The sequence below is a fragment of the Cydia splendana genome, chromosome 4 (assembly GCF_910591565.1).
Source record: "Cydia splendana chromosome 4, ilCydSple1.2, whole genome shotgun sequence".
Classification (NCBI taxonomy): domain Eukaryota; kingdom Metazoa; phylum Arthropoda; class Insecta; order Lepidoptera; family Tortricidae; genus Cydia; species Cydia splendana.
Window position 1 is genome coordinate 7,545,731 of NC_085963.1, and position 144,179 is coordinate 7,689,909.

Sequence of the window (144,179 nt, forward strand, 5' to 3'; positions counted from 1 at the left end):
ATTGATAACATTTTCAATTTAAAAATGGCGGCAATGCACTATGTCATAAAAGTCGTCATGGATATCGTTTTATAGGTTTTAGGGGGCGCAGATTTCGAAAATGATGACTATTTTGGATTCCAAGATGGCGGCCATGCACTATGTCATAAAAGTCGTCATGGATGTCATTTTATAGGTTTTAGGGGGCGCAGATTTCGAAAATGATGACTATTTTGGATTCCACTTTTATGACAAAATACGTAGCCGCCATCTTGGATTATAAAATGATCATCGTTTTCGAATTCTGCACTCCCTAAAACCTATAAATCGACATCCGTGACGACGCAAGTTATCTTTATTTTCAGATCTAACAAATTGCTACAGAATACAAAGGACAAAAAAGAAGCGAGGAGGTAATGAAACAAGCAAAAATACAGATGATTCCTCGACGCAATTGGGTGATTCTTAAATTGTGTCCAGATTTTTTTTGTCATAAAAGTTTATATTTTTCACATATTACTCTCACAAGTTCCGTGACATTTCGACCTTGTAATTTTTTAAGTAAATGTTTTTGTTTATCTATGAGGATCTCACTAGAATAGTATAATCAAGGTATGTTTATATTTGATGAATGAAATAGTAACGCAAAAAAAATATATATTTGTGTTTATATTCCTGCCGAAGACTTTTATTTTACCTTTTCCTTCTACACAAGTTTGGCCAAGTAATAAGAATTTAGGGCTCTCAATTTTATTTTGACTTCTACAACAGTAAAGCTACGAGGCCATGTTTGGTATCGTTTTCGTATAAATTCGCAGTAACAAATTTAGTTAAGGTATCACATTGACACCATTCCGAAGTAAAAACATATAAACTTATTAAAATACTTTCTTTTAAACTCCTCTTCACGCTTAAACTGGTGAACAGTTTTAATTTAAATTTGGTACACATATATTTTGAGTCCCGAGACAGGATATAATAAGTTATCTCAAAAATCATCCTTTAAAGGTGTGAAATGAGGTGTAGGGGGGAATTCAGAATTGACTTCTTGAAGTTAATACTGTTTAAGTTTAGGTTTGAAGTCATGTTTTTTCATCATTTTTAACTAAATCAAAGATGTAGGTTCAGCGGTTATTGATTTCCCGTACAAATTTCCACGCCACTTTTCACACCTTCAAAAGATGATTTTGGTTATAAGATCTATCCTATGTCCTGTTCCGGGACGCAAACTATTTCTATACCAAATTTCAACGAAATCGGTTCAGCGGTTAAGCGTCAAGAAGAGTTTCAAAAAAACCGGCCAAGTGCGAGTCGGACTCGCGTATTAAGGGTTCCGTACATTAAGTCCGACTCGCGCTTGACTGCACATTTCTAATAGGTTTTCCTGTCATCTATAGGTAAAGAACTATTTTGTATATTCAGACGGACATACATACAGACGCACGAGTGATCCTATAAGGGTTCCGTTTTTTCCTTTTGAGGTACGGAACCCTAAAAAGATTTATTTTTATTTTGTGGAATGGTGTCAATGTGATATCTTAAATGGATTCAGCACCCCAGATTTATACGAAAACGATACCAAACACGGCCTAGCACCTTCACTGATATAGATATATCAAGATAAAATTGAGAGCCCTAAATAAACTTTCAAGAGCGGATATCTCAAAAACTATTCAACATATCGAAAAAATTGACTGAATAAACTTGTAACAAATGAAATTAACTTTCATTTTGTATAAGTGGCCATGTCGCTGAGATGCATAGTTTCCGAGATATAATCGAAAAACGGGAAAATGGGACCTTCAAAGCCCCCTCTCTCCCCCCCGCTCAAGGGCTACGGCCGGGGACTTTTGATATGTTCACCTCCTAACTTGTCAAACCGAGTTACGGAGTCAAAAATTGTGTTCCGAGCATTTCCCTCTACAACTTTTGGAGCATTCGTTGCCTGACCTAAGTAGCTTATTGAATTTCTTTAAAAACTTTTCTGTAAAAGGTTGACGGGTGTTGGGTGTTTATATGGTTTCGGTCGATTATTATCATTTGCATTGCCCATGATGACTTACTAGAATTACGAGCACACGAGACACTAATAGTAGTTTGACAAACCTTGGTTTTCAAGAGGTATTTTATATTGACATTTGCTGTCAGATTTAGTCGCAAACCGCACGCAAAGTGCACACAAATGTGTCGACACCTTGTTACGGAAAAGTGTAGACACGGCGACGACACTTTGTTTCGAAACAATTCTAGACACATTGTGTGGACTCTGTTACGACACATCTGACATTTAGTTACCACTTTGTGATTCTGCGACTGGAATGGTTATATGGGGCAACTCCTGATAAAATATCTACGTAAACTCTACGAGGCCTACGGCGTAGCACTCGCGGGTCGCGACAATCGCGACATAGTTAGCTACTCGCACTTACATAATTGGCCGTCCGTCCAACCACAGGCACCAACGCTAAACCACTCCACTAACTGGTTAGTCAGACATCGCTTTAATTGCTTTCTCGATATTCGCAGTCATATTGATTGAATTATTACTTCAAATAAAATAAAAATTCTTAACGGAATCAAATTAACTGGCTGCAACTATTTGTATGAATAATCAACGCGAAAAGGGAAGCTTCTAACTATTTGAAGATATAAAATTTTAAACAAGAGCTTAATTTTGATTGATGCTAAGCGCTTTGTGTGTTGTTCGCACACAGTTATGTGAGAATGGTTTTAGGAAGCGTTGAAGATGTAACATGTTTATCGGCTCGATTCGGGAAATGAATTAGAGATTCACTAGATATGAAATAGTAAAGATATGTGACGTTCCACTATTAAGGCTATTATTAACGCCGCTCCAATATTATTGCGGCGCTATGGTACCTTTTGCCGTGGAACATCACATATCTTTACTATTTCATATCTAGTGAATCTCTAATTCATTTCCCGAATCGCGCCGTATATCACTCGTTTATGAGTGTGCCAACTTTCTAGTACCTAATATTTTTTGGAATAAAATTCACAACTCTAAAACACTTTCTGTTTTAATTTTTGTAAGTATGTAGATACCAATCTAACAAACCATAAACAACGCGTAAAAGAAATTGAAACATGAGCCTTTTATCTGTATCATTCCAATTTTCCATTCAAATTTATTTGGTTACGATACAATGTGTAAATTGTACCTATGTGAGAAAGTGTCACAAAAACAGACAAATAAATTATAGTTCCGCCTTGTCCATCTGACTGTTGGTCGATTTTTTCTTATTTTTTCCTTTACATAGCAGCAGTAATACCTATTATTTTATTAACCATACGCCAAATTCCAACTTTTATCAAAAATCATTGAAACTTTCTCATGAACTTATCAACTCTTATTAATAGAGCGATAAGGCCTAATTTTGCGCACTCTAAAAAATTTTTAAATCTTCATGAGATGCCAAAACATTTCATACTTACCTTTAAATAAATAAATATTTGGGGATAATCTTGCGCAGATCGACCTATCCTAATATATTGCAAAACGTAATTCAAAACCAAAAAAAGTAAGACAATGTCGTCATTATTTACTAATAGCGCGTAATATTTAAATCATAAAATTAATTTTATTCCTAAAATTACTAATAAATAAATTATCATAGCGTGATTATTTATCAAAAGGAATTTACTATTTTACAAACAAATTATTGCAGTGGCAATATTGTCTTACTTTTTTTGGTCTTGAATTACGTTTTGCAGTATAGGCGCAATCTAAGCAAAACTTGTACTTACGGGTACTAGGCGACGATGTACCTACATATTTATAGAAATAACTAGTTCTTAGGCAGGGTCACTACCGACCAGGCCACTATTACGAGGCTAAATATAGTACCCCAAAGGAGGCTCATCTCATTACAAGCGGCCGTCTAATATTTGTTATAGGTCTCCGGGAGCCGCAAGTGCCTATTGTGCGCTAACGCGAGCCTTTAGAAGCCGGGGTATGATGATGATCAGGGACAAGTAAATTATTAGGACTGCTAGTGCATCAATACTCTACATAAACGAACAACAACTCCATATTTGTGTAGCTTTACTTACTTAAATCCATATATTTAAATTGATATAGGCGACTATAGGCACAGTGCTAAATATACCTAAATGTGTTTTATTAGATTTTTAACATTAACGTGAGATATGCTCAGCCTTTGTGGTATTTTCGATAGAATTTTCAATCGAGCTAATTTCATGCAATCGTGTAACCACTAAGCGAAGTCACTGGTTCTGATTCGGCACTGAAGACTGTTCTTCGCCCAATTACTGAACTAGCCACTATAGTCCTCCACTGAACCGTGACATTGCTTCAACTGGCGCCATATAGGTAGACTGGTAGAGCAACGATTGTCTGTTTTTATTACTTACTTGTCTGTGATATGGTAAACATTGTAGTCGGTATTAAGCATCAGCTAGCAGCTAGGCTTGCATCCTGCTATGGATTACAGTAAATTTTGATGTGGATTATTTTTATCCTTCTCAACTCAAAATAAGTATGCATGAGTCTACAGACATCCCGCTATCAGTCAAATTGAAAGGTATATACAGTGTGCTAATTATAGGGATATTTTAACGTTCGTTGCCCGTTCCAGTCAATGCAATAGACACGGTGCTTTAAATAGTTAGCGAAGAAGATAAGTGAAAAAGAAGTAAGTCATAAAAAAAAGATAAATACTCGGCGCTAAGCGGGTTTTTATTCGTCCCCCTCGCTGTCGAGACCTCAGGCTGCAGGTGCGCTGAGGGTAAGTCCTTTCTCCGGGAGCTGGGTCGTCGCCTGCTTGAAAGGGGCCTTGACCCCCGCTCCGGGTTTTTCCTGATGCAAAGGTTGTCCATCGCGGCAACGCAGCGAGCGTGATGGGCACCTTTGCGTCGGAGGCAGCGCGGGACGGGCTTCAGTAGGTAATTTATTTAATACTTATTTAGTTTATATTTATCTTTAAGTTTAGTTAATGTGTTATTTTAATTATGAAATTATTTTATTGTGCTAATTAAAAAAAATGTTAGTAATAATAGCATTTGGAAAATATGAAAAGTTAGCGAAGTCTAATATCGAGAATGATCTAGGTACTATTTTTTTCCGCATTTTTGCATGTGTTATGTGTATGTGCATACGTAGGTGTAGGCGACGGACCTACCAACCTCCGTGCTGTGCGCGTGCTGGCCGGTAAGAATGCCGCGGCCAGCGCGCGTCTTTTGTTTTTGTAAATATTTTTTACTGTGAGTTTTTCTATGCGAATGGTAGCAACGAATGTTTTGTGTTTTGCACATAGTTTGTATTTTAAATGTGTAAATTGCCTCTAGTTGTATATATTCTGTGTACTTTATGTGTTGTGTAAATACTGTGTAAAAATAAACTGTACATATTAAACTTTTCGCGTATTTTTTCGTCATCGGCGGCCCGACTGCCTACAAAAGTGGTCAACTTCGAACCGGATCTAAATGTTTAAGACACCACCAGCCGCAGTGATGAAAACGCGTAGTGCTGCGCGAAAAGAGCTGCAAGTACCATTATTACACAGTACATTTAACATGGAAGGTAACAAACAACCGTCGCTGCGTAGCAAAAGTAAGTCTCTTTCTATGTCATCCTCTATTGAGACCAGACGCAAGCGGCTTGAACTAGAGGCAGAGAAACAAAAAGCCGCTATTCAGTTGCAGCTCATCGAGAAACAATTACAGGCGGACTTAGCCGAGCTAGATGAAGAGAACAATAGTAGGCAACAGTCATATGCGGGCTCTATTAGCGATGTCAAGGACTGGCTCGACACACACGAACCACCGCAGCAGGAACTACATGAGGAGCAGCAAGACCACACTAATGGTAATAACTCGGTCGAGCTGCGCCAACCGGCGTTTGTCGCCCATACTCCTGCCGGTAATAAGTCGTCCGCGAGCACACATGCACATGACAACGTCGCCGCCGCCTCTATAAGTAACATAGAGAAACAGAATGACCGCCAGTCGGCGGTAGTCACTGCTGACAGTGTCGCGATACTAGCGAGCGCTATCAAAGACTTAGCCGTTGCCTCTGCCAATAATAAACCGAATGCTAGCCTACTTAGCAGAATTAGCACTTCGCGAGACCTACCTGTGTTCTCCGGAGACCCGATGGAGTGGCTACAGTTTAAACAGGCGTACATGCAGTCAACAGAGGTGTGCGGTTTCAGCCCGGCTGAGAACATGTGGAGGCTAAGGAAGTGTCTACGTGGTGCTGCAAAAGATGCTGTGTCAGCTCTTTTAATAAGTGCTTCCTCGCCCGACAAGGTCATCGCGACATTGGAGCTACAATTTGGTAATGCTGACACTATTTTATTCAAATTGATGAACGATATAAAGAAACTTCGCCCAGTATCGCCCGAGTATCACAGTGATATCGTTGCATTTTCTGTGAAAATACAAAACTTTACTGAAGCGATACGCGCAGTTGGCCGCGAAGTATATATGCATGATGTGACTGTTTCATCAATCGTACTGTCCAAACTTCCACCAGTGTTGATTTCTAAGTGGTCCGATTATAGTTTTGTACAGATAAAGGCAGGCATAAAACCGCGATTGGAGATATTATCTGAATTTCTTAGCCTAGAGGCGGAAAAGATATCGGCCACAGCGAACGCAAGTTTAATGTGCACTATGAATACGCAACACTATACCAACAAAAATGTCACTCGGGCGCAAGCTGTACTAGTGCAAGCGGACAGCCAGATGAACCGCAGTATTGCTCACGTAAACTGTCAGTACTGTAAGATGTCTGCACATGAACTGACCGAGTGTAAGAAGTTTAAGAAGGCGTTGCGTAAGGATCGCTGGCGATATGTTAAACGCTCTAATGTTTGCTTTAAGTGTTTGAAAGCTCGTCACGAGGCCGAATCCTGCTCCGCTCCCGTATGTGATACAGATAACTGCGGCGGTGAACATCATCGGTTGCTTCATTTTGTTGGCCGCAACAGTGCTGATCCACCGAGCACGGACTCGACCGAAACTACGACGTCGACGCCGGCTATTACTACACCTATCGTAGAGACCGTAAACCACGTGAAAGCGACGGACACTAAAGTGTTTTTGAAGGTAGTGCCCATTAAAGTTCACGGTCCTAATGGCGTTTTCAGTGTAAACGCATTTATTGACGACGGATCTTCGGTAACGATGGTTAGCCGCGAGCTCGCCGCCCGCGCTGGGTTGCGCGGGCGCCCTCAATCTATACTCGTACGTGGTGCGTGGAAAGGTGACGACTCAGTGCATGACACTACAGTGTATAATGTTGATATATCAAGTGAAAATGATGAAGTGTTTAGTATTAAGGCTCGTGGTGTAATAGATTTGGATTTGCCAGAACAAAATGTATCCCATATTAACCTAGAAAAGTATTCTCACCTTAGAGCACTAAAAAATAAGTTGTCTCAAAATGTTGATATGAAGCCCGAAGTTTTAATTGGGCAAGATAATTGTCATTTGTTTATTCCTTTAGAGGTATGTGTAGGTAAACGTTATGAGCCGTTAGCTACTCGAACACCCCTGGGTTGGTCCGTGCATGGCCCAGTGCGGGTTCCGCACGTAGAAAGCTCAGCCACGCAAGCACACACGACGCTGCTCTTGTCCGGCACACCTGTGGTCGAATCTGAACTCGGCCTCCGCGAGTTGCACGAGGTGGTGAGGCGCTCTTTTACTATAGAGGCCATGGGTGTAACAGGTAAGCCAAGGCAGAACAGTGACGACGTGTCCGCCCAAACAAAGCTTGAGGAAACTGCGATTCTCATTAACGGTAGGTGGCAAGTAGGATTACCTTGGAAGGACGACAACTGCAAATTACCCGAAAGCTTTCCTATGGCTTTCAAAAGGCTACAAGGTGTAGAACGAAAAATGGCTGCAAATGAAGAATTCGCTCAAAGGTATCGCGAGCGCGTTAGCCACTTACTTGATAATGACTTTGCTAGGGAAGTGGAGAAGCCGCAGCCGACGCCAAATACCTGGTATCTTCCTCATTTTGGGGTGGATAACCCAAACAAAAAGAAGCTCAGGCTCGTGTTTGACGCGGCCGCTAAATGTGAAGGTATGTCACTTAATGATCACTTACTGACTGGGCCAGATTTACTTTCATCTCTGTTCGGAATAATGGTTCGATTTCGTGAGAACAGAGTGGGAGTGACTGGAGACATAAAGGATATGTTTTTAAGGGTAAAGATTAGACCTGAAGACCAAGATGCTTTGCGTTTTCTATGGAGAGGTACGCCTAATGAGCCCGTAAAAACATATTCTATGACTTCACTCATTTTTGGCGCCAATTGCGCACCTTTCATTGCGCAATTCATAAAAAATAAAAATGCGCTACGGTTTGAATCAACACATCCTTCAGCCGTCGCTGCTATTTGTGAGCAGCACTATATGGATGACTACATACAAAGTCTACCGGACGAATCTACCGCGATTGAAATGGTAAGGGATATCATAAATATTCACAAAGAGGGTGGGTTCGAAATTCGGAATTTCACGAGCAATAATTTGGATGTGTTGAAAAGTGTGCCTACCGAGGCTCTAGGTGATGCTGCTGTAAAATTCAAAATAGGTCAGCAGTACGAAGGCGAACGAACGCTCGGGCTCATTTGGTACCCAGGGACGGACGAACTAGGTTTCGACGTGTCGTTGAAACGTGTGCCACTTGACATATTAAAAGGTGAGCAAAGACCAACTAAAAGGCTAATGTTGAAAGTTATTATGTCAATATTCGACGTGTTTGGCTTTTTGGCTCCTTTTACCATACAAGGTAAGATAATGCTTCAAGACACGTGGAAATCGCATGTCGGCTGGGATGACACCATTCCTGACGCCACATTTGATAAGTGGCGAAAGTGGCTGGAGCTGCTGCAGGTAATAAATAAAATTCGAGTACCCAGATGTTATCACCAGGCTGCGACAACAGGAAGCGTAGCAATGCTACGAGAGCCGGTCGCTACAAACGCTGCACCATCTCCACTGACGGGCGTCAGCGCAAGTGCTGCTGCAACAAGTTGTAAGTATAATAATCTGCAGTTGCATACGTTTTGTGTTGCGTCAACAAAAGCAATGGCTGCCGTGTCATACTGGCGATGGAATGACAAGTTTGGAAATATCTGTGTAACGTTAGTGGCTAGCAAATGTCGAGTTTGTCCAGTCAAAGCATTGACAGTGCCCAGATATGAGTTACAAAGTGCTCTTTTAGCTGCCAGATTAGCAGATACACTGTTAAAAGAGCACAAACTCAAAGCATCGCGAAGATACTTTTGGAGTGATGCCACTACCGTGTTGCACTGGATAAAAAATGACACACGCAATTATAAGACTTTTGTTGCGAATAGATTGGGTGAAATCGACGAGCTTACGAGTGCATCAGAGTGGAGGTACGTACCTACTAAGTTAAATATTGCCGACACAGCTACACGTGAGGTCTACGATGAAACCATTTTTCAAAACGAATGGTTCAACGGTCCTACATTTTTGTACGGTGTAGAATCTACATGGCCGCAAGACTTAGTGGAACGAGATGTAAATGTTTCAAATCTAGAACGCGTAACATTGGTCCAAGAAACTGCTATAAACTCATCTCTTCCGGATCCTCATCGTTTTTCCTCTTGGTTGCGGCTTAAGAGAGCTACTGCAGCGGTTCTTAAGTTTGTAAACAAGTGTAAAAAACTTACAAGTGAAGAGGACTGCGAGACAATGGAACGAGCGGAGCGTCTTATATTGAAACAAGCCCAGCGAGAGTCTTTCGGCCAAGAGATTGCGGCAATAAAAGCAGGTAAGTGTATGGAACGCAGTAGCAGAATACGTACCTTATCACCATTTTTAGACGAGTACGACGTGCTACGATGTGGTGGCCGAATTGACGCCGCACTAGATGTTGCACATGATGTAAAAAGACCAGTCATCCTTGACGGTAAGCATCAAGTAGCGCGACTATTGGCCAAACATTACCATGAAAAGGCTGCTCACGATCAACAGGAGACTGTAGTAAATAATCTCAAGCAGAGATACTGGATAGTGAAGCTGAGGTCTACTGTTAAATTTGTAGCTTCACGCTGCATGACATGTAGACTGAGGAAAGCCAAACCTGAAGTTCCCAGGATGGGAGACTTACCAGCTGCGCGTATGGCTCACCATCAGAGGCCGTTTACATACAGCGGATGTGATCTGTTTGGCCCAATGGAGGTGACAGTGGGAAGACACCGCGAAAACAGGTATGGTGTACTTTTTACTTGTCTGACGGTAAGAGCCGTCCATATAGAAATAGTTCATTCTCTGACAACGGATTCTATGATAATGGCACTTCGGCGGATGGCGACACGAAGAGGTTGGCCGCGATATTTGTATTCCGATAACGGTACTAACCTGCGGGGCGCTGATTCGGAATTGAAGAAAGCCGTTCAGGAACTAGATGATGAAGTCTTGAAAAGAGAAGCTGCGAACGAAGGAATCCAGTGGTCGTTTATTCCACCCGCTAGTCCCCATTGGGGTGGGGCATGGGAACGACTGGTGCGCAGCATAAAGACTTCGCTAAAGGTAATTTTAAAAGAAAGAGCGCCCAAAGATGAATCTTTGAGCACTCTTATAGCCGAGGTAGAAAATATAGTGAACTGTAGACCCTTAACTCACGTATCTGTTGAACATGGCAGTGATGAGGCTTTGACGCCAAATCATTTCCTCCTCGGTACGTCGTCCAGCTTACCTGTATTAGGTTGTTTTAATGATAACGACTTACATCTCCGGAAGCAATGGCGCAAGTCACAGCTTCTAGCAGATATGTTTTGGCAGCGCTGGGTCAGAGAGTACTTGCCGGTTTTGATACCACGACAAAAATGGAACCAGGAACAGAGGCCTCTGCAGGTAGGTGACCTGGTGCTGATAGTGGACCCTGGGGCTCGCCGAAACGTGTGGTTAAAAGGTGTGGTAAGTCAAGTATTCCCGGGAGCAGATGGTCGGGTGCGCATGGTTGAGCTGAAGACTAAGTCGGGAACTTTGAGGCGTTCGGCAACACGCGTTGCACGAATCCCAATAGTAAATGAGTGCTGAGCCAGCACTGGGGTGGAGAATGTAGGCGACGGACCTACCAACCTCCGTGCTGTGCGCGTGCTGGCCGGTAAGAATGCCGCGGCCAGCGCGCGTCTTTTGTTTTTGTAAATATTTTTTACTGTGAGTTTTTCTATGCGAATGGTAGCAACGAATGTTTTGTGTTTTGCACATAGTTTGTATTTTAAATGTGTAAATTGCCTCTAGTTGTATATATTCTGTGTACTTTATGTGTTGTGTAAATATTGTGTAAAAATAAACTGTACATATTAAACTTTTCGCGTATTTTTTCGTCATCGGCGGCCCGACTGCCTACAGTAGGTATCTTATGTCAGACCATGCATGGACATAAACAGTGAATGCTTTCGTACTTTAATAAAAGCTTCAAAATACTTTAAAATAGCAAATCTTTGTGGCACTTTTATAAATTGTCATCTTAATTTTAAGAGCCTGAGCCTGACTCTTTGTCGGTGGAGTATACCTACTATGGTGGAGCTGTAGAGTCCTGATACTGACCTTGACTGCCTTTAGCTTGGTAAATAACGCGCCTCTCGGTCTTCTTCTGCGTCTCCTTTTTTCTTGTGTTTATAATTAAAGAACGCTAAAAACTAGCTCACAAAAGTTTTCACCTTAGGAGAAAACAGAGTAGGTAGGCTCACACTTATTTATTATTCCATGCTTCGTTTAAATTCGATTAGAAGCGCAACATAAATTTAATCAAATTGTTGTTCTACCGCCCATTAATATATCAAAACTCATTTAGATTTATCGCTCCTACATCAGACTACCCCATGCATCCTTAAAATAGTGTGTAATTGGTGACACCAAAGTTAATACCCGACAACCCCGAAAGGTGTTCGCTCGCGAGTTGCGCCCCGCCCGCGGGTAAACGGCACTCAATTTAACCATTTCTCTATATTAATAACCAAAACAGCCCCAACAAAGCCGTTGCACATAAATAACAAAAAATGACAAGTACCCAACACCCGCCCGTCACGGGGTCTGATTCGGCCGATTACATTCGTACCCTCCTTTCTTTAAGCTTAAACTAGAGAAAGGCGATTTATCACATATTACATTTTAACAGTTTAAAATCATGCGCTATGTAAAAACCCATAAAATATGTAGTTTATAGTGCGTTGAAAGATATCACCTGCCGGTCGGTGTGAACAGCGGAGTTGGTTGGGGAGGAGAATAGCTTTATGCAAATTAGACAAATACAAATTGCTAATAAGTAACTTATTAAAATATTTCTCACATGTAGGTGGGTACCTAATATATACTTAGGTACTTATTATATTACTACAAAGTGGCTATATTTATCACATACATATTGTCTGCTACCAAGTTGGCTTGTCAACAGAGGAAGATAGGTATAGGTTAGTTCCAACTAAGTATAGTTCGTTTTTTTAGCATTAGAAAGAACTTGAAAGAAGGTAAGCGATCTTGACATGTCTTTTAATTGAAAAACGCTTTTTAAAAATCAGTAACTATTACTTATGAAAGCAGAAGAATATAAATGATCGTATTTAGATTCATAATTGTTACATATTTGCCGTAACTTATTTTTAAAACGTGTTTTTCAATTAAAAGACACATCAAGATTGTTTACTTTATTTCTAATGCTAAAATAACGAACTATAGAGGTACCTATACTTATCATAGATGTAAAAGAGAAGGTACTTATATCTTACCTTGCCTTATCTAATATTTTAATCATTATTATTCGGAGGCCATATTATCTGAAATCTTAAGTACAGGTACTATTTAAATAAAACAGTGAAAGAACACTTACTTAACTGTCGGGGCGAGGTGTAGGTAGGTACAATATCAATATCATATCAATGTTCGTTGTGTTTTTGAACTAGAATAGGAAGCCTGCCTCGTCACGCGTAACAAGCGTAACAGCGATGGAAAAACCAGCTTGAGTATAAACATTTCTTACCTATGTAAGAAAGAATAGTTACACTAATAATTGAATGAAATATCCGTTAGCTGTTGCGGCTGTTATGGGTAGAGGTTTTTTCGGTATATGCCTATTCTACATTTTCTTCAGCTTTTCATTAGGTAGGTAGGTGTTTATTTTTTATTAAGGCAATATTCCATCTGGATCTACGATGCAAGGTAAATCTTAGTTTAGTTTTATATGTAAGTATACATAGTTTAAGGTATATCTATGCTTAGGTACATATTATGACAACCAGGGTGTTATGAAATTTTTCTGTTTGTATCAAAAAGTAGATATTTATTGAACAAAATTAAACATGACAATCATAAATAATATATTTTATCTTGCTTTAACAATCATAGGTATCTAATTATAAATTGCGAAGGATATATATATATATATATATATTAGTTTATCTGATCAAAATTATATGAGCGAAATAATAACTACCTATCTACGCATAACGATTTTATATTCACTATAACCAGTAATAACTGGAAATCGTAGTTCAAAACCAAAAACGTAAAGCAATGTTGCCACTGCAATAAATTGTTTGTAAAATAGTAAATTCCTTTTTTATAAATAAACACGCTAATATAATTTATTTATTGGTAATTTTACTCCTACGATTTAAAAAAAGTACTTTTATTTACTTATTTCATAAATACAAGACGCGCTAGTAAAAAGTGGCAACATTGTCTTACTTTTTTTGGTCTAGAACTACGATTTTCAGTTTAAGTAGAGTAAACAACTAGATAAGGTTTTCCTAAGTTATACCATTTCTGGTTACAAACAGGCAAAATAATGCATTTGGCTGAAAGATTCAGCCTAAAGTAGGTGCCTACGAGTAACTACTTCGAAAGATCTTACCGTGGTGGAAACGGCGAATGAAAATATGCATCACTAAAGCTATTCCCAAAAGGTAATGTGAACTGTACTGGTGGGAACAACAGAGGCAGATGCGGTGGCCACATCGCCGCGCACAACGCCAGCATCTCTGGCCTGTACCATGCTGGCATGGTCACCGGATCCTCGGTAACACTCACTTCCATATGGTCCTCATGAGAATCCAGTGCACAGGGTCTTTCCACATCACTTTTTAACAAACTGTCTATCATGAAGGACGTATTAGGTTTTATTTTCGGAACTGTGAGATTCAGCTCAGGCACTGCCTGTGTTTCAAGAGCTGGCAGCGGAGGTACCCGAGCGTGTAGCATATGATTGAAGTTAAATAGCGTCGTCAACTCTGAGGATGAATTTTCTTCCTGGTGTAGCTTGAACCGCTTGCGTCTTCTCAGCAGTGAGCCGTTTTCGAACATGTCAAAGGCCTGCGGATGCAGCGTCCAGTAGGCACCCTTGCCGGGTCGATCCGGTCGGCGCGGCACCTTCACGAAGCAGTCGTTGAAGGAGAGGTTGTGCCGCAGTGAATTCTGCCAGCGCTGCGTGTTGCGCCGGTAGAACGGAAAGCGGTCGGTGATAAATCGGTAGATTTCCGAGAGCGGCAGCATGCGTTCCGGGGAGCTCCAAATGGCCATAGCGGTTAAAGAGATGTAGGAGTATGGTGGTTTGTGTTCGCCATAGGATTCGCGCGACGGTCGCGGCATGGTCGGGCGCTGTGAGCGCGGCGCGCGGGCGTGTCGGCCGGGCGGGGCCTGCGCCGCTCCGCCTTCCCTCCCCGCAGATATGATAACGAGGATGCCACTCGTCGAAACCGCATCTCCCTCTTAGGTACTATCATTACCGGCGTGATTGACTACGTACCTTTTGCTTGTTAAATACCTATCTTTCTACGTGCGTAGATCGTAATGTGGGCAGGTTATGTGCATCCCACGCTGCATGCATTTTCAAGTGCTCGAGTAGGTACTTAATGAAATACAATGTTTTAACAAAGGCTGGAACATTTTAACGAATATCAAGATTCATTATTGTCTTATTTTTTTGGAGAAAATAATTTATTTATTTCTTATGTAGGTACCTACATATAGGTACACACCTAACACCTGATTTTTTTACTAACAAAATCACAATATATACATTACATTAACAGTTTTCGTCTATATTCGTTTTATAAATCAACTTTTCTTTCGAATCCTAAAAAGTTATCTTTCATTTGAATTTATATAACTTGATATAACCATATCTACCAGCGCCATCTAGCGGCGAGTAGCAGTTATTTCTAACCAATAGCAAAGACAAAGTCTAAGGAAAAAACGTGGCTCAGAAATCATGAAAAAGTCATTCTCGGATAGATGGCGCACACACCTTTAGCCTATGCTCGGCTAGATGGCGTGACGACACCGTTTCATATTTAACAATTGTAACACATAGATATCAGTGAATGAACATGGGTCAAAATGATATAAAAATAATAAAATCATTTATATACATTTTCTTGATAATTTTATACGTTTTCATTTTGAGTTTTAGTCGTGTGTCGATAGATGGCAGTAAATTTACTGTGACTACAAGATTTACTATGACAGGACTCCCCCCCTCTATACTATCTATTCTCTTTGCCAATAGCAAAGAGAATTTGAAGCCAATAGATATAACAAGCTGTCAATATCAAGACTTTCGTTTGCTTTCGAACCTTTCTTTAACCTTGGGACGATTAGAGACAATTAGAGAGTAATTGGAGTTATTTTAAGGCTTAAAAGATAGTGATCTTTGTTTAAATTTTTGCTCCTGTTACAGTCCCCAAATTTAATCACTTTTTTAACCTTTACCAGCGTCAGTTAAAAGTAAACTAGCTAAAAACATACGACCATTCATCGTTTAGAACAAAAGTCAAACTTAGGGCTAAGTAATTAAGCCTTTGTTATTTTAAATTGCAAATGATATATTATATTCGTTAAACTAGGTACCTTAGGGTGGCCCAAAAAACATTTTTTTTTATTTTCCTACGGGGCACCCCCTTATTTTGTTACACTTATTATGCTGATAAAATACACCAAGTTTCGTAATTTTATCTCAACTACAAGGGGGTGCTCAACCACTTTGAAAATTTTCAAAGTTGTATGAATACCAAAAAAAAAAAGTAATTATTATTCAGAATTTTATTTAAGTATCTGGTTTCACACTATTTGCACATGTGATTTATAAGTTTTTAAAAGTAGAAAAACATTTTTATTTCTATTTTTTATAATTTTTCAAAAGTAAGATTTTTTTAATTTCACCTAAAAAACTAATAAAAAATAGAAATAAAAATATTTTTTTACTTAATAACTTTTAAATCACACTTTCAAATAATGTGAAAACCACTACTTACATAAAAATCTAAAAAATAATAACTTGATTTTTTTGGATTTCATACAACTTTGAAAAATTTCAAAGTGTTTGAGCACCCCCTTGTAGTTGAGATAAGATTACAAAACTTGGCGTATTTTGTCAACATAACAAGTGTAACAAAATGAGGGGGTGCCGCTTCTTCTAACTAGAGTTTGAATTTTTCCCATACAAACGTGAACCACCCTAAGGTACCTAGGTACAACCGTAGGTCTTAAATGTACAATAAGTATGTATCACTATGCTTCGCCATATAAGGCATACAAACATGAAGTTACAAAAGACATGTAGCGTGCATTTAAAATTAAAACTTAATAAATAATAATATATGTAATACTGTGTGACAAAAAATCTTGGATTGAATGCTTTATTGTAAAAAAAAACTTATTTTTTTTATATCATTCATTTTTAAAATACCTTGGAAGCTTGTTAAACATTTTTGGTGCCATACCAAAAAAGCTTTTTGCTAGTAAAGTAGTGCTGTTTTACATGACCTAGAGCTTATTTTATATTTTTGGCGGTAAATAGGAATCACGTAAACCGTACTTCATTAATTTAAATATTCTCACGCTTCCCTGTCTTTAGGCCTGAGATACACTTGTAAGTTTTATTTACGTAAGTAGGGACAAAGCTATTTGTTAGGATGAGTAACGATATTCATCTCTCATTCTGTAGTATAGCTGTGTCCCTACTTACGTAAGTAAAATGAAGTACGGTTTACATGATTCTGTGGTTTGTATACACTGTTAACACTGTTAAAAGTGTCAAAGTACATTATTATCCGGTGGGATCAAATATTATATAAAAGTAAACAAATAAATTACAGTAACAACTTTTATTTGTATAAATAGCAAGTTTACACATGATCAAGATTACACATCAACAATTGTACAATTTTCGAAAAATCTCATGGTGCGCGAATTGGAGGTAATGAGAAATTCATTATACTATTAGCTAAAACTGTTGCGGCTGCTGGTTTACAGCTTGCCGGTTAACTCTGGGACCGCCTTGAACAGGTCCGCGACCAAGCCGTAGTCTGAAACCTGAAACAAAAAGCACATCATTAAGGTCTCGATTATGAGATGTACCCCCTTATTCATAAAATTTTACGGGCCTGATTTAGTTAAATTATTTATGCTTTATCCCTTTCTTACAAATAATAATTATTAATTAAGCCTTTATTTTCATCCTTAATCTACCTTAACTAGTACATAATGAATATAAATTTGTAAATTGTAATATATTAATGGTAATTAAGGCCCCTGACGGGTGAAGGCCTCCTCCAACAGTTTCCAAGTTGATCTTGAATGGGCTTTCTGTATCCAGTTTTCTCCGGCAGTTTTTTTAAATATCTTTGACCCAGCGATCTCTAGGGCGTCCTTGGCCTCTCTTAGCCCTTGGGCCCGGCCACGTAGTAGCAAGTTGTGTCCACCTTTCATCTGTCATTCTTGCCACATGACCAGCCCACTTCCACTTCAGGCGTTTCATATGCTCTAGAGCATCAATGGCGTTGGTTTTTTTACGTATATCTTGGGATCATTGTCTGTCCTTCAGCCTAATGTTCAGGATACTCCTCTCCATTGCACGCTGGGCCTTCTGTATTTTGTCCTTTGTATAGAAGTTGTATATCCAAGTTTGACATCCGTACGACATGCAGGGGAGCAGGCATCCGTCCATGACTTTCTTTTTTAGTTTTAGTGGTAGCTTCGATTTTAATATTTCTTTCAGGCTCCAGAACTTATTCCATGTCATGCTGATTCTCCTGTCGACTTCGTCATTATTTCGGTTGGTACTAAATGAAATACGTTTTCCTAAATATATGTAATTGTCGACATATTCTAACTTTCGTGTGTTGTCTACCGGTATAGGTTTTTGGAGGGTATTAGTCATTACTTTTGTTTTTGATGAGTTTAGTTCCAATCCTATCCTTTTGCTTGCTGAGCATAGTTCTGATATCATTTCTTGCAATTGTCTTGATGATTCTGCGAAAAGTACTATGTCATCAGCGAAGCGAAGGTTACTTAGGTTTTTCCCCTTTACGTTGATACCTTTGTGTTTCCAGCTCAGGTCTTTCATTATATGTTGTAGGACTGAGATGAAGATTGTAGGCGATAGCGGGTCTCCCTGTTTCACACCTCTACAAATTTTTATCACTGGTCCTAGTCTGTCCAATTTCACCCTGCTTATGCTTTTGCTATATACACTCGGCGTCACGGAAATCGCACACCCACCGATTTTTGTTTTAAGCAAATATAGCTCTTATCATATGTATTATACCCTCACAATATATACATCATTTAAAAGCACAATTAATAAGCATTAAAACATGAGTAAAGCATTTTTGGGAAAAATAATAATAATCACGAAATTACGGCGTTCTGAAAGAACACCTACAATACGCGTTGTAAGGGTCGCTAGTTGCGTTACCTTGGATAGGTTTAAAAGGGGGGGTAAAAGTGGAATATGGGTTATTCGGTATCCAGAGTTCACAGAGGTCACACCGGAACAGCTGGAGAAAGAAAACACCCCAAGAAAATGGATACCACGGAAGCAGAAGCAGCTCAAGCAGTAGCCCTGGTGGAATCAGGAATGACGCAGTCTGCGGTTGCTCGGCAACTCAACATAAGCCGTTTCCGAGTTCTCCGAGCAGTTCATCGATTCCAGAGGACTAAAAGCTTCACCAGGAAGCCTGGATCCGGAGGACAACGCTGCACTTCCGAAAGAGACGACCGCTTTATTGTGTCGACGTCTTTGCGGAACCGTTTCTCCAACGCTGTCCAGCTGCAGCAGCAGCTGCAAGCAGTTCGGAAAACGGTGGTGAGTGTCTCTACAGTAAGAAGAAGGTTGCGGGAGAAGAAGATCATGCCCCATAGAGCGGCTACGGGTCCCAAATTGACGGCAGAGCATCGGCGAGTCAGACGTGAGTTTGCTCGCGAACACAAGGATTGGACGGTCGACCAATGGAAGGCTGTCCTCTTCTCCGATGAGACCAGGGTGTGCCTGTTCTGCAACGATAGGCGCAGAAAAGTGTACAGGAGGCAAGGGGAACGTTATTCACAGGCCTGTCTTGAAGAAACCGTCGGATACGGAGGAGGATCCTGCATGTTCTGGGGTGGCATTTCCCTCGCCGGCAAAACCGAGCTCGTTTGTGTTTCCCGCACTGGTGGTGGTCGAGGCCAGGGATCCATGACTGCTCATCGGTACATCACAGAGATCCTGGAGGACCTTGTGGTTCCATACGCCGAATTTGTCGGTCCTGGATTCACATTCATGCAGGATAACGCCCGCTCCCACACAGCGTTGATTGTTCGGGACTACCTTGATCAGGTTGGGATCACCGTCATGCAGTGGCCAGCAAGGAGTCCGGACCTGAATCCCATAGAGCACCTTTGGGATCAGCTAAAACGGAAGGTGCGGTCACGTATCCTGCACCTGCGACCCTGGAACAGCTTCGAGATGCCGTCATTGAAGAGTGGGATGCTATTCCTCAAGAATACGTCGTGTCTCTCGTGAGGTCCATGAAGGCTCGCATGGAGGCAGTCATTAAGGCCAGAGGAGGCAACACTAGGTTTTAAGTTTAGTTTTAGGCATTTGTATTCCGATATTTGTTGATTTTATTGTGTTTTAATTTGTTGATTTTTTTGCATGAATATACGATTTTTATTTCTTATTAAAAAGGTGCCTTTTTTTTACTCTTTAGTAACTATTGCATTGTTTTTAAATGAAGGGTTAAATTCTCTTTAAAATGATCCCACACACTCATACTTTACCTTCAACAACATAAGGTTTATAACGGCTTGAAACAAAAATCCGTGGGTGTGCGATTTCCGTGACGCCGAGTGTATGTCTTTCAGGATTTTTATATAAGTTTCCGGGATGTTTTGGGTCTCTAGTGCTTGCCATAGGCTTTCGTGGGATAAAGAATCAAAAGCTTTTGCATAGTCAATAAATGCTAGGTATAGGGGTTGTCGATATTCTTGATGCTTTTCGATTATTTGTTCCAGGGTATGGATGTGATCGATTGTGCAAAAACCTTTCCGGAATCCTGCCTGCTCTACGGGTTGGTGTTTTTCTATTTCTGGCTCTATTCTTTTATTTAAATTCTTACAAATACATAAGCAGTGATCGGAATAGGCAGAGTATATTTACCTACACTTGGTAGAACAAAGTCATGAAGTGGAGACTTCCTTGCGATAATTTTTTTTTACCGGGACTTCCCGGATTTAAAAATCAGTAAAATAAATAAAATCTCATAATGTATCCCCAATGTACGTAAAATTAAATAGTAACCACAACACTACAAGTTTGTACTAGTTTACGAGTGATAATATAACATTATTGTATTTATATTATTTCAAACTTGTCCGTCTCTTTTACGCCAATACCAGCTGTGTTTAAGTGAAAGAGATAGAAATAACAGTATTACTATCTACTATGTCAATTGTAATTTCCATTGTTATCGTCTAAAAGACAAAGCAGATGTCGTTATCACTTATCGCTGTTACCTGCAACCCTTCTTATGCATTAAATAGAAAGTTGACATCAGTTTCTTACTATCCCTTGTCGAGTACGTACGGAAGTGTAGATACTGTGTTTTTTGGATATTTGACATTTGCTTGTTTACTGGAATTTCGCCTGCTATACTTGATTACACACGGCCTGAACTCGGACACCGATTTTGCTTTGATTGGATTTGGCGATTACTGGATACTGAAAACACCACGGATACTGCAAAACTACCAAGTTTCAAGGTAAGATAATGTATTTATTATTTAACATTTTTATCCTTTTCATTGTGTGTATGTGTAATCGAAGGTAAGAAAATAAAGGCTGAAATATATGGTCACGAACTATGACTATTGACTTGAGTCACTTGCCTATGTTCATAATTTGGCCGTGTAATGTATTAAACCTACATACATTATACTTACCGTACTGTACCTTGTTCAAGGGATCGACGCAGATGATGATTTGATTTATAATTTTGCACCACTCACATCTGTAGACGTTGAACGGTCATTTTCTACATACAAATGGGTTTTAAGCGTGAAAAAAAATAGACTGAAAATTGAAAATATGGAAAAAATTATAGTAATATATTTCAATCATCTCCAGGAGAATAATAATAGTACTGAAATGAATGAATGTTATGATTATGAATGTGATTCTGATAGTGACGACAAATAATTTTGTAAAGTAAATGAGAACGGGACTTACTCGCGTAGCACTTACCCTAGCATAAAAGTAACTAATGGAAATCAAGTGCGGGTAGTTCCAAAAACTCGTATAGCTAGAAAATGTTGACACAACTCCCTACCCGTATGCCTCTGACCACGGACGTAATGTGACATCCGAAACCTTGGGCCAAATATTAAATATAAGTGTTACGCGATTAAGTCCCGTTTTCATTTAATAATAGGTATGTGTGAAAATGGTGTTAGTTTAAATCAATAAAATAATTTTGTATTTGTAGATTGAGTTGCAATGTTATTTATATTTAGACTTAATAAAACAATAATAACTTTGTACATAAAGAGAGTTTATTAAAAAAATATATAGAAAAATCCGTTTATATATTGGTTGTTTTATTTTATGCCTATTTATTGTATTGAAGCAGTTTGCATTGTTTTTTGTACTATTCAGAACAATATTAATTATTCGGTAAGTTCCCGGGACTTTAGTCCCGCAAAAAAATTTTGTCGTAAGGAAGTCTCCACTTTTTATCTATGTTCTACCAAGTGTAGGTAAATATACTCTGCCTATTCCGATCACTGTACATAAGTCAAAATGACAGATAAAGACAAACGATTCATAGCTAAGGGTTCCTTTTTATTTTAACTACGGAACCCTAAAAAGAAATATTGCATTTAAGTTCTCTGGGGATTCATGAATAATATGTAGGTACTTACAGCAAAATTCATTGCACTCCTGTATACAAATACGTATGCAAGGATACTATTTATAGTTTTGCTGAATATAATAAGTATAACTCTCAAAATATTTTTAAAATATAATAAATATCCGTCGCGTTTTTGGGCGGTGGAGACAACCACAGCATTTATGAATAATCGCTTAAAAACCCGTCAAGAACAACAGGAACTTAAAAAACAACTACAACGCGAGAACATGATAAAGCTATTAGTGATAAGATTTTATAGTTCCATGTTTATTTTTATAACAGATTGTACTCGTATAATAACGATAATAACGAATTGTATTGTATAATAACGATGACACAATAAGAGCACTAAAATAAATATTAACCTGGAAAATGGGTGCTTCAGGGTCTTTGTTGATGGCAACGATGGTCTTGGAGTCCTTCATGCCGGCGAGATGCTGGATAGCGCCGCTGATGCCCACAGCGATGTATAGGTCCTGTGTGATAAAGTGATAAAACACTTTAGGTTATCTCGTATAATAAGGAATAAAACCGACAAAAAAATACATATTTACTTTTCATGATTATTAATTATCAATATTGTATGTCTACATACATATGTTATGTACTTACTACTAATAAATGGCTACAGTAGAAAGAAATCATAGTTTATAATATTTGTAATATTGTAATTCCGAATCAGTTAATGAGTCCATTCCACACTTGAAGAACATCCATCCATCAATTTACGGAACTAGCCGACATTCAGAAACAAGTTGGAATTCTTCTTATACACCTTATTCTTAAAACTAATGATTTTCATAGGTCTAAGTGTCTACTTGGAGTTCCAAATATTTTCAACATGGTGACATTTAGTTTGTCCACTGCATCTTACAGAAGCATGAGGTTGGTTGGCCCCGTATACTTACTGGAGCAACAATCTTGCCGGTCTGACCGATCTGCAAGTCGTTGGGCACGAAGCCAGCGTCGACGGCCGCGCGAGATGCTCCCACAGCAGCGTTTAGCTTATCAGCTAGGTCATACAGGAGCTTGAAGTTGTCGCCTGACTTCAGACCACGGCCTGAGAAGTTATATTATAAGGTTAGAAATACACAATACAGAGGCCTTGTCAACATTGATTTATGGTTAGTTACAATGAGAAAATTATTCTAGATATGATTATTTGTAAGTATATTTAATTATAAACTTAACATATTTAACATTTCATATTGGTACTCATATCAGTGTCTAGTTAAAACTAGATTTTGCCAAATCATTCTCAATTTTTATCACATTTGTATACAGTTGAAAGGCAAAGTGATGCAGATATCCAATATAGGTATCTATAAAGATTTATAAAAATTTAAGTAAACAGTGAAAAGTTATTGTTACCTCCAGACACAATATTCTTAGCACTGGTAAGCTCAGGCCTGTCCGATTTGGAGAGCTCCTGTGACACCCACTGCACCAAGTCAGTTTTGTAGTCCCCTTCAGGAGCCTTTTCCACGGCAGCGGAGCCTCCTTCCAGGGAATCAGGGGGGAAGGCAGTGCCTCGGACAGTGATGACTTTAATTGCATCCTTGGCTTCAAGTGTCAGCACTGCATTTCCAGCATAGATAGTCCTCACAAATGTGTTAGCATCCTTGACACCAATAATGTCAGTGATAGGCGACACATCCAGCTTGGCCGCTACTCGCGGAAGCACAGCCTTTCCAATGGCAGTGGCTGGGGCCAAGATGTGCGTAAAGTTGAACTGCTTCTGAGTTGCAAGGATAAGAGGAGTCAGTGATTCCGCAGTAAAGCCTTTGAACGCCTCACTCTCAGCCACAAGGACCTTGGAGACACCACCGGCCTTGGCAATCTTCTCAGCTGCCTGAAAATATAACAAAAAAAAAATATGCTTACTAGCACTATCGGTATTGTAATGTGTATTGATCTCACAAAAAATGGAGATTAATTGCTATGATAATGTTTACTTAACCTAATAGTGCTTCCTGGTACTTACTGGACCGCATTTAGTGCCTGCAACTAATACTGAAATATCTCCACCGATTTTCTTGGCTGCGCTCAAGGTATTCTGGGTAACTGCAGATAACGCCTCATTATTGTGTTCGGCGATGACCAGCGTGCTCTGCAATCTACGCAACTAGAAACAAGCATTAAGTAATACATTAGTGCCATCATGATTTGATTATCAAATTAATCTTTGAACTCTTTTATCAACGTAATGAAAGGATTTGCAAAGCTACTGTTAAATTGAATTACCTGGGTAGAATACAACAAATGCCTTGCAGATGGCGAAAACATTTTGCCAGCCAGTATTTAAACAAATTTTAATAAAGTACCACTCAATGAAAAATAATATCTAAAAAGGTTACAAAGTCCACTGTGTATCTGCCAATGCCAACCAGCCAGTTAGAGATACGAAACAATAAACTGTCAATGTCAAAATGTTCTTTGTGTAGTTTTTATGATGGGCTTAAACAGTAGAATTTTTTTTTATGTTGCTAGTGTAAAATTCTCAAGACATGGAACATAGAAAACTAACTTATAGCTTAGAGAATCATTCTATCTTTGTCTTACACTAGTACTAGCACCCAAAAGAAAAGGATGTGTATAGTTTTCCTGGTTCTTACTGACTGACAAATTGGTTTGACCAACTCATAGAATGTAGGATCGTATAGAAGTGGTATACGCGTGCCTCCGTGAGGGACAAAACATACGCAAATGCGACACTGTGATTGGTCGAATTTATTTGTTGCCCACCATTATCCATACTAAAAAAATGGTGGGGAACAAAAAATATGTGAGACTGTGATAAGGACAAACAATAATAGCGCTTTCTCTGCTACTCCTACTGAAAGATACGTAAGACTATCCCGTTCTGTCAGTTATCCCCACCACTCATGCCCAATCCAGTTTAATACTAGATTCATGGACCAACTCCATGGACCAACTATAATTCCACCACTGCTTCACTTCAACTTCACACTTCACTGTCATCTGTCACAAATGTCAGTGTCTCCGTTCTCATTTCATTTCAACTATTTCAAGTTCAAGTCAAGTAGAATGTAATTGGATCATTTGTCTTAATTACTGCTAATTAACTATTTCTTTGATATAAATATTAGTAATAAATATATCATTGCCATTTAGTAAGTAACTGATTACGTTACCGTTGAGTACTAGTGTCAATACTGATTGAAAAAACTCAAGTAAAACAAGTCTTGTTTTACTTTTGTTATAATAAAATGTCGTCATTGCCTATTGTATCTATAACAAGAAGAGAAACATTCAGCTCTTGTCACCGTTTACACAGGTACTGGTATATTATTTCACATATTTCCATAACTATGAACAAAGTAACGACAGTCGAGTCAGCTAAGTTTATTTACTTGTTGCTGTCAGCACTAAATCTGTCATTTCTGTTAGACAATATTAAATTTTCTAGCATGGGGTTAAGGTTTAATTTCTATTGTAAGTACGTAAGTTATGACACGTGAATAAATCGGAAGTCGTTTGTCTTTTAACACATTCGACACCGCGTACCCGACTCTCGGGCACTCGTAAACTTTACTCAGATGCCGGCATACCCGCTAGTCGGGCAAGAGCTATAAACCTACACGCGACGCCGAAGTGCCCGACAGGCGGGCAAGCATTGCATCTTCACTACCTCAGGGCTGCCACTGCCACTAACAGAAAAAATTGTAAGTCTTCTGATTATTATGTGGTCGAAAAGTTGGTACAGTTGATTATTATATTTTATTACTTCACTTTGTATTTTTATTTACTTTACCTAATGCGATTACAAAATAAAAATTCTTATTAGTTGGTTACGTGAAATTGCATCCCGTGTATGTATCAATAGGAGTTAGAATTAGGAGAAGAACAAAACGGGGAGCCTAAACAGATGAGACAGCAGATTTAATTTTATCCACGTACTTATACGAAAGTTACTTGGCACAGCCCTGAGCGTCCGCTGCTTGCCCGACTAGCGGGTTCGCGGCATGCGGCATTGAGTTGCACGTCGTTGCCCGACTAGCGAGTACTGTCGGTTTCTGGGGTATTGTTTAAAATTTTGCCTGGTTGCGAAATTGTTAAATCAAAATCACCGATGAACGCGATGCGAAAATATTTTGTTATACTTTATAGTATACCAAAATATTATTGTGCAAATCTGTGTATAAATAAAACACAAATCAATAAAAAAAATAACAATATTTTAGATAAAGATGTTAAAACGAAAGTTAAAGTAGTTTTTAGTACTCTGATCAATTCTGCAAGGTATAAACACATTATGGACTATTTTTTCAGATGAATGGTATTACTAATTACTGACCAAATCATTGCTTTTTTACAGTCCATTTTTAAGTGATGAGGAAAATAAGAAACTTTATGGAAAGTGTAATAACCCAAATGGCCATGGGCACAACTATGTTGGTAAGTAATGTTTAGGCTCTTCTTTTTAATCTACAGCTAGCAGTCTTTACACCAGTGTTTCTAACTACAGAGCATGTAGGTAATCTTCAGATGAAGTGTATTACTAAGCCAGGCACTTCACCACACAGCTGCTCATAATAACATATAAAGTAGATAGTATCAAACATTTTTAGGGTTCCGTACCCAAAGGGTAAAACAGGACCCTATTACTAAGACTCCACTGTCCGTCCGTCCGTCCGTCTGTCACCAGGCTGTATCTCACAAACCGTGATAGCTAGACAGTTGAAATTTTCACAGATGATGTATTTCTGCTGCCGCTATAGCAACAAATACTAAAAACAGAATAAAATAAAGATTTAAGTGGGGCTCCCATACAACAAACGTGATTTTTGATCGAAGTTAAGCAACGTCGGGCGCGGGCGGGGTCAGTACTTGGATGGGTGACCTTTTTTTTTTGCCGTTTTTTGTATTATGGTACGGAACCCTTCGTGCGCGAGTCCGACTCGCACTTGCCCGGTTTTTTTTTCTTATAAGGATTTTAAATTGAGCCCAAAGTTAATCACATGTTCTGTAAAGTATTTATGTTACCTAAAAGTTAGGTACATCTTATTCAACAACTCCAAACTTTGCCAATAATATGAAAACATATTAAACATAGCATAATCATTTGATCATTTTAAGAACATTCAATTCAACTCTATATTCTCACTTTTGAATAGTCCTATTAGTCCTGTACAAATATATCATAAAATTCATAAATATCAAAATAGATGATGATTATTAATATTAATCAATAATGAATTGTTATACAGACATGTCAAATTTAATAATAAGAATTTAAGATCATTAAAGAAAATTTAACACAATATCTGTTAACTTCCTCTTTGATTGTTGGAATATTTACGTATTCATGTATCTCTGTATTTTTTGCAAACCATGGTGCACATGTTACAGCCCTTAGGACATTATTCTGAAACCTTTGTAAAATTTCGAGGTTTGAGTTACTGGCCGTTCCCCAGAGTTCAATCCCGTATGTCCATATGGGTTTTATAATGCATTTATACACTAGCATTTTATTAGTTAGTGTCAGAGGTGATTGTCGGCCGATCAGCCAGTACAGGCGCTTGTAATGAAGGTCTGCTTCTTTTCTCTTTGTTTTGATGTGGTTAACGACTAAAAAAACATACAAACGAACTTGCAAGGGACCTGGTAAACACCAATGACAATCCGAGTAGGCTGAAAAGGTGGCAAATACTGCGGCTGGACCAAAGGCACTAGAAGATAAACTCATCAAAGTCAAGAGAGAGTATTTAATGGAATACCTCTCAAAACCCTCAAAACGACAGAACATCTGATTATGGCTAAAACAGCCGATTGCAGATAAAAGAAAGAAAAAAAAAAAAAAAAAAAAAATTAAAGAAAATTAATATAGAATAAAATCTAAATTATCTCTTATCTTCATCATCATCATAATCTTAGACTGATAAGCAATCAACAAAAAAAAACAGTTTGAGACAATGAACTCTCACATTGACCGTGTAAAGAATCAAGAATTGCAAATTTCTCTTACAGTTCTGGTGACAGTAAAGGGTCCAGTAGATGCTCACACCGGGATGGTGATGAACATCCATGACCTGAAGCAGTACATGAAAGAGGCCATCATGGATCCCCTGGACCACAAGAACTTGGATCAGGATGTGCCTTATTTTAAGACAGTGGTAAGGAAAAACTTAACTGTGAAAATATACATATATTTAATTTAATACATTAATTTTAAATAAGTAGTAAATCATATGTGAAAGCCTACACTTCTACATTAGCACATCAATTTTGCTTAAATTGGCCAGAACTAAAAGCCAGAAGAAAAAGAAGTAAATTAAAACTTACGCACTGTCTAAATATTGCACAATAAAGTTGCAACTTTCAATTTCGTGGCCATATACAAATCGAAATATGAAATGCCACTAATAGGTATATAATTGTTTTCTAATTACTTTCTGTTAAACTAATTAACCTAATAATAATAACTCAATTACTCAATTTAATAGATAAGTGACATATTTTATATTTAATTGGAATTTTCAGGTGAGCACCACAGAAAATTTAGCAATTTACATCTGGGACCATCTACAGAAAGTAATGGAAAAGCCTTCTCTATTGCATGAAGTGAAAATATTAGAAACTGAGAAGAACCACGTGGTTTACCGCGGCGGCTCCACTTACCCGCGCAAGAAACACGAGAACTCCAGCCTACATTCCAGCCGCCACCACAATGTGTCCTCGGATTCAGATTGAGAAATCAATACAATGCGATATTATATAATCTGTAAGAAAAATATTGACATGTTTATATTGTGCTTATAATTGTTAGAATAAAAAACTAACAATATCATAATTTTTGCAATTCCCAATAGTAGGTATAAGTATTCCTTTAAATTCAGGTTTGGTCAGTTTAATGGGCCAACAACAAACACTTGGTTGGTCGACATATTTTTATTATTGAGCAGTTAAATACATAAAATGGCTTTCTATACGCTGTTGCCAAAACTTTGATATATAAACCCATCATATCCTATATGTGTTATAGTGAGGGAAGTAGTGTCACCCAATGTATGGGATGTGCAAATTTTGGTATCGGATGAATTCACTTGGCACAGATGTAGTATACGTAAAGCTAAGCGAATCCAGCCCGGTAGCCATCCGCCACCCCCTGGTGGGTAGGCAGGGGGGCATCCAAAGTTACGCAAATCTATTTTGGTATCATTTCCAGATAAATCGGGCATGGGGAATTCATTTTTGAGACATTTAATGTACAGTTTAATAGAAAAAAAAATAATATTGACGCTCAAATCAAAATCGGTTTGCTATTTTTTTTATTCAACTATTACTATTATCAGCCGAAACTACAAATGCTAGAAAGTTGAAATTTGCACACCAGGTTACATTTATAATGTGTACAAGAGATAAGAAGCGATTATGAAAAATTCAACCCTTAAAAAGGGGATGAAAGTTTGTATGGGGTCCATGTTTTATTTTAAGCTAGGAATTTCGAACTTCGTTAAACGATATATTATTGAAATACAAGAAAACTATTTCAGCGTGTTTGTAAATTCGTCCCCTAAGGTGGCGAAATAGGGGTTGATTATTTTATGGAGATGAAATTTTTTTTCGAGTGTGGGGCTTGAAACTTTGTATATGTATATATTATTAGAATACAAGAAAAGTAATTTAAGCGTTTTTAAAAATTCATCCTCTAACGGGGTTAAAAAGGAGTTGAAAGCTTGAATCCATGACAAATTACTTTGACTGCCTACCTGCCAGGGGGTGGCGGATGTCTACCGGGCTCAATTAGCTTAGCTTTACGTATATTACATCTGCGCTAAGTGAATTCATCCGATACCAAAATTTGCACCCTATGACACTACTTTCCATACTATTACACTAGTTACGAACACAGCGAATAGTCAAATACTGGTTCGTTTTTTTTAGCATTAGAAAGAACTTGAAAGAAGGTAAGCGATCTTGATATCTCTTTTAATTGAAAAACGCTTTTTAAAAATCAATAACTATTACTTATGAAAGTAGAAGAATATAAATGATCGTACTAGATTTTTCAATTAAAAGACACATCAAGATTGTTTACCTTATTTCTAATGCTAAAAAAAACGAACTATATATATAACAGTACTCTCTCGCTCAATTGAATTTAGTTTCGCTATCCGACACTAGATGGCAAAACAGTCGCAGTAACGATAGTATGATTGTCGCGTATTCTCTAGCTAGTGACGTAGTTAATTCAATATACTGATCTATACAGGGTGATCAATCCAAATGGGTCAGTATGGAGAAGTCAGAAACTATGAGAGATAGCGAAATCTGTTCTTAGGAACCATGGCTTCGATTTTATATTTAATAATAATGGCATTCAATTTTTTTTAAATCTTTCATACAGAACCGGGATTCGAACCTGGTCAATTATTTGTTTGTATGGCAATTTTTAAACGATGCGTAATAGGTGGGGGGTGCTCGACCAAATATCATAGAGGGCCCCGAGACAAAACAAACTACAATAAAAAAAATTCTAAATGGCCGACTTTTTTTTTTTCAAGCTGGTCCTAGCGCGCTGAGATTTGGCATGCGGCGAGCCTGGGGGTCCAAGATTACCATGTCAAAAATTTTTTTTGGAAAAATCCAAAATGGCAGCGGACACGGGCAAAGTCAAATTTCCAAGTAGGTTAAGCGAGCCCAAAGGGCGAGCTTCAGGCCGGGAGGCCGAAGGCCTGGAGGCCGGAGGCCGATCCCGGCGGAAGGCTGAAGGCCCGGAGCTTCCACCCCGACTCCCAAAACGCGAGGCCGAAGGCTGAGCTGCGTGAATGCGGTGCTTCCAAGCGTCCTACCAAGTCAACTGTCTTGATGAGCGAAGCCGGCGGGCCGAATGCCCGACGGCGAAGCGTCGAGGCTTGCGAAGGCCGAAGGACGAGCTCCGCGTAGGGCCGAAGGCCCGAAGCGTCACACGAGAGGGGGAAGTTGGAGCTTAAACACGACCCAACATTTTTCCTATTGGGAGTCGCGTTTTGGGAGTCGGGGTGGAGGCTCCGGGCCTTCGGCCCTCCGCCGGGGTCGGCCTTCGGCCTCCCGGCCTGAAGCTCGCCCTTCGGGCTCGCTTAATCTACTTGGAAACTTGACTTTGCCCGTGTCCGCCGCCATTTTGGATTTTTCCAAAAAAAAATTTGACATGGTAATCTTGGGCCCCCAGGCTCGCCGCATGCCAAATCTCAGCGCGCTTGGACCAATTTGAAAAAATTAAAAAAAAAAGTCGTCTATTTTGATTTTTTTAATGTACTTAGTTTGTTTTGTCTCGGGGCCCTCTATGATATTTGGTCGAGCACCCCCCCACCTATCACGCATCGTTTAAAAGTTGCCATACAAACAAATACTACACGCGATTACATAAAGAATATTGACTAGGTTCGAATCCCGGTTATGTATGATAGATTAAAAAAAAAATTGAATGCCATTATTATTAAATCTAAAATCGACGCCATGGTTCCTAAGAACAGATTTCGCTATCTCTTATAGTTTCTGACTTCTCCATACTGACCCATTTGGATTGATCACCCAGTATATATATATATATATATATGTCGTAGTCAGATCGTATAATCCGCCGTATTACATTACGGCTAGCCGTTTTCAAAAACAGGGGCGTTTTGAAATGCGGCGGTTCGACGATTAGCCGGATTGTCATTGCGACACGTTCTTCAATAAGGCGGCCTACGTTTAGCCGCATCGTACTACTATTTTAGATTGTTGAGTGACCAGTTCTTTCGGTCGCCTACGTATCCGGAGTTTGACAACGTTTGCAATTTAATTTATTTTTACCATGGTCCCACCGCACTACATGTGTTTCTTTTCCAAAACATTTCCTTCACAACTTAAATAGACGCCTATTTCTGGGCCGTTTGCCCCTCGGGCATCTGAAGCTACCTAACGAACCTAACCTACTTACCTACCTACGCTTTTTTCCCCAAAGTGTAATGTTTTCACGGACGTCTCACTAAATCAATAGGTAGGTAGGTTAGGTTCGTTAGGTAGCTTCAGATGCCCGAAGGGCAAACCGCTCAGAAATAGGAGCCCCGCGAAGCGGGGCTCCGTCTAGTTAAGTTGCGAAGGAAATGTTTTTGTAAAGAAACAGTCCGACGAACTTCAGATTTGATGGACACCCCAGCGTTTGTGAGGCAGCGCCACGAGTGTTAAAAATGGGAACTAAAAACTGTCAAAGCGGCGGCTAATGACTCGCTGTATTACATTACGGCTAGCCGTGTTGAAGAACGTATGGCGTCGAATACATTCCGGCGGATTCTCATTCAGCCGCATTCAATCCGGCTAATCGTTAAACCGCCGCATTTCAAAACGCCCCTGTTTTTGAAAACGGCTAGCCGTAATGTAATACGGCGGATTATACGATCCGACTGCGACATATATATATACATGCCATGATTAGTTGTTGTTCCCATCTGTATTGAATGTAGGTTATGTAGGGCACATCGTAAGGTTAAATTACAGTCAGCTGCAGACTGCAGAGGGGTGACCCCCCTGCATGCATACAATCAGTCTATGCATGTATGTAACATCTACCTATTTTTAATTAATGCTTATGAATTTTAAGTTTTTGTTTCAGTGTCATCATACATTCATCATACATTTATTTATTGTAGGTTTGCCAATGAACTTGAAGTACAATAAACAACGATAGTCTTAAAACGCTTTATTGTAATGGTAAATATATATATGAGCTATTCGTAAAACATTGCCACTCGAGCCAAAAAGTTAACAAATAAAATAGAAACCAAACAAAATCACAGCGTAAATATACATTTGGTTCGTCCTAATTAGAGAATTCTAACTAACAATATAATACTATAAAAATAATACAATTTCAATGATGATGCATACTTATACTTAAATGGCGAGCACGTTTAGAAGATTTAGAAGGTAACAACATTAAAATATAGGTTTCATCATTTCATGTCGGCAGATAGAATAAAACAAGCTCAAAATGATTTTTATGAATGATGCTGATGGTGAGCACAACCCGTATTTTATAGATCAATGTTTGTCAATTTTGAGCTAATCATTTATATATGTACCTATGCCACATAACTTATTTACACCTAATGTACCGGGTACCTATCCCTAATATTAGGCATACTCATAAGCTAATAAGCTCATAATTCATTGATTGTAAAATATATCGTGTGAGACAAATCGTGTTTCGGATTTGACAGATAATGTAGATACATTGGCACTGTACAGCTTCGTAGATTATGCAGTAGCTCTAGTTGTCAAAAGATGACGTTCGACAATTCAGTTACCACAAAAAATGGCACCATAGAGCGACATCTGGTTTAGCTTTCAAACTCGAGGGCACGATTTTACTTAGACTTTACATCAATTACATCTACCAGATCTACTAACTACAATCATGAACTCTTTGTTCAAAAGTATTGTTAAAAGGTAAAAACGGTTTCTGAAATGTCCTACATTTCAGCCACCAGCAAACAGGCCGGGGCGGCGGCTGACGTCCGAGAACGCTTTAAGGCGAATAAATATAGTTGTCTCGGCGCACACTATACGAATTTGTAGCCTTTGGCGTCGAGACACCACACACAAAGCGCTCAGCAAACGCCTAAGGGAGGCCACAGGTGACCCTCGCAAGGCAGCTTTCTCGCGCAAAGATTGGTCATAGCAATCCAGCGTGGGAACGCTGCCTGCGTGATGGACACCCTACCAAGGGCGCAAAATTTTGATAGGTATTTTAAATTTTTTAGCTTTAGTTATCTTAACTGTAGTTAATTTTAGTTTTAATAAACGAGTTGCTTCTGAAAGGACATTAATTTATATAGAATGACGTGCGTACCTAATTATTTTCTTTTCGCATCTACAACGGCGACAACATTGTTTGGATCGTCTATGTACCTACAAAAAGGCAACCCAGCCAATTGAATTGATTTATTCAAGGTTCTCGCCTGTAGACTAAACACGTTCTAGGAAGTAATAAGGTGCCAACTGAAGCTTAGGGTACCTACAACACAAATCTAGCTCCAAAATATAGGTATTAAGTAAATCGTGGAGAGGCTACACGCATAACAACATAAAACTATACTCTGTCAAGCTATTTCCGCCAGTAGAAAAGAGCGGCAAATTTTAAAAATGTAGGCGCTATAAGAGATATCCCAAAGAAAATTTGAATTTCGCGCCTTTTTCTACTGACAAACTTGTTTGACCAGCTACATATATGTAACTTTAATATGAGCCCGCTGCACTGACACTTTTATAACGTCACAGATTTATACTAGTTATTTACCACATTTTATATCTACAACATGTTTTGATTTAACAATAGATAAAAAAAAGTAATAGACTAAATACATAAACCTCTTTCCAATTTGTCTGCTACCTTAATATTCTATTAATAATTTACCAAATAAATGCATTAATTAATTACACTATAATAGATCTAATAAAAGTAATAAATATGTGGATATCTATATGTGCACACAAGATTTACATTGCTAATTTCAGCATATTAATTATTAAAATTAAAAAAAACATGTTTCTCACTCATTTATTATCAGCTAATCGTAAAATATACTTTCTTTAAAACTTTACTTTATATTTAGTCATAATATCTATAATCTGTTTTTTAGGTATTTAAAACAATGTAAACAAATTTGGGTATATAATGAGACGATTGATATGATATATAAAAGAGTAACTTTTTATATCAATGGTATTATATCTTAAGCCGATTCCCGTAGTTTTGATTATTTACATTCTTTTAAATCAACTTTACTTAACATTGAAACTACTGTTGAACATTATTGAATACGTGACGCCACAGTATTAATTATTATTTATAACATATTATTGGCATCCTTATGCGGCACATAGTGCGCTCCCCGTAGAAACACTATATGGGAATCTGAATTATAATGTCTAACGAATGTCGGTCCTACGTACGCTAGTCATGATTCGAAGGGGCACTGTTCAGTAGCGATTAGAATTTTGATATCGGACCGAACATTATGATCCAAAATAAGTATTATAACAAAAAGCGGGTGTGTAAGAATGTTTTTGATGGCTACTGTCATACTTTGGTACCTAAACTTATTGAAATTGAATTTCACGGTAATAATCAAATTACATAATATCTTATGCTACGTTTAGCGAGCTGCATTTGTTTTACATTTACAGCGTTTAGCTAAACAAAGACATCACGATTTACAGTCTAATTCACACTCACATATCACATTCGATTTAGCGACTCATTTAGGGCACGTGCACATTAGGCTCCAAGTTTGGTTACGGTCAGCCGTCAGTTAGCATATATTTAGAATAGAGCGTTTACACTACGGATACATACACCAAAAGTACGGCATAAGGAACGGCTGATCAAGCCTAATGTGAACGTGTCTTTATACGTACTACATATACATATAGAAGTAGCGTTTTATATTGCCAAATCTTCATCTTTCTTACACGGACGTTTGACAGAAATATACGGGATACCCAATTCGAAGTCGTTGCTTGGCCAATACTTGAGCACAGGTTTTTGGTCCGGGTTCTCCTCAGAGACATTGAAATAGGCGAACACTACGAACGCCGTGTAGGTGGCGATGAAGCTAAGGATGTGCCAAACGCCGTGCATGTAGGGGAAGTCGATGGAGAGCCAGGCGTCGCAGAAGAGGCGGTCGATGATCCAGCAGAATAGGGCCAGGAAACAGACGGCCATGCTGCGCAACCCTAGGCGGTACACGCGCGCGCATTTTACTCTGAAATGTACACAAATGTTTTATCATACGGTTTCCCATCTGGGGTAAGTAACGGTATTTACATCATCAGAACATAAGCGCTTGACAACAGACAACAGGGGCAACTGCTATATTTTCAGTAATACTCGGCGTCAAAAAAGGTATTACCTACCTAATTCTTTAACGCTATCTAATAATCCGGTTCGAAGGACCAATTTGCCAAAGCATCAGTAAACTACCATATTGAAACGACTAGGTACGCTACAAAATTCTAATGTAAGTTTACCTTAATAACTCCTTGTACATGAACATTAAACTGGGTACGACGAGCGCCATCAGAGCAAAGGCGTTGGCGAATGGATACATCAGCAGGAAGCCAGTTGATACAAATGAGAAAACACACGCGTACAATGCTAGCATTTTTCTGGAAAAGAAAAAAATATAAATTGAAAAAGATAAAGATGTTATATTGTACCACATTACGATAGGTACCTAACAATTGCCGGCTGACGTTATAAAAGTTATATTGTACCTATAGTCCGTGGCGGTGGCGCTCACGACAAAAAAGTGTGATATACGGCAAATGATGATTATGGGATTTCCTTTTGCAGAGTTGCTCCTTTTGACTCACAAATTGATTTAGGAACGGGAGCCAACCGGATTTTTGATGCAAAATTTTGACTTATGGGGGGGTGCCCCCCAAAATTTGTAAAAAATTTAGTTTGGCTATGTGCGCAAAATTGGTATCATTTTCGGGTAAATCAAGGATGCTAAATTCATTTCTGATATTTAATTTATACGGTTTCATATAAATAATTTGAAAAAAAAATGAAGAATAAAATTTTTCTCTTTAATTTTTTTCAGAATAAATGCCATAATTTTTCTTATTTTTATATATACACAAAAAATAAAAATTTCATGAAAAAGCCCTACTATTCCTGGTTATAAAAAGTATACACATTGCATATTTATGTCTAACAATATAGAGAAAAAAAAATGAAATGTAGACCTACTTTCGACCACCAGCTCACTGAATAGTATACAAAGATATGAGTTACAGCTATTAGAATTACGGCGTTTGATGATGATGAGATACCCTTTAGCATAGTGAGTCCTTAGAACCCTTAGATCATTTTAGGGACGGGAGCCACCTTGATTTTTGGTGCGGTGTGGTTGAAAGGCCGGGGATGATTTGTCCCACACAATCATACATTTATGAAAGCATCTGTTTAGGTTTCTGCATTAAGTTTGGTGTCATTATCGAGTAAATTAAAAGAAAAAAAAGAGAAATGGACTAATAGTTACATTATTTCGTATTTTAAAGATTTTACTGCCTATATATATGCTCAGTGCACAACGTAATCCGATTTAAGGGACGTAGCTATACGGAGGAAAATAATTTAAATATTAGTCAATATTTACATTATTAATTTGTATTTTGAATATTTAATTACCTAAATGATTTCTGTCTTTTGATTTACTCGAAAATGTCACCAAACTTATTGCAGAAACCTAAACAGGTGCTTGCATAAATTTATGATTGTATGGGACAAATCACCCCACCTTTCATCCCGACCGTATCAAAAATCAAGGTGGATCTCCTTCCTAAAATGATCTAAGGGTTCTAAGGACTCACTATGTATAATAAAAAGGGATCTCATCATCATCAAGCGCCGTAAATTGCCACATCGTTGTATCTTGTTCAATGAGTAGTCGAAAGTAGGTTTACATTTAAATTTTTTTGTTCACATTAATGTACAGTAAATATGCCATATGTATACTTTTTATAACGAGAAGTAGTAGGGCTTTTTCATGATTTTTTTTATTTTTTGTGTGCATATTATAATAAGAAAAATATAGGCTTTTATTCGGAAAAAAATTAAATAGAAAATTTTTATTTTTAATTTTTTTCAAATTATTTATATGAAACCGTATAAATTAAATATCAGAAACAAATTTAGCATCCTTGAGTTACACGAAAATGATACCAAACTTGACCACATAGCAAAACTTTATTTTTTACAAATTTCGGGGGGCACACCCCCCCCCCCCCCCCTTAAGTCAAAATTTTGCATCAAAAATTCGATTGGTAAATCAATCTGTGAGTCAAAAGAAGCAACTCTGCAAAAGGAAATTCCATCATCATCATTTGCCGTATAATTAAGTGAACACCAGGGACTACTGCCCAGTAGCTTACGAAGAATCGAAGACGAAAAATCAATCGAGCTAGGTTTAATTTTAAGAAAAACTAGTTGACCGTAGTTTTTACGGTAATAAAATTCTCCTACCCCTCTGATTAGCGTTTTCCCAATTACATCCTAAATAAACGCACAGTTGGGGTCTACTTAGGCAAAAAATTGGCATGGGCGTGGTTTTAGATGGCCATCTGACTAATTATCCAACCCAGAGGCGAAGCTAAGCCTTTTTTTCGAATTTGTCCGGTATCGTTTATAATTCGGTCATATATTACAATTGTTACAAGAAACCCTTTTTTTAGCTACAAACCAGTTCGAACCCCACGCTCATAAGAATATAAATTATGTCGTTTTTGATTTAATGTCGACCGGTACTCACTCAAAACTGTTAAAACTATCTAATATACCTAACAGATATAGTGAATTGAGTCACGTATACGAAACCCCTCGTACTTTTCTAATTAGATTTTCAACTAAGTACCTACACTTAAGTGGCAAACAAAAGCAAATAAATAGACACCGGAAAAAAACTTACATATAGATAAAGGTTCATTAAAAATTTGGGATTCCAGACATTCAGCAACAGAAAAACCCTACAAACTTATTTATAAATAGGCATAATCATAAATTCATAAGAACAAAGCATCTAATTGAATGCTGTGTCAACACTAAAGTCATTAAGTATGCTAACAATGATTTAAGGGCTGTAGGTCATACGCAAACAAATTATTAGTCTTATCAACTAAGACCATGCCAATGTAATGAGAGAACTTATTTCTAGTTCAAGGTAAAGTTATTTAGAAGGTATATAAGTAGGTACCTAACGCTTGCATGCTTGTGCTATGGCTAGTAGGCAACAAAATACATAGATACTTATGAAAACTTGATCTTAACTAATAACTAACTCAAAACACTAAGATAAAAGTTAGACACTCATAATTCTCTTCTTCCTGTATTATTTGTATTGTTTTCTGTAATGAGGTGTACAATAAAGAGTATTTGTATTGTATTGTATAATAGTATTCTCATAAACCAAAAAATTAATTGTATATCTAGACAACTTTCAAGCTCTTTCTATCCGTCTCCAGCTCAACTTTTGTAATATACATTACTATGTTTTAAAAAAGGTAGGTTTTAGGTTTTTAAAAGGTCGGCAACGCGCATGTAACACCTCTAGAGTTGCAGGCGTCCATAGGATACGGTGACAGCTTACCATCAGGCGGGCCGTATGCTTGTTTGCCACCGATGTGGTATATATATATATATATATATGTGACGTTCCACGGGAAAAGGTACCTTATGAGGGTTTCTAGTTTCGGAGATATTAAATGTTTTGTAAAGAGGTGAAAAAATGCTCAATTTTTTTTTATTGTGTGATCTGAAACCTTAATGCGTAACGTTTGTTTACCTGTTTTTATTTTTGTTATAAGTTAGTTATAAGCCTAGTAATGTCGTCTCAGAGTTTAGTAGAAAAGGTACCTTATGGAAAAAAGATTGAAAATTCCCAAAAAAACTAGTCAATACGGGAAAAGAAGTTTGGTAGAGATCTGTATTAGCATTCTGCAAAACTAATTTGATAATTTCAGTACTGGTTGGGGCGCCTCGCAAATATTATAACCGTACATATACCGACATCACAAATCCAAGTAGACTGCTATTATACCAAAGTTACTCTCGTCAAGTCTTTCTTAACTAGAATAATCTTCATTTGGTTTGGTCGCATGCAGTAAATCAGCCATTGGTTTGCTGAAAAATGCCAATACCCGACGCATTACCTTATGGAATATCTGAGGTCATTGAACCTCAATGCCGCTTATCTTCAATAGCAACCGAAATATATTATTGATAAGAAATAGACGATTTATACCATCTTAACCCCAAAATATTATTAGTTTATCCTAACTGTTCCATCATCATCATGCCTCATCATGTAACTTGACCACAAGGTACCTTTTCATTACATACAAATTATTGGTCTTTTTTAAGATTATTATGACGAAGAACTAATTAAATTGGGGGCAGTTTAATGTAAATTAATATTTTCTATTCATAAAAGATAAACTATAATATGATTGATATTTTGTAGTGATGTATTATTAGATTTATTTCCATAAGGTACCTTTTCGTAAATGTATGGAGCAAATACTGTTATTGTTATGTAAGTTTAAAGTGGCATAAGGGGTTAAATATAGTATTTAGTTGGGGTTTTAGGATTTATTTCATTTGAATGACAGAATTTCTTTCATATGTGCTCAGAAAAATTGATTGTGTGTCACATTAAAAGTAAAAATATTCAATTTTGTGATTTTATATGAAAAAGTCAGAAAATACATTTTCACCTCTAAATCGGTATTGTTTTTTGCTTAAACTGTCTGTCAGTGTCGTTTTCTAATAGATAAAATTTAAATCTTGAGAGCTCATTGCAATCAATCGTGAAAATGAAATAAAACTTTATTTTCAAGACATTGGTTAGTATACACATAAATCAGTCGATATCAAAAGTTTCTATTTGCATTACAGAACAAGTCGCAATATTTTTTTAATCTCAGATATATAAGGCATTATTATTTGTAGTCAACTATGTAACTTACTTCAGGAACATAGTTTTTTAGGCGGCTAAACTTAAAACTTCTCTATCGTAAAGTTGCTCATTTCACAACATTATTTTCAAAAAATCATATCTCTGTAACTACGCAACCTAGAAGGTTGATCTTTTGTGTTATCGATAGCTTATTTATTGTAGATTACTGGGGTATGCATAACTCCATACCCGCCATAAGGTACCTTTGACCGTGGGACGTCACATATAACTATGTACTATAGTATTAGTGGTAGAGTGTTGAGGTCTATGTAAACAGTAATGTTTGTCGTACAGAGTACAGACTAAAAGAGAGAAACCACATGCTTTGGTTTAAGTACTTTAGAAGATCTATACAATACTCAATTCAGAGCAGAACAATACAAACAGTTTAATTAGTGCAGTAATAATCAAATCAGCTACATGTGCATGTGAAGAAGCAATATTCAAGCCAAGGTCATATTATATGGGTATTTTTGTTGAGCAAGTATACAGTAATTTTGCATAACTGCTATTTGGAAATCTACAAAAACAAATACATATAGAGTTTACTAAAAGGTTTTCTGGAATGTCGTTTCTATGCATTTTTTTAACATATTGTTAGTTTACAATTTTAACACTTAACTTCCTAATAGTTTAAAATTTGTGCAATAGTTTAAAAACATATGACACCTGCGGGCGCAGCACGGTTCCATTTTTATCGACTATCACTATGCGCGTCCCTTTCGCACTTACATACTTGTTAGAACGTGACGGGCATGGTGACATGGGATAAAAACGCGACCGTGCTACGCCGCCTGGGTTACAATACAATACAAATACTCTTTATTGCACACCTCAATAAATGAAAACACTACAAAAGAAAACAGAAACACAAGCAGAGAGGTAAACAACAGGTGGTCTTATCGCTAAAAAGCGAACTCTTCCAGACAACCTTTCGGTAGCAGTTAATAGTCAAATAAATAATTCATAGTTGTTTGGGGTTGGGTTTTATTTCAAAGGGATGTTTGTTTTTCATTGTGTATTTATCACTCTGTAGGTAAGTGGTAGTTTAGAATTTAAGGGCTAAGAGTTTAAGGGGGTGTATGTGCTCCCCTCTATTTTTGAAATTTTGTAGTGTATGAGTGTTGAGAAATTGACTGACCATTAAACGGAACATAATAATAATGATGAGTCTACAAAGCTTACCTATTACCTCCTAAGAATTTGGGAAAATATCTCCTTGGCAGAAACATAGCAAATGTAGCAATAAACACCCACAGTATGGCTATCTCATCCAGTAGTTGACCTGAAAGCAATAATTTACAAAATAAAGTATCATAAAGAGACGACTCACTTTTTTTAAGGCCATTGAACCTTATAACAGGTAGGTATACAGTAAATCCTGTTTACAATATTTTAGGTTTCAGGCCACCAATGTGTCAAGCTGTAGTTATAATTATATCATAATATCATAAATTGAATTGGTAACGACCAGTCTGGCCTAGTGGGTAGTGGCCCTGCCTGCGAAGCCGATGGTCCTGGGTTCGAATCCCAGTAAGGGCATTTATTTGTGTGATGAACACTAATATTTGTTCCTGAGTCATGGGTGTTTTCTATGTATATAAGTATGTATTTATCTATATAAGTATGTATATCGTCGCCTAGCACCCATAGTACAAGCTTTGCTTAGTTTGGGGCTAGGTTGATCTGTGTAAGATGTCCCCAATATTAATTAATAATTAATTAATTAATTAAGTATATACATATTAAGTTCTTGTTAAAGATTTTATTGCGGCTTCATTCCTAATTTTATAAATCAGGTTGATTAAATCAGTTTTAGCTGTATACTTATTTTAGTTTAATTAAGAGCTTACCAACTAAACTGAGGGTCGCGTGAAAATAGGCCGAGCTCAGGCCCACCACCATCAGCATGATCCATAATAAATTTATGGCTGGATTAACAAACTTTGCATACTCTTGGAACAAATGAATGAGAACCGGAGGAAACAGGAAAAACAAGATGTTGCTGACCTGCAAATAAATTAGCATGTTAAAAAAAATCCTTTCTGAAAGAGATTGGCAACCGCTGAATAAACAAATATTTGAAATAAACTACGTACTGTGTTAACGAACTCGGCGATCATAGGAGATATAGAGTAATTAGATTCGCACCAATCTACGGGCGAACTACCCCGTTGAAGATGAGACCACATTATGGAATTCACAATCCTTTGTTTACCAACAAAGAATTTCCACAAAGAAAATCGCTTTTAATTCAGGAGTTTTATGCGTAATTAACAAATTTTGACTTTCAATCCATAAACCGCTACCAAGTATATTTGGCAGTTTATGATATTCAAATTTCACAAATTTTAATTATTCCGAAGTATAGTAAGTACGAGGTACGAGTAATAAAGCGAATCGGCCAGTACTTTGATTAGATTTTCCTTGAGGATATGACAATGATATGACAGCAAAATGACAAGTCAAGTCAAGGCGTAATCCAGACTGACGCAACTAGGAACAAAAAAAGGTTTTGTATGGACTATAGTGACCTAGCCAGAGCCAAAAAAACAAAATAAAACGTCAGTGCTATTCATCTGTCACACATCTGTCATGTCAACTGTCAGCCACATTGCTTTGTTGCTTGTCATGGCGGTTAGTAGGTTTTCTTTTTTTTTTTTCTTCTATGGACTTGAGGGCGGTGTTGCCCATAGCCAACGTCAAGTAAAAGGGTAGGAAATTAAACGCGGAAAGGAATAAAGGAAAATTCGGAATTTGGAAAAAGTGGTCAGGTCAGGTATATAAATAAGAATACAATGTGATATAATTAATATGATAAAGACTATACTTTTATATTATTATGGAAGATGAACCAAGCTAAGATGTTATATAAATCAGGATTAATAAGCAAGGAAGGGATGTCTGTTGGAAAGGGAATATGTTTAGATTGTAAAGTTTCCATGAAAACAGTGCGATCGTATAAGGGACAACAAAAGAATATATGGTTAATATCAGCCACCTCAGCACCACAGTCACATTTAGGATCATTAATAAATTTAAATCTAGCAAGATCAGAAGGAGCACTTGTATGGCCCAGTCTCATGCGTGTTAAACATGATATTTCGCGTCTATTAAAGTTTTTATTGTAAAACCACGGCTTTATAGGGATGTCATTTTGAATCTTAAGATAATAACTTCCAGATTCCAAGCCGCTCCAAAACCAAAAGAACTCCCAGGCTAACCTGAGATATCTTTTGGGGAGCAACAGAAGATCATGGCAAAAATTTTTATAAGGAAAGATATCACCAGAAGCAACAGCATCTACGGCCAGACGATCAGCTTTCTCATTTCCGGAAATTCCACAATGACTTGGCACCCATACAAAATTTATAGTAAGCCTTTTCTTTTCGCATTTTAACAAGATGTCTCGGATTTCATATAACAAAGGGTAACTGTTTGTCATTTTGAAAGGTGATTTTAAAAGAATTTGGAGACAACTTTTAGAATCGGAAAAAATTACACATTTATTTAAATTGAACATGCAAACATACTCAACAGCTTTATAAATACCAAATAGTTCTCCAGTAAATACCGAAGATTCTGGAGGGAGTTTAATTTTTTGTACAACATTATACTGGTGATGAAATACACCAACGCCAACACAACTATTTGTAGAAAGTTTTGATGCATCTGTGTATATGTGATGCCAATCAGACCAATTTTCGCCCACTAATTTGTTAAATACAGGCTTAGAGCTTATTATATCCTTCATAATATTGGAGTCAAGAATAACTTGTGGAGAAATAATCAAAGATTCAAAGTCTTTCTCGTATATAGGAAGGTTAATATATTTGACAGTAGGAGAAGACAAAGACAAAAATTTAAGGTAGCTATTAATTATACAAGGAGGACTTCTATTACGCCAATATGGAGATGACTGCATATGATCATAAAGAGTCGATAATTTTGCGATAAGAGGATGTATTGAAAATTGCATAGTCCTAAAAATGAATCTGTCGGATAAAAATTGACGTCTCAAATGCACAGGTGGGTCAACACACTCCACTTGCATGGCATTAGCCGGACTGGTTCGCATAGCACCAAGGATTGTCCTTAGTGACTTATTCTGTATGACTTTGAATACTTTAAAGGCATCTTCTGTACCCGGTGTTAAAAGAAAAGAACCATAATCAACTACGCTTCTTATAACTGAATTATAAATAAGCTTCAAATAGAAAGGATGGCTGCCCCACCATACACCAGCCAAGCATCTCAGTATGTTTAATGAGCGTTCACATCTACCTTTAACATATTTACAATGACCCTTGGCTGACAAATTGTAGTCCAAAACCATTCCTAAATACTTGACTTCTTGACGAAAGGAGATTGTAGATCCACCATATAATAAGCTTTCATTAACCGTTTTTTTCCTTGGAGAAAATATAATTGCTGAGGTTTTCGGAACTGAAAGGTCTAACCCATTATTATTTAAATATACATTTAGTTCCTTCAAACTAGCATTTATAAGTTCGCAGGCCTTTTGTACGGATCTATTTCTAGAGTAGAGCACTATGTCATCGGCATATTGTAAAATTGATATATAATCTGGCAAATTAGAACTAAGGTCGTATGTATAATATACATTAAAAAGTAAGGGGCTTAGAACAGAACCCTGTGGTAGTCCTTTCCAAACTGTCCTGTGAAATACTTTATCATCTAAATCTAACCTAATCGTCCGTTCATAAAACATAGCAGCAATAATATTACACAAGCGTTCAGGAACTCCCAAGAGGGACAACTTATTTAGAAGAATTGATATATTTACATTATCATAGGCCGAATTGATATCTATAAAACAAGCTACTACATATTCCCGTTTCGAGAAGGCTAAAAGGATATCAGAAACTAACAAACCCATACAGTCTAAAGTGCTTCTGCTTTTGCGAAAACCATATTGAATATCGGGTAATAATTTCTTACTCTCAATAAACCACTCTAACCTATTTTTAACTAAATGTTCTAAAATCTTAATTAAAACAGAAGATAACGCAATTGGACGATAAGAATTTGGATCATTACGGGGTTTATTCGGTTTGAGAAATGGTAACACCAACTGTACTTTCCAATTTGGTGTCATAAAAATCCCGTTGATAATATTACGAAAGTAACCTATAACCTTGTCACTAGAATGTTTCAAGAATGAATATTGGGATACCGTCGCATCCTGGTGCAGAATCAATAACATATGATAAGACATTCTTGAGCTCCAATAACGAAAATGGACTGTTAAAACGCTGCACGTTATCATTATCAATATTGGACGGGGAAGCCAGTTCAGGACACACAGGGAATGGGACAAATGGAGGAGCTAATTTATCTAAAAATTTCTCAGCTATTGGAGGATCAAGATTGATGGCGTTATTTTCTACAAAAGCTCCTCTAAACATTCTAACCTTCCTCCAAACTTCTGACGGGTGAGTACTGGGACTCAAAGATGCACAAAAGGCTCTCCAACTGTCAACTTTCTTCTTCTTCAAAAACTGTTTTGTTTCTTTTAAAGTAACTAATAAGGAATTAAAGTTCTCTTCGTTCATATTATTATTATACATTAACTCACTCTGTTTTCTCTTTTTAACAGCTTCTGAACATTCAGGATCCCACCATGGAAAGCTGGGAATATTGAATTTAGAGGACTTCTTACGTGGAAAAACTTCATCAGCTATATTAATTATAAACTTAGCAAAAGCATCAGAAGTTTTAAACAAATTTTCACGAGATACATCGGATAATTCTCCCAACCTCTCATCCATATGTTTGCGAAACTTATCCCAATCTGCATTTTGAAGTTTATATGCTAACAGTCGAGATCTTTTATGTAATGGTTTGTTTTTAATAGGAAAAGAAATGAGAATTGGAAAATGATCACTGCCATAGGAAAGTGGAAGTACCTCCCACAATAAGGAGTGAGATATGGAAGAGCTACAAATTGATAAATCTAATGCACTAGGATTCTCATTGGGAGCAGACCGACGCGTAGGAACACCAGAATTCAATATATTTAAATTATAATAATCAACTATGTCTATTATTTCCTCTCCTAAACTACTTGAATTGAAACACTCCCAAGCAGGGTGATGGCAATTAAAATCTCCTAATATTAAACATGGAGTAGGAAGAGATGATATGATGTTTCTTACTTCACTAAGTATGGTAAGCGAGGGATGAGGTATGTACACTGAAACTATACAAATGTTATCTACAAGTGCTGAGATGATGGAAAATTCATTATTATGAGGTGCTAATGGAACATGAGAGAAATGGTAAGATTTTTTTACAAGGATGGCTACACCACCATGCCCGTCCGACCTATCTTCACGGAGGCATGCATAGCCAGGAATTTTGAAACATGACTCGGACCTAAGCCATGTTTCGGATAAAGTAATAACAAAAGGGTCAAACTTCTTAATTAAATGGATTAAATCGCTTTTTTTATTGTTGATGCTGCGACAATTCCATTGAAGAATTTTGGAATTGTTGGCCATTATTGAAGGAAACATGAGAGTATGGACTGGTAATATGTGCAACGTTGGACGATTCTGAGTGATTACTATGTAAATTAATACTTAACAGTTGTATGAGTTCTAATATGAGTTCATTGGTAGTATTTTTGTTAAATTGTTGTGCAATGGCACAACCATTTCCAGAAGGAGATGGCATGTTATAATCGTTTGATAGATTAAAATGTGTGACAGTGTCAAAACCTTTTTGAGGTTTTGGCGGACTGCGAGGCTTAAGAAATACTGTTTTTTTATATGAATGTGAATGCTGTGTATACCTAAATTATGGTTTTTAGTAGTTGTCTGGTTCTGGGGAGAAGACGGAGTGGCCATAACCACATCTGCATACGGTTTGGTCACAAAAGGGTGCAATTTTGATGCCTCAGAATAGGAAATAGCACTTTGGGCCATAGATAGCTTGATATTTTTCTGTCTCTCAAACTCAGGACAACGAGACTTATTGGTAGCAAAATGAAGGCCAGAGCACAGGCAACAAGATGCACTATCTTCTTCAGTAGTGCAAGAGGAGCCGGTGTGACCCTGTCCACACTTGTAGCAGCGGGGTTTTGACCTGCATTGCACCTGTGTATGACCATACCGGCAACAATTAAAACACTGGATTGTTGGATAAACATATAAATCGACCGGCAAAGCATTATATCTAACACATAAATATGCGTTTTGGGAGAACCTGTCCGTCAAAAGTTCTAACGACTGTTTGTGAGGGCTTCCACACTGGAGCGCCATCCACAATAACTTTATAATTGATTCTTCTCAATTTTAGAACTTCTCCACAACCTATAGGTACACTTATACTCTCCTTAACCTCATCTAAAGACATTTCAGATGGAACACCTTTAACTACACCCATTCTAATGACGTTAAATGATGGAATGAATGTTGTATATCTATTCTCCTTCAGTCGGCTGTCTTGGAGAAAATGGTTGGCATCCTCATATTTTGAAAATGACAGTGAGACTCTATTGCGGCCTATACGTTTAACGCTGCCATTAACAATGTTCTTAAAATTGTTGCGTTTTAAAAAGTTGCCAAAAGCAACTGAATGAATTTAAGTGCCATCACCTTGAGATTCTTGTTGCTTCTGTACATGTACAATATAAGGTGAACAATCTGAATGAATATATTGTTTCCTAACCGGGACTGTGGGCTGAGAGGTGATAATATCAGCAGGATTTGCAGCTGGGGCCGGGGCCGGGGCAGTGGCTGGGGCCAGGGCCGGGGCCGGGGCCGGAGCAGGAGCAGGGGCTGTAAGTGGAGCATGAGAATGCGTACTATCATTATTGTTTGTGGAAACCTGACAATCGCAATCGTCCTTCATAGATTCCCTATCCCTATTTTTATCTTTGTTATGTCGCTTTTTTTTATTACAGTGACGACATATCTTCCTGGATGCTGTCCTTTTTTTCCTAACTTCTGTGGTAGATAATACTGAGCTATCTGTATCCATACTGTGATATTCTTTCATTTCTCTCTCAGAGCTATTATTGTTATCAATCGTAATTGTATGTGAAACCGGAGGATCACCTCCCCCTGGGTCGTGAGGTTTGTCGTCACCGCCGCCCATGGCGGTGAATATACACTAAAAACTTTCCTAGATGATGAATTTATATACACAAAATATAATAAACTAACTACTAATGATATTTACAAACTATTTACACTGAGTTGACCACTATAACTACAAAAAATATTTAAATTTTGTTAATTGTAAAAAAAGACGCGCGCACAGGTCGAAGTTTCCCGCCCTTTTTTTCAGTTCGTAGGTTGTACTTACGTATTTCTTGCAATTTCTTTTTTAAAAGCCTTCGTTATTTTCCAAAACAGTCAAACGTGATAAGAACATACAGTGAGTCTATAGATTTTGTTTAAATGCCACCGAAAACTAAGTTGTTTCAGTGCGAAATATGTGGAAATTTATACACTCGCGAAAATCGCAAAAAAGGAAGTTTATGGCGAAATTTCCATTAGATGTAGACCGGTAAGTATTGCTTTAGATACTTTTAGCCTTATTTTGGTGTAGCAGGCTATAAACCCATCGAAAGTTAGATATTTCATATCCACTTTCATTGTGAACTAGGGATGTACTACAAGTATCGATACGAAGTATCGATATCGACTGCAGCCTAATTTTTTATCAATGTAAATAGTAAATAAAATAAAATGAGTGAATTTCCTGTTAACTTGCATACAACATGACTATAATTATTTCTCCGAATATTTTTAGTGGAAAATTATCTATCTTCTGTGTATTAATGGAATGGACATTATATTATATATTTTTGGAATCTAGTAACAGGGGATATTACTGCAATGTTCTGCCGCCAGAGTGCAGCACTACCGACTCTAGAAAATTCATAGACTAACTTATACATACTCTGCCTTAAACTGTTTTTTGACAAGTTTCCACAGACTATAAATTATGACATTGATGCATCAAGGCGGTTTGTTAACAAGGGCCTACCGGTAAACGCGAAAATCGAAATTTAGTTATCTGCCTCTTTATCGCTCGAATATGCAAGAGTGATAGAGAGGTTAGATAACGAAATTTCGATTTTCTTGTTTCGCGGTAGACCCCCAGATTGTGACAGATAGTGGTAGTGGCGCTACCTACTCAGAGTTTTGCGTAATAGGTATTCCCTATTATTTAAGATTTTAACCTAAAATATAAGAAAATGTATGTGTGTCTGTTTTAATTATTAAATGTTTTCAGATGCAGGCAGTGGGTCAAATAAGTTGTAAAGGAAGACTTAATTTTCTAATTTTCTAATTCTTTCCAATTTTTAGTGTATTTTCCCCATTCCTTTTTGTGTAATATATGTATGTTTATCCTATAAATTTTATATGTATTTATATCCTTTATCTTTCTGGTACCTTGTTGTACATTTTGCTGCATTTGTCACCCTCTTTTCACTTTCTCCTCTCATCTACTCAAAGGTTAACTGGAAGAGATCCCTCAAAGGGATAAGTTCGCCTTTGTACTTCTTACTAATTGTATGTTATTTTTAATATGTATTTTTGTACAATAAAGAGTTTACTACTACTACTACTTAATTTTATTATTCAAGAATATAATATATAAAAAAAAACATTTAATCAGGTGAACACACATTATCCTCTGTTACCTGTGGACCGTCGAACCGTCGGTCGGGATGTATTTTAAATTAATTAGGTATATTAAATTATTTAAAAAAATCATTTTCCATATTTTTATTTTAACAAATAAAAGTCGTGTTCACATTTAAGTCCAACCATGTATTAGTCCACTCAAAGAACACTATATATAACATACGACTTAAATGTGGACTCGATTCTAACCTGATTTCGAGTACGAAATTTGTTGACAGGGAGGGTTGAAACATGGGCCATGTTTCAACCCTCCCCGATTTATCGATATCGATAAAATTCGCAAGCGTATAGCATACTACACTATTTAAGTATGTTATGTTGGTACTATTGTTCTTTGACAGTTCTTTGTCGTACATGTTGGTAATGATTAGATAACCAAACATATACACAGACCAATCAAGTCGCTAGTATGCAAGTCCCGTCTCTTAAAATGTAGTGATTATATTCTCTTTGGCGTAATCAAGGCCCCAACCATAGATATAATATACAGAGATACCTTCCAAGCGAGCTGTCAGTGGGACCTTTTATTCTTTATTGTGGTTATCAGATCACAATTTTATAGTCACGCCCCAGCAGGGAACCAAGGGAAAGTTCAGATATTTAATTAAAATACCTACTAAAATAGGTGTTCCGCAATAATTGAATTAATTTATTATATTATAATATATTCATTAGCATTTCAATTATGTTTATGTTCAACGAAGATATTGAAGCTTCAATTAATCGCTATTTCGTTCCGCTGTGTAGCGTTTATCGATATATAACATGATTAAAATCTACTTTTTACATCCCTAAAAGAGCACACATATACGTTTTTACGCACACATACACAACCTGGGTCTACCTAAAAAGGGGACACCTGGATTTGAAGTCCATCTTGTCAACAGTTTGGCCCCAACGCTGTCTGTTCTCTTTGACGGCGCAGCAACTAGTATAATTTCTCTCTCCTTGCTCTTTTACAAATGCCGTTTGTCAAAAAAGGACAACCATACTGTTGAAAAGATGGACTTCAAATCAAGGTGTCCCCTTTTTAGGTACACCCAGGTTGTGCATGTGTGCGTAAAAGCGTATATGTGATGTGAAAAGTCGATTTTAATCATGTTATATAACGATAAATACATGCGGAACACATATTTTAGTAGGTATTTATGTATTTTAATTAAATATCTGAACTTTCCCTTGGTTCCCTGCTGGGGCGTGACGATAAAATTGTGATCAACCATAACAAAGAATAAAAGCGGTTTTGTTCATTTTAGGTATCGTTAAACCTTTGAAGTAAAATTAAAATTGCAAGAAATGTCGATAGTTTATCGATATGACTTTATCGACATGGCTACAGCAAGGTGGGCAACATTGTTAATCGTACACTAAACAAAAGTGGTCCCACTGACAGCTCGCTTGGACGTCATCTCTGTATATTATATATCTATGGGCGTAATAGTGCTGGGTTACCAGTTTACATTATTGCCACATGATACAAACGAAATGTCGGTGATTTAAAGCCGTAACACACTACCGCACCGCACCAAGGTCACGGGGCGCCGCACCCATACGTGTGAGCGAGAAATAATATCTCTTTCTCGCTCTCACTTATGGGTGCGCGGCACCAAGATCACGGTGCGGTGCGATAGTGTGTTGAGGCTATTAGAATAAACATTATTGTACCCAAGTAAGATATTGTGAACAGCCACAGCATGTTTTGCTACAGCCTCTCCTCTCCAGTGTCCATATGTATTTATATGTAACATACTGATATGCAAAAAAAGATCTCATTTCATATTTCGGTGAAACCGGAAATAAGTAAAAATGGCGGCAAACGTCGGCGACACAAGCCGCGGCGGAAAGTTTAACACAATATCTTTAACAATGTTTTTGAATGCCTGACAAGAGACGAAGAAGAATATGTTGAATGAATATATGAATATTCTCACCTATATTTTCGAGGCCTTGGTATACCTATGTAATTATAATGTTCCATTTTTTTAAATGACACGAGTAATTTTATTTCGCCGTAAACATGGAGGAGACAGTAAAAGTTATAGTTCATAATGTTCCATTGCTTAATAGATTTTATGAGTTTAAAATACTTGTCAATGTCAGTTGGTGTTTTAAGTCTAAAAGCAATTACATATACTTGCTTTGGTTTTAAATAGACTACGTGTTTAGGTACGCCTTCAAAATTATTTGTTATGACGACTTAATTTACAATGCAAAACCAATTTAAGAAACCCTTTCCAATGAGTCGTATTTCATACCCTACCTCCGGTAAGTTTAAACTGCGGTGTTTAGGGTATTATAGTCCATGGGCATGGATGGGTCCATGTAGGTATACTGTAGGAGTCTAGGGCTATACCATCCATTACTCTTGTGCCTCAGACTTAAAGGCGATGAGACCGCTCTATATATACTCACCGTATATACCTTTCAGATGCAGAGTTAGAAACATGGGTCGAACAAACTATTCAAAGAGAAATCGTCCGAGGTCGAATGCTTCAAGACAGGAAGTCAATAGCCTCGGAACGCTCAAATAATGTCAATATCCTCATCAAGTCGCCAAAACTTGCCAACGGCGGAAACTTCCATAGAAGGTTCATTCTCTTATAAGATTATGAGCAAATACCTAAATTCTAGTTTTACTTATCACTTCAAACTGTTAATCTATGTCTAGAACTATTTCGAAGTGGAACAAACGTGGTCGTAGTAAGTCCCCACTCGCGAAGAATGCCAGGATGAGTTCGTCAGCATCACGGGATGACAGTTGTCGGTCATATCAAAGTCCGCGGATGGGCCGGCCGGCGTGCTCTATGCGAATCAGCGAGTTAGCTGCGCCGACCAAGCGACAGTGTATGGCTTCGTGGAGAGCCAATGCTAATATTCTGCCGGAAGCGATGGTGAGTTCTTTTGAAAAGTTGTCGATTGCGGTGGTAACACGATTGTAGTCTAGACTTTGAAAGATTCTAGTATTTTTGTTACCATTAAAATGAAACATTCCTTTCTGATACCTAAATGTGTTTAGATATAGCAAATTTTACATTTCCAATGCCAAAGTCTTTCTGTTGATAATTATGATGACTATGGTGAATGTAGCATGCAAATAATCAGGTTTTCTACAGATGACTCCCACTTAATAATACGAGTAAGTAGTAAAGTAAGCTTTCCGTCGGGACAAGATAAATACCAATGAGCCAAATAGGTAATAAAAGTATGTAATAAGTGTATGCGATTAAGTCCCGATTCAGTTAATTTATAAAACTAGCTGTGCCCGCGGCTCCGCCCGCGTGGAATTCGGTCTGTGTCAGTGAGCGGCTAATTTCTAATCCTAATTTCTCTCCCTCTCCCCTGGAGGCAGAACTTGAAGTAAAGTTGACAGATGGATATGCTGGAGGACTGTAGTCCAGATAAAATATTTTACAATTAGGTACCACTAAATAAAACTACACTCCAAAATCAATAGTTTTTTTCGCCTTTATTCAAATTTTACACGTGATTTAAACGACAGAGTAGTAGATGTATATCGGACGATACAGTAAGGTATACGTGCGCGAGGGAAAGCGAAGCGGCCTGCCTGGCTAGAGCGCCACCCACTCACCGTGGTCTTCTTCAGACTCCTGAGGAAGACCACGTGCCCCTTGTAACCTCAATGCGTTGCGAGACTTTCGCGAATGATTCGATTTTTTTCGGGAAGGCATGGTAATGCGTATAAAATCCGAGTCCCAAATCGTTTGACTCCGCAAACGACCAGTGCCGGATTAAGATATTTTGATGCCCTAAGCATTTCTAGACCATGGTGCCCCCTCTCCCTAGGGACATCGAGATTACATTGATTTTTTTTTGGTAAGTTGAGTGACGTTCATTGCCGCATTACAGCTGAGAATGGAAATCAGTCACATAATTTTTTCACGAAAATTGACAGTGCTGCAGCAGTAACGTTGCAACAAAGTAATGCTGCTGCAGTCGCCATATCTTAGAAAGTTATTGAAAACACGAGCGAAGCGAGCGCGAAAAATTTTCGATATAAAAACGCAATTTGATAGACAGTTGTACATTTTTACTTTTAGTATGGAAATCAGTCACATAATTTTATCACGAAAATTGACAGTGCTGCAGCAGTAACGTTGCAACAGAGTAATGCTGCTGCAGTCGCCATATAAGATTGAAAACGCGAGCGAAGCGAACGCGAAAATTTTTCGATATAAGTAAAACGCAATTTGATAGACAGTTGGACATTTTTTCTTTTAGTATGGAAATCAGTCACATAATTTTATCACGAAAATTGACAGTGCTGCAGCAGTAAATTGCAACAGAGTAATGCTGCTGCAGTCGCCATATCTTAGAAAGTTATTGAAAACGCGAGCAAAGCGAGCGCGAAAATTGTTCGATATAAAAACGCAATTTGATAGACAGTTGTACATTTTTTCTTTTCGTATGGAAATCAGTCACATAATTTTATCACGAAAATTGACAGTGCTGCAGCAGTAAATTGCAACAGAGTAATGCTGCTGCAGTCGCCATATCTTAGAAAGTTATTGAAAACGCGAGCAAAGCGAGCGCGAAAATTGTTCGATATAAAAACGCAATTTGATAGACAGTTGTACATTTTTTCTTTTAGTATGGAAATCAGTCACATAATTTTATCACGAAAATTGACAGTGCTGCAGCAGTAACGTTGCAAAAGAGTAATGCTACTGCAGTCGCCACCCGAATGGCACCTTTATCATATCTTATAATGTTATTGAAAACGCGAGTGAAGCGAGCGCGAAAATTTTTCGATATAAAAAACGCAATTTGACTTAGAAAGTTATTGAAAACGCGAGCGAAGCGAGCGCGAAAATTATTCGATAAAAAACGCAGTTTGATAGACAGTTGTACATTTTTTCTTTTAGTATGGAAATCAGTCACATAATTTTATCACGAAAGTTGATAGTGCTGCAGCAGTAACGTTGCAACAGAGTAATGCTGCTGCAGTAGCCATATCTTAGATATTGATTGAAAACGCGAGCGAAGCGAGCGCGAAGCGAGCGCGAAAATTTTTCGATATAAAAACGCAATTTGATAGACAGTTGTACATTTTTACTTTTAGTCCCAACCAGGCGCGAATCCAGGATTTCATACAGAGAAGGGATGGGACAGTTTTCTATCAGCCTAGCTTCGCATAGAGCTCGATATTTAAGGGTCTCAGCGAGGTTGTTCTCATACAGAAAGATGCAAGAAAGCAGAGCTTGGAATTGACCAAGTGAATGTGAAGTGTGAGCAAGGCAGAAGGCCCAGCTGCGAAAGAGGAAAGCTTGGATTTGGATCCACGCCCAAGTGTAATTAAGGCAGAAGATCAACTTTGCCATAAGGCAGAAGACCTCGCATAAGACCTTACGCCGAACTGCAAAAGAGTGGTTTGAAGTCGAATCTATGGCATCTATGCATGTAATCACGACTCTTCTACTGCTCGCTCTTTGGCTTCACTCGAAAGCGCTACTTGATGGGATGCTTTTAGTTTTCGGCGTTCACGGGGCCCCTTACAACACTTTGACAGTTATGTCTCAGGATCGCGGCTAAGGAGCAACTCGGCTTGGCCGACAAATCTGGCGTGCAAGAGAGCAAAATTCGCTATAAAATCGGTAACCTATGTCGAAAAAATCGGCTGGCCGCAAGCCCGAAAGCAAGATTTTTTCCATGACTAAGGGCCTCCGCGTAAGGTGAAATCGAAAGCCTACGTTGGAGATGTTCTTACGTACCCTCACTCTCTTACTTGATCCCTACGACCCTTCGTTATTAGATGGGTACTTGTACACGTATAAAAGTTTCATATAGGTACCTACTCCACGACGACTGGAATGCTGATGCAGCCTGCGCGTTTTTTTGCCTACGGTTTTGGTGCCCCCTAGACGTGGTGCCCTAAGCAAGTGCTTATTTTGCTTTAAACTCTAAAAGGGTTAATCCGGCACTGCAAATGACAGAGGTCAATGTTTTTTTTTTCAAAGTACCCACCTTCCTAGCCATTATTAAGTGCATAAAGGAGGCGATACCTACGTATGAATATGGATTTGATATGGGTGCGATATAATTACGATTAGGTATAATTCATGATGGAGTAAATTTATAATTTTAAATAATTATGCAATTACACGCGTGTTGATGAATTACATGTGTGTTTATTTTACCACTACGTAACTATGTAAACTCATTTTTAGTTTTCTTGATTACTTAATGTTTACTCAGTTCCCCAAAAGATGGCACTGTGCAATGAGGGGCAATTTACTGTCGTTTAATTTTGTTGTATTATTAATTTATTAAAAAAACATAATTATTTAATTATTTTTGTGGATATCCGTACCCCCTCTTCTGAACTTAGAGTTAATTTGGCAAAATCTTTCCTCGGTGGCTTATTCATGTCACAACGTATTAAATTCAGCGCCATCTGTTAGTTTACCAGGGTACCCAATAGTGGTAGCACATATTTGAAAAAAGTTTGCCCCTCCTTCCTAAGTAGCGCCATAAGATTCAGGGGCAAACTTAAGTAAATCGGGTGTTGTGGCTACCCCCCCCCCCTTTTTAGGGGTTGAATTTTTATAGCCTATAACCTGGCCGGGAATTTTCTCGGCAGATTAGTAAAGTTTTTATCAAAATCCGTTCAGCCGTTTTCACGTGATGCGCGTTCAAATAAACAGACAAACAGATAAACAGACAAACAGACAAACATTCTAAAAACTTTTGGAACGTGTTCTGTTATCGATTCTAAGTATCCCCAGCCAACTTTTTTTCAAATATCTTCCATGTACAGACTTTCGACCGTCTTCAGCTTTATTATATGTATAGAGTATAGATAGATATAGATTATTATATGTATAGATGACTCAAAATTCGTGTTAGTTAAAATCAATATAAGGTGCTAACAAATTAGTCACGGATATTTTTACAGCTGATAGTAGGTACTCGGTTCTCGGAGTACATTTAAGTATGAAACACCATTAGTTTTGTTATATGTTTTTTTGGAGAAAACTAGGAAACCAATTTGCTACGTTAAAACACCCTGTTAATAAGATAATTAAATGAGACCTCTTTAGACATTCTAGAACCTTTTTAAACTTGACGTGACTCCATGTCCGTGACAGTGTTAAACATCTTGACAGGTAGGTACATAATAGGGGTGATTATTTTAAAAATTAATTATATATTTTTATTGTTTTGTAAATGAAAACAAAAAAATGATATACAAAGGTTCCTTAATTACAGTTAATAGTTAATTGTTTTAATGTAATGTATTATGTCTTAAAATATCCGTGAGTAATTTGTTAGCACCTTATATATACAATGGGGTTGGCTAGGATCTGAACCGATCCGAAAGCATTCCCTAGTCGGGACTTGTACATTTTTTTATCCGTGATATGGGTAATAGGGTATATGATTCGGTTTTAGATAAATCGGCTGAAACAGCGTGTTACGGACCAAGAACCAATAGTTAAAGTCTCTGATGCCGTAAATTGTTTGGCACATAACAGGCGCTCATCTGATACTCGTAACGGCGTCATAATTACGCCAAGTAAAAGGTAATTACTAAAATATACTTACATAGGTGACCTTCACATACATATTGTACATACGGGAATTTCTGATTATATTCATACTGGGTAATTTAACTACCACGAAAGTAGAAAAAACGGTTCTTTTACGTTATCGTTTATCATCTTCTCACTTTGAGCTCTCGTATTAAATTGTTCGATCCTGACACAATTCTGTTTTAGGGCGTCAAGAAAAATAAACAAGGAGGCAATGCGGAACAAAATCCAAGCTGAATATAAAGTTTTAAGTGACGCATTTGGAGTAAAAATAGCGGAGTTATTAATGAAACCGATTGTTATAAATTTAAATTCTCGGTAAGATCTAGATGTTTTCTTAGGTAATGTCAGAATAGGCAAGTGCATTCACAACAGCAGGTAGCTTAACCTCTAATTATAGGTCTAGGTGTATTAGTATTTTACTTTAGTATTAGCAGTGGCGTAGCGTGAACTAACCTAGCCGTGGGCGAAGACACATCTGCGAGGCCCTTTTCTTCCCACGCCTAGCTACGCCACAGAATAATTAATAGTACTACCGTACAGAAAGGAAACTTCCTACAAAGACGAAGTTTGACAGCGGTTCAGGGTCGAATCATGCTGTCCCTTTCTAATATATGGCACTATCCCTTTCGGCTATTTAGGGTTGTCAAAAATCAAGTGATTATCTTATCTGTGGTCGTGCACGCAAAAGGAAGTCAAGTGGTGCCAACCCTAATAATTGCTCGGAGCAATGCTGAGCCGAGCGGAGCCGAGTTTGACCGAAGTCATGAGTTTCGCACCCCTGGCTACGCCACTGAGTATTAGGTATTTAATTTGTACCATGGGAGCGCTTTAGTAAACCCCATAAATATGTAGTTCATAATTGTTTTCCATCGTATTTTCTCGGAAATGTTCGTATTTGTCATGCTAGTTCAGTCAATGTTTGTACTTTTTGTACCGGGACTGACTGAAATATCAAGACATCACGTTCGTAAGTTTCCGGAAAAATACGATGGATGCACTACATCTGTACCTAATATTGTTCCTAATCCTAGGCATTATGTATTTCCTATGGTATTAGCATAGCTAATATTACTTACTGTTCAACGAATTAGGTTACAAAACATCTCAAACATCATCAGTGAAGAAATATACAACATTATAAAAGATACAACGTTTAAAATGGATAAAGCAATTAATAAGCGAATGCTGCGAGAAGTATCAGAAAAGGTAGGTGCATATCAATAACAAAAGTAAATTATAAATAGTACCTATTCGACTATGCTAATCTATTTATACTATCAGGTAACTATTTGGATAGCCGAAATACTTGAAGATTCGTCAGAAAAATTACTGGAAGAAGAATTAAGAGGTAATTTTTCGAATTACATTTATTTGTTTTTACTTTATCAACTGTTATGTCATTAGATTTTTTGTTTATTTCTTTTATGTTATTTTAGCAAGAGCGTTACTTCCTGCTGGAGATATGCTAACACTCATTGAAATAATCACATACCAGGAAAGAGGTTTATATTTTATTTTATTATTTTTATAAAATCACGGGCGGCCTGCGCGCCGACGGCGAGACGCAAGCGCGGTGGCAGCTAAATGCATGGGCGTCGTGGCAAGAGGGGACAGTCCCCTTAGAGAAATAAAATTCTAACTAAATGTATGCCTCTCCCCCTTCCCTTTGCCATAGGCCATATGAACATTATGAACTGCCCATCAGCTGGCGACGTCCTTGACAGCGAGTTGTGCCGAGAATATTGAGTGGGTCGGGTTGAGGTGGTGCCGATCTAGACCCGAACTTTTTGGTGTGCGACAACCTTAAAATATTGCCATCTCCTTTGAATTTGCATACCATCTAAATTGTTTACCACAGTTACTAACACTTATTTACAGAGCAGTGTAGTCTATATTTGTAATATGTACAACTCACTAATACATATTTGCAGATCTAGAAGAACAAGAAGGGCCCGTTCTTGATTTACTTGACGACTTCGTGGACAGTATTTTGGTAAGTATTATTTGCACATAAACACTGTGATAACTACTACTAAAACTAAAGTGTCTATAACTTTTCCTTCCTGCTAATCATTTTAGCATAAATGTATCAAAACTCCATCGGACATTCTGACGCCAGAATTCTTAAGTATAACTTCAGAAGACGTCGAAAAAGATGACCAACAGGAAACCGACCGCCAAACAGCTGATGAAGAAGCTATACGAGATGATGTTATTACAATGGATGAAAAAACCAATGAAGATACCATAGAAAATGATATTATGAAACAATTATTAACCGTTATAGATTCAGTTACACAAGAAGATTATATAGAAAGCCCTAACAAAACATCTGACGTTCGTTCAATGAGTAATGAAGAAAAATATGGAGAACCTGATATTCAATCTGAAGGTTATATCAATCCTGAATCTGAAATTCAATCTCAATTTGATATCAAACCTGAACTTAATACTAAAGTTGAACCTGATATTGACGTACTGTACAGTAACGATACTCCGTTAGCAATGCCTGAAGATGATAACGATGATGAGCATAATGAAAATATAAGTGGCTCGCCAGAATTAAGTTCGACCCAGCTACCCTCAAATGAGATTCCTGAAGCACCAATGATGGAACCAGACGATGGAAAACTTGAAGATAATACCTCATTGGCACCTGAAGATAATAACGTTACAGATAGAAATGAGGAACCAAGCTCAAACGTGAGTGACGCAGTTGAAGTAATAGCTGAAGAATTATCTGAGGGAAAGAACAAAACAGTTCAATTTTCCAAAGAAAACCTTGGTAATATTTATTTTAAATTATTTTTCTAGATTTTACCAGTAGAAAGTACCCCCGAATTTTCTATTGATGTGAATCTTGTCTGATTTCTTTACGTGGCGTACCACGACTGCACTTACTTACCTTAGTCGTACTCATATATACCAAAATAACGTAGGTATTTAGTAACCTAACCTAAACCTTGCAAGTCTAATTATTAGAATGATTTATTTTCTTTACAGACTCCATAAATGATATTCTTAAGGATCAAAATAATCCGCTTAACAGGTATGTACTGAATGTTATATTTTTTCAATAAAAGTACAATTCAATTTAAACTAAACATATTTTATTCTTATAGGAAAAATTTACATTTAGAAGATGAACAGCTATTAGAAAATATTGCATACTTTGACAGACCTCATATAGATTTTGCCCCACCAAATGAAGAATTGTTGAGTAAGTTTACTATCTACTATGTTCTAACCCCCCTTGCAAATAGAAAGTGAACGTAAAAATCGAGACAGTTGTTTAAAGATTTAAACAATTTATATTTTGAACAGGTGACGCTGACGAATCATGGCCAGAAATGAAACCTTTAACTAAACCCAGTGCGAGTGTAACACGTTCCATCACTTCTATGGGGAAATTATTAGAAGCGGATGAGATGTTCTCTACTGCTCTTGATGACGCTACTGAATATTTACTTAAAACTACGGACTCTAAAAGACATAACGAGGGTGACAACGATGATAATAATCGACAAGGAACTGTAAGCCCATATGTAGCAGAAGAGATTGGTGATTTGCAGAGTAGCAAAGAATCGCTCCATGTTAACGAAAAAGGTGATCAGCCAGACGGGCCATTGGTCGAATCTGAAATATACAATCCAAGTGAATCTTTGTTAGAACCGACACAAGAAGTTCAGGAAGTAACGTCTATACAAAAAGTTGAATCTGTTATTTTGATATGCGATGAAGATGAGCAAGATACTGGATTATATGACCATATTATTTGTGAAACAGATAAGTCAACATTTTACCAGTCGCAAACTCCTGAACATTTGCAGAAAGACACAACTAATGACGATGTAAATGAAAGACAGAATACTGAAGAGTTAATTTCGCAGAAGTTTGATTACCGTTAGTATCTTTGGAAATATATTAGAGTTGGTCAAGTGTGAGTTCCACACCATTTTAATCCAAACAGTTACATGTCTATATATATAAAAGCATACCTAGGTATGCTTTCGTGGTATATGCATATCTTCTGACTTTCTACCTGAGTAAAAGTTGAATTTAGAGCGTAGAAAGTACCCAGCTACCTTGTAACCTAACAAAAATTTACATTGGTGAGTACTTTTTAGGAGTTCATCTAAAAGATGCCCCTGCCTGGATACGGCGCGGACAAGGCGAGCCCAACGTAGGTCATTGCACCTGCATGTCATTGAACTATTCAGGTATGCGATTTGTTACAAGGTCCGTGGAGCCAGTAACTTGAAAACTATTTTCGAACGAGCGAGCGAAGCGAAGTGAAGTTCTTACATTCGACTTTGAACACACGGCTGGCTTGGGGCACGTCCCGGCATTTCGATGTTTTTAAGCTGAACTATCAGAGGATAGTTTGATACTCAATAACTTAAGTAAAAAGGTTCTAATTTAAATGAAATTAGGTGGACGTATAGTTGAGGGCATTATATTTTAGTCATTAAATTTTGAGCTGGCTCGAATAAGAGGTTATTGAGCTAGAAGAGCTGAAAATGCTAAAAAGCTATTTGTGAGGGGTCTTGCTATTCTGGTCACTTTAATTGCAAGAAAGTATGGTCGAGTTTGGTATCAAATGAAAGTGCTCGGTTTACACATTTATTATTTTAGGTTGTATTGTAGGAACAATTGCTTCAAGTCAGAAACGCGCATGTGACACCATTAATATATGAACATCCATAGACTACGAAAACCGCTTAGCGTTACTTGTTAGTCTCCATAGGCTACGGTGGCTAAAATCGAGAAAAAAACTGTTTAAAAATTGAATTTAGCAAGGAGCAAGTACCAGGGCCTCATGAGTTACGAGAAGGTGTCGTTGACCAGCCCGCCGTGGGGCGCGGGGCGCGGCGGCCGGGGCGCGTACCAGTATGAGGGTATTGCGGCTACTCGCGTATCTTAGCTGTATACTTTTGGTTTGGTTTGTTTGTATGATTCTACTAGTATTATTATAAGATTGTATAAAATACTATTTTTTATATGAAGATTTTTTTTTAAATGATGAAAATTTTGGAATCCATGATGGCGGCCATGCACTATGTCATAAAAGTCGTCATGGATGTCGTATTATAGGTTTTAGGGGGCGCAGATTTCGAAAACGATGACTATTTTGGAATCCAAGATGGCGGCCATGCACTATGTCATAAAAGTCATCATAGATGTCGGCTTATAGGTTTTAGGGGACCCCGATTTCCAAAATGATGACCATTTTGGATTCCAAGATGGCGGCCATGCACTATGTCATAAAAGTCGTCATGGATGTCGTTTTATAGGTTTTAGGGGGCGCAGATTTCGAAAATGACAACCATTTTGGAATCCAAGATGGCGGCCACACATAATGTCATAAAAGGCGTCATGGATGTTGTTTTATAGGTTTTAGGGGGCGCAGATTTCGAAAATGATGACCATTTTGGAATCCAAAATGGCGGCCATGCAGTATGTCATAAAATTCGTCATGGATGTCGTTTTACAGGTTTTAGGGGGCACAGATTTCGAAAATGATGACCATTTTGGAATCCAAGATGGCGGCCACGCATAATGTCATAAAATTCGTCATTGATGTCGTTTTATAGATTTTAGGGGGCGCAGATTTCGAAAATGATCACCATTTTGGAATCCAAAATGGCGGCCATGCTGTATGTTATGAAAGTCGTCATGCATATCGTTTTATAGGTCATCGTCATCATTTTTGAAATCTGCACACCTGTTTCAAATAAGGTATAGATGCATCCTAGTAAGTCAACAACATCTATATCTAAATGTACTTTTGATAGTAGTAGTACGAAATGTAATCTGAAAGGAATCAAGTACTTAATGCATTCCTGTAATTACTAGTAATTGTAATATTTGAAAAATGTATTCCTGATTCCTCAAATGGAATTGTACTTAGTAATTCGGTATTGTTCGATTACAAAGTAATCTGGGAATCGGTAATCAGATTACAAAGTAATTTCAAGTAGGTAATCGTGGAATTAGGAATCAATTACGAAATGCCCATCTCTTAGACTAAGTAGCACTGCATTCAATTGATCTTTTTGGCGAACCGCGAGTTCTCAGTTCGGGGCGAACTACTAGTATATTTAAAATATTGTCGTCGATTACTACCGCGATAGTTACTCATGATATAAAACTATTTAAACGGATTGTACCGCGTATAATGAATTTAAAATAGATACATCCCCACGTTTTGTATTTTTAAATTCAATATACGCGATATAATCCGTTAAAATGATTTTATTTTGTAATATCTTCTTTCATAAAATAAATCTTCGATAAAATGCAGGTTATACAAGAACAGACAACATGCAAGATCGGGTGCGTGAATATCAAAAATGGTGCCAAGATTTGGACTTTATTCTAATGAACCTATATAAATGGAACAAGTGGATAAAGTACATATCAAAATATATTACCGATTTGAAACGAAAAGCAGGTAAACGTGATTAACAACAACTGACCGGAAAATAGGTAGACCGTTATTATTTAATTATGAGTAGATTCGAGAACAGACTTCTTATAGAATTGATAACTTTGATTGATGCCAAAAAAGTTATATAAAATACAAACTTAGTAATTAATTAATAATTAGGTTTAAAATAAAATGGATTACTATTTAAATTGTTTTATTCTTATCGTTTCTTATTGAAATTGTTTTCTTTATCATAAAGACGATCCTTATTGGGAGATAATACATAGGTACCTACCTACCTATATGTCACTGTTTTTTATATTTTTGTGTGTTGACGATTCTTATTGGGAGATATTATTTGTATTTTGTTAGTGAATTTATATTTTGGATTGGTAAGTATTTACCTACTTACTCTTATTCTAATTATGTTGTCAATCCTTATTGGAGTTATAATTTTATTTCATTAGTATTGTTATTATTTTCATTTCTATTTTATTTTATTTTGACGATCATGATAGAAACCGTTATATTTTTGACATCAATGCAAACATATTATGTAATTGTCTTTCATTAAATAAATCATCTAATCTAATCATCTAATCAATAGATGTCTTATGGATTGGAAGTACTGTTTCCTGAAAGAGTATTAAATTTATAAATAATATTACGACAGGCAAAATTAACAGAGGGCGACAAAGATCACCCGCACGCACAGAAGAAGACGTCACATGGCGGCAGTTACACAAGCGCGCTACAGGCGTAGAAGTGCGGAGGCAAGATCAGACTGTGAAATTCAAGGTACCTACTGTAGAATACTGTTGTTGTTGTTGTACTGTTGGAATTTTCTGAGGTGATTTCTTGAGCTCAAACGCCTAATCTGTTAAACAAAAGGTATTGTTTCCTTTAGGTATGCAGTGAGGACTTCTGCTACTGCTAAAAACACCGTCATAAGTAAACGGGAACGAGCCGTTTAAAAACCAGTTATACCACCCTATTTATATGGTATAAACTGTTACATAGATTTGAACCTTAATGCTATCAAGGTACAGTAGCTTTTTAAACGACATTGTTGCTTTGCCACGTGCCTTGTACGGGAGCTGACCGCTTTGCATAAAAGAAACAAAGCCTTTTGTTTAACAGATTAGGGTCTTGAGGCGTAAAAATCATTTCAGAAGTTCATACTATATAACAGCTATAACAACACGGTTACAGATTAATATTAACCGTGGTATACGTTAGTGACGTACCGTATAGTGGCGTTTAAATGATTAAAGAATGTCGGTAAACGCGTCTATTTAAACATCATACGGCATGCCGCCCATTGCCGCCCATGGAGATGGATTAAAGTACCAGCTGTGTTGACCTTTGGGGCCTGGCTGCGAGTCGGGACAGTGTATTCAAAGTACAAAAGCGGGCGCTGCGGATAATATCTAAGAAGCCTTACGACCACCCAGCTAAGGAACTATTTACACACAACAAAGTGTTAACGCTACCATCGGTCTACATATTAGTAGCGTGTCAGTACGTCAGGTCAAACCTCGCTAGGTATAAAACTAATTGTAGCCGCGCTGGGAATAACTGCAGACAGCCAATGCTGGTTGCCCCCGTAAAGAGACTAGCCAAACTCAGGAACTCACTCAGTGTCATTGGGGCAAAAATCTACAACTCAGTTCCGCCCGATATAAAATCAGCGAAAAGTGACATTGAGTTTACCAGGAAACTTAAATCGCTACTAATTGCGCAGGCGTGCTACAGCGTAGACGAGTTTCTTCGTGGAGATCATTAGATTTAAGTAAAAATTGTAATATTATTATTTATGGTGTTGAATGAATTACGTAGCTTAAGATTTGGTTGTAAATGTTATAATTTGTAAATATTAGTATTTTAATCTCATTATGTAAATATGTACAAAAACTTGACTTGTAAAACAACAAATTTTACCAATAAATAAATCAATCAATCAATCAATCATGCCCGATACCATGGTACGGATCTTTAGCTCAATATGCTAAATAGATATAGGTAGTCCCATCCGGAAAAAGGATAAACCACGCCCACGTCGTTTCGACAGTTGCAAATTATATCAGCGAAACAAATCGTATTGTGATTTTAAACCTCTCACTTAAAGCACCGAACTGCAGTTTTTCATTTCATTTCTTTTTATTATACTTAATAATGGTTCATGAATTGGTACATTCCGTATTTCACTTTATTTTGCGCGTGGCCATTGTTTTTGTCCAAACTAATGGCATTAATTTCGATTCCAGATTCCCTCTGCACCATTAAAATATTGTCTAAAATGTGGACGTAGAAAACCAAATCCAAGTAAAAAGCGTCCTCATCAAAGCAATTTAAGAAACAATGCCGAATCAAAATGCAAGAGACACCACAAACGTGAACACCAGGCTTATCTGAGCAAGAACTGAATGCTGAAGATTTTAATTATATAACCCTTTTCCGTGTCGTCCGTGTAGCAATGGAATACACTGATTTAAACTTAATCGTTTTTTACACATTCTTATTAAGTTAAACGGGAATTTCTGGAATGGGCTTACGGGACTGGCTCTGGCTAGAGTTGAGGCCCTAATACCGCGAACACCGAAGTTCGCAAATTGCGGGCATCTTTCTCTTTGCCTCCAATTAAGGCGTAATTAAAGTGACAGAGAAAAATGCCCGCAATTTGCGAACTTCGGTGTTCACGGTAGGCCTTTTGAAATCAACCTCTAGGTGCGCGAGTTTTTCGAACTATAGTATGTGGGCATAATATTAGTACTTAGGTACAACAAACAAAACGAAATGTATGTCTTGGACAGATTTTATTTAGCTCAATGTATAAATCACTAGGCACTAGATCATTCAAAATTGTTTTTACTTGCTTTTATATTTGAGCGGAAATGACTACTTTTGGGGTGAAGCATTGTGGCGGGTAAAACTTCGCAGTACTTCGATTTTCGTGTAATAGAGATAAATAGTGTTTGCTCTGAAGTTCAACAAGACTACCTAATTTAATTGAGAACCCTTATTTCAGTCAACAACAATCCTATCACTATTAACCGTTTGGCCGCCAAGACACGGTCCCAGAAAACGTGCCCAAGACGCCACGCTCAACCCACCAACATTCATGAATTGTTGTTATTTGAGCTATTGGTGGGTATGTTAGTTTAAAAGTCTATTTAAAATCAAAGCTAGTCGATAAGGATTATCTAGAGCAATAGCAAAATTAAAGAAACATATTTGTAGATTTATTTATCTCTGAGTATAGTTGAAATTTTCTGAGATGATTTTTTTGGCTTGGGCCCTAATCTGTAAAACAAAAGTCTTTGTTTCTTTTATGCAGAGCCGTCTTCGGCACGTGCTCAAGCAACGATGTCGTTTTTTTATGATATCGGAGGCAAACGAACAGACGAATCGCCTGCTGGTAAGCGATTACCGCCGCCCATGGACACCTGCACCCGATTGGTTGTAAGTGCGTTTTCGAAATTTGAGATGGGAATATAACAAAACGTGTTATAAATAGGACGGTAAAATTGGTTTTTAAACGGGCTTGATTACGAGGTTATTAGCAGGAACAGCGGTAATCACCGCATAAAGGAAACAATACCATTTGTTTAACAGATTAGGGGTTTGAGCTGAAGAAATCACCTCAGAAAATTCCAACTATAGGTATTTCTTACCGTGTATACACGTCATGGCGCTAAAGACACATTCCGTTCGGTACGCGTGTATTGGGCGTCCTTGGCGGTCAAAGAGTAAAAAAAAATTAACTTACAGATATTGTCACATGAAGTAATAACTCTCACTTAAAATGTACGATCACTTGATTGAAGTCATACTTCCTAACATTACAGTCACGGCACGCAGCAAAAATCCATTTTCCATTGAAGGCTAGGTCTCTGATTCCGTCGCAGTCTGAGCCGGTAAGTTGTACTCGGGTGGCGCCGTGGGCTTCGTGTAGTGACATGACAGTGCACGTGCCGTCTTGGCGTCCGACTGCGAACATTTGGTTGGGCAAAGTTACCATGCTTAAGACTGGGCTTGCGGATTCGTGTAACTCCCCTAGTTCCCCGTTTTGAAGGTTGAGGAGCATTATCTGTAAGTGAAAATATACGGGTTTTAATTAGTTTTTCTTTCTTATAAGAGCCACCCCACATTAGCGTCTTTTGAGCGTCGGCGTATAGCCAACTCTATGGCTGCTGCTCGACGCAACACCGCGCTAGTGTGGGGTGGGCCTTAGAGGTATATTTAATTTGAAAACAAAAAAAACACATTTGATCATGTTTCTCTTGTATCAATTTATCTCAAGTTCAGTCTTGTCAAAAGACCTTCCACAGTAAGCTCAATAAGGCTTGTCTTGTGGGTAAGACGATGATATTAATTATCATAATGTATACAAAGAAAACATCCATAACTCAAGAACAAATATATCTGAGATAAACACACAAATAACACCATTAACGAACAATTGTTTGGATCAAATTAATAAAAACCATTTCAAAACCAAACTAAAAGTAATCAGTAATATAAATAAATATTTGTTTACCTTCCCACTGCTACAGCCAATGATGGCATTCTGCCCTACAACAATGCAAGCATTGCAGGCGGTGTCCATCTGCTTCTGGAATTTTTCCTCCCTTTTGGCCACATGGGCACCTATGACTAGGCCACTCTCGCAACCAATGATTAAGAGTTTGTTTCTTGTTCCCACCTAAAAATAGATAATACAACTTCGGCTAATCATGATCTAACTGTCAAGTAAGTGTTTAAAATAAACTAGCAGCAAGCAAGGTACATCCGACGCGCAATCGTTGTTTGACCACAAGACATTGCAAATTTGGTGATATCCCATATACAAAATTTGCTGGTTTTTATCCGTAAATTTGTGCAATGGTTAATACCAATGGACCATTCATAGGGATTTCTTAAATTGACAGAATCATATTCATCTGACTCTAATTTTTGACTATTGTATTGCTTGAACACAGTTGATGCTTTGCAAACATCACACTGAAGTATAAAATAAATAATTGAATAGGTGCACAGTTTTACCTCTCTCTCATTCTCAACAGGCACATCATCATTTGTTGTTGTCAGAGTGCAGCAATTTATCTGACCATGACCTTCAACAATATTGGCCAAACATGCTGCTTGACCAACATCCCACAGCTTTGCAGTACCATCCCTAGAATAGAAAGAAGAAAAATACTTATTAAGTTAGTAGTATTTATTACTCTCATTCGTTACTAGCAACCTGCCCCAGCTTTGCACGGGTTAGCAAATTATATACCTAAACATTCCTCAAGAATCACTCTATTGATATGTGAAACCCGCATGAAAATCCGTTCAGTAGTTTTTGAGTTTATCGCGAACAAACATACAGACACACAAACAGACAGACACGGCGGGGGACTTTGTTTTATAAGATGTAGTGATTAAATAACTATCAAGAGACAAGCTAACAGAAATCAATCAAATCTCAAGCTTACTAAATAAAGTCTTGAATATTGAAATCATTTTTTAGGTTAATGAATACCTTAGATATGGATAGAAAACAGGGGCGTATTTACCATAGGGCCATCCGGGCCATGGCCCGGGGCGCCAACCCCCAGGGGCGGCTTATGGTGCCCCTGGCGGATTGCATTTTGTTTTTCTTCCTTGACTTCTGGGAGTTCTGGGGCGGCGAAACGTATTGGCCCGGGGCGCTAAATTTCAAAATACCAAAATACGCCCCTGATAGAAAATACATACATAATTATCCTTAGCAGTGGGGGGGGGTGTTGTCCGGGAAATATCACCAAGTATCACCATAGGGGAGGGGGGGTCAAAAACTACCTAAAAACGTATGACGTGATTAATGGATGCCCCCTATGGAGTATTTTCATTAAAAATACCTCAAAATGTTGAATAATTTCAGAAATTCCATCATATTAAAGTCATTATTGTAAAGTCTTTATTGTACACTAAACTTGCACTTGAAATTACATTACACCTTATTGAAAAACGTGGCAAAGAAACTAGTTCTTTACAACATACCGTGGCGTAGCTAGGCGAGGGCGAAGTCGGCCTTGGCCCACGGCCTTGCACCCCAAGGGGGGCCTCGCGCAATGCCTTCGGGCACAGTGAAAGAAAAGGGCCTCGCATAATATACGACTTCGCCCACTGCTAGATTATTTCACGCTACGCCACTGACAACATATGACGTAATCATTGAGCATGCCTTACTTGCTGACAGAAATCACATTCCTTCCAACTTCAACAATAGCAATATCACAAATGGCCAATTTGTGGCCTATCAGTGTGACAGGGTTTACTCCAGTCTCGGCAGACCAGATCCGACATGAGCCATCGGCACCAGCCGATATTACCACTACACCGGAATTGAAGAATTTGCTCTTGTACACTGGACCACCATGGCCTTTAAGGTCTAGCATGACTTCACCTGTAAAACACAAAAAAAATTCAAACATGCACCAATAGCCGGGCCCACACAGAGCAAAGAAAGCCCTCTTACTATTTTAGAGATAAAGAAGTAAAAAAATCTCTTGTTGTCATCATTGCTGACATTTTAATCCAGTGGTGGGCAAACTTTCTTCATGGGGGGCCAGAAAGTTTAGAAATAATTGTAGCCAAAATTTATTTTGATTTGTGATAAATTGATAATCGTGGGCCAATGCCACATACTAATTATTTCATAGGACCGGCGGGGGGCCAGATAAAATCCATTCTCGGGCCGCAGATGGCCCGCGGGCCGTACTTTGCCCACCACTGTTTTAAACAATATTTAGTCCTATTTGGTTTGCACTAAGTAAGGTCAACTAGACCGATGTGTGGACGCTACCCCACACAAATAAAGAAAAGCTGGGTCCACACAGAGCAAGCTTACACGCGAGGCAATTTTCTCACGCACAAAATGGCCAGTGTAAACACGCTCCGGCTGAGGCGGCGCGCGCGAGGGGGGTCTAGATTTGCACAAAATAAGAATTTTTACCTGTCCTGCTGTCCCATACTAAAAGTTGGTCACCATCGCAAGCAGATATAGCCAATGCATTCTCTGTGCCCGATGCAGACACAGTTGTGACTCCCTTCTTATGCACTTTATAAGCTTTTGTCGGGGCCACAAAGGCTGTCTTCAAACCAGATATGTGCTTTACCACAAGGCTGAGGTTTCCATGAGATATATACTGGTAGTTATCGGAGAATTCTATTTTAATCTTCCCATCACTATTATTTAAGCTTGTTCTAAGTTCATCATGGACACTATTTTGATTTAAATATTTGGAGGATATCCAAGCTTTGCACTTTGGCAGTCTGTAAAAAAATTAAACAATAATAGACATTTAAGCATTGCCTGAAAGACATAATTCCATACTATAATTTTATAAAAGATACTTATTTCAAATGATAACCATTCTAATTGCATTGTACAGTTATCAACCACACAAAGGGATCGTATTTACACATAATGTAGTTATTTGTAAACAAATAGATAATAATTGAACTTTTAATGCATGCAATTTTCAGGTTCCATAAGTTGTCATGTGGCATATACAGGTAAAGCGAAAAAATTAGGGGCACTAACAGGGTCCACAAGATATATAGTAGACATAAACAGGGCAGGGCATAGGGCGGGGCATAGATGGCGGAAGGACTAACGCCTACTCAATAAATTATGGACTTTTGGGTGTCGAGGCTTTCTGTTAATCAGTTGGCCAGGCTTGGGCTTCCTAATAAAAGAAAACGTTTATCTATTAACTTACTTTATGACTTCATTCCAATCGCATTGAATTGTAATAACCGGGAATTTCGCCGACATGTTTTTAATAAGTTAAAATAAAAAGTTTTTGACGGAGTCTTTCCAAATTGAAATACCACCAGGTGTGGATTTGCTTTTTTATTGTTAAGACGCTTATATTCTATCAATTAAACGCACATAATTGAGCGAAAAGAAGCAATAACAATGAACAACACTTTCAAGATGAGTTGCCTGAAGATGCGAATTTTGAAACTGACACTTGACAGCTGACAGATAAAGGGCTGCGTTCTTAACGAGTAAAGTTATTAACGAGTGTAAAGTTAAACATGATTTATACAAACATTTGGAATGAGTATATTGTCTCTACAATGAATATCTACATGATTATGCATCAAATGTGTTGTTTATTCTACTTTAAATAGATAATTCATAGAATTACCCAGTTTTTCTTCTTATTTCGATTTGCAACTAATCTGCGGTTTTCGAACATACCCAAAAAGATATTTAAGCTACATTTATTATCGCTAAAAATGTGCTTAAATAATTGTAAAAATATCAATGCTACCAATATTGAAAGCTTAGTTCTCTATCTTTATCTGTGCAGTCTGGCAGATCATATTGTCTTTTTAGTTTAGTCTGTGGGCTGAAACGACAAAAGAAAGTGGGCGAATATGTGTTTGTTTTTATTGTAATCATAAATAGTGAAATCGAGGCGCCTAAATATCGTATATTGGTAAAGTTATGTCAAGTAATAGGTTTCTTTGCAAAAATGCATTTTTCTATACCTGATCTGCAGCAGTTCCAAGATGACAACGGAGTTTCATACACGGTAAGATGTTTGCCGTGCAAAGTATCCATCTGTTTAAAAAAAAATAGTTATTGTTTTGTTACTTGTTAATTAAATATTTGTGTTGGGTTAGTCAACGCATGTTGTTAAACGTTCTTAATTGTGATTTTACCTTTTAGGGCTACAATATTTACATAGATGGATTTTTCCACTGCACAACAAGGTATAAGCAGCTGCTTTGCCTTCACGAACAGTTGCAAGCACAAAATCCTTATTTTAAGTTACCACAATTCCCACCTAAGAAATTATTTCTAACCAGTTCCCAACTAGAGGAAAGGCGGATCTTATTGGAAAAGTATATTCAACTGGGTGAGTAAACATTTAGTAACTAGTTTTAAAAATATTAAATGATATTGGTCTGCTAATTTTTGTTGTGTTTGGTGAATCGTCATTAATTATTCCATTATTAGCAATGCGAAATGTACGTGTTTAGCAATCTTAACAGACAAAACAATATCATCATATCATATTTAGTTATGCTGGGCATTTTCCACTAATTAACAGCCCAATAGCATCATAAGTAATGGCACATTTCTTGTCATTAACAATGTGTAAGGCTTAAACACATTTCAGGAAAAGGTCACTTCTGTGAAACTTAACAACTTGTACCCATTTATACACGGTGGAAAAAAATTACTGCATTCCCGTTGCCATGAGCAACTTTTACTGAAATCACAAAAAAAAATAGAAATTTTTTCGATTTGATTCAGCCAAATTCGATTTCGGGGTTGGTCCCATAGTAAATGTTGCTGAATATAATCCCAAAACCTCCCTGGCAACAGGAATGCAGTTATTTTTTAGCCACCCTGTATATATCACATTTTTTTTTTTTGAAAACAAGTACTGAAAAAATGTATCCCGCCTGTAAGTGTGCAGTTTAAAAAATTTGGACTAAGGACAATGTTTATTGCAGTTGGGCAAAATCCTATGTTGGCAAACTCCGAACTTCTGGTCACCTTCATGTTTTCGGCGCAACAAGAAACACATTCTGTGAGGATGCACGAAGTAGACATTGAAATATCTCTAATGAACGGTTACCGAATACCCCTCTCCGTCTCATCCACAGACTCCTCAAGCACAATACTTGACATTGCGTGTAATTATATCAATTTGCCAAAAGAACTGTCAAAATATTTTTCACTGTATCTTTTTAACTGGAGTTGTGCTAAGGACGGACAGCCGGCATTGAAAAAGCTGGAGGAATATGAGTCTCCATACATATCTCAAAAGTATGTTAGGCCTGAAGATAAAATTGTTTTAAGGAAGAGGTGAGGTAACAATATAAGTTTGAGTTGATACTGACCACAGTAAATTATAATTGGACGTAATTTAGGGAAAAGGAACCAATACACAAAAACATTTCAATAAGTAAATTTTGAACATTCTGTCAAACACAATAATCAAAGTTTTTGAGTATAGATCCTTTTTGCTGAACTATGTCCAATTGTAGTTATACATATGCTTGAATTAGAATGCAAAGCTTTCTAAAGGGGCCCACTGATTAACAGTCCGCCGGACGGTATCGGCCTGTCAGTTAGAACAAAATTTTGACAGTTCCGAACAACTGACAGGCTGATACCATCCGGAGGACTGTTAATCAGTGGGCCCCTTTAGTGTCCGTAAACCTAGCATATCAAGTGCTAGCATGTCAATCTTTTTTGAGAGTTCTAGTAGCATCCCTAATAGTTCTACAATTCTAGATGGGTTTTTTTAATAGTTCTGCTCATTTTCCATAATTATCAGATAATATGTACAATAAAAATAACAATACAAAGTTAGCATGATTGTGTTTTGATGTTTAAGAAAAAAAAAACATTTTTATCAGAGTTAACTTATTTATGACAGAATATTTTTTATTTCAGTTATTGGGACCTGTGCTATGATCTGGATTTAATGATAGATAGGGTGTCACTAGACCTTTTATATTTACAAACAATAGAAGAGCTTGATCTGGGCTGGTTAACAGCTGAGTCACATATCAAAGACATACTGAAATCATATGAAGAAAAGAAACAAAAGAGAGAGGTAAGATTTTTAATTAACATTTGTATTTGTGGTCGGTTTCATGTCAACATGGAACTTAATCAACCTTGCAATATCCTCGTTTTTCGGGTTAATAGGCATTAATCATAATAATAATGGTGTGTTTTTAATTTTAAGATATATTTTATAACAATATTCATTCATTCATTAATGAAAAGGCTCCTATCATCCATCTCATCTTATAAACTGTGCCACCTATTGGCAGTTTATTTAATTTGGGTCTTAGGTTAGGGTTTTTACAACGTGAGTATACAAGCACAATAAACACTTACAAAACATTACAAAAAAATATATAAACACATTATAAAAAACCTAACCTAGCCAACCTAGGGTGCCGCAGGCAGCGGGGCAGGGCCCAAGCTATTATGTTTTTATTATTAACTTCGGATGATTCTCATCTAAGTTTATAGTAGTTTGTGAATGAAATGAAAACCCGGTGTGAGGTCTGATAATAAATACCTACCATGATAGCATGTAATGAAATAACATAGAAATTATCTTAAAGTGGCTATCAGTAATGTTCTTTGTAGAGACATAACAGTCAATTTGGATCACAAACATCCTTATCTGACAGTAAAGAATATATCCTATTATTATGTGTACATTAGGTATATTAGTCTTGAGATAGTGTGGATAATTCCACACATAACACTAAATCTACTAAGTGGATCATTCTAAGTTAAGAGGTAATCACTTATATGAAAAAGTGGCACAACATAAATGTTAAAATTTTGATCTAATTATACAATATTTTTATTGAAACATCTCTTTTATGTATATTTGTAAGCTGGTCAGTATTTTTTTTTATTTTTTACCATTTTAGAAGACACCAGGGGAGAGACCATACTTTTTCTATGTAATAAACAGAGAAGGGTCTCTCCCCTGATCTCTTCAAAACGATAAACAAAATCGAAATTTTGATCTGCCGTCTCACAAATTCGAGCAAATTAAAGTGTAATGATTCATTTAAACAATAATTCATACCTCCACTGTATATTTTGGAAAATTATGCGCCAGGGGAAAGACGCCAGGGGAGTGACTTTTTCATGTGAAATGAGATATAATTGTGTAATTATTTATTGTAAATAATTAAAATAAAGTATTTATATAATCTATGCATAAACTATAGTAAATATACAAATAAAATTAACTATATATATAAATAATTTTGAAATAAAACTGACTAGGGGAGATACCACTTTCATAAAACAACATTGTCAAGTAGAGATGTCAATGATCAAAATGACTGACAATTGGAACCAAAAGATGACTGTCGCAGGGTTGGTTGTTAGCTTTTGAATCATATATTTATTAATTAATTGGACAATTAGTAATTAATACTTAGTATTACTTACGAAACTTGTCATTACAAAAGTACATATTAATAAATATAAGTTTGTTCTATTAAAAATACAGTGGAACCTGGATAAGACGAAATCCTCGATAACACGAAATAAAATGCTATTCCCTTCCCTTCAGACCCTAAAACCTCCATAAAACTCGAAATATTTGCCTCATTAAGACGAAGTAACCAACGATTCCCTTCACGACTATTCAGTACATTTTTTCCTCTATACTTAACTCGAAAAATTCAATTTGACCTCTACAACTCGAAAAAATAGTCGTTTTGTTTTACCATCGTTATAACTCGAAGTTATTTGATAACAAACCTCTGTAACTCGAAAAAGACAATAAGACTGTATTTTATGCGTTTCTAAAATTACCTCTCTAACACGAATTTTTGATGCGTTTTAGGTACTTACCTCTGTAACTCGAAACCTCTTTAAGACGAACAACAACCTAGAAGAACCTCCTTAAGTCGATACCCTCCATAAGACGAAACCTCGTTAACACGTAGTTTTAGGCGTTTCCCTTGAGATTCGTGCTATCGAGGTTCCACTGTACTTATATAGCATTACCAGGAGCCTTAGCAAATCTATGTATAATTAAAACAAGAAAAGTTTTCATGTAAACTTTATTGGACTGTAATAGTGGCGAGGTGTCTTTAGAATAGAATCCGATATCGCAATTTTGGAAAAAAATCCGTCTGCTCATCGCATCAGTCTATTGTCGTGCCCATAGCGTCGACAATACTTTTAGATACTCTAAATTTTTAAGTGTTATGATGGTGATGTCAATTGTTAGCCAATAAGTTAAGTCAGATGATAATTTCAGTACTTAGAGCTGGCGCGGACCTTGAGGCACTACGGGCGGATACCGGCTGGCGAGGCAGTGACGGACTCGAGCAACATATCAGGGGCGACCGGGGCCACCTGCCGCGTGTCCGTGGCGCTCGCCGGCCGCGAGCTCATGCTGACCAGCCCTCAAGCTAGGGAGCAACGGTACAAGGTCACCAGGATGCGGTGCTGGAGGATCACAACTTTACATGGGGTAAGTAGATGTAGTGCAGGGACGCCCGGCCGGAAACAGACGGCCTGTCGATCGCACGTTGCGTTCATTCAGCCCATTGGGTAAGTAACAGCGACTTTGCTTGGTAGTCAGTCTTTTAGCAGCAAATATTGTGCCAAATTTTGAGGCTTTGAGTTGGTACGACGCGCGACGTTGGCAACCTGGCGCCGACCAGCCCTCAAGCTTTAGTGCAATGATAGATAGGCCACGAGGATGCGCTGCTGCAGGATCAAAACTTTACATGTGGTAGGTAAGTAAAAGCGATTTTCCTTGGTAGTAGCTCTCAACTTTAAAGGTGGTAAAGGATTTGAGCATCATTTTAGAAGTACCCTCTCTGACCGGGTTCCGTTTGCTTATATTTCTCCTCGCTCCAACCCTCCACTAGGGTGTAGATTACTAAAATTGACGTAGCCTATATCCACCCCCATCGAAATCGGTTCTAGCGTGTATACCTACTTATCAGGTAATATTCTTATTTTGAGCGATTCGTAAGTTTTAGTCATTCGTCTGACTATGAGTAATGGTGTAAAATCGCAACATATGTTGCAAATACGTAAATGATTGGTTTTACCAGACTTGAAACTCGATATGTCTGTTGATTTTGTTGTTAGTGACCTCACGTCAAAGTGGCTTGGATTTATTTTATGAATCATTGTTTTAAAGTAAATATCAACGTTTTGTTATCTTTTTTGATCGGTAGACTAAAATGCAAAGTGCATTTAGACGCCTCGGTTGCGTCAAGTTTATTGAACCTTATCATAATGCCATTGCATACTATCTTTAATGGCATGGTAGTTGATCACAGTTTACCAATCATTTATCAAATACCTATATTTTAGATCCACTGAGTGTTCTCACCTACCCTTTTTGATTTTCGATAGCGGTATACTTATGAAAGATAGTTGGATATACGTCCAATGGTGTTAGTATAAAGTCTGGCCTTTAATCATATTTTTTAATATAAGTAATCTGGTTGATACTGCAGAAGTGCAGACGTACTGTATTATCAGATAACTACGAAATTACAATACGTGGGATGAACAATTGAACATTATTTATAAAATCTATCATTAAAATTTGTATCCTGTTGCCTAGGTAGCAAGGTCGAAATTTAATCATATCATTTTATTAAAACGGGGACGATTATTTAATTTTAAGTCATAACTTTTTTTACAGGTAGACCAATCACTATCAAACGGCCACCGCTCACTACTGGAGGAGTCGAACAAGAACTTCGAGCTGTCCTTCGAATACCTCATCAGCAAAGACAACCTGAAGTGGATCACCTTGAAGACGGAACACGCCACGTTTATAAGCGTCTGTTTGCAGGTAGGTACATTTTGTGTACGCTAAGCCTTAACACGACTTTTGCATTTTAACGAGGCCGTGTATGATATCATGATATGACATTACTTTTACACAATGAAAAATAGAACTGAAAAAAAAACTAGATAAGTACATCAAAGGTGACTTAATTTGAGAGTGTGGAGATGGTGTGGTCTCCTTAGCCTTAGAATGAAGCTTCTTGATAATGAAGGTTCTTGCCGCGAACACACTATTATCCTATCAATATCAAGAAGGGAGAGAAGATAGAATTCTTTTCTTTATTTTTGTGCATATAAGCATATTAGAGAAAAAAATACATAGATTGCTCAACAACATAAGACTTTCCGGTCGGTGCTATGCTACATCTATTGTCAAGTAGCAGTACTGATACTTCCGCTACTCGATGCTAGATGTCGACTATGAAAATAATAGTCTTTTTGGTACCAAAACTGATGTATGGAGTGAGCACTCGTGTCTTACTATATTTCTCTATGATATAAGGAGCATTCCATGAAATTGTCTACCGTTTGTCCAGTATAAACGCGAATTTTCTGAAAATTTGCAGGTATAAGAGTTTCCTTTTCTATGACAAGTGGTCAAAAATATGCACAGAAAAATAATCGCCTGCTTTAAATGCCGAAAAAAGAGCAACACAGGAAATAAAATGCGTTTGTTTCTACGGGACAGCCCGTGGAATGCTCCATAAGCGATTTTTTATTTTATAAAATTCAATCATCTTGTATACCAATTAGTTTATATTCTTTATATCCTGCTACCCCAAGGTTGTCTGGAAGAGATCGCTTACAGCGATAAGACCGCCTGTTGCTACCTTTATTTACACTGTAAATCTGTTGTATTTTTTCTTTGTGGTGCAATAAAGTGTTTTTACTTACTTTACATACTTACTTAGTATTTTTATTTTGGTTTGGTAATTTGCAGTCGATCGTGGACGAGCTGATGCGGCAGAAGGGCGGGTCGGGGCCGGCGTCGCCTCGCGCGCGCGGCGCGGGGCTCACGTTCCTGCGCCGCGACGGCTCCTCCCACCGCGTCACCCCCTCCTCCTCCAGCGACACGCTCAGCTCCGCCGTGAGTACCTGCCTTAAAATGACCAACTCTCTACTCTCATTCTGACATCCGAAAATTGTCTATCAGCGTCCCTGACACTCCAATATTAAAAGAGCGATAGAAATGGATGTAGATTGTAGACTTATACTTAGGTATAAAGATTTTTTTCGCGGTAGCCTTCCTGTAACAATAGCTGTACCTACACTAAATCAACATTTGGCTAGCACGTATTTGCGCGGGTCGAAAAAGGGGAAAGTTAATCTTAAATAAATTAATTTGAAACATTAAGGCCCACTTGCACCATTCCACTAACCTGGGGTTAACCGGTTAAACCTGGAGTTACCATGATTACCAGAACAACTTGACACTAGGTTAACGGTTTAACCGCTTAACCCCGGGTTATTGAGTTGGTGCAAGTGGGCCTAAGTCTCCTAAATAATAAATTTAAAGAAGAAAACTTCGAAATGATAATTTAATAATACCTTGTTATTTATTACCTTGACACTCGAACGCTTATGTCACATAGTGACGGCATTCGCACCCACTGAAGGTTTCCGTCATGCCTTGCTATACCTTTTTTATTAGTCGATTAATATACAAATATGACTAGACATTTAAACTATTTACAGAATGGAGATTCATACAACTCGGGCAGCTCTCGAGAGATATTCTCAGTTCAGAAGTTGACTGAGAAGTTCGCGTCCGTCGCCTTCAAGACCGGCAAGGACTGCGTCGAGAACAACGCTTTCGAAGCTATTGGGGACGAGGAGCTATAAACTACTGAGGAAAGTTGATTCCCGAATGCTGGAACGAATGGAATGAACGAAACTTTCATTGTATTAGTGACACCTGTATCGGTAAGTCTGCGCCAGCATTTTATTGATTAATTTGATACACACATACATATTTTCATTCGCTCATTCATTCTATTCGTGCCAGCTCTTGTGAATCGACCTGTACTAGTTCGCGAATCTCTCGCAGGACATAGTTTCACAGGCAGCTTTGGCGCTTTTGTTCATGTGTTATGGGGGTTTATACTTGGCTTTTTAACCAGTCGTAGTTTAAAAAAAAAATGTATATTGTCTAATCTAGGCCTACAACTGTGACATTTTTAAAATTTATGTAAAAGTCAGTCATAGCAATACAAACAATTAATATTCTTTTTCAGTGTAAATTTATTCAAATTCAGGTTTATCATTAAGCCCATTTCTTAAAAGACTACAATAGTTGTGTGAACTTGTGTGCCTTGAAAGCTACGCTAAGTGCGTCAGGCATGTCAAAGAAAGAGGAATTGTCACGGGCATTTTAATCGTAATAGAGACCGTCTATGCTAACTTTGCACCATATTGAATAGAAAAAAGTCAGGCAGTGACATTATAAAAGTCATATTTTCATGGAAATATGACATCAATGAAAACAAAGCTATGTCATTGCGAACGCACTGCAGAGTTAACTTGGTCCGACTTATTTATAAGACTAAATAATGTGTTTGAGTTATAAAAGTACATATTATGACACAACCCTCAATTAACATTTTGAAAGCATTAAAGTTCGATAAAACTCGACAGGTTTAGGCCATTAGAAATAATTGTACTATTTGTGTAACACATTTAGGGCCAAGAACCCGACTGTCGGGTACACTGTTCGTAGCGACTACGTGCTCCATACGGCGAAACTGTGGCTACGCGCTACGAGCGTATCCCGTAGCACTTAGTGGCAATGACTGTGTTAAGGGGCCCACTGATTAACTTAGAACAAAATTTTGACAGTTCCGAACAACTGACAGGCCGATACCGTCCGGCGGACTGTTAATCAGTGGGGCCCTTTAAGCTCGAACAAAACGTTATCCAAAGATCACAATGTCATTGAAGAAATTAGTTGCCAATCCAATCTTTAAAGATAGGTGTAAAAAAGTAATAAATTCCATTAATTAGGTAATGTACAGCTAATCAATTAAAATTAAGCGATACTGTTATACTTGTATTATATTTACATTAATAAGGCTATGAACAGAATCTGTCCTCCTTGGTGTTAGGTGGTTTTAAAGTCAATCTTTCGGAGTTAGTACTCGTATAATTATACATAATTTAGTTAATTTGTTTGTCTCTCTATTGCATAATAAAATGGCACATTTTAAGATTTATTCTGGACAAGCTTATACGATGTCGTTTATATTATGATGAATTATTGTACATTTGATTCAGTCCTTTTTGTTTTCCAAATTTTATGCCTAGCTAAAATATTATTTATCATTCCTTGAATATCAAAATTTTCAAATGTAATAGATATATGAATAAAAAATGTATCAAAAATCCTAAATAGCGAATGCTATTCCTACTTTTGATGTAATTATGATGGTTAATGCCATATATTTGCCATTATTTACAATATTTATTATATTGTAGGCTTTATACAGGCTCAAAACGTTTAGTCTGTAAGCAAACAATTATTTTGTATAATATTATTGTATTTACTTACTAATATGATTTGTATAGGATGTGTTTGTTTTACATCGAATATTAACTAGTCGTAAATATGTATCTCTATTTTAATCATGGTAAAACAGGGGAAATAATAGTTAAATATAACTACGGTCCAAAACTTAATTCAAGACCAAAAAAAGTAAGACAATGTTGCCACTTTTTACTAGCGTGTCTTGTATTTAAGTAAAATTAAGTAAATAAAAGCACTTTTTTAAATACTAGGAGTAAAATTACTAATATATAAATTATCTTAGCGTGATTATTTATCAAAATGAATTTACTATTTTACAAACAAATTATTGCAGTGGCAACATTTTCTTACTTTTTTTGGTCTTGAATTACGTTTTGGAGTATAATGTCATTACACTAACTAACACTATACTGTATAACTAGAACTAATCTAAACTATTTTCGCCCGTGATTTCCTAAGATGGCCCTAGTAGTGTTTTGTCCATCTATACTAAAATTTGACATATTTAAATAACTGTTTATAGTAATAAAGTATACCATAGATAACTAAAGATCTCTTTTATGGACTAAACTTATTTCCTAATTATACAATGTAAAATTCTAAATCAATTTTGTAGGCCACAGTTATTGTACCTAAATTTACCTTGATAATGAGCATCATCGACGGCCCATTTTTATTCGCCATATACCAAATTTGTTTAAAAAAACTGATTTTCTAAAAAAGTAAATAATTTGTATTCAGATCTAATGGCAACATCAATATATGTTATAATACGTTCGACCAATAAATACATAGTTATGCGGCAAAATTGAATCAAAGTTCATACGAATTAGGCTTCTATATGAATTGTAATATTTTATTTGTTATTTGTAAACATTTCAATGCGTTATTAAATTTACAGTTAGGAAATATACCTAATGCATTTTATAAATAAATTAATACCTATTTGATTGTATATGTAAGTATACGTAACGCAAATGCTACCAATATTGATTGTATTAAAATTTGTAAGTGTCAAAAATTCATTTTCTGTTTGGATCAATGTAAGGCATTTTGAACAAGTAAAAACCCACCGTATCATTTTATTACAGCATGATCATTTTTCTATTCCCTTCCCTAGATGGACGTATTGTGAAATTTTATATACCTACCTATAATTTCAGCGTTACAAATGTTACAATACATTTTTCTACTTCATAGTTATTTACTTAATTTGCATGTTTTTACGTTTTCTTTGTTCTGTGTTATGTTTAGAATAATAAACTAATATTTAATTTTATTAAGTAATATTTACTTACTATTGGTTTATATTTGTAAACACATACAGTTTTTCAAAAATGCATTTTTAGGGGTTTTCGGTAAACATTAATTTTACCGCCGGGTGGAAGTGGTCAAAACTGAGAACAGTTATTTTTTTCCTAAACTGGTATGTAAGGTAAATATAGGTAATATATAGGGACTATACCTACTGGGAATAAGACATATTTACCCTTATCGATTTGTACTTTGGTACCTATTATAGATATTACTAAAATTGGCTGAGATTGGGAAAGACAAACACTATATCTAGTAACAAGTATGGCCTGTTTGTTTTGCCCACATCTTAAGAGCGCTATTACATTTCGGCGTTGAGCGAGTTTAGGTATTTTACGCGCTGCGGCAGGCCGTGCGAGCTCAGTATGCCGATCCCTTCTACCACACTCGCACTACAATGATGGATTAAACATTCTTGATCCTTCGCGTAGCATATTGAAATCAACCATAACAACACTAACTGTGCTTAACTTTTAAAGTCCTAAAACTGTTATTTGGTAAGTACGAAAATACTAAATGCAGTGCAAATGTAAGTGTGTGCAGTGTTCATAAATTAATTTTTCATCTATTTTTGACGATTTTTGACCCCCCCCCCCCCCCCCTCAAATCATCCAAAAATCGTGCTTCGGATGACTCTGTTTCCTCCTACGTCATACTACCATCATCCGATGTCCAGACCCCCCCCCCCCTCCTTCCATTTGAAACGACGTAATTTATGAATAGCCCCATACTCGTACTTATGAAGGTATAAGTATTACTCGAAATAAATTATAGGTACTCGCTTATTTACATGTTTCGTCATAGCATTTGGTACCTATAGGTTGTAAAGTTTGTATCAACGAGGGTTTAAAAACGAACTAGTATTGAGGATCTGATGATAATGATGATGATTAAGGTGGTCACGGATACCAATTAACCATGTAGTAACATGATTAGGCTCGTTTGATTCGTCTCAACAAGATCTTTGACACTGAAGATACACAGGGTCTGATGATGGAGCTGGAAGGTGGCCACCATTACCAATCAACCATGCAACTAAACCACATCGTGTTTAGGCTCGCTTGATTCGTCTCAACAAGATCTTTGACACTAGGTGATACACCAAACACGAAGCCCAAACACGATGCCCAAACACGAAGCCCAAACACGTAGCCCAAACACGAAGTGGTTCAATTACGTGATAGACTGGTACTCGTCGCCACCTTCGAGCTCCATCATCAGACCCTGAGTAGTATCTTGTGTCAAAGATCTTGTTGCGACGAATCAAACGAGCCCAAACACGAAGTGGTTCAGTTACATGGTAGACTGGTACCCGTGGCCACAGTCCAGCTCCATCATCAGACTCTGAGTACTAACTTTTGTCAAAGATCTTGTTGCGACGAATCGAACGAGCCCAAGCACGAAGTGGTTTAGTTGCATGGTTGATTGGTACCGGTGACCACTTTCCGGCTCCATTATCAGACCCTGAGTACTATCTTGTGTCAAAGATCTTGTTGAGACGAATCAAACGAGCCCAAACACGAAGTGGTTTAGTTGCATGGTTGATTGGTACCGGTGACCACCTTCCGGCTCCATCATCAGACCCTGAGTACTATCTTGTGTCAAAGATCTTGTTGAGATGAATAAAACGAGCCTAAACACGAAGTGGTTTAGTTGCATGGTTGATTGGTACCGGTGACCACCTTCCGGCTCCATCATCAGACCCTGAGTACTATCTTGTGTCAAAGATCTTGTTGAGACGAATCAAACGAGCCCAAACACGAAGTGGTTTAGTTGCATGGTTGATTGGTACCGGTGACCACCTTCCGGCTCCATCATCAGACCATGAGTACTATCTTGTGTCAAAGATCTTGTTGAGATGAATAAAACGAGCCTAAACACGAAGTGGTTTAGTTGCATGGTTGATTGGTACCGGTGACCACCTTCCGGCTCCATCATCAGACCCTGAGTACTATCTTGAGTCAAAATTAATACATATAGAATGTCAGGTCGTTTCAAATATTTTTAATCCTGTCCGGTAGTTTATTAAACTGTACCATTATAAATTATAATACTATAAAAACAGTGCTAGGATCAAAGTCTCTCGTTGCGGTTTACACGCACACAGTATAGCGTTTTACACGGCGCCCGCCGCACACAATGATAAAAAATCTCGTTGTCGCCGTTGAAAATGTGCGGAGCCGACCGACACACGTCCTGCCTCTACAAGCTCTGCCGCGGCACTGAGCTGGCGCAGCGCGCGTCATCGGTAATATAGAGTAGTTTTCAAAAAATTGCCAAAAAATTATAATAGAATTTCATAAACACTAATGTATACCAACAGTATAAGCAAACGTTGCAGATTGCTTGAGTATGAAAATGACTTCGATATTAAGTAGATTTTCGTAGGAATTGACACTTGTTTCGGAGAGAAAATTGAGTTCGTTTTACTTTGATTTTCTCTTTCTCAAAGGTGTGTAGGAAAAATATCGTTTGATATGCCTAAAGTACAGGGTATTAGTAATACAAAATAGCCAGGTTTAGCAGAGTAAACTTCTCAACATTTCCAAATAAGAGCTTGCCATTCAGTGCTTCACGGGGTTTTTCGGAAACGACCATCAGAAAAAAACTCATTACTAATTTAATAAGTCCTTTTTCTAATATTTACAACGATATTTAAAAAGATAAGAAGACGCTTTTACGGGAACAAGTACTCATTGTTCCTAATAATGAGCACAAAGTCCTGAATTTCGTCGACTAGAATCATCAATTTTGCGTTATTTCGACTTTTCTTGTAAGAGCGCTCTTAACTTATGCATGAAAAAACTAAAAAAAATGTTTACATAAAGAAAATCAAATGTAATACTGGAACTATGTCAGCAATTCCTATGATTAATTACTTGTCTAATTGGAAGTTATGTTGTGTAAGAGTGATTATTATTGTTGTCAATTTGTCTTGTTATTTAGATACATTATAAAATTATTGTTTCAGAGGGACCATACTCGTATAATTATAGTTTGTCTTATCACGAAAGGCCATAAGTAAGCTCATCTTTTGCCATACTATTCTCCATCCTTTATTTTTATGTGTAAAATATTTATAGTAATAAAACAATTTTACCTAAACTGTTTTTTAATACAAACTGACCAGCGACCCTAGTTTCAGCATCAGGTCCCAAGATAGAGCGTAAAGTAGCGCTAAATATACGCTCTGGCAGCTGAAGTAAAGGGCACTTATAGACTATGCGGTGACTAGAACTAGTAGTCAAGCACTTAATGGTGGTTTGCCAGTCCAGTTATTGGTGACAAATATATATCATTCGCACGGATCTTTGCGCCTGCCTACGACACGATACATGTCGATGATGATTACACAAATTCATAATTTTTACACTACCATACACTTCGAGTTCTCGCAGGTACTATTGTGGTCGGACAGTGATACGATGATCTTGACACGATCACAAAAATTCATGGGATTTGTGGCACCAAATAGCACCTAAAAAATGTAGAATTTGTGCAATCATCAAATCACATTGTGTTGTGTTGTGGTCAGGCCAGGATCCACGATGACCGCAATACATCGCCATCTATTTCAGCTGCCATATTTCTGGCTTCATAGAATACATAGTACATACATATTTTGCTGCTTACTAGTCGAAAATATGATTTCACTAAAGTAAACCAGACGTAAATAAAACTCCTCATACAATTACCTAATTTTATTTAAATTAAATTATTAAACAACAAACATCTAATAGTTGGCGTCCCACTCCTCCCTCTCCTTGCGTTCCTTCTCGACCTGCTTAACGACAGGGCTAAGGTACAGCACATCCTCCTCGAGCTTGGTCCACTCCTCCTTGGGCAGGATGGTCTTCTGCAAGGAGAGTTGCATGGCGCGGACAATGCGGAAGTTGCGCTCGTCCACCACGTGCTCGGGGATGCGACGCAGAGCTTCCTGCACATCTTCAGTTTCATAGAGGCAGTCGTCACGCATCAGGCCTGGAGATTAAAATATTTATAATTAAATATGTGAAGCAGGATGGTGGGTGTATATTAATGGTGTTGGTACAAAGTGATATTTATTAATGAATTAATAAATCGAAAAGGACAACCAACTTGTACTAGGATATGAAAGACTTCCTAAAATGGATGAAATAAACAGATTTTGTGCAGGTTGCCAAGTTGCAAGAAACAGAATAAACCCCCTTATGAAACAATTAAGTAATTTAACTAAATCAGGCCTGTAAAGTTTTATGATCAAGGGGGGTTAGTGTCTGTGTGATGGATTATAATATAACTACAGTACAATCTCACTAATATGGCAATAATGCTGACACAAGAGAGCAGGATTCTTGAAAAATTCGGGTTACTGGAATTTAGACCAAATCTGCATATTATTGATGTGTTTTTAGTATGTCGTAGAAAAACATTTTACTAAAATACTAAATTCAAAGAAAATTCTACTCTTATCTGGAACTTAGCCATTTATCCAGAGATAGAAGGGCGAAAATGTAAGTGCACATAGTAAATTAGGACATAGAATGCTCATTTGTATCCCAAATTTAGTGCCGGATTACTGTGTATACCGGACCATTGAAGTACCGGCTTATCGAGATTTCACTGTAGTTGTAGTAGAATGTAACTTCGATTGTGTGGTGTCAGCTAGATTTATGTGACTCATAGAGTTAGACCAAGAAAAGTCTGCAGAGATTATGACAGCCCTTGCAGTGCCAGTGTTATTTTAATCATCAAACTTCTATGAATTTATGACGTATAAAACACACTTGCACTGCATGGGCTATCAAAATCGCTGCAGAGTTTTCTTGGTCTAACTTTAAGCTCTTTCTGTTAGCCAAGGGGGGAAGGGAAGGTAATATTTATCCTTATGGCAATATTTGTGACGTTTTGAATCAAAAGGTACCACATTGTCGGTTGTGGATAAGGTCGAATTCAAATTGAAGCTATATGGAAATAGTGCCTTATTGATAACTGGCAATAAGTGCCTTTTTGGTTGAGAATGGCACATAATATATAACCATGTAGGTAGGTATTGATCTGTGCACTGTTGATATTTTAGTATCTGCTGAGGTATTTTTTATCAGCGGAATCACAATGGCAATAAAAAAAATTGTACACAAACTGATTTGAAATGCCACTTACCATATCTGTTAAATCCTGACATATTATAAGCCCATTGTTTCATGCTGCCTGGAAAAAATAAGTTGCGTTATATAACAAGAAAATACATGTAGAAACAACGAATATAAGTGTTGTAACTTAAATCTACATAAAAATATCAATTTATTTCTTACTTAAACGAACTGCAGTAGCTCGGAGTGCCATTTTTGCTAAATTTACAACAGAAAAGTTGTAATTTAGTCGTCAATAACCAAATTACGATTTTTCTTCTACTCAAATGTCAAAGTCAACCATGCCATGTGAGAGATGTATTTTCATAAGAGATAATTTTTCAATGGTCCAAATCAAGCTTTTGAAAATTTGGTATGGTTCCTTGTTAAAATTGTCTATGACGCTATCACATATAATTATGCACTATTTACTCGACTGTATTTACTATAAAACTATAGATGGTCAAGCAAATCTTGTCAGTAGAAAAAGGCGCGAAATTCAAATTTTCTATGGGACCCTATCCTTTTGCGCCTACATTTTTCAAATTTGCCGCCTTTTTCTACTGACAAGATCTGCTTGACCCAGTATATGTATTACGTCTTTTACTACGCTTTGATAAAAGTAAAGTAACATTAATAATAAATTCATTAGTTCAAGTTGGACCAATAAATTGTCGTAGTTGTTAAAATACAAATAGAAAAATACTCTTGTCACTACAACTGGGTCTAGGGATGCAATAATAATTATCGAGGAAATGGGGTTAATATTTGGTTAATATCTGCCAAAGTTGTTAAAAGCTGTTTTGGCTATTTTTTAACGTATTTTTCTTTTCTGTACATTATTGTAAATATACATTGAGTTTGGATATCGTTAATCACAGTGCGATGCGTTTATCGACATTACACTCCCCATACCTATTCGTATTCGACCATTTTTAAATTGCACCTCAAAAAAAGTCCTGAAAACACCTCACGCAATTAATGGATGCCCCGCTAGAGAATCTACAAACAAGATCTTCTTTAATGAGCCTTTATAGGGTAGATACAGCATGATTCTTCATGCTATCTCAATTTACTGAAATGAAAAAAGGCATACCTACTGAGCGAATGTTGCCCTTAGAGCGCTTTCATTGTTCGATCCCATATCGGATGTTGGATACGACTATAAAGAAGCAAAAAGTAGAAAGTCCCTTTGTTATTTTATATATTTCATCATTGTTTGTTGTTCAAAAAAAGGGTTAAGTAATTCAAGAATAAGAGGACTTGATGCCATAGGGCATTTTTTAGCAGCTGTTTTTCTCCAAAGGTCATCCGTCATCCGATATCGGAGCGGACAATGTGAAAACACCCTTACGCGTCTCATGACATGGTCATGGGAGGCACTCAGAGGCAAAGAGTATTAAATCACTACGTCTCAGAGGCAGCACTCCCCAGGGTGTAAAGACTATAGAGTTGATGGAATCAAAAATATAATAGGCTGCTGGGTGAAAGCGATTAACTAAGTAAGTACTGGGCTATGGGATAAAAAAACAGCGAACAACTGCCTAATATTATGATCCATGATTTTCTTGACAATTTTGTCGATATCGATAGATCACATACGGATTTTGACGTGACATGATGAACATCCCTAGCTATTAATAAAAGAATATTGAGAAAAATCTTAAAATTAGGCTGTGTTTTGTAATCTAATTTATTTAATCTCACGAGGTAAAGATGTAATGCAATTTATACAATATGTGGTTGATATGTAATTATCGTAAGCTTCACACAGTACATAAAATTGTAATGACGTTATCCTAGTGTTATCAGGCCGATATGCTTTTGAAGCTAGCACGATAAGAATTGGTTACGCGTGGCTCCTTCGTGCCTCTTATCAGGTTGTTTGCCGTCTTGGCGTGAACTTCGAATGCCCTCGCCCGACCTCATAGTTCCTCGGCCGGCTTATCACGATGAATAAAATGAGACGACGGAAGGTAACGAATTCATTCTATATAGTCGCGCGGTCTCGTTCAGTTCGCTGATACGCATATCGTTTGTACAGTTGTTCGCTTGTAACGAGTACATACTACAATTGTTATTGTTCTCTACGCGAGTGTTAAGTTATACTTATAAACTAACCTAGTAATTTTTTCTTTCATCCTGCATCCAAGAGGAGGAATGCCAAGTGACTGTCGGGATTGTCTGGGAATTCGTTTTCGAATTAGCACCCTGCACCAGACTTGGAAGTGGCTGCATCAGACCATCGCCCTCCACGAGTACCTTATCGCCCTCTCAGCATCTGCTGCCGATGCTCCTTGTGCTCAACACTAGAGTGTTCCACCAGAATCTTTGAACACAAACTTTAGTGATATAATTAGGACTATTACTACCAAATTAAGGTAAACCTACGCTTATAAACTGTTATTATCTTTTCATACAAAAAAGTGTCTATTTGTGAACTGTTGAAATTAAAATTTATAAAGCACTAAAATGGCCCAAGCAATGATGAAAAAGATGGCCGGCAGCGCGTGTGTGGTAATCGGCATCACCCGCAGGACTAGCTCCCGCAGCCTGGTGACTGCCAATAAGACCCTGGCTGCTAAGAAGGAAAGGGAGCTTCCCGCTGAGAGGGAGGTCACAAAGTCTGTATTCATGTCTCAGTCCACCGACATCTACACTAACCTGGCTTTAGAAGACTGGATGTACCGTAACATGGACTTCTCCAAGCACCATGTGATGATGGTATGGAGGAATGAGCCCTGTGTTGTGGTCGGAAGGCACCAGAATCCTTGGCTGGAAGCTAATGTACCCCTGTTGGCTGAGAAAGAGATAGCCCTGGCTCGCCGCAACAGTGGTGGCGGTACTGTCTACCATGACCGTGGCAACCTCAATGTCACATTCTTCACTCCCCGTGAGAGATATGACAGAAAGTACAACTTGGAGCTCATCAAGAGAGCTCTCTTCAGAGGCTTCGGAGTCAACGCCGTCATCAACGAGCGCCAAGACGTCATTGTCAGAGATAAATACAAAGTATCCTTTTCAAATACCAACCACTTTCTACCTTTTCAAGGCGTAGGTTCTTATTTACGCCACGGCATAAGGTTGTTATTAAATACTGTGGCTATTAATCACAAAAATAAAATAATTTTATAGTATACCATATTATATTGACACAGCTGTATCCTTTGTTTCCAACTTTAATGGGGAATTATAACCTATTACAACGGATTTTCATGCGGTTTTCACCTATCAATACCAGTGATTCTTGAGGAAGGTTTTGGTGTATAATTTGTTAAGGTTTTGCAGGTCGCTAGTACCAATTGAAAAGTATCCAAAAAAAATTCCTTAATAGTAACCTAGGTTTCTGGAACCGCTGCCAAGCTCGGCCGCCTCTCAGCATACCACCACTGCACTCTCCTAGTGGACGCCAACAAGTCTGATCTCAGCAAAGCCCTGGCCAAAAGGGAGGTGAGTCAAAGTCCACATGACTGGACCTTTGTTTAATTCACATTTGTTATTGAACTACTTAAATACAATAGAAGTATTTGTCCTTGTAGAGTTTTAATATTAATACTAGCCTTTAAAATTAATTGATTTTTGAACAAAGTTTTATGGCGTTATTCATAAACGCGTTACATGCCTGATTTTGCTATGAATCGTTTGTGTTTATCTGTCGTTTAGACTGATGTATTTGTAAGAAAGGGATAAGACAATTTAACTAAATCAGGCCCGTAAAGTTTTATGAATAAGGGGGTAACAGTTACTATGCACTCAACATGCAATTGAAATCGACTTTCACTGAATATTAATATTGAATAGAATTGACTCCTAACCCCTTTTTGGTTTCCGAATGAATGAATTGGGAAAATCACCTTTATGAGCAAAGCATTAAATGTTTAAAGTGCTTGGATGAATTCAATAGGTGCCTGCCTCTGCATTCTTACAAGATACTAACAAGCTTGTTGCCGCCAATATTATTGATTCAAAATAAATATACAGTATAGGATAAATAGCTTGATTCTCCGATATAAGAAATGTTTGTATGTCCTATATATTTTCATAGTTAAAAAACCGGGCAAGTGCGAGTCGCACTCGCCCATCGAGGGTTCCTTAGTTTTTAGTAAGTATTTGTTGTTATAGCAGCAACAGAAATACATCATCTGTAAAAATTTCAACTGTCTAGCTATCACGGTTCATGAGACAGACAGACGGACAGCGGAGTCTTAGTAATAGGGTCCCGTTTTTACCCTTTGGGTACGGAACCCTACGGCACCTAATTTACTAGCGCCTTATATAATCAACTTTGTAGTTACGTTAGTTGTTACTATGTGGAGTTGAACATGTGGCATTGTTTTTCTTTGCCGCGCGTTGCAGAGTTTTTACATATTCAGTAATGTCACAATGTCAGCTTGCGCATAGGCATGATTCACGTGCGACTGTATAAAGGAATGTAAATGGGTTTCAATTGTTTGTTCTATGCAACTTTAGTACTTAACTCTATCCAATAGTACCTATAGGTATGCTCTTATTTATAATGACTAATTTAGTTTTGAGAATGGAATTTATTTTCTAAAAGTTTTCTGTAGTAGGCCTTATCCATATTCTTTTTTTCTAGACCATGCTCATTTTATGTTTATTTTTAATAATGCATCCATTACTGTAAAGGCGTGTTTATCTGGAGCGGGTATAAAAGCTTATGATAATGAAGTGATATCTTGTTACTTTTTATAGATAAAATTACTTATTTGATAATATGATAAATACCTATGATCCGCTCCCTGCTGTATGATAAAGAATAAAATAATATAATTAATTTCTGCTACCTGCTCCAGATAATAATAGGCACATTACTAATTTTCTATTTTTTCTATTGACAAAATTGCACAGTGCCAGCGTTATCTAGTGAAGTTCCATCTGTACCTCGCCAATTTAAACTCTTATTTCTCAGAGTATTTGAATTTAGATTACATGGGTTGAAATTCGATTTATATTTGCCCATATAAAAGGACGGACGACGAAAAAAGGAAGGAGACGGGACTTGGGAGGCTAAAATGGAAACTTTGCTGTTAGAATTTCATAGTAAAAACCCGCTTTTTAGACTAACAGTAAATCAGTATTACCTATTTCAGACTAGCGTATTCTACTTAACCTAAATAACACTATCCATCCTTTTTCTTGACTAACTACCTCCTCCTCCCCCAAATAAATAGTCTAAGGGCATATAATTCTATTTAGCATGGCATACAGACGAACGCGACCGCGTCCGTGCCTTCACCCGTGGCCAACCTGTCGGAGGTGAACAACCGCGTGACGGTGGACGCGCTGCAGACGGCGCTTGGCTACGAGTACATGCGGACCCCGGCGCTGAGCCTCGGCGATGGGGGACAGAACCTGATCTCGCAGCAGCGGGGCTTTCAGTTCGTTAATCCTTCGGAAGATTGGTTCCCAGGTGAGTTAACACTTTGACTACCGAGAACCCGCCTGGTAGGCACTCGTAATGTTTGCTCAGATGCCGGACAACCCGCCCAGCGGGTTGTTTTGTACGCAGATATAGACGACCGGTTTCTGGGGTAGTGCGCCGTTTTTTGCCCGGTTGCGAAAGTGTTAATTCTTCTTATGTGTTTAGTAGTTCCATTGACTTATATTTATAAAGACGGGCCTTACGGACACTAAAGGCTCCGTCACACAGGCGCGTTTTGCGGGCGGCGCGTGAGCGGGGCGCGCCGCTTTTACATATAAAACGCTCACGCTCCGCCCGGAAGACGCGCCTGTGTGACGGAACCTTTAGAATGGTGCTAGTTCAGCGGTGTTACTCACGAATTCGAGCCAATCGTGCAGTCTAATTTAACTAGTTTCAACCAATCGCACGCGTGATGCGAACTCGGCAACCAATCGCGTTGTGGCGTTAGACTGTACGATTGGCTCGAATTCGTGTGCGTGACACGTACACACACGGCCCGTCTTTATAAATATAAGACAATGAGTAGTCCGCGAAAAAGGATTGTTAAGACATTGGTGTTTAATTTGAAATAGTTTGAGCATACTTTTAATTTAAGAGAAGCTTTGCACAGTATTTTAGATATAAATGGGTCAGCAGTTCCTCGTCGCTTTTGTAAAAACCATTATGAAGAATACCCATGTCCTTTGATTTCTCATACGTATACGGAATCTCTTAGGTACTAACCTCTTGGTGTAGTATCGAAGGAAGTTTTATACACAAATATGTAGTTGCTATTGCGTACAATCAGCAGCAATAGTCGAGGATGAGACTACGCGTCAAATTATCTACCTATTTTCTCTCGAACAGCTTAACGAAAAGAGATAAAATCTTCATATAATAAAAAACAATTAGTGTGGCAGAACTTTGGAACTGTACAGATAATGTCGCTAGTAGTAGTACTAATAGTATTAATGGTAGTATGGAAGTGTCTTGTGCATGTTTGTACATGACATAAGTGCGATAGTATTTTTGCCACAATAACAACCAAATATTCCTATCGCAAATAATTTCGACGAATGTTCAGAAACGTGACCATAACAACTAGTCTTCCTTTATCTGGGCCTTGATACCCGAGGGTTACGACCCACACTTGTGAAACACTTGTTTAAATTAATTTGTAGCCGCATAGTAACCGACAAAAGTTGGACCAATGAATTTATTTACTAAATTAAATTCATTCAATTCATATCTACTTGATTCAAGGATTTGCCTTTTTATCGTTCGCACGGAAGTCTTTTGCCTATTCATTATTTAAATGAATTCATCTGACCCACAATAGTGAACCATATAGGTAAAAATGTTATGAGATTGTTGCACTTAGTGTCGTTGTTAAGCACCTGGTATACATTTATTGACATTAAAGGGCCATTGCATAATGGGTCCCATTACGCCACCGAAGGCTGCGAATTATAATTTTCCAATCTTCCTTTGATAATAAAATCTTTGTACAGCTTTCCTTTCAAAGAAACAAATTGTTTAGCGATGAAGTGCCACCACTTATATATTCTTAATTATTTACTTGTTCTGATATTCTGCAGCTGTTCAATTTCGCCTGTATATTGCGAAACTGACTGCACCATTGTTATTTATGATACCACACGTAGACTGCTCAAGTAAACAACGTTATCACACGCAAATAATACTTAATTAGTGCCACTGTAAATACATTTATCTCTTGAATGATAAATCCAATATTTAAAATTGTGATAAGCGAAATAAATACAAAGATATGTATTATTTCTGTGCTACTTTTCGTAGCTAAGATAATCAGAAAAATATTCACTAACTTTTTTAAATGTTTCGTTCATACTACGACGCAATAGTTTCACTCTTTTCCATCAAAAAAAAATGGCCTACGGCACAAAAGATAGAGTACAATTTCTGTTTTCTAGTAGTTAGCAGTGACGTGGTATTAAGACTATCGAAAATATTCTAAGGCTATCCGTAGTTAATTTGACGCACCTACTTTTTAGTTGATTGTAGAATAATGTGCTGTAATGTCTCGCCTGTGCTTGAAATAGGAACGCCACGCCACTGGTAGTTATATTTTGCTTTGTTTATAATTTTGTATATAATATTATTGCGTTGTTACAGGTCTCTCGGAAATCAGGAACGAGCTCCAAAGCTGGGACTGGTGCTTCGGACGAACTCCCGTCTTCACCGTGAGCCGTACCTTCCCCGTACCTGAAGAACTGCTAGCACCATCCAAAGTATACTCCGCGACGCAGGAGCTCTCCATCAACATGAAAGTCGAGAAAGGTCTGATCAGTGACGTGACCTTGAACATCGCGCCTGGCCTCATGGAATCCGGGTTCCACGGCGAAGCCTCTGTGATCACTCATCTCGTCGGTAAACGCTTCACGAGCGAAGCCCTCACGGCGCTCCAAGACGCGATGCTCACTCGCAGGGACTCGGGCGCCAAACTTGACGACCGAGAACAGTTCGTGGCCAAATGCTTTGATCAGGTCGTCAATACCGTCTAATGTATTAACGCGATCGTAGCGGTTTACTGAACATTTTCACGAGGAAAAGTACATTCAGGTTACAAAGTGGGAAAAATAGTTTTTTCTGCTTTGTAATCCAAAGGCCCTAAGTGTATCTTCTCGCGATAATGCTCTAACTTGTAATCTTTTACGATTTTGTATTGTATAGATATAGACAGTGTGTATCATTGTAAGTATAATTGTAAATGTACAAATAATGTAGATAATATAACTTGGTCTCGTTGTTTAACTTTATGTAGAGTTAAAATGTGCCTTAAATTTTTGTGTCAATCAACCTCTTTCTTATTTTTTGGCAGCATATTCTTCTAACTTCTATTCTTCTTTAGCCTTTGTACAGAATTTTATGTTCTACTAATTTCTTTTCAGCTTGTTCGATACGTGTTGTTATAGTTTAGTCTAATGTTTAACGCGAGACGCACTTCGCGCCGCAACAAGAATGCATCATATCATTTGTTTTAATTTAATTATTATTTCGTAGCTCAATTAATCCAAGTATTCCTACTTATTGATACATTTAACGTTACTTAGCATTTGTTTTATAATGTGCCTTCACACTTGCGCACTGTGACGCTAGTGTGGAGTGCTTATAACATTGTTTTCATTATTTTAACGTATGTTAACACATGTCTTACCTATAGTCTGAATACCATTTCATAACCCTTATTACTTTGCCGTAAGATCTGCCCTAAACAGGGACTTTTTTGTATGGAATGGAAGTAATATTAGTTATTTTTAATTTAGTTTTAAATGCTCTGTATCTCAGGATTTTAGTAAAATATATTACTTGACATTATATATTTGTTTTCGTTATCACCTCGAATCGAAGGTCGGTATGTTTATCTACTATGTAGTCGTTGGCAGGTTAAAGGTTGTCTCGCTACAATATGTTATTGATTACGTTTAGAATAGGCGTAATAAGGAGCTTTTAGCGGTGGTATAGCCGCAGGCCCTGCGCGCATTAAGCGACTATGGATGGATTAGTGGAAGCGTTGTCCTCGCACAATGAAAACTGGCTTGGAAGCTCCTCTCGCTTTGGAGGTGGTTGCGCCCGCACCAGTCCGCGCTCGCACTCGGCCGCACGCGCGCGCTCGAGCGCCATATTGAATTGTGACGCGTTGTCATGACAACCACGTAAACAGATCTTTGCCGCGTGTTTTTGAACTGTTTGAAGCTTAGTGCTGTGATTTAGTATTTGAATGCGGTCGGATAGAGATCTTTTTACTCTTTGAAGTGAGTGGGTATAATCAAATATTTATTTTTAGATTAAATTAATACCTACTTATGCTTACTAACTTTTAATCCTAAGTATTCTAAGTTTAGAGTACCTAAACGGGAGATAGCTTTTGTAAAGATAAATATAGGCCCCTGAATTTTACCTATGTACCTAATATGAGTAAACATAAACAGGTACCTAAATTGATGTACCCTAATACGTATCTATAGATAATTCCTAACTGACAGCTAAAGATAAACCTATTTTTCATTAAGGGATCACTTCGAGCCAAGTCAAAAATGTTTTTGTAAAACTGATTTGTTACTAAGGCACGGCTAGTGAAGGAAGCTAAAATACAAGTTATAGGTAACTTTTTGTGTTTAATTGTAATGGCAAAATTAAGTACACAAACTTAGGTATTTGTTGCATGTTTCTTGATCATTGACCGATTCTACGTGATGCTGATGGTTGACCATAAGTTGAGCTCGAATTCCAAAAAAGTGGTACTATCATAAGTTTGACGTCTATATGTGTGTGTCTGTCTGTGGCACCGTAGATCTTAAACCGATGAACTGTTTTATATGCGGTTTTTTGTAAATTTGAAAGTAGGTTTTCTAGCAGTGCAGTGGTTCATAGACATGTTTTAGACAATTTTTCGGAACTTATGAACCAACCTCCAAAAAATAGTTAGATGCTTAGGTACCGTACCTATAATCATGAGCAAACCGGACTACATAGGCTTGTTGCTAAAGATGTCAGATGGCAGTCGCATTCGTAAAAGTAAAAAGTACTTATTGCCTTTGTCAATTCTTGGGATTAGGCTGCCGAGCCGACCACATGCTCCCAGACAGATGAAGATGAGACTGATCTCTATCATGCCAAGAAAAATATTAGGACCCTTTTCTGAATAGTAAAATTAATAATTGAGATAATTTTTGACACACTTTTGCATTTTATTAAAACGTAAAAATTCAATATAAAAATACAATTTTGCGTTAGCTCTCTCTAAGTTAGCCGCTATACGCCATCAAGCTTAAAAACAACTAAATTTGTCCAGATAAGGGGTTGTGCACAAATCACGCGAGGTGTTTTCGGCTACTTTTTGACCCCCCTCCCCCTTGGTGATATTTGGTGAGGTTTTTGGCTACCCCCCTCCCCCCACACACCCTCACGTGTATTTTTTTGAAATTTTTTCATTCTAACTAATTTTAAGATAAATAGTATTGTATATAGAAAATCTTGTTTATTTTTCTATTTTCGTTAAATAGACTCGCTATTTTGAATTGCAGAGTGAAGATTTATTGTTTAACGAAACCGAGAAAAAGTATCTACTCATGTGGTAGGTTTTTTTTCTTAGTTTCGTTCGCTGTAGAAAAATACACGTGAGGTTTCCTTAGGTACACCCTCCCTCCCCCAACGTGATCTATCGTGATTTTTTCGTGACTCTCCCTCCCCCTATCGAACCTCGCGTGATTTGTGCACAAGCCCTAACGCATAATAGGTAGGTATTTATGTTTTACATTTATTGTCAGTGGTTTTCGTCTTCTTAACCCTTTACCAGGCTAAGGGATAGGTATATATTTTCCCACATACGGCACTTCAAACATGTGTTCTGTTTTCGATGAAAAAGACTGAATTTCGATTGTCATTTTTGAAATGTCAGCCTGGTAAAGGGTTAAAATATATGTAGAAGCAATCTGAGGACTGAGGATTTGGCTATTAAAATTATCATTAAATTTTATAAGTAGGTATTACATACGATACGAATAGAGGCATATTTGAGTTTAACGTCCTTCTAAACAAATTCTACAACATAGGTGCGGGAGCATGTCTGGCTAAGCTATAATACACCTAATTATGCAATACGCGCTTAATCGAGCAAATTGCGTGCTCGGCACTTAAAAGGCAATAAAATAGGTAATATTAAGTAATAACACATCCCTCCGCTCCTATGCTGGAAGTATCAAATTAAAAACAAATATTCTATTTACTGGTATGTCTATTGCCTTTAAGCACGCTATCATAATACAGTAGCATCTTGATTTTAAATGGTGATTAATACTATCGGTACTAGTATCCTAAGGGTAACATTCCATTTCTGACCGCAGCTGCACTACAGTACGAACGCGTCGGTGTTATTGTCAATTTCCATAGTAAAATGAATGGCAGTGCTGCTGTCGTTGGAAATGGACTGTCATCTTAAAAATAAATTTAAACTGTTTTAAATTGGTTATTCAGGAAATGAAATAGGTAGGTTTTTAAATGGTTCTTGTAATTTAATAAGACTTAAGTACCGATCGAACGTTTTTACACATTTAGCACTAAAGTATTTAGGATACTGACTGTACAGTCAGCATTATTATTCCCTTAGCACCTTTGCAATCTTTGGAAACAAAGTTACAAATTTATATGCAGAAACGGTACCCCTTTTCTTTGCAGCTGGCTGTACATTGTACCTATCTAAGTTAGACCTACTGTGTGCCTATTTTTATAAATCGTAGGTAACTGATTTAACCTGTGACGAAACAAGCCTTGTGAAAGTGTTAGTGTGGCAATGGTAAGACTAGTAAGAAAGCTAATCCCGTAGAAAAGCGTTGCCACCAGATAGTGTTACTTACACGTTAAGTTTCAATACACGTTACAGGTTTATTTCGACATAATTAGGCAATACTGACCATCCCTCTCACTCGCCTGTCCTTTCAAACGTCTTGTAACCACTTCCTTCAATTTGTGTTCACAAAACTGTTTTTATAACTTGTTCATTTGAGGGGTGCATTCCTGAGCTTAAATTAAGTTACTTTCTCAATAACACCGGTATTCTAAGCCATTTAGTTTCTTTAAATGTATGTACCTACTTATTAGCTATACTTACCCTAAAGTCAACAGAGTAAAAAAAAATAGAAATGTGCACAATCAAACGCAACTCACTGGCTTTAAGATAGCTTTAGTATAGGTACAATAAGGAGCTTCGATTATGATATTATGGCGAGTTGCCGCATCTAACCAGTTAGATTTCTAACCTACTTGATGCTAATACTAACCTAGGTAGTTTAATCACCTATGGGCTAATAAGGGTATTTTCCTAACGTGTTAAATCAGCTGCTTTTCATGAAATTCAAGTTAAATACGAAAAAGTCGTGCTGAAAGTTTTGACATTACTTCAGTAGGGCCATAGTTAAGTTTAGCCTTGTCTTTCCTTAAATTCCTAAAAAATGTGTAAAGTATATATTTTTTTCATTTCTCATGCTCTGAAAATGGCTCAATATGTTTTCCTTCGTTAGAGCGCCAAAGTAATGGGTGCCTTTCATCCCTTATCTAGCTCAAAGCGATCTGTCTCAAATAGGTTGCATTTCGATTTACGCCATTAATCATACGGTCCAGAATCTGCAAACAGTTTTGTAGCTGTAAATATTTTAATTTGTTCATTGCCGTGACACTCACGTTATACTTTTGTTTGGGATTGGGAAAGAGGGTGGGTATTTGAAGTCTTATTCAAATTTACATAATTGTTCCGCTTTTAACTTTGACTTTGGTCCTTCGAGCCGAACAGGGTCGCTGGCCCGTGGTTCTTTCAGTTCCGCCCGACGTAGAAATCGCAGGCACATCCGTCGGAATGGCGCCGGCGCTTGCGAAATGATACACTTGCATATTTTATGCTCGTATCAATAATATCTTGTAAACCTTAATTTAATTAACAGTTTTGAGCGCGCCTTTTGTTATAATAAGCTCGAGGTTACACCTTCGTTTAAAGACTGTAAATAAAGCAATAATATACGTGTTTTATGACTGTCCTGATTTCCCTAAAAGGACAAGATCTCTTACATTGTGTATAAGGTACAAATGGTACCCCCACCCCCACAGTAGGCAAGCACGCGACACAGGCAACCATAGGTAGTATTTGCATTTGTCGCGTGATAATGACAAGAACTCCCGAGGCCTATTACAGTCAAGTGGTGTTATATCATATACGTAATGACACTAATGACCCATATGTATTTGTGTACAGTCAGCAGCAGAAGTTGCTAAGCGGGCGAGGTGTTCAAATTTACCTTGGCACGCTCTTATTCTCTTGTCAATAAAGTCGCGTCAAGATCATTTTGAACACCTGGCCCGCTTAGCAACTTCTGCTGCTGACTGTACCTTATTGTTATCGCGTTATTATTTCTGTCCTACTTTCTGATCAAGTGAATTAAAAATGCTGTGTCACAGTAAAACAAATAAAGCCATAAATCGCATTTTTATTATTTTGACATTATGTAAATATTTAAACTAGCCACTTGCCAAAGCCTTTTTTTGTTTAGGAATTATGGAACTTACCTAGCTCTGATCGATTTAACGGCCCTAATAGTTATTTAATCAGTGAACCTCATAGGTATATAAAATATTTCAGAAATCTACTCTTGGTGGGACGTTGCGAATCAGATCACAAATTACCAATTTTCTGTTTAATATTTGCAATTTGCAAGGAAATAGGTACTTAACGCAACTCGTCTTTTGTTGCTCTCCCGTCTCTACCGCAGTAAGCGATTGCACCCAAAGATGTTTCAGGAAAATTACACAATGATTATTTCAGTTATTGCACCCAAAGATGTTTCAGGAAAATTACACAATGATTATTTCAGTTATTGCACCCAAAGATGTTTCAGGAAAATTACACAATGATTATTTCAGTAATCGTCCCAAAGCTTGACAATATCTCTTTGCAATTGTTGTCAGTTCAGATATCATGTTCGGTAACCGCGAACTTGACGAGCGGATTAGGCCACTGCCAGTCTGCCACAACACACCACTATTTTGAACAGCACATTGACTTTACGCATGGCTCTGAATTAACTTGCATGACCGCGTACACTCAGTAAGTCAGTTCAGTAAGTACATTATTAGCGATTCTAATCTAATTATGTAGGTATTTATTAAATTTTAATCTAATCCCAAAATAGATTACTTATTTAATTATTTATATATAATATAAAGTAAATTATTTCAATAATTAATATACCTATAAATTATTTAAATCTAATTAAACTTAAATTATTACGTATATGTACTTAAATGATTTAAATTGATTTCAATAAGTTATTAAAACAATAAATTGTTTAAATAAATTATCTAGATTCTAGTTTAATTAGAGTTGTGGATTTTTAATCACTATATTTTTAAGTAATGTATTTTTATCGTGTTTACTGGAACATACTTAATGAAAATTTGCCAAATGTTGGCAGGGAAGTGAAATTCGGGCAATGAAACTTCGGCAAAAAGGCAGAACACCAATGGACTTGCACCTTTGCAGCTCGCTGTATATATTTTGAGTACGACACTTCATTTAGCGTAGGTACCCATTCCGGTTATGGTACAAACAAATTCAATTAAATCTATATGAAAACAAATAAAGCAGATACTGGTAATGCCTACACCGTGCCACTGCTCAGTCTGTGTGTCCGTCTTCATTGCACAATGATCCGTAACATCACGTGACGTAACGCCGCGCCGCGCCGGCCGCAATGAGGCTGCGCACACGTCCCGAGATAAATCGATAGATATCGGACATCGTATTGTATTATGCATGGTGATGCTAGCTGTCGGTTGTTCACAATACATTTGTTTCCACTGTAAGTGGAAGTCCCTAGTATATGAGTAACTTACATCTTAATTTTGTATTTCTTCTACAATTTATTTGTAATTTATTAACCACTTTCACTGAATTAAATAGGTTCATTCAAAGCGCAGTTGGCAATGCTTAGTAATTTTAGATGATAGTGAATCATTCTTTAGTCTCTCACACCCCCCTATTTCTTCTTAATCAGGCGGTATGCCAATCGTTTGTGCCGTAGCGAACCAAACGCTAATGACTCTCTATCGTACTATATACTCTGTATCTTTAGGTATTTAAATAAAAGTACATATTTAATTACACAAACGGGTCTACAGCGATATAATTTCATTGTTTTTACCTTTAATTCCGACGTTTCAGCTAAGTTTAGACCCGTTTGTGTAATTAAATATGTGTACAAAACGCGAGAGTTTAAAGTGTTAAATAAAAGTAAACAAAATCTACCCTCAAATGGCTCCTTAAGTCAGTTGAGGGTAGATGAAAACATTACGCGATCAAATAATGTAGGTTAAAGTCAGGTCGTCCAGTGACTGATCCAGGCGGTTTTTGTATTTGGTTTTGGTTAACCAATAAATGTTATAACTACCCGAAAATTTACAAATTATTTGTTTACTTTTATTTAAATATCTAAAGATACAGGGTTATAATATGGAAGAGTAATAGAGAAACATTACCGTTTCGCTCGCTACGGCGAAAACGATTGGCATCTTGGATAGGCACTGGTGGTTCTCATCAGCCGCTACGCTCAGTGAGCGTTGTGAATTAGTCCGATGAGGTAATGAGGGGTGTCCGATTCTTGCATGAACCCGATTGTTAGACAGCGTGGCGATCGTGTCATAATGACGGGTATTACTGAGATCTCACCTACGTGCGATAAAGATGAATAATTAATGAGGTTAAGCATGTATGTCTTAGGTTAAGAAGGGACGGAGAAAGTAATAAGTAATGTTTGCCGCAATCCGCAATTTTAACTGCTAATTACTTGCAATGACGCGCTATAGGATGCTATGGACTGTGATGGAACATGAATTAAGTGCCCAAATATTGAAGAAAATAACCTATTAACCATTTTTCTAGCCAACGGTAATTACGGTATTAGATCCCTTAAAACATAGGTAGATACATACCACGATTTGGTTTTAATAAGGTACCTAATGCTACACAACGATTTGTTTTTAATAAGGTACCTAATGCTACACAAATGCAAAAAATTTAACTCGCAACTCGTAATGTCATATTAGTAGGTATGTGATAATTAACTCGAGTCTCTAACCTATGGCGCACAATTATAAAAACATAGTAGATAATTACAATTAGGCATAAGTACTTACTTACTGTATTCCTTTCGCAGCCACGAGGCTGACAGTACAATGCTGCATTTCCAAAGAAGATAATTTATAGATATTTCATAACATACCTACCTACTCGCCTCGCGTCCTATCCTATGTTATTTCATAATTAGGTACTTTCACTGACTACCGTAGGTGAGGTACCAATACATCATCATCCATTAGTTTGCATTACATTCCATTGAATGGAATGAATCGAATGGAATGTATTGCAAACGGAGGAAGCTTCGGGAAATGCTTGAAATATGCTAATTCGTTATCGATAGCGATAGCGGCATGTTTATGTTCTTCCTTAACTACTTCTTAGATTTAATCGACCAAGTACGCACGCGTACTCGTACCTAATTGTATGTTGTCATGAATATGCGAGCGTGTATGTGGAGCTTGTAATTAGTGAAACTTAACCACTTAGGAATTAAAACGTCTGCGCTAAGAATATTTTGCGCAAGAATATTTTCCTCGAATTCTTTATGATGCTACTGCGTATGTATCTGTTTGTATTTTATCCTATTTGTGTCCACCTATTTCAATTATTTTAGGCGCCTTGTATAGAAATAAAACTTTTCACTGAGGCGGAAATGGAAGAAGATGGCGGAGCTGTGACCGGAGATGAGATGTGGATTAAAATTACATCCAATGCTATTCATTGGTCTATTCCCGCACGTCTCCGCCTTAGTGGCAGGGGCGTATTTTGAAATTTGGCGCCCCGGGCCAATACGTTTCGCCACCCCAGAAGTCAAGGAAGAAAAGCAAAATCCGATCCGATGCCGCCCCTATATGCCGCCCCTGGGGGTTGGCGCCCCGGGCCATGGCCCGGATGGCCCTAGGGTAAATACGCCCCTGCTTAGTGGAAAGACAGTCTTAGACCGTATCTTGGCTCTTAATGAGAATATAAATACCACCTATCATAGTCCATCCTTAACACCTAACATATACCATCATTACATTTATTAACGACGGTATCACATTACTCATTTCACCTTTTCCTACTAATGTAAAAAACCGTAGACACCAGAAGTTACTCCGTTATACGTTATACAACAGACAACTCTGACAAGCATATCGAATCGGCCAATGGAAATGCGAAAATGATTAGCTTCAGTACACCTGCCCTGCTCCTGAAAGTTGTTTGCTAAAATGTATTGGTAACGAGCGTTAAGAAACGCAAGTGCAAGTATCAGGGCGCTGCTAGTTTTGCATTTTAATAAGTGCAAGCAATTAAGAAATCGCATGCGTGCGATACTATTGGTTTGCTGTTATGTATGTTATGGCAATAGCACAGATGACTTACACACTAGACGGTGCATATACGATGACTAGCGGTCACCATAACCTTTCAGCGGCAAGCAAGCGGTCTTTATGCCTGCGACTACGTTCACTACCGCGGTGTGTAGCGAACATGCCAATCGTTTACGCTCCGTAGCGAACGAAACGCAACTGTCACTGTCACACTAATATGGAAGAGTGATAGAGAGACACAAAGCCTTTCGTTATCTTAGCGTAAGCGATTGTCACCTTGGCTAGGCACCGTGGAGCCTTTTTTTTATACCACATCGGTGGCAAACAAGCATACGGCCCGCCTGATGGTAAGCAGTCACCTTAGCCTATGGACGCCTGCAACTCCAGAGGTGTTACATGCGCGTTGCCGACCTTTTAAAAACCTGCCGGCCTAGCCAAGGTTACAATCGCTATCACTTCGAAAACGAAAAGCATTATGTCTCTCTATCACTCTTCCATATTAGCGCGACAGTGGCAGTTGCGTTTCGATCGCTACGGAGCGTAAGCGATTGGCATCTTGGCTACGCGGCCTGAGCCTGAGCCTGTTTTAAAAAAGCTTGTAATCTGTTATGCCGTGGGAAATCTCTTTTTAAGTACATACTTATTTTTATTAAAAAGGAATTATTTCTATTTCATGAAACGGATCCCAGTACTCATGCATAGGAATTTATAATTTATGACTATAATAAGTCCTAGAGGTAGGATAGGAGGCTGGACTGCTGAAGTATAACACGATGTACCTAGCTAGGATAGGATATGTGAAACTAGGCGGCACGACTGGTATTGTACAAAAATCAGCCTGTTTTTGAAACTATCCACCATGAGGAGTCAGTGAGGGGTAGTCTATGGACAATAGGCAATAGTGTCTTTGTCGTGTCGTGGGAGTCGAGTATTCTCGCGAGTATCGCACGCCGTTAATTACAGCTATTAACACAATCGTGGGCCGAATAATTCCATTATTTCTAATCTGAATTGGTAAATAGTTAAATACCATCCCTAAATTATGCAAGGATGTCTATTGTGGTTAACGAACGTTCTGCAATATTGATGACATTATGACATATGACGACAATTTATAAAACAAAGTCCCCCGCCGCGTCTGTCTGTTTGTTTGTTCGCGATAAACTCAAAGACTACTAAACGGATTTGCATGCGGTTTTCACCTGTCATTAGAGTGATTCTTGAGGAAGGTGTACAATTTGTTAACCCGTGCGAAGCTGGGGCGGGTAGCTAGTGTGTCAATAGAATAGGCCTGTTGCAAGTAACAAAGAATCATGGAAATAATGGTTTCAACGAAACATATATGTTATTATGATTCTAAAAAATGGTCCAATCTCAGTATAAACTGAAGGATTATTAATATATTCAATAAAATAAAAGTGCAAAATTCTCCAATCGGCCATTTTTACTGAAACGCCAATCAGAAGCATTCTAAACAGTGACGTCATCAATCCATAACATATTTCTTAGAGCAACATAGACAACCTCATTGACCGAAATCTATACGTGGGCACCAAAGAGTTCGAAAGGTGCAAAAAAAATGTTATTTCGCCACTAAACATTTATTGCGTCCAAAAAATATTATTACACGATATAAAGTAGATATCTATTTGTTATTATTTAAATAAAATGCTAAATAATACGATATTTCAACAACAAACTTTTTTAATTATTTGGCTGAATGGAACTATCATTGCCATGTTGGCTGTCGTAACTAGAAAAAATGATAAATTAAAAAGTAAAACCGGCGTTCGGTGATTTTCACTCAAAATTTACATGTATCTAAATAATTCATCTTAAACTGCAACCGTGTGAGAGTTTTTGTGTAAAATGAGTTATTGTGATAAATTTTTGTAATGTATTTATCATCCCTAATCGTAATATATGGTGCTGAATTAACAATATCATTCGGATTCAAGGGAAATTCGTAACTGTAAGTATGTAAACAATATCTACCACCCTACCACCAACTAAATGATGACGTCACAAATGGCATGCGAGGCGTTTTCGCGCGAAGTTTAAACTAGCTATAATAAAATGCAATTATCTATGTTAAATCTTATGAGTATAACTGAAATATAGTATTTTTCGGAACTATTACAAGTGTACCGACGATATTAAAAGGGTTTTCTAAATTTGTCATCAGGCCTATTCTTTGCCTTTGTGCAATGTTTAGCATTTGATGCCGTTAGATCGATTACCAATGATTACGGATAAGCGACGTCTGACCGCTGATTCAATGAATCATAATTCATTTGATGTTGCGGTGCTTGTGATTTGGCAAACCCAAGAAGCTTACATTTTTGATATTAGCAATAAACTCTGTCGATTGCACATATCGCAAACATTTGAGGAAGAGTTTATTGACCTGCAGTATGCTCTATTTTTCTGCAGAACGATTCAACCTGCCGAAAGAGAGAAAGAAACTGCTTGTTTCACATATTTGTTACGTTACGTGTATATAGTGTGCAAATTTTTGTTACGTGTATAGGTACCTATCCTTTAGTGTTATTTTATTAACTTATTACTTATACAACACAAGCCTTATTGAGCTTACTGTGGGGCTAGGTCGATTAGTAAGATTGACTCATAATATTTATTTTTAGTTTTATTTTTTATCCTTCTTGGGCAAATCCAGACTTGACGAAGTCATCTGTGGATTTGAGATGGGCTTGTCGGCGCTCGGGTTGGTAATTAGAAAAACGTTAATTGACAATTAACAAGAAACTAATGAACCTTGAAAATTCTATGTAATCGTTGCGTATAATTTCAAAGTTTAAGAAGAAGCTTTGCTTCATGCTTCAATAGTGCATTTAAATATTTATTTACTAAAATGGACTTCTTTATGTACATTTAGTTATGAAAGTTAACCTATGTAAATCTAATTTATTTGTTATTATTTTCAGAAGAACTCCAACAACATAAGTTAGCAAACACTGCAATAAGATGGAGAAGGAGAAGATAGTGTTCAAGGCAAGTTTTATTTTCAACTAGCAACGAGTAGAATTATGTTCGATGTAATTTATCTACTATTAATCCGGGTACTTTGGACGATGAACTTTAGTAATTTCTATATAATATTTGATAAGATAATAATTGAATAGTTTGTACCTATGCTAATCTACACGTGTTGGCAATAGATACCTACAATATTATAACCTTCAATATGACGACGTAAACGGTTTTGGGAAAAAGGTCAACTATAGTATAGTTGCAGTTTGCCGTAGTATAGTTACTACTATATAATAGGTATACTACTCGTATACTCGTAGTATAGAAGCCTGGCCACAGATAACGAGCCCAGATATTTACACACAGCGTTTACTAACTGAACTGAACCAATCTTGCACCTTATATACACACGCGTATTGTGCAATCACGATGCAAATTTATGATACGATACTACGCCCGCGTTAAATTCGCTGTCTTAATTATATTCCACGTTTTACTAGCACTGTCGGACCGCTGACTAATAACATATATGCCATTGAAAAATATTCGATCGAGAGTCGTTTCCAAGAGGGTGCGCCTTCTAGTGGGACGTATATAATGTGGCGGCAAAGTTGGCACGGAGATTCTTACTAATGAAGAAATTACGTAGTTTTTTCAAAACTACAAGAGAGAGCGTGAATTATTTTTTTACCACAGGAGTTCAACACAAAAATGGGGTAACTATCATGTAGATTTCATTCTTTCACGCATAACCGCCATTCGAAAAGTCATTCAATTGTTTACCTACTGTGTTCTCGCGTAACAAATTTCCAATTCTCACTGTTTAAACCCGTGACACAACCTTGATAGATTTCCTTTTTCAATGTATGAGCATGCGAATCTCAAGCTAAGAAGATGGTTATACCTACACCTAGTTAGTGTAGTTTATACAACAAACGGGGTAATAAATGCAATGTCAACTGATGCAATAGATAGTCTGACACGTCGTGTCGTACCTATTGCACACTCACGGTTCAGAGGACAATTCAATTAGCATAATAACGACAGAAACAGAACTGACCATTTACAGGCGAAGTGCAAACAACTCATTGAAACATATTTCGCCCAACTTATGCTCATCGTGAAACACTTAGTGTTCAAAAGAACAATGACTAACTCAGACTAATGTCTGTTTAAGAGTCATAAGAACTCGCCGCCAAAAAGCCGCCAACAATCGAAGCGACGCTGCCTTACGCTAACGCTCTTATTTTAAAACGGCATGCTTAAGTCATCATGAAAAATTTACGTATTTCTATGTCTAGAACATATATCTATGTCTGGACATAGATATTTCGTTTCGTGCCTGCAATACGGCCACTTGGGCACAACATTTTTAAAAGGAAACTTAACTTTATTATTTTTAATTAAGATTTAATCTCCAATAGTCATATAATATGTTGAGATGTGGCCGTATAGCAGGCAGGGGACGATTTGTTCTCAGTACCTAATAAGTTTTTTTTCATAAAAAATCTTATAGAAATCAAATAGACTGAGTAAGGAGTTTTGTATGTAAAACTACTAGGTACTCGCTTTCTCTCTAGTTGTATAGTAAGTCTCGTTAGTTGTATAGTAAGGCTGCCTGTCCACTATTAATGCGGAGACGAGCGGTGAAGTCGGGAATCAACCAATAGCATTGGTTGTAAACTCCACTCCGCTGGCTTTTTCACCAATTCCAGATAGGTCTTCGTTTTGAAATGAGAGCGTAACTTCATTTGTATGGCGGTGGCTAGGTTCGTGTGACTCTTAAGTGAACAATTTTCGTGGTTTAAAAGCATCAATTAGTTTAACTACCTATTTGGTTCTCCTTTTAAGCTCGTTACTTATGTGTTGCATAGGTATAACAACAGGATGTTAGGTTACATTTTCTATTGTTACGTCATGTGGCCATAAGAGACTCATCAAATACCTACAAAACATCACAAGAGGGCATCGTGAAAGTTCCGGTCCGGTAGACTTCATAACATTAGATTGATCTTCCTATTCATCGGTCCAGTACTGGTGCGAGACTTCGATGATAAATGTCTAACACGAAAGTTTCTATATCTTTGACTTTACAATCGGTTGTGGTTATGGCTATTGTGTAGTTGCGGCCAAATATGAAATGACTTGCAAATAAACATATTATAAATATGTTAAACTATCCATTTTGCTCTACATATTTCAAAGAAACATATTATAAATTATAAGTATGTTAAACTATTCATTTTGCTTTACATATTTCAAAGAAACATTACGCATTATAAATATGTTAAACTATCCATTTTGCTCTACATATTTCAAAGAAACATATTATAAATAGGTATGTTAAACTATTCATTTTGCTCTCATTATAAATCATAAATATATTAAACTATCCATTTTGTTCTACATATTGAGAAATTATGGACAAACAAATAAATATGTATTTATCAAGAATTTTTTGGCAGCGAAATGTTGGCCAAACCGTGTGAAAATTGTGGATGATACGGTGCAATATTATATTTTATTAAATAAAAGTGTTACCTATTAGGATAGTAATCAAAACCCAATATTTTAAAGAACAAGGCTGTGCAAATTAGTCAATCGTAGGATGAAGCCCTGTGTCCCTTGTGTCACGTCACCAGTCATCAAGGCACGCCGGGTCGTGCAGGCGGTGCATTCCTCGCGTGCCTACGCACCAAGGCTCTGCGTTCACCGGACAATTTTGAGCGACCAATTAAGTTAATATCGAAAATAAACAAGTAATAATCGTTCCTGTATCATGGGAGCGACGTTGTTGATTTGGTTTACTCCTGTCTGACGGATCCGACGACCTATTTTTGGATCCATAAGTACACAATGGTGGCTTAATTTAATGTAGCGAGAGTATAAATCAGACGAAGTTTAAGAAGATGTTTTAGCCTTCAGATACCTTTTCGATACAAACGTACAAGCAGCATCAAATTTACAGTGACGGCCAAAGTGGCCAAATAAATCGTAACACATAAATAAAGATGTGTACCTACCGATATAGTTGGCTACTGTAGTCACTATTTATATTATCTATTTAATACCTGCGTGATATTCGAGCCGATAGACATAGGTTCGGCACAAGTTCGAAGTGCACAATTTTGTGTCGAAGGCCAAACGTTTTTATATCATATGCCTAAGCAAAGACATTAAAGTTACTTAGGAAATATTACTGCTATTACATATATTGACATCTAACATAAAATCATCCTTCTCTTACTATTATCTAGTTAGTAACTTGTATTAGCAATTAGTGTTGGTATCATGCCAATATTCCTGCCGCATTATGAATTTATATTACTTTAATTAGCAATACTAGTACTTCTAATCTTAAGTACTATATCTAAAGTTGATATATGTCCCTCGTTAAACCTTTAACATGGGATCAATTAAAATTAAACGCACGGTACGCGAACCCGTCTCTCGAGCCACTGCTCTAAGTGCAACAGGTGCGTTCGCAACGTTTGTCAACCACCTTACCTCATACCGACCAGTTTAAGCTTGACCTCCGGTGAGACATAGTTCTTAAGTATTTTTGGATCAAAGTATACTATGGACGAGCTTATATTCGACTCAAAATAAATATATAACTTGTGCAGGAATGATTAATCGTCCTCCCGCTAAGAAGGCATTTCCAACCGGCCCATCGACTTCGAAGCTATTACACACTTATAAGCTCTTATACGCTGAATAGTCAGGCGTCGAGCTAATTATAATTTAGCAGTATAGTAACAATGTTTTTGTTTTTAATTTTTAATTGACAATTACCGTAGCTGACCCGTTGTAAACAAGTTCGGCGCCGTGGCCGTCGCGGGTCGCAGTTGAGGCGAATGACATTCCTCTATTCTTTTTTATCGAGACGCAAGTGGACAACACCTTGAATTAAATGCCTTTAAGTGATGTCATTACTAGAGGATGTACATTGTAGAAGCGGTCGTATTCGAACAAAGTAAATATAGGTACCTATAAGTAACAGGTATAAGGACGTGTCAGGCGATTTTAAATTCAAAACTGAGTCCTAGGTTCATAGCCTGGCCCTTCGTTACATTGAGATTTGAGTAAAAATTACAACCTACCTATTTTAGAATTTCCATCAATTAGGTCTTCAGCAAAAGAAAACTTGTGTTAAACCTGTAAAATAAGAGCATGTGAAGTATTGAAACCGCATTGGGACAGCATGTGGTAATGGCAAGCTAGACCAAACAGACGGATGATGATAAGATAATAACGGACCATTTTTATCATTGGACTTCGGATAACAGATAGGTAGGTACATAAGCGATAAATTACTAAATTATCACGGAACTAAACAATAGAAACACTGTCACAATCAAAACTGTTATTGTGAACAATAGAAGTTTACATAATCAGAATTCATAGAAAACATTAATATGTGATTTTTTTCCGATTTCTATTACTTACCAGTATTAGCTAGTAACGTTGTATTGTACCAATCTAATAAGAACACAATAGGAATTTGAACCAGGTAAAGAAATTGAAAACCAGTGGTTTCTGTGAAGACACATATAGTGGGGAAACCAAAGTTGATAAAACAGTTTGATTTTAAAGCACATACGTTACCTACCTACTTAGAAACGATTTATTATTTATTTGAAATGGCCTGTTCTACTTGCCTGTTCATCTCTATTTATCAAATTAATTGCTTTGTAAGATATAATATAACGCAAATAAAGAAGTAACTTACCGTGTAATAATTGTCAGAGCAAAAAAACGGATTCCTAACAAGGTAAATATGTGTAACATACCCAAGAACTATGTCTGTTCGAGTGAGGCGAACTGTATGGAATTGTTCCGGCAGTACGTTTTTGTTAAGGCAATGAAGCATTACGAAACGTCACATTCCCAACCTCGTATCTATTCCAAAAGTTCATTTGAAACTGAACTTTATATTGTACTTATCAAGGTTGCTTATTTCCATGTATGAATATTATGAAACGAGATTAGGATAGCTAGTAAACTATCGAAGCATTAATACAATTCGGAGGTGCGGTGCCCAGTGAGACGTGAATCGTTATGCCATGAGCTGTTAAGTTAGTAGCCATCCGGCAACAAACCTTACTTAGCACGAATGTCACGACCACGGCTCAGGTAACGACATTCCTAAAATGCCCATACTTACCACGTAACTACTGTACTTAGATCTAATTGATGGCTACATTAAAAGATACTAATCGTTGCTGTTGATTTGCAATCAATTAAAAACTTAATGTATTTGTAGCTTTTAACTAAGGTTAAATTATTTAATAATAGATTTACGTTAATCACACATCATTATTGCGTGTATATTTTAGGAAAACAAACAATTGTGCGGCACGCATGTTGGTATTAAACAGCTCACACGAAGCCCCCTTAATCTTAATACGTCGCGTCGTTCAAGCCGTACAACGAGTTTTGGCTGACAAATTGAACTTGACAAGTTAATTGAAACAAGATGAGTGATGTAGTGTGGGATTTGTTTCTTGAAAATCTCATTAGCAAGCATGGTCGCACTCTATTACCTATTCATTTTGTTTGCCGTTTTAATAAAAAATACACGTTTTGACGCAAATTAAGAATCTTTGTAACCGTAACTTTTATTTTCAGGTGTATAAATAAGAATGAACAGCTGTTTATATTTGAGCCAAAGACTAATTCCATTTGATATATGCCATTTCCTTCGTAAATGTACGAGTGAGATAAATGATAATATCAAATACGTTCGTACGAATTTATGATGTCTTAACTAAGAATTAATTAGATATTAACAGCTTACAATCCAGAGCGAATGGCAGTTTAACAATTAGTAGTTACATAAATTTATGAGCTGAGTCATGTGCAACACGTGCATTCAAAAAGCAGTGTTCTATATGGTTAATATTACTAGTCTGTAGCCTGCCATTGAAGTACCTTACCTATTAATTACTTGTCAAGTGCTCTAATGTCTATTGTATTCTAATTTGTTTATATCTGTTTAAGAACGCTAAGGCTAATCTGGTCACGACCTCTTCTCGGTGACATTGCATATTATATAGTGCATGAGTAATTTGAAATCCGAAAGATTGATGATTTTTTATTGTAACTAATTGGCTTCTGAGCTCAGAATAAACTGCGTCATCATGCTTTAAACCCGCAAACTATCGTTTTCTCTCTGTGTATATTTAAAAGAGCGGATGCTACGTTATTTTTCACGGTTTAAAAGGTTTAAGCTGTAGGTATCTACAACTGTAATTAAGTGAAATGCTCATCGAGTCTTGTGTCACGCCGAAGTGTTTAACTGTTTTGACCTACCTGGGTCGTGAAGATATATATTTTATTGTCAGCAGTTGGTGTTGCGTAGTGCGCATTTGCATATAAGAAGAAGATGACTCGTGAATAAAAAGAGGTGACTGACATCTTTACTATTTGGTCACACTTGTCAGTTATTAACTTGCAAAAATATTAATTAAACGAAAGCGTGTTTAATGATTTCAAAATGAACTTAACGAAGATCCCATGCTTACTCAAGCATTTATTAAAAACTGCAATCTAAGTGACAACTTTTAAGCTCACCAGATAAGAGACAAAATGATAGAAAGCGTCTTGATCGATAGTTTCGTATTAGACGCAGACAGCCGATTATTTTACGGATAGGTCAAATAAACAAGACGCGAAACTGTGATAGAAACAGGATACATAAATAAATAAATATTTTTCTCAAATCTTAAACAAATCAATCTAGCCCCACAGTAAGCCCAATAAGAGTTGTGTTATGGGTACTAGACGGGAACAAATATCTGTGATGAACACACAAATAGGTAAATGCTGTTACTTACCAGGATTCCAACCCGGGACGTCCTGCTTCGTAGGCAGGGCCACTACCGACTGGGCTAGGAGGAAAACGAAATGACAACAAAATTAAGTTATGTGAAGAAATGTTACTTGACATTACTATGACGTTGAGTGCTCATCATCATGTCACTGAACCGTTAAAATTAAGCGATCCGTAATTATATATTAATAAAGATCTCACATTTGCCTGTCAGAGGAATGAACGTGTTTCAGTAGAGGCGGTCACGTTTCTGGCATTCAACTTGCACTTTTCAATGTTAAGAAGATACAATAGCTTGCATCGTTGAGTTTTAATAACCGAACTTCCTACTGTGATGAGAACAATTGAGTTGAGGAATCCAACCCTGACATTTAGTTAGTGAGGCTTTTTGTCTACTTATAACTTCTTGGGAAATTGGTGCCCTTTCTAGATAAGCATCTGATCTGGTTTAAATTGCTCTTGACGTTGATTGCATGATGATAGGTACCTATGTTGTATGTAGTTCATTTAGTAATGGTGTTGCCGAGAATGTGCTCGGTATGCTATTGCGGTAACCACTTTAATATATTTAACATGGCCATATACAATACACGGCAATATTTCTAATAAAAGAATAGATAAAACTTAAATACAGATTCCGCGAGATTCCTTGATACATCGTAAGATAAAACCACAATTTCATATTTTATTTATGAGCTATCTTTTGTTATGTACATTATTGTACAGGAAAGTAGGTAAATATTAACTAAATATGCTTATCATAAGCTATTACAATAGATAAGTTACACGAGGCCATATAAAGTCAGTCTTCAATATTGTTTATTAGCGTATATTTACTTTTTAATTAGACTTCCTATTACCTGTGCTGTTTTTATGCTCCTTTTTATTAGCAAGTGTTAATTCAGGTATATTTATTGAAATACCTATGTAAGGAGTGTAGTATATTCATAAGTCTCATTACCAAGTAGTTACTCTTACTTCCTACAGTGGCGAGTTGGATATCATCTAACCTTCATAAATATGTATTGGCACGCCCATACATCTTTATTGAACGACTACTACTACCTATTAGTTCGAGTTATTAATAACAGGGAAATAAACCTGTTAATGGGATAAAAGGATAATTTGGTATTGGGTAAATATTTCACGACGTTGTGTTTTTTTGGGCAAGAAGCTTTTAGGTACAGACTTTCAGGCTTTGCCCGACGCAAACTGAATCATGCGAGAACCACGTATGTTTCGGTGTACCAATCTACCAATCCGCATGGTCCGAGAATTTCTTAGCCGACTAATTCTTGTCTACACCCTAAAGCTGCTTAAGCCTATGCTCGTGGATGACTTCCTTCCTGTGTCTTCATTCATTGTGTCTTCAATGCCTTCATTCCTGTTTCGGGGGATGCTATAACCAGCACCGACCGAATCCGGGATTTATTTATTCATGGGGAGGTTTGGATATACTTCCTAATCTTTTAGGAATTATGTACATAGCAAACTACTAAAGTGTTCAATAACACATTTAGCGCTGCTACTACACTAAACCTAATCAATTAACAAGATAGCCAATCTTACGAGTTAATGTGGTATTAAAAAAAACACCGATTATGTATATTTAACTTCAGTTAACTACTGCCTCATTATTCGGTGATGAATAATTCGGTGGTTAGGTATGTAATCGTGTTTTGACAAGACTTAACAATGGCATTTGAAGTGCATTAGGTATGAGCCCTAATGAGGTCAAATTATTAGTTACATAAAAATCATTTGTTAGGCACTTGAGGAGGGAAAGTTGATATTTGCCTTAAGAGGAATTAAATGGGTATTTGATTGTAGGTTGTAGGTACCTTGCCTAATATTTGTGTATTAACAGTTTGGGTTGACATGGATGTAACATATTCGTTACATCTATAATAGAGTTCGTTTGATTAAATCCCAAGTTATATTTCTGAAAATTATCTACATTAATTACTTAATACCAACAATTAATTTGTCAATTATATGCTTAGTCGCAAATAGTAACTATCACCTGTGTTTGTGATTCGTGATCACAATATGGCACAATGCGACCAATTTGGTATAAAGCCAACTAACGCGAATAGCATTCCATTCAAACTGATTTAATTAACAATTTAATTGAAGGTTCTTTGCGGCTTATTTTCCGGTCGTTAACGCGCAATAAAATACACATAAGTATATAAGTGAAGAAGTGGTTTTCTTGCGATTGTTTTAACATTTGATTTGTGCAATTAAACATCATTAGATCAATACCTAATACCAACCTAATGAGACTACTCATTTGAGAATCCTATTATTTGAAACAGATTTTTTTTGCGTACTTATAAGTTTTTTCTTTATTTGTGTTTATAGCTACTTTCGTTTTAAAAGATTTCTAATGTTAAGTAGATACATACATTGATTTATCGGTTTATCACTTTGGATTCCATTTGTAGAATATGTGAATATGTATTATAGAAAAGAACTTTGCATTTATTGTTACCACCTCTACAAAGCTACGTTATTAGTATATTGTTAAATAACCACAGTCTGGTCAAATATAATAATTATTTATTCACAGTCACGTGAACGCTATCAGTCGTCCTACATACGCCGTCTTATCACCGACGACGGGCCCTCAGACGGTGAATACACTTTTACAATTACAAAGGATCCAAGTACGAGATACGTAGTTTTTGAGGTTACCTAATTAATATGTTTAAAAACATCCGCTTGGCATCGTTATAAATTTACCTATTGGCAAATAGGTATATGAACATTATGGATGCTGCTAATATCCACAAAGATATAAACACGATCTTATTGTATTTATTCGGCCTTTCAATATTTTTGGTTAATAGGTTGCATTGTAAAACATTGTATGCGCTTCCAATAACCTTGACATAATCGTAAACTCTGCATTAGTTTAATTGCTTAAGCATTTAAACACATTTGGAGGTTGTTAATTCTTTAATTGTTTGGGCTCATCGTCAAGTTTTCTTACAAAACTGAGTGCAATGCATGCTTAATATCGGACCTCCATTAAAGGGCCTTCTGTAAATATAATTATACAAAGTCGCTACATTTATAAGACGTGTTATTAAAGCGGCTTGCTTATACGCCTTTACTTGTTTTTGTTATATGACAAAACGTCTTGGGATAAAGAATAGGTATGTACCTACCTAAACCACAGGTACCTAACAAAACGCGTCTGTCACGATCAGGACAGATATGGCCGCTAGGTGGCGACAGCGCCACGCGCGGCTTATGGCTAGCCACCAAAATTGGTGTGAAACGGATGTACTTTTAGCTACCTGTAGCAAAGCGACGAAATCGCGGAGTGAGCCACACCTGCCTAAACTGAATAGCCTGTTAACAAATAATCTTTATCCTCGTCAATGTCACTTTTTCTAAACCGGGGGGCGACCAACGAGCGGCGTAACTTGTTGGTACAAAACGGGAACTTTCTTTAAGTTCTTACTAGAGATTACATGTACACGGCTGGACTAGTTCGGTCACTTTTCCTGTCACAAAATTAATGTCTTAATTACAGCTGTCGCGTCGATATGTCGGGTCTTTGCGGCGACGCGACGGCGAGTATTGAAATATACTAATCAACGACAATGATACTAATCACCAGACATCGTAAATTTTATGGCATTTTCGGTGCAGCGGAGTGGTGTTACTTATATGTTGCTATTCGTATGTCTGTAATAATCTCGTTTGTTTATGTTCGTATCATCAAGGTTATTTATTACACAATTATATTACATTCATACAACAACTTTAACATTAGCAACTACATATACGAATTATCTTGTCATTGTGTATTTACTACAAAGTAAATAAATAAATAAATAAATAAATAAATAAATAAATAAATAAATAAATAAATAAATAAATAAATAAATAAATATTAGGGAACATCTTACACAGATCGACCTAGCCCCAAACTAAGCATAGCTTGTACTATGGGTACTAGGCGACGATATACATACTTGTATAGATAAATACATACTTATATACATAGAAAACAACCATGACTCAGGAACAAATATTAGTGTTCATCACACAAATAAATGCCCTTACTGGGATTCGAACCCAGGACCATCGGCTTAGCAGACAGGGTAACTATCCACTAGACCAGACCGGTCGTCAGATTCAGTTTAACAATTTTGAGCAGTGGTAAGCCACTTGGTAGTAAAATACTTGATAGTAAAGTTTATGTGCACTCTTGGAAAACGTCTTTTTCAGACATGAAAGTGAATCTAAAAACTGTACAATTATGTTTTTTAACTAGAATAGATGGCATAGGTATCATTTATTGAAGAAAAAATAGTAAATTAGGACCGATTGGAACCGCGGGTGTCTTCAGCTTTTGCAGCTAAAATAGTATCCTTTCACACAAAACAAAACATTTAAGGACATAATTTAATTTGTTTCATAATTTACGCTTTCTTATAACAATAAGACGTAAAAATGTTCACCGATTGAAAGTTTGGAAAAAAATGACCTATGTAATAAAAAATATGACTAAATTGCAACTCGAGTGGTTTCTTACACCATTAAATACATTTTGCATAACCCTAATCCTTCGTTTATCGGAGTACCTAATGTCAAGTAAGAGTACTGAGATATTTGAACACGGAATTGAGTGTTTTTGCTCGCCACTTGCAATTATTGATTACTACGTGTTTGAGGCGTTGACCATTTTCTAGAATCAGTAGCTTTCACTGGACTACGACGAGGCACGGCTGCGGCTAAATTGATTGAACACCTAAAGTGGTGTTCACTATAAAATGTTATCGTGCATGATCTTAGATTATTTTTAATTGAGGGTCCACTAAAAATCAGCGTGTTTACACTATAGTAACAGCACCAGTCATGGGACATTTAAGAGGAAATTTGGAGTATTTATGCTATTTCCCTTGTACATGTAAATGGTCTTCCGCTTAGCGTGTTAAAAGATGAAAGTCCTATCCGCCTTTCATGTTTTAGGCGTGTTGTATCAAAGATACTGCAATGAGTTTCCACATAATTAACAAATTAAAACTATGCTTTTTTTCTCCAGTCATGGACACCAAAGCTCCAGTAATGGGCCCCCGGTAATGGACGTGGATCCAGTAATGGGCCCCCTATAATGGGCATTGCTCTATCAGTATAAAATATTGAAATGGGGAATAAGTTATGGCAAAAAAATAAATTTTTGGTATAAGCTTTTATCGCTGAATGTATTTTTCTTTCCACAGCCAATTATTATTGTATTAGATTCATCGAGACAGTTCTAATATACCCAAACACAATTAGTTAGGGTTTATTGCGATAAAGTTCCCATGGCCACCTCCTGTCTTCATCATCAGATCAAGTCCATGTTATCATAATATTGCATTATCATCCGATTTGCATACTTAATTACGTACTTACACAAAATTTCAACTGAATCGGAAATCGAAAAGTGGGTCAAATTCAGCTACCAAGATTTGACCCACACTAACTAACAAGGCAAGTTAAATAAAAGTTTGGAAAAACGATATTAAATTATCCTAAGTCCGAGAATACCTCCTGGTTGACATATTTCGTAACTACATTTTACTTCTGTATTGTTTAAAACATGAAATTATGGCATGGCAAGCATCATTATGTCAATTGTCCCATCATAGGAGGTATGCAGTTTTACAGCTCCTATAATGGGATTGGGCCAAATACCATTATTTTTTTACATCTGTGGAGTCACAACATAGTGTGTTGTATACCTTATCTCATGGTAAATGCAATTAACAAAACACATTCTAGTTTTCATCAAGTATTAATTAATTAAAATTTAATAAAGTAACTCACCTCTCTTAGCGAAGTTGTTAAGAATTTTTAGTGATATTTTTTTTTCAGTGGCACGACAACTTTTGGGTTGACGCACATTTCTTAAAAAATAACCGAATTTAATAAAAATTCAAACATAATCAGCTCTAGGACTCTTATTTATGATAAAAATATATCCAGTGTTTATAAACTACTTTTATATACTTATTTTAGAGGAATTGTGTTTTTTTGTCCCATTACTGGTTCCGTGTCCATTATAGGGTATACTACTATATGTGCTCCGACACATGCTGAGTTATCCTCTTTGAGACAACAAGTAACAAAACTATGCCATATATTTAATATCTGTTAATTTTAAGATTGGCTGTTGTTTCTAATATTATTTTCATTTCGTTAAGTATTTAATATTAAGTTTTATTATGTTTGTTTTTGTGCATGTCACTAAAAATAGTTTTAATTTCATTTCATTTTAATACATCAACCATAAAAATTTGTAGGTTGTTTAAATTTTTAAAATAAAACGAAAATGTTTGTAGGTACGCAACGCGTACTAAAGTCTGCCAAACAATTTGTCTTTTAAAAAAGTCCATAGTATTTTTGATTTTCGCGCCTTTTTTACTGAGAAATGTGGTTTACCAGACTATATGTGTACTGTGGTTTACCAGACTGTAAGGGTATCCTACCCTTTTCTCCGTGTTATAAATATATGTGGTATAGGCATACTATGAAACGGAAATGTACTAAGCGCACTAGACACGCAGAGTCGGGCGGCCTCCTCCGCGGGGCTATCGGGGGTCAGAGGGCTCGATAGTGAGCCCTCGACTGCTTGTATTAACTATCGTTTACACATATCTATATATTACACTCGAGTAATCTATGTCTATAAATGCGTGTGTCCTGACTGGCTGACTGATTCATCAACGCATAGAGCCGAAATTACAAAAGCTAGAAAGTTGAAATTTGCTGTACGATATTGAGAAATTTAACCCATAAGGGGGTTAAAAAAGGGATGAAGGGATGAAGTTTGTAAGTTGAAAAAGGTATTACTTAATATATAAAAACAGAAGAAAAGGAATTTCAGCGTTTTTGGAAATTCGGCTCATAAGGTGGTGAAAAAGAGGTTGAAAGTTTGTACCGCGGACGAATTTTTTGTGACTGAGGGACTTCAAACTTCGTAGATGCGAGATAAACATTGGGCGTCACAAAAATGTGAAACTATTGTTAGAACTTTACATATACATATTATCATAGCAACAAAAGTCATCTTCGCCTAAAATATACATTAAGTAGGTATTTAGTTTGAGCTTTTTTGCACACGAGGTCAAAATATTTACACTTCTTTATAATACGCCAAATGTTAATTGTTGCAGCGTGAAATGCCAATTTTAACATAAATCATATTTACATACATTTCCGATTAAGTATTTCGTTACATGTTTTATACTTATCCTATTCCAAAAATGAAATAAGTCTCCAAGATGTTACTCTTTATATATAGAATGCCACTGACACAAAGAGAGTATAGATGAAATGTTTTAAGCTGACCGTTTAGGACTATGAGAGCTCATAGTTCTAAACAGTCAGCTTTAAAAACTTCAACTATAGCTGTTAACTCGTTATAGCTACGAGTAAACGAAATAAGGTCAAGTTTGAATTCCCTCAGGGGTGGAAATTCAAAATTAAGTATCTAAAGCCGATCCCGACCCCGAGCTCCTTTCGTGTACATCGGGAAAACGCTGCGAATGCGAATAAACGAAAGATCAAATGCATGTAGGTCTGTATTCTTAATTATTATCAATAAGTTTATTCTATTCTATTTTATTCAAATTTCAAAGCGCAGGTTGCACAAACAAACACCTCGAAATATGTTAAAATGTTTTGTTCACAAGGCAATAGATATTAATGGTTACATCGAAAAGCTCTCGGATCCATAAATCGGCACTTGCCCCGGGCGCCGGTCGACTTCCCAGCGACGCGCCTTGCCTATTACATTAAAGGTGTTTCTTCGTGAGCGTCTCTGGAAATTACATACTGGTGTCTTTATGTATAGCGGCTTTGGCTTAGCATCATATTTAAGTAATATTAATGTAAAAACAATTCTAGTTACGGTCAATTTTAAAGCAGTAAATACCTAATCTTAATATGATAATTTTGGACGCTCAACCGTTTAGTTATAATTAACATGCCTCTAATCTAAACCCTAACAAACACAATCGATGAAAAAGAAGGTGAACTTATCTAATCTTTTAGCTAGGGGTGGGGGCACTTTGACCAAATATCAACTTTTATTTATGTAACGACTAATTGGTTGCTGGTTGAAATCTTCGATATCCAAAATTCACAATTTGGTAACCTAGCATCGTTTTAGCAATAATTGTTGTAGCAATCTAGGAAATCCAACGTAACGTGGAACGAATAAACCAATCATTAAAGTTGTCCACATAGACCACACAGTCGTGGGAACGCCGTATTGTATAACTCCGGCTATTGTATTAGTCAATAGTATTGACACTTGTCAAATGATTAAGTAAATCCGTGCAAATCGCGATGCCATTAAATTTATCAATTGACTTGAGACTCCTACGTACAAGTCGCTCGCACCACGACGCACATGTTCGCAGGTTACGCATGCAGTAGGGCTAAGATGGTCGGTTTTTTATCATTTGTCATCATGCCTGTCACGTTCTACAAAGTATGTAAGTGCGAAAGTGACGCATGACATGACAAGTGATAAAAATGCGACCATGATACCGCTGCAGGTCAGATTAATGTGGGATGATTATGTGAACGTAAGCATTGCATATAAACGCATTCGGATTTGGATTACGTATTACTTAGCTTTGACGTCAGTTACGATATCAAGTCGATCAAAGGTACAGTTTATTTTAAGTTTAGAACCTGGCACATAAGTAGGTAGTATAATATGTTCATATTCTAAAGAATATGGGATTTTATTAATCTGAAATAAATATTATTCATTCATTAATTTATTTGGCCAGACAAGAGGAATAAGTACGAGTAAATAAGCTAATCTTATACTTAATTTCATTCAAACGCATTTTCATTCGAACGTGTATCAGTGTTCGTCGCTTCGGTACTGTTCTCTAATGATAATAGCTTTACATCATGCTTTGTAACATATTATTAAATTACGATTGTTAGAGGCGCTGCCAAATTACTAAGTGACATTATAACCCATTTGTGTGATAAACGGATGATCAGTATATTTGATACGCGAGTGCGAGCGAGACGAGCTCTTGGAACAACCAGTATAATAAGACTCCGAGACTTATAAAAATATATTCGAAGAGCGCTCTTACACCGGTTCACTAAGTGTTCTAATTGTCAGCGTTCTACTAGCGATTGTTATATGTCAAGCCAAGTTGTTGCTAGTTCGGTCGCGTGCAAAGAGAGTAATTGATGAGCTCCGAGCTGCCACGTAACGCTTGCCTCACACTTGCACAATGCTCGGATCAAACCGAACTGACCACAGTCTAATGTTCATGATCAAATGTCAGCCGCCTGCCATCAGTCATCTCGGAATCAGAACACGATGCCTTATGGTGTTTGAAAGATATACAATTAGATGCCTCAAATACATTGTCCTAGAAGGCAACACAGCTATGTAACTAACAGGTGTCAAGATTTTCTGTATTAATGAACACCTCGGCACCAGCGATTGCGAATTTCCCTGAAAGCAGGTGAGGTGTCTTAATAACTGACGGATGGGATGCCTGGAAACACTTGTAGACAGGAAGCCACGATTAGAGTATTGGCAGTCCTCATGTGTTGATGCAATAACAAATTGTTTTAATCATGTTAATCCCTAGATTCATTAGAAGGAATCAAATAAGCATACACAGATGGAGGTAACTTATATATATGTCATCATCATCATCATCATCATCAACAGCCTACTCTCGTCCACTGCTGGACATAGGCCTCTCCTATTGCACGCCATTGAGCACGATTTGCGCCAACTCTGATCCAGCTCTTGCCAGCCGCCTTGCGAAGGTCATCGCTCCATCTAGTCTGAGGGCGTCCTACGCTACGTTTGCCGATGCGCGGTCTCCACTCCAGAACTCGCCTACCCCAACGGTTATCGGTTCTACGGCTAATATGACCGGCCCACTGCCACTTCAGCTTGCTAATCCGGTGGGCTATGTCGACGACTTTAGTTCTCTGACGGATGACTTCATTTCGAATACGATCCCTCAGAGAGACTCCGAGCATAGCCCTTTCCATAGCTCGCTGAGCGACTTTGAATTTATGGACCAGTCCTACCGTGAGTGTCCACGTTTCGGCTCCGTATGTCATCACGGGTAGGACGCACTGATTGAAGACTTTTGTCTTCAGACTTTGTGGGATTGATGACGTGAAGACTCGACGCAGCTTCCCATATGCTGCCCAGCCCAGCTGTATCCTTCTATTCGACTCTTTCTCGAAGTTGTTCTTTCCTAACTGCAGTATTTGCCCGAGGTAGACGTATTCCTGAACAACCTCGAGAACAGCCCCTTGTACTGCAATAGGTCCCGGAGCAACACGTTCGTTGAACATAACTTTCGTTTTGTCCAAATTCATCCGGAGACCTATGCGTTGAGAAGAATCAGCTAGATCGGTATATATATGTACTTTTATTTAATTGGCCTAACTTGTTGACAACCCATTAGTCTTGTCACTTCTTGGACTTCGGTTTTCACACAGTAGATAAAGAATCGTCACTTTGTTTGATAAGTAGGTATAAAGGTACCTATATTTTTTATTGGTATTTTTATCCCTGTAAAATGTAAAGATATATCTAAGGTCACCGACTCACCGTCTAAAAATATACATTAAGATAAACAAACTAACTAGAGCAACGGTTTGTTTGTTGCTAAGTTGTCTGTCGCCGCGCAGGCGCTGACGTGGTGATACCTCCTTATCTCAGAAATAATTCCGTAATTATTAGGTCTTTTTAAAATTCACAAGTCTGCCTACTGCAACACACGCCGCATTCGAACATTAAAAATCTCACCTTGTTTTGACACTGATTTCATGATTTGGTATTAGATAGCTACTCGCAATGCATCTCTTGCGCATTAATAGGTATATTTACAAAACGGATTATTTGTTAAAAACAAAATAGAAGTCTTACGAACGTTGCCCATAAAAACTTACTCAGCCAGTAGTTAATTATAACACAAATGCAATTGCCGGATACAAGTATCCTTCATAATGATATATGCTGAAATTAACCATATTGAGGAAATCCTATGTACAAGTAATTGTAACTAGCTATTATAACTCTGATAAAATCTAAATTCTTTCTCGTAATTTCTTATTATCTAAAGATATATTATCAATTCGTATAATTTTGATTTCACGGATTTTCACCATCGCGTTACACCTACTTTAGCAGTTCAATGACATTGTAATCTTAAAACGTCTGGATCCTGTTGTTGCTATAAACATTGTTCTATGATAGTATCTGTAGGTATTAAAATTCACTAATATTTCAGGTGTTTATTCGTTCTTGTTATTATTCTTATAATATTTCAATGTAATTATTATTTAAGCCAAAATATATATTTACTTACATACTTTGGTTTTATAAAATAGCCACTGTAGGAATTACGATACAAGCTTTTCCGAATACATATATTTAAAATTGAAATTAGATTAATAACTACCGTCATAAGTATTTATGGAGTTATAGGTTAAACTATTATTTTAACTTATAACTCCATAAATACCTATGATTAAAACTTAATGAATAGTTATCGAGATGCTAATGGACATTGGTAATCAACGAACTATATTAAGTTTATGTCGTGAATCGTGATGAATCCTACTACGGTAACCTATAAATAACTGGTATATATTTTACGACTGCAATCAACGTCCAAATCGTCCAATCCTAGTAAAAGTAAGTTTTTGATAACGGCTCGTAATTCAGGTTCTTGGCATAAATAGCTCCTAATATTTAGGTACCTATATGTCAGGATTTTGATCTGTAATGTAAGATTGATAAGAACTATATCCAAATATGTTTATTTATTCAATTGAAATAACAACTGTGACTGAAATAGTTGTTAGACTGTATCTAATGACATTCTTCCAGATTATTATGTGTATCCAAGTCCATTTTATAAACGTTTACATTCAATCTGTTCGCCTGCCCTTCAAAAGTATGTAGAAAGGCGTTGGAATTTTGCACTATAGTGTGAATATATTAAAGTCCATACTTGAACACTGTTTCAGTATTTACAGTCGTATGGTACGAGACATGTCGCAAGACCTAGGCGCGATCTCACGCGGCAGGGCGGTGTGGTGCAGCCTCACTGAACTTTGTCTGACCTCTAGTTAACTCTTCGTGCCTATTCAATGTATTATATGTATTAAATGTATGTTATTCAATGTATTTATTATGTGTTTTTGTTATAGGCGGGTAATTCGCGTGCTTTGTTCTAAAAGATTGAAGGAAACCGGATGTTTTCAAATATTTCGTTTACTCTAAAAATTTCTCAAGTAGGTAGTGTGATTTAAACATTCCGCTCCATGCGTATGTATACACGAACAGAAGCAATTAAGTTCACAAACATTCATTGATCCATTTATTATTGTTTAAAGTTTATCTGACATGACATTGGAAAATATCAAGGGACGGTAAATCATGGCTTTAGACGCTTTTGTCCTCCGACTTGCCATGCTCGATAAGAAGTGACGTGTGGTTATTAATAGATGCCGATAGAACCTTTGGAAGTCAAGCGACGCCCGCCGAGTGCCAATGTCTTCGGTCCCGTTCTATTCGCAACGTGTAACTGCCAGTTTATTTTATGAGAAGTTATCATTATCAAGGAGGTTGGGTAAGCGCGTGACCGACTGCTTCGGAGGCACCCTTTGAGCCGCCGCGATTCGTTGCGGGGATTAAAAAGCGGTGCCATATATCACGAAAACCGTGAGGACATTTGCGAAATCATCTCGCGGGCTAAGCAAGTCGGTATAAGCCAGTATAAGGGTATCAAGTAATCAAGACACGAAGCAACATATTTATCGTATTTAATTAACAGATGGGAGTATTTTCGGCAAATTCAGAGAATAACGAAAAATATGGAGTAATGATCCCAGGATTCCCAGGGTCTAATTTTAGGTTATCGTTGAATTTGAATTGCATCTAGCAAATTGGCAACTTCTTAGAGTGGAAATAACTTACATTGATATGTAATAGTTATTTAATTTAGGTACGTAATACGCTATTTGATCAATTTTGTTTGAAAGATATTTTTTTCAAAACGGTTACGACTGTTACGTTTTATCTGAATCGGAACACATGTGGACGCTTTCAGACGACAAATTAACATTTATCAAACAAAATTTTCGCAGAAACTAAAATTTCAAGATAAACTGCGATGAAAACCTCCGTAACAGCTTAGTCACATTCATGTGGGTAGGTAGACTAGGTAGGTAGATCATACGGAAGATATGAAATCTGTCTTAGTAACCCACTTTGATCTTGCAATTTTATAACCTATCAGAATTCTGGTTCGGTTGAACTTTAACGTCGCATCTGTAGAGCATTGAAAACATTGAAACTCACGAGTCTGGGTGTTGAAATGTCGTAAATCACACGTGAGAATGAACACTGGGCGGCGAGAGGGCAAGCTATCATTATCCTTGTGTGAAATGGATTCTTGAACAGACTTGTAAATTATCTTAGTCAGACTATAAAGTAAGTATCATTTTCAAGCGCACCCATTACTTAGTTGGCGTTTATTGCAGTTTTGTGTACGATACTTAGGTACTCATTCTACATCAATGTCTTAAATGATTTTATGACTAGAACTAAGAACTAAGTAAGAGTAAGATCACTTAGCTTTGGGCCACTTGCGCGTTCTAGGATTAACCAACAAACTCGGACTTAATCCTTTATACAGTACAGTTTAACCCTGTATTTTGACTGAAGCAAAATAAATCCTGCTGTAATGCCTGCCTGAATTCCATATGCAGCCGATATGGTAGAGTCTGTTCGGAAAGAGAAGAGTCGTGGAATGTATTGGGCCCAAATACATTCCACGACTCTTCTCTTTGCGCACAGAATTCTGTTGCGTACAAATCTTAGTTTTTGATTTGGTTACTCACTTTAAAATAACTCTAACCTAACCACTGAAATGGATTTGATATTTATCTCGTTGCGTCCGTTTCACGCCAGTCAGCACTTGAGTTGAGTTTTCCTTGCTTTCCGCCATGATGCGCGACCATTCTTACCCTCATTGTGTTGATGCAATCCGGATATCCAGTGTGCAATACGATAACAGTTACACTGACGTGGACCTAACAACAGTCGAGTTTAGAGATAAGCCGTGACGCTTGCCACAGTTCAAATCCCAGGCTATCGGCGAAATGTTCTGACCCCGAGTGGAACTTTTCATGTCTATTATATAATCTCTTATAGGTATATCTCTTAGGTATATATTGTCTCTATTAAGCGATGATTAGATCAGATCATACAACAGGAAAATTAATCTTTCGAAGGTCACCTTGCAGATACAGATTAATGTTTTATGATGAGGATAAAGGTTTCATATCATGCTGTAACGAGAATATTTTGTACTGACTCTTTAAATCCTACTTCGATATAACTTTGGATCCATTAGACTACCAGCATCAAAAAATTGCAAAATTACAATGAAATATTTACATTAAATTTATAGATTATTAGGAACGTAACAATACTAATGGGGGCGTAGGGATGTGACGACCCCATCGCCCGCTGGTTTTACCAGTGCAATCAGTCAACGCAGGGCAGCTTGTGGCGAGCTGTTGGGGATTAGCGACCTCACGTACCCGAGTGCTCCTGGGGAGTTCTGTTACCCGCAAGGAGGGTGGGTGGGACAGGATTCTCTGCCTCTGGCTTGCCTTAGCCGGCCGGCCAGAGTGGAGTCGTTAGAGCTATAAGCTCCAGGGGTGGAAGTGAAATATGCATAAGACGCGGGTTGGCACAGTGGCTGTTAACAGCCACTGGGTAGAAAGCGGCGCACACCTCTCGACACCCCTGAGCCGCTCACACCGGTGTTGCCCTTGAGCCATCCTAGATGTCGCTTTTTGTGGGGGCCCATCTTGTGAGGGCGAGTCACCGTCTGCCGGAAATAAAATTGCATACCGTTTTATTAGGCAGGCGTCCGGTTTTTTACCCGATAGCTCAGTACTTAGTCCATCGCTTTCACCCAATAACCTAGTTCATTTTAGATTCCATCAACTCTCAAAAGCCCTTACACCATGGCGGGTGCTGCCTTTGCGTGCGTCCCATGACACGGGTAAGGGCAGCATCCGCTCGGTGTACCCCTTACATTTCATTAAAGTGTCAAAAGGGCCTCTACGTGTTGGCTTCGGCTCCGCGCACGCCTCCCAAAGGTCCGGAACACCATTGTTCCGTGATGGGAAAGACATACAACTAATAATGAGAGTGGAGTCGTTATAGCTATAAGCTCCAGGGTTGGAAGTGAAATATGCATAAGACGCGAGTTGGCACAGTGGCTGTTAACAGCCACTGGGTAGAAAGCGGCGCACACCTCTCGACACCCCTGAGCCGCTCACACCAGTGTTGCCCTTGAGCCATCCTAGATGTCGCTTTTTGTGGGGGCCCATCTTGTGAGGGCGAGTCACCGTCTGCCGGAAATAAAATTGCATACCGTTTTATTAGGCAGGCGTCCGGTTTTTTACCCCATAGCTCAGTACTTAGTCCATCGCTTTCGCCCAATAACCTAGTTCATTTTAGATACCATCAACTCTCAATAGCCCTTACACCCTGGCGGGTGCTGCCTCTGCGTGCGTCCCATGAGTCCCATGACACGGGTAAGGGCAGCATCCGCTCGGTGTACCCATTACATTTCATTAAAGTGTCAAAAGGGCCTCTACGTGTTGGCTTCGGCTCCGCGCACGCCTCCCAAAGGTCCGGAACACCATTGTTCCGTGATGGGAAAGACATCTAATAATGAAAAAAATATTGCAAATTTGACAACTTGCGTGTAATAAACTAAAACGTCACATAGTGAGCAAAATGCAGTTGTGTTTGAATACCTAACTGTACTGTTTTCTAGCAGAAAAACATCTGTGTTTTTAAGTTGCTGAGGTAAAAAACAAAAACGTGATTATGAAGCGACTGAGTAACTGAGTCACATGCCAAAAACGAGTGTAGACTTTTTTCAGTTTTTGGCTTAGTTGCTTTAGCTTATTCCGTTGCCAACTGTACTTACATAGAGGAAATCATAAGTTACAGACAACATGCTAGGTCGAGTATTAGTTGTCAACCAAAAACAAATGAAAGCCCCATTGTCTCCCGTATCGTTTGGTGGCATCTTACAAAACATTTGCATGTGTGAAAGCCAACTATAGACAATAAACTAAGTAGACTGTGGCATGGCGTCTACGTCTGGCAGGAGAAATATTACGTGACGGTTATGCGAGGCGGATATCTGGATCCATAATAAATGACATTAATTAAGATTAAATGATGAGCAACTCTGTTATTTCTTGATCAATATCTATTCAATGCAATCATTTTGATCAATGAAAGCGTACGTGATTTAGCTTGGAGGTCTTGACCCGAGGACCTGTTCGACAGTCGCAACAAGTAGAAATCAGAAAGTTTTTTCAGTATTTCATAATGCTAAGATTGTTGACGGAGAGCGTTCCTAATCAATTGTCGACGCTGGATGCGGCGGCAAGAGTTCCCCAATCGGGCTCCGTTCCTGGGCTATAACCGCGAAAATCGAAGTTCGCAAATTGCGGGCTTTTTTTCGGTCACTCTAATTACGCCTTCGTTGGAGTATAAGAGACAGATCCCCGCAATTTGCGAATTTCGCTTTTCACGGTAGGCCCTCTGTACATCCGCTATCTTAACCATATTCGTTAATGTCTTGTTGAATTGAAAAATTACAGATGCATCGAAGATGTCAACATATTATTTGAATGTAATGGAATAGACGGTTGAAGCTACTTTCGCAATTGGACTTGAGCAGTAGTTACATACTAAATATGGTATTTTATTGATTGTATCTTTTCGTCGGGAAAGATAATAATATTAACAATCAATGAGTCAAGATGTCATATATTGTTATATCTATTGTAACTATAAGTAACAAAACTGTGCCCGACTATCAAAGAAATCTAAAGAATGTAACGATTGAGATAATTTAATATGAATATATTAAATTTTAATTTACGGCAAACAGCGATCGATATCAGACTTTATACATAGCAGATACGCGTTTACATTTACACGTCTAAAACACATAAACATAGACTGTAGGATATTATCAGGTTTCGTTAAACGTCTGTGTTTGTTCGTCGCCAAATTTTAGCATTTTATGCATTAAGACATTAACAAAACGGGATTGTGCAAATATTCGTCTCTGTCGATATAAAATTATGGAAATAAGCTATTGCAATGATAATGGAACGGTCGGATATTGCGACCTTGTGCCGTGCAACCTTTGGTGAAGAAACAATCGTCGCATGCACAAGCACATGCTCTTAGTTTCCGAATGCCATGACGTGACATTTGGGATCGCAGTGATCGCACCCGCAAGGGCCGCTCGACGCTCGGTGCTCGGCTCACGGGACCTGCCTTCTGGCCTCATTTGCTGCTGCCGTGATATGTCTGGCTGCCAATAAGAATATGATTTTATTATATTACTTTAAACTGCAAAAAACTTTTCAACCATAAGGTCGAACATTTTAATGGTTATTAATTCGCTGCGTATTGGTGCGTTTAAATATACCTAATTGCAGATATTTAATTACTATATTATCATCAATCATGCAATAATTCTCTTTATCTAAATAATCACCCCTCTAGCTGAGTAGAGGAAATTTACAAAGATCATTATCAAAAGATAAAAACCATTATTTCTTATCGACTTGCTGAATTGCTTGTACGGCTCCGCTGAACAAAATTATCACATATATACCGGAAAATCCGGAAAACATAATGTGGTAACCTCATGTTATGTGAATGTCTCGTATTCGTATGTATGTAAGTAATTGGAATATACGTTTCATGCCAACTAGCTTAGAATACGTACGGTGCAACTAGAAACAATAAAAACGTTTTACCAAAAGTATTTATTAAACAGTAGGTAAGTAATAACGATACTAATTACTAGAAAGCCAGCGATGTAAAAAATACTTACTTACATACTTCTCTATCAAGTGGTTTTATACCGCTATAAAAACATATAAAACATATTGATATTATGCAACACAACATACCTATAACATATAACTTCGACTTAGCATATCGTCCGATTTGAGGTCGCACCTGCCATCCTGCCAAGGTTCCAATAACGCCAGAGACGAAGTACGAGTACATGCAAAATATCATCCAAGTCGATGTCCCTGACAGTAAGCAGGTATTGCGTAATAATTATAAGCGCATAACGAGCGCATAGGTAATGCAGGGGCCAAGTCTGCGGTGACCCCACTATGCGAAAACGCCGACTGCCTCTAGCACGGTTTCCCTTGACCTTGCCCTAAGCCCTGACAAAGAAAACGAAAGGGATTGACACATTTAAAAATAATCATCGACGATTGTGTTTTTGATTGTCTCGTTCTTATGTGACTTTATTTACAGTGTTCAATAAAAATCTATAATACAGGGTGATTCATGAGACGTGAGCAGGACTAATCCTGCACACTCAGTAACTGATAATTGATCGATCACCGTCGTATTTAGGTGAGACAACCACACTTTTTCCTATTTTTTAATTTTTTGGTGAGGCCAAATTTAATTCTCTACAATCATGGTCACCCTACAAGATAAAACATAAAACCTCTTTAACCGTAATGACAGCATTTTGATTACGAAGAAAATAAACTGTCAAACTTGAGTGAGATATGAGTTTTCAAAAGTATGGTAGACCGTGATGACAGTGATGACATTCAATTTGACACAGAATATCGGTAGTTTAGTATTCTAATTTTAGGGTGACCATGCATGTCGTAAATAAATTAATAACTTTTTTTTCAACGACTAGAAAATTAACGTTAACGTCACTAATACTGATACGAAACAGTTGCTTATAATTTACGAAATGCGCAGTGCTAGTCCTGCTCACGTCTCCTGAATCAACCTGTATATAGCTAAAGCCGTGAGGTGTCGGTCGAGGTCGCCGACATCCGCGACGCTGCGTGGAGATGTGACCGTACCCAATTACCTGTACTCTGTACCTACTAAAATATATGCTGTGGAGCACTAAGTTACTTAATGTTTTATTCATAGTGCGTCATATAAGAACTGAAAAGTTATTAATTGCTTTAGTAATACCACTGTATATATCTTGTTTGTAAATAAATGATGTGCTGCCGTATTCGAACTTCAAGATATTCACAAGAGACGACATGTACTAGATCCATTCTAGATACGTTATAGTTTAGATATCAACTAGTTCTCTTTTGCAGCGCAATTCGGGCAACCAATGTCACTTTTACGTTAGATAGAGTAAGATATCTATTAGATGTGAATTGGATCTCTATGTCATATCCTGTGGAAATCGTTCAACAGTATCTCCAGAATCGCGCAAATGTCAAATTTGACAGGTTAGATCTTAAACATATCGTTATCGTATTTTGGTGATGTCTAATAGATGTCTATTTCAAAATCCGAATCGGGCCCTTAGTATTTTAGAACTGAAAATACATCCTCTATTTTATAGGTAGGTACAGTATACAACTAAACATAATATTACAGCCTGAGATCATAGCGATGTTGCGTGTTTTCGTAGCAGAACTGCAAGTACACGTAAAGGAATATCCGATCCGGCTTATGTTCTATAAAATAAATCGGTTTCCTAATTGGTTAATTAAGAAGGTAAGTACACAAATATATTCATAAAAATCAATTTACTTTTATTATGTTTAGCGAATTACCTACTGTAAAATATTATGACTACTAGGTGGAATAGATAATGTCCCAAACAACTCGTTCAATAACAATTAATTTACATAATTAATACGGGCACCCAGTTGATAAATGTTATTACTACGATCATCGTCTGGAAAAGTCTTTCTTTATCGTTCGCGGTCGCGTAACAACAAAACAGTTGTTTTCAAAAATTTGGTACACACACTCAGTCACGTAGTCAAAGCGTGGTGGTTATTGTTATTCAGATGTCCTAATTAGTGATTCATGACTGTTTTCATTGCGAATCGTACATTTTCCTCGCAAGTAAGTACAGAGGAGGTCAAAATAAAATATCTGCGTACCTAGAGTTAGATCAAGAAAAGTCTGCAGCGATTTTGATAGCCCACGCAGTGCAAGTGTTATTATATACGTCATAATTTCATAGAAGTTTGACGTATAAAATAACACTTGCATTGCGTGGGCTATCAAAATCTCTGGAGAATTTTTTTGGTCTAACTCTATCTATAGTGATTTTCATGCAAAAAGTTCGTTTTTTATGGCAAATGCTGATGGTATGTACATTATTGGCATTACCTGGAACGGCGAGAACTAACCGAATTTCAATCTGACGTATCATTATAAACTCGTGCACTACTTGTTTCAGTATGGGTTTCAAGGTTCCTATTTGACATTTCATTAGTAGGCCTATAAAACATGGATTCTTTAATTCTTTATGATCTCATTTTCCCTACGTACATTTTTGGTAATAAATACGTACCTACGTGTAAACATAAGTAGGGGCGTACAATTTTTTTTAACGACTCTTTCTATGATTGCCGAATTCACATAATATTTAAACCGGTGAACTTAGTTCAAAAGAGACAGACATTGCTAAAAATATACCAGTAAAGTTACCGAAACTAAATAGCTAGTCATTTCCGAACCCAGGGGGCACGAAAGTAGGTACACCTACCTAGTATGCTTACCAAGTACCAACTCCAACTCGTATAATTTGTGCATGATATCGTAAAGTTCGGCAATTGTTTACTTTATAAGAGTCTTGTATATGAAGAACATGTGTGAAGATAGTTTTACTAACCTACTCGTAACCCTTTGAAAAATTGGCACTCCTTTTAAAGAAATTCTAGTTAGCGATCTGGTGAAGGATCGACTGAAGGTTGTTAGCTGTAGACTAATACACTGATCTTGCAGTGAGCTTTGAAAATTTAAATATGTATAAGTATACCTAGGTGTAACGGACTTACACTATTAAATATATGTTATTATTGTAAGTTAGTGTAATATTGGCATTTATTTGCCATTATTGACATTTACTCATGATTGACTTACACAAAACATTTTAAATTAATTATAGCCTGAATACCTAAAAAAATATATTATTTATTTTTTTATTTAAGACTTAAATATTTAATTTATAATCGTTTCATTAATACATTATTGGTTAACTTAAGAATAGCATAAACAAATTTAACAAGTACTAGCGACCCGCCCCGGCTTCGCACGGGTTAACAAATTATACACCTAAACCTTCCTCAAAAATCACTCTATTGATAGGTGAAAACCGCATGAAAATCCGCTCAGTAGTTTTTGAGTTTATCGCGATCAAACACACACAAAGACAGACGCGGCGGGGGTTTTTGTTTTATGTGTTAGTGATAGTGATATAATTAATTCAAGTATACAGCGTGTTGCGTTATTCTAAATAGTACACGCAGTTACGCACTTCAGCTCTTGCCAAGTCGTTTGCGAACATCGCGCACACGTGAATAGTAAACAATTGGTAGCTGGGACACCGCGCACTGTGTTCTTATTCCCATTCCTAATCCAACATATGATCACCAGAATAAATGTGATCCTGACTACGAATAGTTGTAACGAATTTCAAGGTCCAAGATTTTATACTAATTAAATTAGCTAATGCTCCTAGAATACAACCATGTAGTCTGTAGTGTACCTACATAGGACTTCACACTCCTCATCTACGAATATCTATCTATGTATGAGTAATATAAGTGCAGTGCGTGAATGCCGACCGGTGTGAGCTTATTGGGGTGCTGTGCTATTCAGGTTGCTTGCGAAATGCCAATAATGCTATTGTGATGCTGCCGTCGCCGACGTCAGGGCTGTGTATGTAGATTTATAAATTATAATTAATAGTTTATTTAGTTAGCTAATCATTAATCATAGTATAGTTTGAATAAAAACAATATTTGAACTGTTGTTCGATGATAATATATCTCTGATCCGTGTTACTAATTATAAGAATTATAATACTTGACTACCTAACCCTGCCTAACCTAGAATTAATTTCGTCAAATTTAAACGTTGCAAACGTGGTAATATGAATAACGCTTAGTTTTGGAATATATCTGCATCTGGTCAATCCAGAATAAAGGTGTAATAGTAAATAGTAGTAAGTAATGTAGGCGTTGACTCCTAAGTATAGTTGTTTACCCAAATTAATGAATTTATCAAGAATATTTAGTATAGACAAATTAGTACATATCTAATTGTGCATAACAGTTTCCATGTCTTAACGCCTACTTCATGTTAGTTCGTTTTCAGGTCAAACTATCAAACAAGTATCATCTTGTAAGTACGAGATACATTAATCAGTATCAGATGAGATAACATCTCATATAGGCAGCCCTAGTTACTGGTGGCGCATGCGCCCGCGCACCCAGCGGCAGCGACGGCGCCAGGACCGCCCCCCTTGTGTCGCTATCAACTAATCATATCACCGAGGCCTTGAGCTGTCCGTCATCCCAGCATGATGACTTGTCATTCTCAAGGCTAGTGAACCGGAGCATGCTCCGCCATTCCACGATGATGCATCTGCATAATTCAATGCTAATTTTGAGGTGTGGAACCATTTTTTCAGGCTTGATTGTTAGATCATAGTTTTTAGAATCCGGTTATCAGTTATCCAACCGGCATACTGTGCTTCTCTGCTAACAAGACGTGAATGCGTGTGAAGTATTCGGAAACTTCGCACAATTATCATAATTGAAGGTACATAGTGTACCCATTGGTACTATATACAAACTTGTAAAAACAAGAGAGTTGTTAGAAAGCCTTTAACGGTCTATCGGTGTTATATAAAGTTTGTTTGATAAAACCACGTAATAACGACCTGAAAATAGGCTTCTTGCGTAGACTTAAAAATTGTATTGTTTGCAAAAATCTACTTGTTAAAGTGTAACTTTTTACACCTTTCTATCTCAACCTACTGATCATAATCTTTACACTTTTTTTAAAGATTAGTTGGTTTTATAATAGTAACTAAATCGATTGTTACGTTGGTCTTATAATTCTCTTCAAATAAGTACCTAATAGCGTTTTCTTGTTTATTTTGAAATAGCTCGAGGAAAGTGTATTAAAATTATAGGTATAATTAGTTTAGAAAGGAATATGTTTTGACCGAAAGTTGGCTTATCTGATAAAAAGATTAAATTTACGTAGCAATAGACATACGCTTATCTGTGGTTAATATTATCGGGACACGCGTTTGTTGCGTGAATTGTAATTTATATCTACCCGAAGCCTACACGACAAGGTCAGTAAAAGATAGTATTTTTACTTCATAACAAGAGATTTCTACTAAGTAAACGTGAAAATGTTTACTAGTAGATCATATCGTTCGAGAAGTCATGACATCATAAAGTATAAAAATAAACTCAGCAACACTAAGATAAATGGTTATTTCTGTCATTGTTAAGAATATTTTTTAGATACGTTTGTAGATTTTACGGATTGTAGGTTGTTGTTTTTGTCGTTAGATGACGCCATATTGTACCTACTCGTATAAATACAGGAGTAAAACATTTTTCTATATGTTAAAGTATTTAGCATTGTGGTGGTGCCAACATGCCAAGTTGTGCAATATCATGGTATAATAATATACTCCGCCTGGTACTCCATTCCCGTCTTTTCTAGGTCACCTAACTGACACGGGCCTACGTCATCATGCGACAGCGCTATATGATAATATGCGATAGCGCTATATATAGCGGCCATGTTGTTGTGACGTAGGCCCGTGTCACTCTGGGAATGGAAGACCATGTTTTATTAGACTATGTGCAATATCAGCTTTTGTAACTGTAAGGAAATAATCCATTATGGAACAGTGATCATATACTCTGTCACACCCACTTTGTCAGTGAAAAAAGGCACCTTATTGGAGGCGGTATATTGCTCTAATACACCTTAAATATCTAAATTGGTCTCGGAAAAACCACGACACCTATTTATTTTAAAGATACCCAGAGAAAAGTTTTATAAAAACACCGCATGTAGTTTTATGGCTGTAAAGTACTAATACGAGTATGCAAGGAACTGTTGTTATAATGAACGTGACAGCAAGACTGCAGGAGAAATATATAAATTGCTTTTTTCTTGTTTGACAAAACAGCACATTTTCACCAATAAAGGAATTTATGTCTAAAAGATCGTTTTGCCCTTTCACGGGACCTTTCATTGTTATCTAAACTTACTCTACTCCATATTAAATATATTAAAAACGAGACACTCACGTATTTTAAGTCCAAGAACGCTCGATATAACGGGTGAGTGACCCGTTTTTAATATTTTAATATGGAGTCGGTGTCTCACGAAAGTCTTGTTATAATTAAAATTACTCTCCTCCTTTATTAAAAATACGCGACAAGTAATAACAGCACATTTAACGGTATTAATTTATATTACTCCATTGTATCATATCATAGGCGCGTGTTATCAAAGTAAATAGGCAGACAGACCAAGTAAATATACCTACTCTATTGTATTGTTGTACTGTTTGTATGGCCGACTTTCCTGCTTTCATAAATTTGCGATAAGTACATGAGTAACATTTGGTTGCCATGCCGTTATAGGCTTGTTTTTGATGAGTCATGCTCATGAAGCTATGGAAAATGTGTGGCTTAAATTGACCAAATAACTGCTTGGAGAACTGCAGCACTTGCATCCTGCATGGTATCAGTGATCACATTTAAAGCAAAGTACCTACAGTCCTACAATAGATTGTATAAGTAATAAAATAAGTAGGTACAAAAGACAGTTAAAGGTATTTGTTTTTCTAAATAATTTCATTAAAACATCAATCGCAGTGCATCTCGCTCGTGCTTAAATATTTATATGAGTGAGATATGCTGCGACTGATGTCAAAATGAGATCAATTTGTAAAGTTCCAGTAAAACCGAATGAAAATACTAATACTATGAATTGAAGATACGTTACCTTTTGTATCTGCCCTTTGGGTCTTATTAAATTGTCAGTATTTACCGTAGCAGCCCATATACCAAAATGCGTCATATTTTGAGAAAAGTTCAATACCTGTATCTTTCACTTTTTATATACCTACCTACGATGTAGGTACCTAAATGTAAATATCATCCGTAGCTATAACAAAATCACTCGAAAGCGTCGTGGTCCGTTGGTGGTACTCCCTGCCATGCATTTACTCGTATCTCGTATCTAGGCGGATTACAAAATCAAATAATGATAACAATAAATATAAACACCTACTTACATTGGATACTCGTGTTACTTACGTTATCTTTATTCTGACGTACTTAGATGTTGTCTTTTATTTTACTAAGTGTAACTAATGCCATCTGTACGCTAAATGGAAAGTTTATATCTTTCTATTGCATTAAATGATATCTTAGTATACTTTGTTACTTCAAATTACAGACAAAGATCAGAAGATTTATGTTTTTATCCTTTTTTAAGTTTTCGTAGCAAAAATGACAAAACGGAAACCCATAATACATAGTTTTGGTGCGACCGTCTGCAAATCACAGGCATTTTGCTTAGAGATATCTATTTACTAACCAATTTTCTTTGTTCGCAGGTAAAAATCAAACGTAAAGGGCTCTCAATTTCAGTGAGTAACATATAATTCCATCACAGCAGCCACGTGTCTGTTCTTGAATGTTTATCTGATGTTTTGAACTGGATTTGGATTGGACAAAAAAAATCAAAGTCAAACAGTTACACAAGCGCGATGCACTGATAATCGCATTGAATTGAATTAAATATGAGTTGTTTTTTATCGCTGACAGACCCGTTCGCAACCACAAAGAATATTGGGGCGATATTAATGTTACGAGGTTATCTTTAGAAGTATCTTTGTCAGCTTCTTGTAATTGACAGCTAATAAATAAACATGCGTGCAACATCTAATACCTACATAGAAGAGCTCGTGTTGACATTTCGAAGCAGCAAGCACACAAGGGGCCATAGATTGGCTTCATTGTTCGAATGCTAATGGAAGCACACCTATTGACTAAGCGACCATCCGATATTAGGTCAACAGAATCTCTGCAATCTAAGTTCAATTTGTTATACGTTTTTAGGATTATCAATTATACCTCGTATTTGGTTTTATTATTTCTGCTGATCGTAAACCGGTCCTTTTGGGTCTCGGGCCTTGCCCCAGTTTACAACTTGTACCTGGACACTCTCTAGTATCACAAGGACAGCAGAGCTATCCCTAACAATTAAACCACAAATTAACACAATACAATAGATGTAATAAAAATCAATATGTCGGCGGCCGACCGTAAACAATCAAGCCGATCGTAAAGTTGCTATGTAATGTTTTGACGGTAGTCACAGTAAACATTAGATAACTAAAATTGGTTCGTTAGGTTGCTTCAGATGTCCTAAGGGCAAACTGTCCAGAAATAGCTACGCGGGGCTCCGTCGATTCAGGGAAACGAGGCAATGATTTTCTGGAACTTACGGAAAATGTCCGGAAAGTGTCAGCTGTGTTGGATAAACATGTAATGTAATGATCGTGATTTCCGACGCCCACTTAGCATCAAATTTCATCATAGTAAACAATTTCAATTTCCATAGGCTTTTTGTATATGCAAATGAAGAGTTGTAAATTAGTGAACACATTTTGTTAGCTGTCGTAGTTTATTTCCATTAAAATTGGTCCGAGTCCGACGGCATAGTTTAGTTGGCGCCGGTTGCCCTTGGCAGTTAAAATGTTTCCCACGTCATCATATTTACACATTTATTAAAACGCTATAAAATAAATTAAGTAAACCAGAAGAAACACCTTGTGTATTACATCAATATTAGTAATTATGAATATTCGGAGTGAGCTTTGATTGGTATCTCGCAATATTTATTGATGTTTTGGTGAAACGCGGAAAGCCTTTTTAACTTAGAAAACTATATAGAGTCGGACCAAAAAAAGTCTTCAGCGGATTTGATAGCCCACGCAGTGCAATTGTTATTTACAGGGTGTTTCGGGGTCGTGGAGCAAGAGAGCCAGACATCATACAGAATCCAAAGATGAGCCTAATGACGTTGTTAATTATTGTTTATCACCAATAATGATGATTATTTTCCAGATGACAAGTAGGAAAAAACATTTTTGCATACAATTTGGTGACCCTACTCAATGTGACGTCTTGTCGCTTTCCATACAGCGTATGTCAAAAGTCATAGGGTGACCATAATTACTTAGTATAACATAAATTTTACTTGAAAAATAAGAATAATTCAAGTAATTATCTTTTAATCAAATACTACCATATGATAATGTGGATCATTTACACTATTTACAGAGTCAGAAAAAGTGGTTCTGGATCACGACCCCGAAATCACCCTGTATACGTCATAATTTCATAGAAGTTTGACGTTTATAATAACCCTTGCACTGCGTGGGCTATAAAATCCGCTGCAGACTTTTCTTGGTCTGACTATGTATCGTAAGATTCAAAATATTTGAAAAGCGAGCGGGATTTAGACTTGTTGAATGGCGTGATTTTATTGTGATGTTATTAATACATCGATATTAATGATAAGAGATCTCATAAAATTGACATTTTTCAATCCCGTAATAACATTTTTTTATTGTCATATTATCTCTAATCATATTATAATTGCATTAACTTGTAAATGGGTTATAGGTTTTCCCAGCCCAGTTAAAAATATGAACAAGTAGCTACCTACCTAATGAAACATAAATAAAAGAAGTAAAAAAAACAATTAATACAAGAAACTTTAGTTAAGAAATCTTGAAATCATAGCAGGTTAGTAGGTAATAATATGTTACCTTAACTTTAACTAATAGATATGCATATGTGAGTATCACGTTAACAAATGGTTCTAACACTTAACATAATTAGCATCACATTTTTGCGTATTAATCAACGACGCCTGCAGAATTTTATTACGCACTTATTTACACACTGGCAAATGCCGCCATGCCGATAGCACAGACTGGGAAATGTTTGCAATGAATTAATTTGAAGAATGCAATTTCAGCATATTTTTTACGTTATTTTTTGAGATGAATTGGTTATCCCACCTGTTTTGGAAAAACTGAAATTTAAGACAAAAGTGGACGATCGCCCCGAAATCGCCTTTCCATACATAGGTACGTAGTCTCCATTTTCCTCTTAATGACTTATCTAAATATGTATACTTACGCGTTTTGACTAAAAACGGGTTTTTACGGTAACATTTATGAGTTATAGAAGGGTCAAAAGTGGCACCAAGTGGCTCGTGTAATATTACACTCGGCGCTGGCTAGCCAGCAGTTCCTTTGCTTGAA

The 144,179-nt window shown here is 37.3% G+C and overlaps 10 protein-coding genes and 1 long non-coding RNA gene across 17 annotated transcripts; 6 read left to right on the forward strand and 5 right to left on the reverse strand.

The window, feature by feature from the left end:
• Window positions 1–13,755: 13,755 nt before the first annotated feature.
• Window positions 13,756–14,746, reverse strand: LOC134789480 (fork head domain-containing protein FD4-like). Its single transcript, XM_063760059.1, has one exon. It carries the CDS (start codon window positions 14,593–14,595, stop codon window positions 13,858–13,860), a length of 738 nt encoding a protein of 245 aa, XP_063616129.1. The 5' UTR covers window positions 14,596–14,746; the 3' UTR covers window positions 13,756–13,857.
• A 2,350-nt stretch (window positions 14,747–17,096) lies between these two features.
• Window positions 17,097–24,580, reverse strand: LOC134789760 (electron transfer flavoprotein subunit alpha, mitochondrial). Its single transcript, XM_063760392.1, has 6 exons — window positions 24,420–24,580; window positions 24,160–24,300; window positions 23,547–24,027; window positions 23,084–23,235; window positions 22,541–22,651; window positions 17,097–17,319 (listed from the first exon to the last, which is right to left on the reverse strand). The coding sequence occupies exons 1-6, from the start codon at window positions 24,459–24,461 to the stop codon at window positions 17,254–17,256; spliced, it is 993 nt and encodes a 330-aa protein (XP_063616462.1). The 5' UTR covers window positions 24,462–24,580; the 3' UTR covers window positions 17,097–17,253.
• Window positions 24,581–25,213: 633 nt separating this feature from the next.
• Window positions 25,214–28,985, forward strand: LOC134789482 (6-pyruvoyl tetrahydrobiopterin synthase). Its single transcript, XM_063760060.1, has 4 exons — window positions 25,214–25,473; window positions 26,515–26,594; window positions 28,167–28,312; window positions 28,680–28,985. The coding sequence occupies exons 1-4, from the start codon at window positions 25,406–25,408 to the stop codon at window positions 28,887–28,889; spliced, it is 504 nt and encodes a 167-aa protein (XP_063616130.1). The 5' UTR covers window positions 25,214–25,405; the 3' UTR covers window positions 28,890–28,985.
• A 3,890-nt stretch (window positions 28,986–32,875) lies between these two features.
• LOC134789761 (alkaline ceramidase) lies at window positions 32,876–43,046 on the reverse strand. Its single transcript, XM_063760393.1, has 5 exons — window positions 42,784–43,046; window positions 42,538–42,694; window positions 41,870–41,969; window positions 36,195–36,332; window positions 32,876–35,929 (listed from the first exon to the last, which is right to left on the reverse strand). Exons 1-5 carry the CDS (start codon window positions 42,874–42,876, stop codon window positions 35,608–35,610), a joined length of 810 nt encoding a protein of 269 aa, XP_063616463.1. The 5' UTR covers window positions 42,877–43,046; the 3' UTR covers window positions 32,876–35,607.
• A 2,797-nt stretch (window positions 43,047–45,843) lies between these two features.
• LOC134789483 (uncharacterized) lies at window positions 45,844–46,742 on the forward strand. The gene is made up of 2 exons (XR_010144076.1): window positions 45,844–46,140; window positions 46,305–46,742. It is a non-coding gene; the product is annotated as an uncharacterized LOC134789483 (long non-coding RNA).
• Window positions 46,743–52,462: 5,720 nt separating this feature from the next.
• LOC134789770 (uncharacterized) lies at window positions 52,463–66,851 on the forward strand. Of its 6 annotated transcripts, XM_063760412.1 has the most exons (17): window positions 52,475–52,635; window positions 52,799–52,958; window positions 53,039–53,261; window positions 57,781–57,911; window positions 58,107–58,238; window positions 59,015–59,129; window positions 59,205–59,271; window positions 59,360–59,425; window positions 59,855–59,916; window positions 60,003–60,708; window positions 60,927–60,972; window positions 61,046–61,143; window positions 61,248–61,826; window positions 62,051–62,143; window positions 64,228–64,377; window positions 65,027–65,151; window positions 66,621–66,851. In XM_063760412.1, the coding sequence occupies exons 1-17, from the start codon at window positions 52,578–52,580 to the stop codon at window positions 66,777–66,779; spliced, it is 2,970 nt and encodes a 989-aa protein (XP_063616482.1). In that variant the 5' UTR covers window positions 52,475–52,577; the 3' UTR covers window positions 66,780–66,851. The 6 variants fall into 6 exon arrangements, 4 of the variants coding, with proteins under 4 accessions (XP_063616485.1, XP_063616482.1, XP_063616484.1 ...); XR_010144117.1 differs by lacking the exons at window positions 65,027–65,151; window positions 66,621–66,851 and adding an exon at window positions 63,418–63,678 and having other exon boundaries at window positions 52,463–52,635; window positions 64,228–64,382; XR_010144115.1 differs by lacking the exon at window positions 66,621–66,851 and having other exon boundaries at window positions 52,468–52,635; window positions 62,051–62,106.
• Window positions 66,852–67,154: 303 nt separating this feature from the next.
• Window positions 67,155–72,363, reverse strand: LOC134789774 (proteasomal ATPase-associated factor 1-like). The gene is made up of 6 exons (XM_063760419.1): window positions 72,108–72,363; window positions 71,339–71,658; window positions 70,573–70,789; window positions 69,400–69,532; window positions 68,894–69,058; window positions 67,155–68,443 (listed from the first exon to the last, which is right to left on the reverse strand). Exons 1-6 carry the CDS (start codon window positions 72,161–72,163, stop codon window positions 68,150–68,152), a joined length of 1,185 nt encoding a protein of 394 aa, XP_063616489.1. The 5' UTR covers window positions 72,164–72,363; the 3' UTR covers window positions 67,155–68,149.
• Window positions 72,364–72,741: 378 nt separating this feature from the next.
• LOC134789771 (sorting nexin-17) lies at window positions 72,742–80,584 on the forward strand. Its single transcript, XM_063760416.1, has 8 exons — window positions 72,742–72,932; window positions 73,070–73,259; window positions 73,864–74,218; window positions 74,813–74,975; window positions 77,169–77,384; window positions 78,579–78,731; window positions 79,668–79,814; window positions 80,423–80,584. The coding sequence occupies exons 1-8, from the start codon at window positions 72,873–72,875 to the stop codon at window positions 80,567–80,569; spliced, it is 1,431 nt and encodes a 476-aa protein (XP_063616486.1). The 5' UTR covers window positions 72,742–72,872; the 3' UTR covers window positions 80,570–80,584.
• Window positions 80,585–87,247: 6,663 nt separating this feature from the next.
• LOC134789782 (cytochrome b-c1 complex subunit 7-like) lies at window positions 87,248–88,972 on the reverse strand. Its single transcript, XM_063760428.1, has 3 exons — window positions 88,856–88,972; window positions 88,704–88,751; window positions 87,248–87,542 (listed from the first exon to the last, which is right to left on the reverse strand). The coding sequence occupies exons 1-3, from the start codon at window positions 88,884–88,886 to the stop codon at window positions 87,295–87,297; spliced, it is 327 nt and encodes a 108-aa protein (XP_063616498.1). The 5' UTR covers window positions 88,887–88,972; the 3' UTR covers window positions 87,248–87,294.
• Window positions 88,973–90,322: 1,350 nt separating this feature from the next.
• Window positions 90,323–91,052, forward strand: LOC134789783 (uncharacterized). The gene is made up of 2 exons (XM_063760429.1): window positions 90,323–90,648; window positions 90,826–91,052. The coding sequence occupies exon 2, from the start codon at window positions 90,833–90,835 to the stop codon at window positions 90,983–90,985; it is 153 nt and encodes a 50-aa protein (XP_063616499.1). The 5' UTR covers window positions 90,323–90,648; window positions 90,826–90,832; the 3' UTR covers window positions 90,986–91,052.
• On the forward strand, window positions 90,995–97,451 carry LOC134789772 (lipoyl amidotransferase LIPT1, mitochondrial). 2 transcript variants are annotated; one of them, XM_063760418.1, is made up of 4 exons: window positions 90,995–91,684; window positions 92,015–92,122; window positions 93,902–94,103; window positions 96,249–97,451. In XM_063760418.1, the coding sequence occupies exons 1-4, from the start codon at window positions 91,145–91,147 to the stop codon at window positions 96,635–96,637; spliced, it is 1,239 nt and encodes a 412-aa protein (XP_063616488.1). In that variant the 5' UTR covers window positions 90,995–91,144; the 3' UTR covers window positions 96,638–97,451. The 2 variants fall into 2 exon arrangements, with proteins under 2 accessions (XP_063616488.1, XP_063616487.1); XM_063760417.1 differs by having other exon boundaries at window positions 91,145–91,684; window positions 93,890–94,103.
• Window positions 97,452–144,179: the final 46,728 nt, after the last annotated feature.

Coding starts and splice junctions, on each gene's coding strand:
- LOC134789761 (XM_063760393.1), bottom strand. CDS start 42,876: ATGTGGTCTCATCTTCAACGGGGTAGTTCGCCCGTAGATTGGTGCGAA. Junction 42,695..42,783: donor TCGCCGAGTTCGTTAACACA/GTACGTAGTTTA, acceptor ATTTATTTGCAG/GTCAGCAACATCTTGTTTTT. Junction 35,930..36,194: donor ATGTACAAGGAGTTATTAAG/GTAAACTTACAT, acceptor TGTACATTTCAG/AGTAAAATGCGCGCGCGTGT.
- LOC134789482 (XM_063760060.1), top strand. CDS start 25,406: ATGTCGTCATTGCCTATTGTATCTATAACAAGAAGAGAAACATTCAGC. Junction 25,474..26,514: donor TCTTGTCACCGTTTACACAG/GTACTGGTATAT, acceptor GCTTTTTTACAG/TCCATTTTTAAGTGATGAGG. Junction 28,313..28,679: donor TGCCTTATTTTAAGACAGTG/GTAAGGAAAAAC, acceptor TGGAATTTTCAG/GTGAGCACCACAGAAAATTT.
- LOC134789774 (XM_063760419.1), bottom strand. CDS start 72,163: ATGTCGGCGAAATTCCCGGTTATTACAATTCAATGCGATTGGAATGAA. Junction 69,533..70,572: donor AATGTGATTTCTGTCAGCAA/GTAAGGCATGCT, acceptor TTTCTATTCTAG/GGATGGTACTGCAAAGCTGT. Junction 69,059..69,399: donor CTGTTGAGAATGAGAGAGAG/GTAAAACTGTGC, acceptor ATCTATTTTTAG/GTGGGAACAAGAAACAAACT.
- LOC134789771 (XM_063760416.1), top strand. CDS start 72,873: ATGCATTTTTCTATACCTGATCTGCAGCAGTTCCAAGATGACAACGGA. Junction 74,976..77,168: donor AAAAGAAACAAAAGAGAGAG/GTAAGATTTTTA, acceptor TGATAATTTCAG/TACTTAGAGCTGGCGCGGAC. Junction 77,385..78,578: donor GGATCACAACTTTACATGGG/GTAAGTAGATGT, acceptor CTTTTTTTACAG/GTAGACCAATCACTATCAAA.
- LOC134789480 (XM_063760059.1), bottom strand. CDS start 14,595: ATGCCGCGACCGTCGCGCGAATCCTATGGCGAACACAAACCACCATAC.
- LOC134789783 (XM_063760429.1), top strand. CDS start 90,833: ATGCCAAGTGACTGTCGGGATTGTCTGGGAATTCGTTTTCGAATTAGC.
- LOC134789770 (XM_063760412.1), top strand. CDS start 52,578: ATGCAAAACCAATTTAAGAAACCCTTTCCAATGAGTCGTATTTCATAC. Junction 53,262..57,780: donor ATATTCTGCCGGAAGCGATG/GTGAGTTCTTTT, acceptor ATTCGGTTTTAG/ATAAATCGGCTGAAACAGCG. Junction 58,239..59,014: donor GTTATAAATTTAAATTCTCG/GTAAGATCTAGA, acceptor TCAACGAATTAG/GTTACAAAACATCTCAAACA.
- LOC134789772 (XM_063760417.1), top strand. CDS start 91,145: ATGGCCCAAGCAATGATGAAAAAGATGGCCGGCAGCGCGTGTGTGGTA. Junction 91,685..92,014: donor TTGTCAGAGATAAATACAAA/GTATCCTTTTCA, acceptor ATAGTAACCTAG/GTTTCTGGAACCGCTGCCAA. Junction 94,104..96,248: donor TTCGGAAGATTGGTTCCCAG/GTGAGTTAACAC, acceptor GCGTTGTTACAG/GTCTCTCGGAAATCAGGAAC.
- LOC134789782 (XM_063760428.1), bottom strand. CDS start 88,886: ATGGCACTCCGAGCTACTGCAGTTCGTTTAA. Junction 88,752..88,855: donor AGCTACTGCAGTTCGTTTAA/GTAAGAAATAAA, acceptor TATTTTTTCCAG/GCAGCATGAAACAATGGGCT. Junction 87,543..88,703: donor GTCAGGATTTAACAGATATG/GTAAGTGGCATT, acceptor TTTAATCTCCAG/GCCTGATGCGTGACGACTGC.
- LOC134789760 (XM_063760392.1), bottom strand. CDS start 24,461: ATGTTTTCGCCATCTGCAAGGCATTTGTTGTATTCTACCCAG. Junction 24,301..24,419: donor ATTTGTTGTATTCTACCCAG/GTAATTCAATTT, acceptor GCTTGTTTCTAG/TTGCGTAGATTGCAGAGCAC. Junction 17,320..22,540: donor CTGAAGCACCCATTTTCCAG/GTTAATATTTAT, acceptor TTTTTGTTTCAG/GTTTCAGACTACGGCTTGGT.